Source organism: Hyaena hyaena, unplaced genomic scaffold, assembly GCF_003009895.1.
Source record: "Hyaena hyaena isolate Hyena2069 unplaced genomic scaffold, ASM300989v1 scaffold_160, whole genome shotgun sequence".
NCBI lineage: Eukaryota > Metazoa > Chordata > Mammalia > Carnivora > Hyaenidae > Hyaena > Hyaena hyaena.
Window position 1 is genome coordinate 1,969,993 of NW_024080793.1, and position 135,907 is coordinate 2,105,899.

At 53.4% G+C, this 135,907-nt stretch overlaps 9 protein-coding genes and 1 long non-coding RNA gene across 27 annotated transcripts in view; 4 read left to right on the forward strand and 6 right to left on the reverse strand.

Moving 5' to 3' along the window:
- The window catches only part of LMAN2 (lectin, mannose binding 2), a 22,242-nt gene extending 3,866 nt beyond the window's left edge, over positions 1–18,376 (reverse strand). The window contains exons 1-8 of one of the 2 annotated variants that reach the window (XM_039239738.1): positions 18,144–18,374; positions 17,858–17,976; positions 6,716–6,833; positions 6,044–6,123; positions 5,700–5,861; positions 5,477–5,591; positions 2,501–2,620; positions 82–776 (exon numbers count right to left, since the gene is read on the reverse strand). In XM_039239738.1, coding sequence (XP_039095669.1) covers positions 616–776; positions 2,501–2,620; positions 5,477–5,591; positions 5,700–5,861; positions 6,044–6,123; positions 6,716–6,833; positions 17,858–17,976; positions 18,144–18,339 — 1,071 coding nt within the window. In that variant the 5' untranslated portion in view covers positions 18,340–18,374 and the 3' untranslated portion in view covers positions 82–615. Of the gene's footprint in view, positions 1–81; positions 777–2,500; positions 2,621–5,476; positions 5,592–5,699; positions 5,862–6,043; positions 6,124–6,715; positions 6,834–17,857; positions 17,977–18,143 lie in introns of those variants that run through there. The other variant, XM_039239739.1, reaches the window with a different exon arrangement.
- A 4,283-nt stretch (positions 18,377–22,659) lies between these two features.
- RGS14 (regulator of G protein signaling 14) lies at positions 22,660–36,248 on the forward strand. The gene is made up of 15 exons (XM_039239806.1): positions 22,660–22,858; positions 29,743–29,764; positions 29,933–30,111; positions 30,441–30,533; positions 30,622–30,765; positions 31,160–31,303; positions 31,425–31,536; positions 31,841–31,953; positions 32,390–32,593; positions 34,302–34,378; positions 34,608–34,734; positions 34,834–34,915; positions 35,017–35,063; positions 35,143–35,257; positions 35,525–36,248. Exons 1-15 carry the CDS (start codon positions 22,814–22,816, stop codon positions 35,725–35,727), a joined length of 1,707 nt encoding a protein of 568 aa, XP_039095737.1. The 5' UTR covers positions 22,660–22,813; the 3' UTR covers positions 35,728–36,248.
- Positions 36,249–48,549: 12,301 nt separating this feature from the next.
- On the forward strand, positions 48,550–59,179 carry SLC34A1 (solute carrier family 34 member 1). Its single transcript, XM_039239794.1, has 12 exons — positions 48,550–48,658; positions 48,808–48,957; positions 49,047–49,175; positions 49,247–49,390; positions 50,340–50,451; positions 50,589–50,784; positions 50,870–50,965; positions 55,940–56,009; positions 56,273–56,440; positions 57,680–57,796; positions 57,895–58,019; positions 58,676–59,179. The coding sequence occupies exons 1-12, from the start codon at positions 48,550–48,552 to the stop codon at positions 59,177–59,179; spliced, it is 1,920 nt and encodes a 639-aa protein (XP_039095725.1).
- A 1,887-nt stretch (positions 59,180–61,066) lies between these two features.
- On the reverse strand, positions 61,067–61,616 carry PFN3 (profilin 3). Its single transcript, XM_039239817.1, has one exon. It carries the CDS (start codon positions 61,530–61,532, stop codon positions 61,119–61,121), a length of 414 nt encoding a protein of 137 aa, XP_039095748.1. The 5' UTR covers positions 61,533–61,616; the 3' UTR covers positions 61,067–61,118.
- Positions 61,617–62,790: 1,174 nt separating this feature from the next.
- F12 (coagulation factor XII) lies at positions 62,791–76,457 on the reverse strand. Of its 4 annotated transcripts, none has more exons than XM_039239814.1 (14): positions 76,066–76,457; positions 71,138–71,195; positions 66,570–66,669; positions 66,342–66,412; positions 65,934–66,044; positions 65,658–65,789; positions 65,403–65,507; positions 65,089–65,254; positions 64,789–64,991; positions 64,470–64,692; positions 64,121–64,257; positions 63,871–64,020; positions 63,208–63,356; positions 62,791–63,117 (listed from the first exon to the last, which is right to left on the reverse strand). In XM_039239814.1, the coding sequence occupies exons 3-14, from the start codon at positions 66,614–66,616 to the stop codon at positions 62,950–62,952; spliced, it is 1,662 nt and encodes a 553-aa protein (XP_039095745.1). In that variant the 5' UTR covers positions 66,617–66,669; positions 71,138–71,195; positions 76,066–76,457; the 3' UTR covers positions 62,791–62,949. The 4 variants fall into 4 exon arrangements, with proteins under 4 accessions (XP_039095745.1, XP_039095743.1, XP_039095747.1 ...); XM_039239812.1 differs by lacking the exon at positions 76,066–76,457 and adding an exon at positions 71,557–71,613; XM_039239816.1 differs by lacking the exon at positions 65,658–65,789.
- A 505-nt stretch (positions 76,458–76,962) lies between these two features.
- On the forward strand, positions 76,963–91,905 carry GRK6 (G protein-coupled receptor kinase 6). Its single transcript, XM_039239725.1, has 16 exons — positions 76,963–77,163; positions 80,843–80,938; positions 81,886–81,998; positions 82,118–82,195; positions 82,540–82,640; positions 82,978–83,070; positions 83,176–83,239; positions 83,379–83,519; positions 83,792–83,982; positions 84,720–84,757; positions 84,867–84,956; positions 86,114–86,322; positions 86,421–86,558; positions 89,748–89,885; positions 89,968–90,102; positions 90,774–91,905. The coding sequence occupies exons 1-16, from the start codon at positions 77,112–77,114 to the stop codon at positions 90,843–90,845; spliced, it is 1,749 nt and encodes a 582-aa protein (XP_039095656.1). The 5' UTR covers positions 76,963–77,111; the 3' UTR covers positions 90,846–91,905.
- Positions 86,882–97,045, reverse strand: LOC120236761. Of its 4 annotated transcripts, XR_005529763.1 has the most exons (4): positions 96,650–96,957; positions 92,341–92,519; positions 91,903–91,974; positions 86,882–86,939 (listed from the first exon to the last, which is right to left on the reverse strand). It is a non-coding gene; the product is annotated as an uncharacterized LOC120236761 (long non-coding RNA). The 4 variants fall into 4 exon arrangements; XR_005529765.1 differs by lacking the exons at positions 86,882–86,939; positions 96,650–96,957 and adding an exon at positions 96,960–97,045 and having other exon boundaries at positions 91,824–91,974; XR_005529762.1 differs by lacking the exon at positions 86,882–86,939 and having other exon boundaries at positions 91,824–91,974.
- Positions 95,899–105,652, forward strand: PRR7 (proline rich 7, synaptic). 4 transcript variants are annotated; one of them, XM_039239728.1, is made up of 4 exons: positions 96,124–96,273; positions 103,446–103,733; positions 104,224–104,876; positions 105,093–105,652. In XM_039239728.1, exons 3-4 carry the CDS (start codon positions 104,465–104,467, stop codon positions 105,488–105,490), a joined length of 810 nt encoding a protein of 269 aa, XP_039095659.1. In that variant the 5' UTR covers positions 96,124–96,273; positions 103,446–103,733; positions 104,224–104,464; the 3' UTR covers positions 105,491–105,652. The 4 variants fall into 4 exon arrangements, with proteins under 4 accessions (XP_039095661.1, XP_039095659.1, XP_039095657.1 ...); XM_039239730.1 differs by lacking the exons at positions 96,124–96,273; positions 103,446–103,733 and adding an exon at positions 95,899–95,977; XM_039239726.1 differs by lacking the exon at positions 103,446–103,733.
- Positions 105,653–105,936: 284 nt separating this feature from the next.
- On the reverse strand, positions 105,937–120,522 carry DBN1 (drebrin 1). 2 transcript variants are annotated; one of them, XM_039239779.1, is made up of 15 exons: positions 120,332–120,522; positions 115,599–115,654; positions 114,880–114,992; positions 114,652–114,726; positions 114,365–114,511; positions 114,149–114,226; positions 113,720–113,871; positions 113,572–113,635; positions 110,096–110,155; positions 109,886–110,009; positions 108,983–109,120; positions 108,511–108,675; positions 107,404–108,083; positions 107,035–107,137; positions 105,937–106,825 (listed from the first exon to the last, which is right to left on the reverse strand). In XM_039239779.1, the coding sequence occupies exons 1-15, from the start codon at positions 120,415–120,417 to the stop codon at positions 106,755–106,757; spliced, it is 2,112 nt and encodes a 703-aa protein (XP_039095710.1). In that variant the 5' UTR covers positions 120,418–120,522; the 3' UTR covers positions 105,937–106,754. The 2 variants fall into 2 exon arrangements, with proteins under 2 accessions (XP_039095710.1, XP_039095709.1); XM_039239778.1 differs by lacking the exon at positions 108,983–109,120 and having other exon boundaries at positions 120,332–120,515.
- Positions 120,523–128,072: 7,550 nt separating this feature from the next.
- Positions 128,073–135,907, reverse strand: part of PDLIM7 (PDZ and LIM domain 7) — an 18,086-nt gene continuing 10,251 nt past the window's right edge. For 6 of the 7 annotated variants that reach the window (XM_039239751.1, XM_039239750.1, XM_039239749.1 and 3 more), the window contains 3 exons: positions 128,786–128,906; positions 128,578–128,693; positions 128,073–128,436 (listed from right to left, as the gene is read on the reverse strand). In XM_039239751.1, coding sequence (XP_039095682.1) covers positions 128,350–128,436; positions 128,578–128,693; positions 128,786–128,906 — 324 coding nt within the window. In that variant the 3' untranslated portion in view covers positions 128,073–128,349. Of the gene's footprint in view, positions 128,437–128,577; positions 128,694–128,785; positions 128,996–135,907 lie in introns of those variants that run through there. The other variant, XM_039239752.1, reaches the window with a different exon arrangement.

Genomic DNA, 135,907 nt, shown 5'->3' on the forward strand with positions numbered 1-135,907 from the left:
GAGGCTGAGAGCTGTAAAGCTGGCCACTTGGAAGTTACTCGAAGGAAAAGAGAAGCAAGCCCCTTAGGACAGTCGCACAGCTGAGGTTGGTTATTTCACTTTATTTAGCAAACGGTCACACTCTGAGCCCCACCAAATTACTCCTCCAGCCTGACTCGAGGGTCTGCCTTGGGAAGAAGCTCAGAGGGTGACCAGGAGGGCCCAGGTTCCCCAGTCAGCCTCCTTTTCCACCAACACACACCGCACAAAACAACATCACTGCTTGCATCCTCAGGCACCCACCCAATGTGGTTGGGGGGCCCTCCAGTGTTCAAAAGCTACCTGCCAGGGCCCCGCTCCGGGCACAGACTCCTCCCTGCTCCTGAAATGTTGGCAACGGCCGAGGAACTCTGCCCCAGGTGTGGGGATGCCAAACCCTATTCCCCAGCCCTGCAGTTTGTCCCTGCTGGGCAAGAAGCAAAATGTACGAAAATACTTTAATTATTTCTTTGAAACGGTTAAGAAATAAGGTTGTCCTGTTTTTCTTTTACAATCCCAGTAAAAAAAAAAAAAAAAAAGTTCACATTAGTGCCGGGGCCCAAAACAAGGCCTTCCCCAGAGCAAAGCACCGGCCACTCAGTAGAATCGCTTGTTCCGCTCCTGTCGCTTCTGAAACACTACGGCCCCCACCACGGCGCACACGATGATGCCCAGGAGCGCACACAGCAACAGCAGGAACACCCGCCACCCCGTCAGGGGCCCGCTGCGGAAGTTTCCCGTCGGGTCATCCACATTGTCTGGGGGAGAAGAGAAGGGGAGCTGAAGTGGCAAAGTGGAGAAGTCAGGCGGGCTCCCAGGAGACAGAGAGTCCAACAGGATGGTGCAGAGCAACAGGCAGCAAACAGCCCTGTGTCCGACTCGCAGCTGTACGAGGGAGGGGCAGGGGAATGGACAGAGGAATAATCCCACTGGGGCCGAGGTTCCCAGGGAGCAAGGCGCCAGGTGTCTTCTCTGCAAGGAGCTGGTGAAAACTGGATTCATGGCCTCCCCAGGAGAGGCTGAGTCAGCACAAGGCAGGCCCAAGAACTGCATTCACAAGCCCCACCTCGGCGCCATGCAGTGGTCCAAGATCCCGATCTGGAGAGACACAGCCCTGGCCAAAAGCTGCCCTGATTCACACCTGAATGCATTCCATGGTCCCTAGGGAACTCTCCCCTCCAGCCCCTGTCCTTCTGCTCCAGCCACACCACTTCTCTGCCTGCTAACATCAAGGACTCTGCCGGAAACGAGGCCCTGACACGAGGTATTCTCCTGGAATCCCAACTACCCTGGGATGGGGAACTCATGATCTCGCTTTTAGAGGAGACTGACAGCAGGAACGGACTTAGTCAAGTTCACTAGCCTGTGGGGGAAGGGACGGGGGTCTAGACTCAAGTCCATCTGCCCTGTGCAGCCTAGACCCTGTTCCTGCCACTCGGCCTTCCTTCCGAGCCCCAGCCCTCCATTCCTCACTGTGGAGAAGGCCTGGAATGCCAGGTAGGAGCCAAGCTATGTCCTCCTTTCCCACACAACCTGACCAGGGCAGGTCTGCTGACACGGTCTCACCACCAGCCTCTCTCTTCCTCTGCCCCCTTCTTTGCCTCAGTCACTAGACTGAGCCCTAGGACAGCACCTAGCCCATGGCCAGGCAGCGAGTGGAAGCTCTGGAACCATCTGCTAAAGGAACAAATGGATCAGCAAGTCTGCAAACGAATTAATTCCTGCCTGGCCAACCTTAGGGGGTTGCCGGGTAGGTCAGAGCAGATGAGTTCTCTGAAAGCCCTCAGCCAGAAAACCTTCAATTAAAGGTTGCAAAAACAGCAGTACATGGCAGGATTTGTTTACCTCCTGAGATGTTGATAAGCAGTTTGAATCTTCAAAAAGTGAGAAGTCACTCTGGCTCACACTCCACATGGTGACCTTGGGCTAGGCTGAGAGGCTTCTCAGTGCCCCACCCCAGCCCACAGGCACAACTTCAGGGTTCTTAGAGTGGATGTCCACACATAGGAGTTTCACTTCAACCAGAACCCTTGCTCTGTGAGAAGAGACTGGTGGGTAATTAGCACCATGAGAAGAGTCCAGGCTTTGGGGTTTTGCAAAAACTCAAGGTTGAATCTTTTCTCACTTCGTTCTAGCTCATGAAACCTGGAGGACCAGTTCCCCTGGCTAGTGGCAGCACCTACTTCCCAGGCCATTCACTGAGACCTCACATGTGTTACATGAGAATGCCCTGCGTGCCAACTATACCAACAAACTGGCCCCTTTGGCTTTATTGGCCATTAACCCAGCATGAAGCAATAGCAGAAATAGGTACCAGGTGCTCACAAATCTACTCATTAGCACTGACTGCTGATCCAAGACCCCAGGCCACAATCACAGCTGGACCGAGGAAAAGCAAATGGACCATATGCACTCAGCCAAGCCAGCCCCACCGCAACCCCATACCAGGCTGCCCAGGCCAAGATGGGCCTTGCACACATACCTTTGGGCGACTTGAGGAAATTGACACTGGGCTCAATCTTGGTCCAATCAATGTTCTCTTCATCAGGCGTATGTTCTACCATCAGCTGGAACAGTTTCATGGAGATGATGTCATGATTGTCTGTAGGACCAAGAGTTAGCTTAGAAGGAGCATGGAGACTGCCTTCCCCAGCGAGAAGTGCTGCTCCAGTCCCTGAGAATGGCCAGGTCCCCAGGGAAGAACTCTGCTCCTACCTAGTGAGGGGCCTGTTTTCTTCCCAGCAACTCCCAGCCACCCCCAGCAGGTATTCCAGGAGCCAGAACACCTCTAGAACACAACAGTAAGAAATCTGAGAGGAGGCAGGACAGAAAAAAAAAAAGCATGAGTTTTACAGTCAAAATCACCTAGGTCTAAATCCTGAGTCAGTTTCTTTGTAAATCCAGGTGATAATCTCCATCTTGCCTGGTTATCACAGCAAGAAAAAGAAGACAGCTTGCCCGGCAGACAGTATGTACCAGAAAAGGACCTGCATGTTATTCTACAGCCGGCTGAGAAGTCTGATCCTCCCAAGGGGCAGGCAGGCAGCTGCCAAGTGCTCCTGTCAGAGACCCCAAGTTCTGGATGCAGATGAACGAATCAGCAACCAGCTGAGGGCTAGGCTCTAATATCTGGGCAGTGATTATCCCAGAAAACACTTGAGGGGCACCTGGGTGGCTCAGTCAGTTAAGCGTCCGACTTCGGCTCAGGTCATGATCTCATGGGTCATGATCTCATGGTTGGTGGGTTCGAGCCCCGCGTCGGGCTCTGTGCTGACAGCCAGCTTAGGGCCTGGAGCTTGTTTCAGATTCTGTATCTCCCTCTCTCTAACCCTCCCCTGCTCACACTGTCTATCAGAAATAGATAAAACATTAGGAAAAAAAATTAAAAAAACAAAAACATTTGAGAGGGGCACCTGGGTGGCTCAGTCAGTTAAGCATCCAACTTTGGCTCAGGTCATGATCCCACGGTTCGGGAGTTCAAGCTCCGCGTCGGGCTCTCTGCTGTCAGCACAGAGTCTGCTTTAGATTCTCTCTCTCTCTCTCTCTCTCTCTCTCTCTCTTTCTCCCCCTCCCTCCCTCCCTCCCCCTGTGCATGTTCTCTTTCTCTCCCCCTCCCTCCCAGAACATTAAAAAAAAGAATTAAAAGGGAAAAGAGACCACTATATCATGTGACTACCCATGAGATTACTGCTGCAGAGGCTGGCATTCACAACTCTCTGATTAATGGTCAGGCCCTACTGTGTACACAGCCATTTCCAACACTCTTCATTGGGCCTCTCCAATGCTTAGAGAGCACCCACCTGCCACAGATCTCGCTTTTTTTCCAGAACCTTCTCCTGACATATGCTAAAGTACTACCCAATGAAATTCCAGACAACCTGAGAGGAAGGACTGTGCTGGAATCCTGGGTGACTTAAGACTGACATTCAGCTAGTAACTGATTACCAAGTAATCAGCAAGCAAGTAATGATTACCTGAAGCTGGGTAACGGGCAAAGGGAGTTATTGGACTATCCTCCCCACTTTTGGGTGTATAATTAAAATATCCACACTAAAAACTTTAAAACCCCAAAGCAATGGACTCTCTGGGGACCAAGTGGACCTAGACATTTCAATGGTGAAGGGGAGGCTCCTGGAAATGTTTATCCTGAGGATAAATAAGCCCTCTGTCTGGTCCTGTATGTTGTTTCCCACTTCTGGTCAGCAAGAGCTGGCCCAGAGCTTGGTGCCTGCCCTCTGGGGACCCTGATTGCCTTCTAAGGACCATGGCCAAGGGTCACTATAAAGTGTCACCCAGGCCTGGTGGCCCAGTGAGGCTTGCACAGGTTAGCAGCACCCCAATGCATACAGACACACTGTGGGCCAAAGAAGACAAGAGCCCTGACTTTATGAAGCTTACAATTCAGTCAAGCAGACCCAAAAAATGAAATAAGTTACATGGGAGATTCCAGGATGGTTAAATGCTATGAAGAAAAATAAAGCCAGGAAAGGGGATAAGGAGTGTACAGGAGACTGGGGTACGTGTAATTTTAAAATAAGGGAATCAGGGAAGGCCCCACTGAGGAAGTGACATCTGAGCAAGACCTGAAGGAGTCAAGAATGAAGCACAGGTACAAAGGCCCGAGGCAGGAGGGCACTGGTGTACCTGAAGAACAGGTGAGGGGGATATAAGGGAGCAGGAAGCCATGAGTCCATAGGGGAGGCATGGCACACAGCGCCCAGCAAACACCACTGGGGCAGACAGGGGCCTTGATTCTGTAGGAGACGAGAGGAGTGGCAAGACTTCACTTGGGCTTTAATGGAATCGTTCTGACTGCTGAACTGGGAGAGACTATAGGAAGGCTGACATGGAAGGAGGGGACCACATGGGAGGCTCCTGCAGTTGTCCAAGTGCGTGAAGATGACGGCCTGGACCTGGCAGGTACTATCAGAGGGAAAGAAGTGGTCTGCTGCACCAAGAAGACAAAGCCAGCAGGACTCACCAAAGGATGAGAGGTGGTGTGTGAGAGAAAAAATAGAGACCACAGTGGCACCAAGGTGTCTTGGACTGAACAACTAGAATAACAGAGATGCTATTTATGCCTTGGCAAGATGTGGGCTTCAGCTATAAGCATGTGACTACTGAAATGCCTGTTGGGTATCCAGACAGAGATGCTGAGCAGGCTACTGGTGACAGGTCTGAAAAGGTCTGAGCTGGTGATGGAAATGTAGGACCCTGTAGTATATGGATTCAAAGTCCCCTAGCTGCAGAGGGGAAGACGGCCGAAGGAGTTCTCACGGAATAAAGCCCCAGGTATGTCAACATCCCCAGATGCTGAAAAGTAGAGGAAGAAACCCAGATGTGTGTGGAACCAAACAAAGGAAGTTCAAAAAGGAAAGCGATCAACTATGTCACAAGTTCCCAAAAGACCAGGGAAGGTCAAGATAGACTTAATGCCTCGCTCAACCCAGATGCTCACCAGACAGGTCTCCAGTGCCAGCCGAGGCTCCAAAGTAGTAGCCAGTGGGTAGGCGCACTCCCGTGATGTCAATGCAATTCTTCCACTCGTTCTTGTCCTCTAGGTCGGTCATCACCTGCAGACAGCCAGCAAGTCAAGTACATGCCAGGTCCAAGCCCACCCATCAACTTAAGCCTACACAGAAGTAGCACAGGCATAACCAGCCCCCATCCTGCCTGCTCACCGTCAGACGGCCCCGGGAGTAGCGCACAGCCAGGAAGGTATCGTGATCACGGTTGCGGAAGTCAGCCGTGCAGCCCGCCAGCTCGGTCCAGCGGCCATCTTTGCTATGGTCGTAGGACAGGGAGCCATTGTTCACCATCACCGAGATGTACGGGAACACACGCTGAGATCGAGACACCAGTTACTCTAAGGCCAGCGCATCCTGTGGGAGGCACTGGGGTCACCCACCACCCTGATCCCTGGAGGCCCCTTTTGTGCTGAGAACAGAGAGAAGTCCTGGTTCCAACCCCCCAGCCAAATACCCAGTCCTTCCTGTCCTGCCTGAGGGAGAGAGCAGCGGCATACCTCTGTAGTCTCATCATTGGGATATGTATCCAAGAAGATGGCTAGGCCGTGGAAGTTGTCTTTGCTTCCAAACACAGGCCCTGGAATTAGAAGGAGATGCTCTCGTAATGGGAGATATTGGAGTTGTCCCCTGTGTACCTGAAGGACAAAGTATTGCCAGTATGGGTGAGGGAAAGAGAGGCTAATTTATGGTCATTCGCCCAGGAAAGAGAAGGGATCTCTAAGGGAGGAGGAGGTGTAAGGGGTATAGCAGAGAGGACTCAAAATCTGAAACGGTAACTTGTTTAAGGGACAGCACCTGGCCATGTGTTCTGACATGTCAGGTGACAAGGAGACAGAAAGGACTTATAGAGAGGAAAGGAAGCCCCATGCCCCATCCTCTGACCCAAGGGTCAGCAACTTTCTGTCAAGGGCCAGAAGAAAAAACATTAGGCTTTGCAGCCACATATGGCCTCAGCCACACAGTCTTCCTTTTGTTTTAAAAATGGTAGAATGGTAAAATCCATTCTCAGCTGGTGTACAACACCAGGCCACAATGGGCTAGAGTTGAGCTGCAGGATCCAGCTGTTCCTCTTCACAAAGGGACACTCCCCAAAGTAGATTGGAGGTCCCGGGTGTCCTCAAAGAAGAGAGCAGTGCTCGAATCTGGGCAGAACGCCCCCACCTTCCTACCTGGCACAAGGCGGTCCCGGGTATACCACAAGGCAATGCCATCTCCATGAAGATTCTTCTTCCCTGCACCATGGACTTTGAAGTGGACATGCATCTCCCAGTCCTTGAGGAAGCAAGGCTGGAGAGAAAGCAGAGAGAGGAACTCAGAGCCCCCTGGGCCTTCCTGCCACACAGAGGTGACCCGTACAGGCCCATCTCCTCCACAGAGACTGGGCAGTCCTTGGAAAAGGGCCAGGCAGCAGGGTCACAAGTACCACTGACCAAAAGACCACCTCAGCAGGAAGGGAGGGGGATGCTGGGCCTCCCAGGTGGGAAGGAGGGAGGCCATACAGTGTCCCAAGGCCGTCTGAGGCCCAGACTGCCCACTCTGGCCTAGTCTTCTCTTGGGCCTGGTTCTCACACTGATTCACCTTCCTCAACACCAGCCAAACCCATCAGCCCTGTTTCCTCTTCATCTCCACTGCTCCTTGTGGAATTAACCCTATTGGAGCCACATATTTTACAAAAAAGAAAACCCGTTCAGAGACAAAATAACATGTCCACAGCAGGTAAGTGGATGGTCCTGACTCAAACTCAGATCTGACTCAGAAATTTGTGTTATGTCTTCTATACCTCCCATGGCCGTCAGACCTTTAACATAAAAGTACAGCAACTCTTTTCTGGTCTCCCAACCCCACTGTCTTTCCCTTCTAACCAATCTTCTGGATGACTCCAAACCCCAAGTTCTTGGCCCCCATACTTCTTGCCAGCCCAGCTTCAGTGTGAGGACAGTGCCAGGGCTGGAGGGCCGGAAGGGTCATGCTCTGGGGTCTCGGAACTACTGCGATATGAAAGAAGGCAGATACACCGTGGCATTCAGGAACATCAGGTGCAGAGCTGGGCACGGTCCACAGTAAGGGAAACACAGCTTGGCCTTATCCACCAGAAAATTGCTTGTGAAAGCTAAAGTATTCACAAATACTTTAACAAGAATCCACTTCGAGGAAGTCTGCAGCTGGGTACATGAGGAAGTGTTTAAACAAAGGCCCAGGGGCACCTGGGTGGTTCAGTCAGTTAAGTGTCTGACTTCGGCTCAGGTCACGACCTCGAAATTCTTGAGTTCGAGTCCCACATCAGGCTCTGTGCTGACAGCTCAGAGCCTGGAGCCTGCTTCGGATTCTGTGTCTCCCTCTCTCTCTGCCCCTCATCTCCTCTAAAATAAACATTTAAAAAATTAAAAATGAAGGCCCATCAGAAAAGCTAACTAGAACAAGACATTGTTGACTTATCTGATTGGCAACTATTAAAGAGATCATTAATACCAGTGTAAATAAGGATGGAAGGAAACACATGTTCTCGATCAATGGGACTATTGATGCTTCCGTCTTCCAGGGGTCAATCTGGTTGTTTCAGGTTTTTAACAGACCACGACAGATCCATAAGCCTTTACATTTGAAGATATCAAAGATACTAAGAGAAGGAAAATAAGTGGCAAAAGTTTTCTGAAAAAAAGGAATTAGTATATACAGAGGAAAAAATTTTTAAAAAATGAACCAACATTAATAATAGGTGATGTTGGTAGGGGAACTACAAGAAATATTTTCTATATTTGAATTTTATATAGTGAACATAATTTAAAAAGTAAAAAATAAAAAACTTTAAGAGCACTTGGCTGGCTCAGTCAGTAGAGCATGGGACTTTTTTTTTTTAATATTTTATTTATTTCTGAGAGAGAAAGACAGCGTGAGCAGGGGAGGGTCAGAGAGAGAGGGAGACAAAGAATCCGAAGCAGGCTCCAGGCTCTGAGCTGGCTGTCAGCACAGAGCCTAACGCGGGGCTCGAACTCACGAACGATAAGATCATGACCTAGAGCCGAAGTTGGACACTTAACCGACTGAGCCACCCAGGCACCCCTAGAGCATGGGGCTCTTAATCTCAGGATTGTTGGGCATAACACTGGGCATAATGCTCACTTTATTTTAAAAAATGTTTAAAAAAATAAAAACAACGAACTGAATAACTTTACATGCCACCAGGGGTGATGTGGCTTGTGCATTCACTGATGCATCAGAAGTACAGCTTCAGCTCTGGGCACCAAAAACCAAGGTGATGAGACCCAGCTCTGGCCCCTGAGAATGTAGAGCTGGTGGACATCTAACAACAGCTTGCAAGTAGTGTGAAGTCTTAGCCTTCCCAGCTCTTGGCCAGTTCTGGCTCTGCGGAATCTGTAGATTCGAGAAGGAGACAACTGAGAGGTGAGAAGACCAGACAGATAGACAAAAGATAGATGGACAAAGACTCTGACTCCAAGGCCTACTGAGGGAGTGGAAGGCCTGGTGAGCCAAACTTGCCTTGGGCTGGAACCGCAAAGACAGCAACCCAAAAAACAACAGTGAATGAGGAAAGGCCCTCCCAGGGGCAATAGCCAGCTTGAGCCCTCTCACCTCTCAATCCCTGAAAGTAGACTAAAGTGATTCACCCAGGCCTCAAGTTTTTCAACAATCTTACAAATAAATATCTGGCATAAAATAAATAACCAGACACATAAAAGACAAGTTATCAACAAGACCAGAAAAGAGGGAGGGAGAAAACAGGCTGATGGGAACTCCAGATACTGGACTTTCAAATAACGAGTTTACTATAACCAAGGGAATAAAACATAAGATTGAGAATTTTGAAAAGTAACTGAAATTTTATATATATTTTTTTTTAATTTTTTTTTTTAATGTTTTTATTTATTTCCAGGAGAGAGAGAGAGAGACAGCGTGAGCAGGGGAGGGTCAGAGAGAGAGGGAGTCACAGACTCCGAAACAGGCTCCAGGCTCTGAGCTGGCAGTCAGCACAGAGCCCGACGCAGGGCTCAAACCCACGAACCGCGAGATCATGACCTAAGCGAAAGTCGGACGCTTAACCGACTAAGCCACCCAGGCGCCCCATTTTATATATATATTTTAATGTTTATTAATTTTGACACAGAGAGAGAGAGGGAGAGAGAGAGCACGCGCGAGCGAGCGCATGAGCAAGGAAGGGGCTGAGAGAGAGGGAGACAGAGAGGATCCCAAGCAGTCTCCACAACACCAGTGTCCAATGAAGGGCCTGATCTCATGAACCATGAGATCATGACCTGAGCTGAAACCAAGAATAAGACACTTTAACTGACTGAGCCACCCAGGTGTCCTAAAAATTACTGAAAAAAAAAAAAGGGGGGGGGAATCACACTACAAAAAAAATCTTAGAACTAAAAAAATACAATAACTGAAATTACCAATGTAATGGACAGGTAGATTAATAAAAACAGATGGAGAGAATCGGTGATCCATGGGTCAGAGAAGTAAAAAAATATATATATATATTATATATATATACATACACACACACACACACACATATATATCTATCCAGGATGAAGCAGATAGAATGGTAGATATAAAATTGTCAGAGACAGAGAGTAAAATACTCTATGTAAACTGGAATTTCAGAATCAGTGGTGAGAGAACAGGGCAAGGGAATATTTAAAGAGATATCCAAGTACTTACTAAAACTGATTCGCAGACATTACGCCACAAATCTTAAATCTGACAAACCAAAGAAGACAAATAAAACCAGGGACACCTGGGTGACTTAGTCGGTTAAGTAACCGACTTCTGCTCATGTCATAATCTCATGGTTCGTGGGTTTGAGCCCCGCCATCAGGCTCTGTGCTGACAGTGTGGAGACTACTTAGGATTCTCTCTCTCTGCCCGTTTCCCACTTGCACATTCTCTCTTCTGTCAAAAATAAACTTTAAAAAAAGAAAATCACACCTAGGAACATTTAAAAAGGAGGGAAGGAAGGAGTGGTAGAAAATCAAACACTTAAAAGCAACAAGCGGGGGTCTTGGGGCGCCTGGGTGGCTTAGTCGGTTGGGCGTCCGACTTTCGCTTGGGTCATGATCTCACGGTTCGTGGGTTCGAGCCCCGCGTCAGGCTCTGTGCTGACTGCCAGCTCAGAGCCTGGAGCCTGTTTCAGAGTCTGTGTCTCCCTCTCTCTCTGACCCTCCCCTGCTCATGCTGTCTCTCTCTCACTCCTAGAAATAAAAAAATATTTAAAAAAAAAAAAAAAAGCAACAAGCGGGGGATAAAAACCACAAGATTATCTTCAAAGAAATAATTAGCCTGATATGGGACTTTTGCACAGAAACACTGGTAGCCAGAAGACAACAGACTGAAGTATTTGTAGTAAAAAGAAAATAACAAAAGGTGCGTGGTTGACTCAGTCAGTTAAGCATCCAACTCTTCATTTCGGCTTACGTTATGATCTTATGGTTCATGGGATTGAGCTGTGCATGGGGCTCAGAGCTGACAACACAGAGCCTGCTTGGGATTCTCTCTCTGTCTCTGTGTGTGTGCACTTTTCCTCTCTCCCAATAAACATTTTTAAAAATAAGTGAATAAGGGGCGCCTGGGTGGCTCAGTTGGTTAAGCATCTGACTTTGGCTCAGGTCATGATCTCGCAGTTTGTGAGTTTGAGCCCTGCATCAACCTCTGTGCTGACAGCTAGGAGCCTGAGGCCTGCTTCAGATTCTGTCTCCCTCTCTCTGCCCCTGCCCTGCTCGCATGTGCTCTCTCTCAAAAAAGGAATAAAAATTTTTTTTAATTTTTTAATAAGTAAATAAAATAATGGAGAACACAGGATTCTATGCTTAGCAAATGCATCCTTCAAGAATGAAGATGAAATTAAGACATTTTCAGATAAAAAAGACTTTTTAAAAAGAGACATTTTTATTTATTTAGTTTATCTGAGAGAGAGCAGGTGTGCCTGTGCACACAAGCAGGGGAGGGACGGGGGGGAAGGAGAGAGAGAATCCCTTGCTGGCAGGGCTCAAACTCACAAACCACAAGACCATTACCTGAGCCAAGCGTTGGACACTTAACTGACTGAGCCACCCAGACACCCTAAACAAGACCCATTTTTAGATTTAAAATATATATATATATATTAAAATTGTCTTTCATTCATCAGAGAGAAGGAAAACTATCCAGATATAAAATCAGAGATTCAGGAAGGAGCAAAGAGCAACAACAGTAAATGTGAGAGTTAAAATCTAAGTAAATATTTGACTGCATAAAACAATAATGTTTTATGAGAAGATTAAATAAATGACAGAGAGAGGATTAAAATAAATAACAATGGGGTAAATAAAGTTAAACTATTCTAAGATCCTTGCATTGTCCAGGAAGAAGGTACACATTATCATCAGACTTTGGTAAAATATGGCTGCACGTTTTAAACTCGAGTAATCACTTAAAAATTGGGAAGAAAGCGGGGCGCCTGGGTGGCTTAGTCGGCTAAGCGTCCGACTTTCGCTCAGGTCATGATCTCGCGGTTCATGGGTTCGAGCCCCGCGTCGGGCTTTGTGCTGACTGCCAGCTCAGAGCCTGGAGCCTGTTTCAGTCTGTGACTCCCTCTCTCTTTGACCCTCCCCTGCTCACGCTGTCTCTCTCTCTCTCTCTCCTAGAAATAAATAAAACATTAAATTTAATAAAAAAAAAAATTGGGAAGAAAGCAAAGAACTTTTAAGCTAGCAGAAGAGTAAAAAGGGAATAAAAATTAACCAACTCAAAAGAAGACCGGAGAGAAAAAAATGAACAGAGAATGTGCAGTACAAATAGAAAGTAAATAATAAAAAATAATTTTTTAATTTTCTTAAAGTTTATTTTGAGAGAGAGAGAGAGAGCAAGCGAGCATGAGTGGGGGAGGAACAGTGAGAGAGGGAGACAGAATCCAAAGCAGGCTCCAGGCTCTGAGCTGTCAGCACAGAGCCCGACGCAGGTCTTGAACTCACAAACCATGAGATCATGACCTGAGCCCAGGTCGGATGCTTAAATGAGCCACCCAGGCACCCCATAATAACTTTTAAAAATTAAAAAATTTTCAAAAAGTAAAAATAATAGGTAGATGGATTAAAACCAAAGGCATCAGTAATTTTACTAAATGTAGATGAACTATATGCTGAAAAGGGTACATAAGATCTCTCTGTATTATTTTTTTTACAACTGCACAGAATTTATAATTATTTCAAGAAGTTTAAGAAGTAAATAAACGGGGTGCCTGGGTGGCTCAGTTAGTTAAGCGTCCAACTTCGGCTCAGGTCATGATCTCATGGTTCATGGGTTCAAGCCCCATGTCAGGCTCTCTGCTGGCAGCACAGAGCCTGAAGCCTGTTTTGGATTCTGTGTCCCTCTCTCTCTGCCCCTTGCCCACTCATGCTCGCACGCGCTCTCTCAAAAATGAGTGAACGTTTAAAAAAATCAAAATTAATTACAAAAAATAAAAACTAAGTAAAGGATAAAAGACTTAAAGAGCAAAAACCATAAACCTCTTAGAAGAAAACACAGGGAAAATCTTCATAACGTTGGATTTAACAAGATTTCTTGGACAGGACACCAAAGCAGGATTCTTTGCTTAGCAAATGTGTCCTTCAAGAATGAAGATGAAATTAAGACATTTTCAGATTAAAAAAAAAAAGGAAAAGGACAGGAAAAGATACAGCATGCAAACGCTAACTGAAAGCAACCTTGTGAGGCTATATCAATAACAAAATTTAAAAATGGACATTTTAATAACAGAAACATTTAATAAAAGATCCCATTGACCAGGAAAATTTTGGGCTCAAAATCTGTAAAGCAGAAACTAATGGAATTACAAAAATAAAAACAAATCCAGAGAGTAATTTTAACATACCTCTCTTAGTAATTGATAAAAACAAGCAAAAACCTCAGGAAGAATACAGATATTCGAACCCAATCAGCAAATCTGACTAAGGACCAAATGGCACACAGTACTTAACTACCTGAGAATCCACATTCTTTGCAGACACACAGAAAATTTTCCAAAAATCGGACCATTTGCAAGACTCAACAGACCTCCAAGGACTGAAATAACAGACTGTGTTCCTTGACTAAGATGAAATCCGACTGGATATTAACAATAACTTAATTTTTTAATAACTAGAAAAGCACTCACATATTTGAAAAAAATTTTTTAATATCTCACCTCTACAAAAGTCAGCCCAGAAACCAGATTTCAAACGGTCTCTTTCGTGCCCAGAAGTTTTCTGCACCTGGGAACAATGCACTGAGCTAAGACCCCAAGCTGGTGCAAGGTGTGCCTTCAAGCAGAAGGGCAACTGCGAACAGGGAGATGAGAAAGGAACACCTACCCTCCTGCCCCTGGTATGTTCATACGGAAAGGAGTTTCAGGAGAGAATAACACACAGAGGGTGAAACCTGGAAACTGATTCCTGTAGGACTATCCGGGCCTTAGAAAGTCTCTGCGCATGGCAGACTGAAGACTGCAGATCAGTGGAGGGAAATACCAAAACGGAGACAATATAAAACCTCTGAGGGATTTTAAGCAGGTGCAGGTGAAATACCAGCTGGAACGAATTTAGAGGCTGCTTTCTGGAAGCAGAGCATGACACAGCTGTGATTTTCCACCCTAGATGCACAGCAGAGCCAGCTGGGGAGCTCAGAAATCTTAATGCCCTGACCCTCCCCCGGGCCAATTAAATCAGAATCACTTGGCCATCATAGAGCATTTTACAGTTAGTGGTTTCCATGTCCTTGCTTGCAACAAGTGGAAGGCAGAGCTGATCCAATAGTCAACTGATACATCATCAAACATTTTGATGAAAGATTGCTACATGATTTTGAGCTTATAAACCAACAGAAGTTTAAAATATTGAGTGGCCCTGCTATAACAAACCCCCCCTGCATCTCCATCTACTATTTAAGTGAACACAGATTCTCAGCATTCACATCTATAAAAACAAAAAGAAGTGGTGCTGAGGCCTGTCTCGTTCTGACAATAATATCCATCCAGACAGGGGTGGGGGACAACAGTTTATTGAGATGCATTTCAATAAATGTTTACTTTTACAATAAGTATCTCAAAATTGTGTAATCAATTTATTTTGACCAACTGTGTATCAATACTAATCGTAACATCCCACCCAAATATTAAAACTTAGTTTCAAGGTCCCAACAAAGTTAAAAGGTTAATTTTTTCGAATTTATTTTTATTTTAGAGAGAGAGAGAGAATGGGGGAGAGGGGTAGAGGAAAAGAGAGACAGAGAATCTTAAGCAGACTCCACATTCCCTCTGCACAGAGCCCAACGCAGGGCTCGATCCCACAACCCTGGGATCATGGCCTGAGTGGAAACAAAGAGTCAGATACTCAACTGAATGAGCCACCCAGGTGCGCCCAATGTTAAAAGGCTTAAATTATTACACTTATTTTAGGTCCAGAAGATAGAACAAGCTAATCAAGAAGTTTTCAAGCATTAAATATATGCATAGGATAAAATTCTGTGTGGGCAGAAATGAAAATACAAATTAAATTTTAAAAACTGAGGTATAATTTGGGCTGATTCACAGTGTTTAAAAGGCATAATGGATACCAAGTTGAAATATTTAGATTCCACCGAATATACTTAAGAGTAATGAACAGCTTTATTTTAAAATGGCAATATTTTAAATATGCTAGAAACGACATCCTTTGCAAATATTTAAACTTACGATAAGTAATTTCGGAAATGAACTTTTTTTTTATGTTTTTTTTTTTTTAATTTCTAGGAGAGAGAGAGAGAGAGAGAGAGACAGCGTAAGCAGGGGAGGGTCAGAGAGAGAGAGGGAGTCACAGACCGAAACAGGCTCCAGGCTCTGAGCTGGCAGTCAGCACAGAGCCCGACGCAGGGCTCGAACCCACGAACCGAGAGATCATGACCTAAGCGAAAGTCGGACGCTTAACCGACTAAGCCACCCAGGTGCCCCGGATATGAACTTTTAAAAAGCGCAAGAAGATATACACTTTCAGACAGTACATCAGCCAGAAAAGGTTAAGCACCACCTCTGCAGCCTCCACACAAGGCTCCTCAAGATGGGGCCCATCAGGCCCTTGGGCTTCTCCCTATGTCCTGTGCTCCAGCCACTAGACTCGAGACTTCACCTTGGGACCACTACATGGTCTGGACCTCTCTGTTGAAACACAGCAGAAGCTGTGTTCTCTCTGTTTAGGCAACAGCAGATGCTTAGGAGGGTTTGCTAATTCAGCCCCTCTGGGGGCAGACAACAAAGAAAAGTCCAGAAAGCACTTCTCCTGCCCAGTAAAAGAAGAGGTGGTTCTTGGGAAACACTAGGCAGAAAATTTTAATAGTTCCAAGCAATTTCTTTTAAGATTTACAGGAAACACTCCAACCTTTTAAGAATATCCGCAGGGCCAAATAGGAAAGGTCCTAGAACTGAATGGGGAAGTGGGGAAAGGATAATAATTATATTCCAGCCTGAAAATCTGATGAAGTGCAGAATCCTCTCAGCCCTGTGACATCGCCACACCACTGACATGACAATGCCAACCAATAGTTCTATACAACCATAATTAAGTTACTTGTAACTGAACCAATTTCTAACAGTTCTAGCCCTATTTGTACCTTGCTTAAAAAATAAAAAATTTAGGGGCGCCTGGGTGGCTTAGTCGGTTAAGCGTCCGACTTTCGCTTAAGTCATGATCTCGCGGTTCGTGGGTTCGAGCCCCACGTCGGGCTCTGTGCTGACTGCCAGCTCAGAGTCTGGAGCCTATTTCAGAGTCTGTATCTCCTTCTCTCTCTGACCCTCCCCTGCTCACGCTGTCTCTCTCTCTCCTAGAAATAAAATTTAAAAAAATATAAAAATATATATAAAAAAATAAAAAATTTAATGCTATACTGAACTCACTTCCATAAAAAAATGTAACACTACATTCAAACTTTTTAAAATTATCCATAAGCCTTAAGACAGAATAATGTGACAGAATGTGACTCGGGGGAGATTAGGTAGTTAATGAAATACTGAGTGGGTGGCACTCAAGCAGAGACATACCAGATGAGAAAGAACCAGGCATGAAGAGCCAGGAGGCAGTGTCCCAGACAGAGGGAACAACAAGTGCAAAGATCCTGAGGCAAGAAGGCAGCCAGAGAGGCTGGAACAAAATTACTAGAATGAAGGGAGATGCCAGGCACCAGGGGCCAGACTGTATAGACATATGCTTGTTTATCCCTTGACAGGAGACCCCAGACTCTGAGGATCAGAGTGAAAACTGAAGAAAGTAACCCAGATGCCCCTAGCAAAGGAGAGGAGGAGCGAAGAGACAGGCAGATGAGGCAACACAAGGATGGCACAGTCTCCCAGAACGGACCAAAGAACAGGGTAGAGAAAACTAGGACAATGGCCAACAGCTTAAGCCATGGGAAGAGTTGGAATCAGGCAGGCTGAGGCAGCGGCAAAGTCTGCCCCAAGCTGTGACCCAGCCCAAAATTATTCCCCTTTCACCCCTTTCCTGACCTCGACTTCCTCAGTGTGGAGTCTGTGTAGCAATTTATCTTGGCCACTGATTATGTAGGACATGACAGTGACACGTGAGGTTCCCTAACCTCTGGAGCAAAAGTCACAGAAATTAAAACTGCCCACAAGTCCAGCTCCTCTATACCATTGATGACAAGACCATCAGTGAAGTGCTGGGGAAATGGATGGAGTCTGCAAGTATTTCCAAGGGATTCCTCCACTGTCCAGGGGCAGGGGGTCAAGTGTAGCAAGTGAATTGCTGGACTTCAATATCAGAGGGATCAGAATTTAAATGCTTATATCATTCACTGTGTTAGCTCGGCATAAAGCCACAACAGCCATCTATTTCAGACAGCCTGTTTGAGAATTAAATGCAATTAAATCATATAAGGCCAGTGCCTAACACACTTAAACTACCCAATAAAGATTCTGTTCTTTCCATTTATCCCACTATTGAGTTCAATTCAGACAGCCTGAGAACATCACTGCTTACTAGCTCTTCGACTTTGAGAAAGGTACTTTCAACTCTAAGCCCAGCTTCGTCAGTAAAATGGAAACAACATCACTTACTTCGCAAGGCTTTTGAAGAAACTAAATGAGAAAGGTGGAAAGTGTTAGGCACAATTCCTGACACGTGGTAACTTCAACAGCCATTACCTGTTAACTTCATTACTGATGAGCAAGACCGGGGCTAGGGAGAAAGGTGCCAAGCAAACCTTCAAACTACGCTCAGGTCTAGGTGCTGCGGAGATTGGGAGTAGTGGCTTACTTAAGGATACACCTAACCTCCCGGGAGCCACTCACCTGGTGGTTCCAGATAGAGCCCTCTTTGCTGCGCTCATCAGGGGTCAAACGCACGTACTGGCTTGTGAGGATAGTGCTGCCTTGGAAATCCCAGAGGGGCATGGAGCTGGAACCGACCCCTGTGGGCAGAGACCGGCAGACAGGTGCGTAAGAGGCCATTCCAGGACTGGCCTTGCCAACGGCAGGAAACCCACAGAGCTGCTTTGCTCGGGAGAAAGACAACTCACATGTCCAACCCTGTCCAGCCTCGCCCTCACCCTGCATTCATTCCCGCCCCAGGCCTCACCTTGGTAGGGCTTGATAAGCGAATGCTCCCGCTTGAGGTGTTCACTGTTGCCGTCTGTTATATCCGCAACAACCGGCCCCAGCAACAGGAGAAGAAGCAGAGGTGTAGTGGGGCCAGGGCCGGGACCGGGAAGCCCAGGCCTCCCCGGGCACCGCCGGCCCCAGCCCCAGCGCCAAATCGAGCCTTCCGCCGCCATTCTCCGTTCCACTCGGACACTTCCGCCCTAGGACTTCCGCCTTCCGGGTGTCCTATTTAATGGCCTCCGGCCGGAAACCCTCCAAACCTAGTGTCACCGGAAAGTTAAAAAAGCAAAGCCTCGCAGCCGGAGGCAAGGTGGCTTTATTTACCCACCAACCCCCCAGTCTAGTCAAGTAGTGTTCCATCTCCTTAGCGGCTCCAAGGAACCTGTCGGCCAGCCTCAGCAATGGGTTCTTATGAGCGACAAGAGCCGCAACCAATCATGGAACAGCACGTTAAGCTTGTGGGCCAATGAGGAACAGAGAGATGGTTTGAGTCGGGGGCAGCGCGAGGGTCCTCTGCGAAGCGAGGCATGCTGGGACTTGTAGTTTTTTGGGCCTTTCGCGCAGGTTGGACAGACGAATACTATTAACTATACTGTTCACCGGCCGGTGATCGCGTCTCTAGAGTAACGTTTCCCAGTCCCGAGCGAAAGAGCTCAGAGTTGAAGGCGGATGCCTGAACTCCAACTCCTGTGCTCCCTCAGACTCACTGGGTGGCTCTGGCTAGCTTCCCTTTAGCCGTCCTGGCTCCATCTCTGGCCAGCATCATGCCTTTGGAGAAGTAAAGGGTGTACGCAGCCCCAGCTCCTCATGCCCAGTCGAGTTTAAGCAATAGGAGCAGACCGGAATCCTGTCCCGGGACCCCAGTGACAATATGCGACCCATCTGGATACAAACCATCTCAGTGCCCATCTTCTGTAGCTGGAAGCAATCCTAAAAGGTTGAGGAAAGCTGGCTTAAGACCAGAGGTCAAAAACTGCTGGCTCTGTTTTACTGGCTCATGCTATTTCAATACATGATTTAAATATCAATATTTTTGTTTTGGTTTTTGTGGGATTTTGGGGGATGAGGAAGAGAGGGAGAGAATGTGAGTGGGGGAGGGGCAGAGAACGAGAGAGAATCTTAAGCAGGCTCCACACCCAACATGGAGCCCAACTCCCAGCTCTATGACCTTGGGATCTTGACCTAAGCCAAAATCAAGAGTCCGACACCCAACCAACTGAGTACCCGAGTACCCCTCAATATTTTTAACTTGAGAGACTTAGATCCACATTAGAAATGCAAATTGCTGGGGTTTTGTTTTTTTTTTTTTTTCAGGAAAATCTGAAGATCCCACCACACTAGGCCCATGAAGCCCCACAAAGGCTTTCCTCTGATGAGCTAGCCTCCCCACTGACTACTAATTTATAGCACCTCTGGCCCCTCTAGACATTTGAATTAATGACCACTATTTCAGATCAGAGGGGCACTGGGGATCACTTGTTGGTTGCTCCTTTATTTAAAGAAGCTGCCCCTCACAGCACCTGGGTGGCACTTGGGTGGCTCACTCGGTTAAGCAGCTGACTCCTGGTTAATAGAGAAGCTGCTCATTGGAATGAATGAATTTATCAGGGTTAAGTGCTGAGACGTCTTTTCTGGATCACATATTTTTAATAAGCCTATTAAAGTAACACACTCACATATGTAGTACAGATAAATAATCCAACAAAAGTCCCCTGCCACTCCCCTCCCTAAGGACATTGCCTTTCAGAGGTTATCTACATCTATACAAACAGGAATCTGTATATTCCACTAGACCGCTAGGAAGGGTGGGATTTTTATCGGTTATGGTCACTTCTGCATCCCCAGCAACTACAACAGTGCTTGGCACTGTTTAGAACAAACAATATTTGCTTTAAAACAGATCTGGGTTTTAAAGAAGAATGAGTAGGAGTTTACCAGTTTACCAGCAAGGGGAAAGGCATTCTCAGCAGACGGAACAGGAGAGGCAAAGGCCCAGAGGGATGCCCGGAAACATATGGGATGAAAGCAGTTCAGAATGGCTGAGGAGAGGTGAAGGAGGATGTAGCTAAGGCCACAACTTGAAGGGCCTTCAATTTCCCAGCTAAGGAACATGGCCTTTTTCCAGAAAGTACTGGGATGGTTTTAAGCATGAGAGTGGTCAACATGGTTTTCTCCGGCTATGGGGAGGAGAAAAGATTGGCAGGGCATAGCAGATGAGGAGACTGAGTAGAAGGTCATTACGACCAAATGAGAGACAACAAGGCCTGAGCCCAGGAAATCTCCAGAAGGAAGGGGGATCAGCTTTCGGTAATTGAGCCACTGTGGGAAACCAAGGAGAGAGAAGCTGAAAACAATGTTCTGTGGGCTGGAGGTACCCCACAGCTCTTGTGGAGTGGAGAAAATTAGATAAGGACTAAGAGGTAGGAAGTTCTGAGTTGGCTGGGGTCCCTGGGGTAAAGATGTGGTCAAAGGGAAAACTGGCATCCATAGGGCAGAGGTGGGGAGAGGAGAGGATGACCTTAGCAGGGGTCAGAGGCTGTAAATGGGCCTTTTCAGGGAGGAAGATGAGGTCTTGGCACCTGTGCTTGTGATGGCCCAGGCCCAGCTCCTGGCACCCAGGCACACATATTCACAACTTAACAGCCTCTGACTTGATGTGTAACCTTGGGGAACTCACTTGTCTCCAAGTCTGTTTCCTGATCTATTTAAAATGGAAATAATGAGCACCACTCACAAAGAGGTTGTGAGGATCAAATGAAGTTAGGAGAAGCCCCTGTAAGTGGTAATGCCTTCTATGAAGCCCAGGCCCAGATCCATGGCCCAGCAGACAGACAAGCTGTCTCCACTGACATCATACACCCTATAAAACCTTCACAGGCACACTGACATTGTCATGCACCTTATTAAGACCACTACTGGTAATGCTCTAGGCTCCAAATCAACCCCCAATATGCATACCAAGTCTGACTGAATCCCTCTATCTGGATAGCCTCAAGCAAGGTGTCTGGAAAGAGGTGATCAGCGCTGGGTGAAGAGATATATAAAGTAAGGTAACACTAACTGCTATCAAAAATAGACTGTAATGTGTATAACGGCACAAAGTTTATTCCTCATTCACATAACAGTGCAAAGCTAGTGTTCCTGGTTAATGGGTAGCTTACCTTTGTGACCGAATACTAAGACCATCTCCTTTCTTCTGTGGCTCCACAATCCCTTAAGGCCTCATCATCTTCTGCATCCAGCCAAGTTACAGGGGAAAGAAAGAATGTGGAGGGCACACACTACTTAAAAGTCTTGGCCCAGAAATGGCACACATCATTTCACTCACATTTAATGGGTGGGACTAGTCACATGGCCACACCTGACTGCAAATGAGCCTGGGAATATAAAGTTTAACCATGTGCCCAGGAGGAAGAGGACATGAATTCGTGGTGAAGAGTCAGTCACTTTCTGCACTGAAGGATTCAGGTCACAGCCCTAGAAAGGGGCAGTAGTGTAAAGGGTAAAAAACAGTAGAGGTGGCCAAACCAGAGTGGTGGGGGACTTGAGGGCTCTAAGCCCATACTTAAGGTAAAAACACAAGTCCTGTAGTGGGTACATGCCTGTGTGAGAAAGAGGCAAACTGAGTACTCTGGCTAAAGGGCTTGAGTTCAGCTGGCACTGGATCAGGGCTGGGAGGACAGGATGTCACCCTTCAGCCAACAGTACTACACCCAGGTGGAACTTTTATGTGGGTGAAAATGAGTACACACATATCACACACAGATGCAACTAATCCAATCCCCTTCCTGGGTGGGTAAGCATGTGCATACCTGCTTGCACACGTCACTGGGGTGGCTGAGTACTTAGACACCTATATGCAGTTGTGCCTCTGTCCAAGGGACTATCCATACACCCAGGTGTTTCTGATGAAGGGAGAGTGTGTGTTTATAACAGGCACACCCGGGTGGTCTGTGTGTGTATGACCACACATGCAAGGTATCCTTCTGTCTGTACACACGGGCACATGCCTGGGAAGTATCTGGGGATAGAGATAGTAACTCTGCATGTGCACAACTGCCTGGGGGAGGGGTATTGAGTATGCACATGCCCGGCACACAGCAGTGTGAGGTAAGTGTGCCCTGAGTAAAGTACCTGTGTGTATACTTGGTGCATATGTACACATGACCACAGAAGCCCCTGTCAGGGTGCAAAAAGGTGACTAAGTGTATGAGCACACACTTCTGTGTGCCCAGACATGAACTTGGAGCTCCCTGGGCTGGGCTAGACCAGAATGGGCTATTTCCTGGACACATAGAGGCCTCTGGCTATGTGTTGGTGACTGTGTGGGGCACTGCTAAGGGTGCATTGTGGCATGTGTGTGTGCATGTGAACGTGTGTGTGTGTGTGTGTGTGTGTGTGTGTGTGTGTAGGAAGAGGCGTTCGCTCACTTAGACCTTGCTTCTTTCTGTGGTTCGGTTTCTATAGAGACACTTCCTGTGGCAGAGAAAAGAGGTAGTGAGCTGGTGTTTCAGGATGTGAGGGCCCGCAGGAGCAGAGTCAGGCTCTCTCTGTTGCCTGCCTGCCACCGTGCAAGCTCTGGCCGGGGCTGCCCACAGTCCTCATGGTGGCCACTCCTCACGGCAGGGACCCTTGAACAGCAGCGGCATGCCGGGGAAGCCCAAGCACCTGGGCGTCCCCAACGGGCGCATGGTGAGTATGGACTCCAGGCCAGGCCTGTGGGGAGGGGGTGGGCACACCCAGGGTGGAGCCCAGGAGGCACGCCCGGCAGGGCTGGGCAAGAGCCTGCATGCTGCCAGCGGGTGGGAGAAGTTGGGTACAGACAGGAGCAGGCAGTGGGATCTGGTGCCCTTGCCGTAGGACCTTCCAGATGGCCCTGCTGGGGACCTGGGGCAACCTTGGGCATGAGAGCAGAGTACGGCGGTCATAGGCTTCTGGTACTCACTGCTTCCTTTCCTGCCGCTTTGGCACCATCCGGGCTGGGAGACCTAGGATGGCCCTTGATCCCTGCACACCCCCACAGTGACCTAGGCCCCCACATCTCATTTAGCCTCAGCCTTCCCCTCCTCATCCCATGTCCTGATGCCCAAAGTCAGGTAAGGGGCAACCTTCAGTGGGTCACTGTTCTTCAGCTAGACCTGCTCCAGAGGCTTCCTGCCAGAAACAGTAGTCTTTGGGAAGCCTGGGATGGGTCAGTAGGGTCAGGCCAGCCTGGTGCACCTTGTCTTTTCTATTCCTGGGCTACCGGGAAGGGTGGGAGTAGCTGGACACTAGGATGCCCTGGCTACTGCTGCTGCCCCACCCCCTAGAGCCTCTCCCTGGCTGCTTTGCCTCCAAATCAGAGCTGCCCTTGGACAGTCCAGATTCTTTCTTCATTCAACTGATGGGGTAAGCTGCGCTGGCCCTTCCTTTTCTCCCTAGGATACCAAGCCGCTTGGCAGAACCCCAGCCCCAGGAAGTCCAGACACTGTCCTAGCCTCTAACCTAGCCCCAGCCTAGGACTATGGGACAAGGCCAATGGGTCTAGAGAGACCTGGGTTCCACTCTTGGCTCTGCTGTCCCTTACTAGGGCTCTTCTCTGACCCTCAGTGTCTTCACCTATAAAATGAGGAAATTGGAACAGATCTCAAAGGCTGTTGAGATGACTAAGTAGAATGATGAATATGGAGCCCTTGACCCATTGTGGGGGCTCCATAAATGTCAGCCCCATGCCTCCCTTCATTCTCAGAGCCTCTTCATTGGTCCCCTTCCTCACTCAGGAACCAAGGTTTTACCCTCCTAATTCCCTCCTAATTCCCAAGACTTTTCTCCACTTCTCCTTTACCCAGTGTCTCTTTGTTGCCCAGCCCCAGGCTAGCTGGGTGGGAGAGAGGCAAACCCCTCCAAGCTGGCCCAGTCCCCCACCTCACTGTCTGTCTCTGCCATTAACCTAACTTTGAAAGTTCAAAAACCTACAGTCCTCTCACTCCAACCCGGAGGCATGACACTAGGGTGTCCAGGCCAAGGACACTGGGCCACTCCCACGGCCACCCCAGATGGGGTGGGCTGGTACTGGGTTGGTGCTTCTGAGCAGTGCCCAGAACTGCAGGGCAACTGAGGGTGCCCAGGGACACACCCAGCCTCTGTCCCTCCCACATCAGCCCATGGCTTCTCTACCCAAAAGTCATTCAGAGCAGGGAGGGCACCCACTGCCCCCAACCCTGGCAAGCTCATAGGTGCCCTGGCTCCTTGCAGCAACCTTCACACACAAGTTTATCTTTGCCCTTCCTGGGCCTGTTCTGAACTCTCCCTGTCACCTGTTGGAATCCTGAGGGTCACAGATTGGCTGCTTGCTGGCCACTGGTCAGCTTGGATATGCTATCTGGAGGCCATGCGCAGCTGACACGGGGAGGGGTGGACAGGCATCAGCATCTATGACACAGTACTTGTGGACCAGGAGTCAGGCTCCTTCCATGAATAACCTCTCGAGGGAGGCTCAGAGGATTAAATGACATGCTGAAAGCAGCCAACAGGTAGAAGGGCCTGCATCTGAACCCTGTCTGACTCAATGCCTTTGCTCTCCCACCTCCCAGAACTGCCTGGCTCTGTCTTCCCCCTCCTCCCCCTGCTACCACCCCCACCCACCGCTGCCATCATTCCCTGCTGAGGCGGCTTCATTTGTCAGCCTCGGCTTTCTGCCACTCAGCTTGTCAGGCAGTTGCAATGAAACCTGTCACTTAGAGATGGCTCCCAGCCCCCTCCCAGAGACATCTTCACACAACCCCAATTGCCACTTCATTTGTTCATGCAGTCATTCATTCAACAACCCCTCCATTGGTCTGCTCTATGCTGGCCCTGTCCTAGGCACTGAAGACCCAAACCCATCACCCTAGCCCCTGCCCTCAAGCAGCTCCCAGTCGGGCAAGGCGCAAAAAATGTGGGTACAAATACCAGAAGAGAATCAGATTTGGGTAAGACCCATGGGTCCAGGGTAGAGAAAGCTTGAGGAGGACCTGAGGAGGGAGAACTGACTTCTTGTCTCATTTTGTGCATTGAGGTATGAAGTTCTTGGATATGCTATCTGGAGGAGGGGATGGCATGGGGAAGGGTCTGGTTATGGGGAAACCCAGGGTGTGTGTACAGGGACATGACCTAAGGGGAAGCTGGGCCTAAAGCCTGGAGAGGAGGGATTATAATATCCTGTTGCTCTCAGGGACCCCATGTAGTCTTCCCACTTGGGGAGACCTGTAAAGCAGAGCCTACTGTAGCTCTGCCTGTATTCTTGGCATCCAGCTCAGGGCTAGGGTTCAGCTCCACAGGACTGGCTCAGGCCGAGGGGGCCAGGCACCCAGGGTTCCCTGTGCACATAGCCAGAGAGGATCTTGGGGCCTCCATTTCCCCTAACTAGGACGAAATGAGTTGATGGTACAGAGTTCCCAGCACAGAAGGTGCTAAATAATTTGACCCTCCCTTTGAGGTCTGACCCCTCCAGAGGGCCGAGTTCAAGAGGACCCCCTGGGCTCTTTACCCCTGATTGACTTTGCCTGCCAGCTCCCCCGGTACATCCCCTGTCCACTCAGGGATGCAGCTAGGTGGAAGGAATGCCTCAGGCTCCAAAGGCAGACACACTTGGATTCTAACTTCAGCTTAGCCACTTCCCCACCATATGACTTCTTTGGGCCTAGGTTTCCTCATCTGTAAAATGGGGGCAGTAATACCTGCCACACAGGATAAGGATTTCAGGATAGAGTGAGAACATGGATGTGTATTGTCCAAGGGTGTCTGCCACACAAGTAGAGCTCAGAAATGTTGCCCTTCCACACTCACCTTAGCATTCTTAGATACCAGCGGCTCTGCCAGCCTTAAGAAAAAAATTATGGCAAACTGAGGCCTGACCATGGGTCGGGGGTTCACCTTCTACCACACCCTTCCTCATCCTTTCTTCCCCTTTTCTCCCATTCACTCACCACTTCTCCTCAGGCAAGCCACGGTGAGGCAAGGCAGGCCCTACTCAGCACAACTTCCCTAAGCCTGGCAGCCTGGGCAGGTGGGAGCCCTGGTCAGCAGAGTTCCTGACAGCTCCATGCCAGCTGCTTTCACACACTCACTCACCCTTCCTAGCCGCCCCAAGAAGCTGGAAGTGCCAAGCCACCTTCTACCTGGGGGAAACCGAGGTCCAGAAGAAGTTATTTGTCCTTGAATGGTGGAACTGAAATTGAACTCCGTCCTCACTCTCTCGCACCTCTGGATATCTCTATCCCTATGCCATCTTGGCCCTGACTATGTGTATCAACAACCAGTGGGGCAGGAGGGACTGAGAAGGGTGACTTGCTGGCCACAGATATGGGGTGTTCAGAGGTAAAGGATCCCTGATGAAGGAGGTGCTGGGGCCTCATGGACTGGCAGAGGAGGACTGCAAGGGCCCTGATGGCTGCTTGCTAGCCCCAGAGCAAGGAGGGTGCTTCATGAGAGGGACTTCGGGTTGGCTTCCTTTGTAAACCAGGCCTGCCCTCTGGGAGCTACCATATCCTAGGGAGAGAGAGGCCTAGACGTGGGTGGGCAGAAGTGTGGTAGGCAGGAGGATTCAGGGCAACTGCTGGTGTTTGTAGGTGACTGATGTCAGCAAGGAGAGATTGGAGAGCAGTTAGTTCGGTGAGGAGAGTGGGAGCAGGAGCAGACCCCCAGCAAGAGAAAGCAGAGAAACAGGAAGCAGGGGTGTGAAGGGGTGTGGGGAACCCAGAAAAGTTTGATGAAGTGTTGGGTGCAGTGAGGAGGAGGGAGATGGGGGAAGCTGAAGGGGTTCATTAGTCAGGCCCCGGGCTGCTTGCTTCAGCTGTAACACAGCAACTGCTCCACTTTGCAGGGCAGGGAGCTTGGCCACCACCTGAGAGCCAGTCCCACCTAAAGACACACACAGGCAATTCAACATAATGTCAAGAACAAAACAAAATAGGAGTGTGGGCTGGCTTCTGCCCCAGGGGCCTTTGCCCAGTCTGTGGCTCCAGGCCTGCCCCAGCAGCCTTGGGGACTCCGAGCTACAGCGTGGATCTGAGCCCCGGGATGGAGGGCAGGCCAGAGAGGCCAGTGGCTTGGTGGGTGGGGAGGAGGCGGCCAGGCGCCCACCCACTGCGAAGGGGGAGGCAGGATGGTTCCTGGAGACTGGCAAACGGTGGTGAGAGCAGCCCTGAGGGTGGCAAAGCCACAGAGCAGTTGGGACAGGCAGGTATGGGCAGAAGTAGAGCTGCCAGGAATGGAAGGAGCAGGCTGGAAGGTACCCTGGGCTTCAGCTCGTCCTCCTCGCTCACCCCAGGAATTGGGACGCTCTCCAGCAGCCCCTGGAGCTGACTCGGAAAAGGGAAGAAGCCATCACATGGGGAGTGCAGAGGCAGGAGGGCGAGGGCTGGGGCGGGGCGCGGGAGGGTGCGCAGGGCTTGGTGCGCTGGCGAGTGGGCTCGCTGAGCCACGCTCTGATCTGTGCAAACTTTCCTCTCCAGCAACGTCTCACCTCCACACTCTAGGTGGGAGATGAGGCTTAGGGAGGAGCCCAAGAGCATAAAACTGGAAAAGGGCAGAGCTGGGATTTGACTCTGGGTCTGACAGACTCCAACTCCTGTGCTCTTTCCTCCATAGCAGGGCTAGCAAATTGAAAGTGGAGCACCGTCAAACACCAAGACTAATGTAACAGCAGCAATAACAGTAACGTTCCGTGACAGCTTACTACATATCAGATAGTGTTCTGAGTTCCTTATCTATATATTTAACTTATTTAGTCACAGCAATCGTTTGAAATCAGGAGTATTTACCCCATGTCTACAGAAGAAGAAATTGAGGCACAGAGACGTGAAGTGCCTGGTGCAAGGTCACACAGCACAAATTGAACTCAGGTGGTCTGGGGCAGCACCTGTCTCCATAAGTAAATGAGGCACTCTGGCCTCAGAGACCTCTGAAGAGAGCATGAGCCCCTTGTAGGGAAGACAGTTGCTGTTCAATGCCAGACAAAGTTGTCATGCTGGGAAGCAGCTCTGGGTAGCTGAGCATCACAGGAGTTTATGTAAAACTCCTGATTTTTAAATGTGGGAAACACTTTTAAACTTAAAACGAAAAAAGTCCGAGGGCCAAGATATTATGTTCTAACATATTTGCAGGCTAGCTCTGGCCCACAGATGTGGGACCTGAGTGTTCCAGGTGAGAGTGGGGAGCAGGAGGGAGATCTCAGATAGGAGGGCAGGGAGAGGCTTCCTGGGGGAGATGTTTGCATACCTGTTTCCAGTGGGGATGTAACAAAGGGACAGGTGGTAGAAACTCCTGTGACAAGACTAGTGAGAATAGGATGTGAGAGGGAGGGAGGAAAACGGGGCCCAGGTGGGGAGAAAAAAGACAGGATGTAGGGAAACTGATTTGATGCCCTACTTTGGTAGTGGCAGAGGTGGCTTACCCCTTGGGACTGGCTGAGTTGGAAGGGCTTGTGGGACATTGGGCAGAGATGTTAGCAGGAAGTTGGCTATGTGAGTTTGGATCTGGGGGGATATGGGAGGGGGAAAGGACCCAGGACAGAGTGGGGGGGGATATGGGGGGGGAAAGGACCCAGGGCAGAGTCAGGGAGGGGTAGAGGCCATCTTGCGTGGGTAGGAGATGAGAAGGAAGCTGGAGGAGCTGCTAGGAAGGTAGGAAGACTAAGGGAAACCACTGCAAGAGTCATTTTGAAAGGAGGGGTTTTTTCTATTTCACTAATGGTCGGATTCCCAGAGAAGTCGGAGTTGTATGTGGCGGGTGGGGGGACGGATGAAGTTCATCTTTACAGCAATGCTACTCAAAGTGTGGTCCATGGACCAGTGCATCAGTATTGCCTGAGAGCATGTTAGAAATGGAGAGCCTCAGACCCCATCCTGGACCTCCTGAGCCAGAATCGCTGGAGGTGGGTTTTTACTGGTCATTTTAATGCACACTAGAGTTTGAGAATGACTGCTCTATATTATAACATAGCATCCTGGGCCCACCCAAAGTGGGGTGGGGCCCATGGTCTCTCAGGGTCTTCCGCTCCAAGAGGCAACAGGTGCAACAAAGAGATCACTGGCTATAGAGGCACCTTTCCTTCCTCAAAGATACCAGCAAACATTGATATAGCACTTACCACATGCTGGGCATTGTTCTAAATGCTGGAAATGGTATTAAACTGATTTGATCCTCACAATAGTCCCAGGAAGTAAGTTACTATTATTATCATCATCCCCTATTACAGATGGAGACAAGCAAGTAACGAGTCACTCAGCTAGTAAATGGCAGAGACAAGATTCAAAGTCTGTGCCGATCCTCACCATGCTGTACATCTGGGCTTACCCAGCAAGTGCTGAGGGAGGAGGGAAGCAGGGGCAAATGGAAAGTAACTGGCATAGGTTCCATCACACAGTGTTTGGCACATGATGGAAGGGGAGCCAGGAGTACCCTGAGAAAAACGCTGACAAGCAGCGACCTGGCTGGGAATGCCCAGCATGGCCCTCCAGGGGGAGGAGAACACAGCTCCCGTCTAGGGGCCTGAGCCCGGAACTGTCCCTTGAGAATCTACCCTGGTCTGACTGTCTACCTTGGGTCTCTTGTAGGTTCTGGCTGTCTCAGATGGAGGTAAGTGACAGAGGGTACAGAGGGGGCCTACCTGGGGTGGGGGAGGGTATGTGAAAAAGGGTGGGGACACCCCTTGCTATCTTTCCAGGGAAAATACCTACAGACGGGGTTGGGCCAGGGGCTGGGGAAGGCCACAAGGCTCACCACCATTTGTCCATCCCCCTACAGAGCTGAGCAGCACAGCAGGGCCCCAGGGCCAGGGTGAGGGCCGAGGCAGCTCTCTCAGTATCCACAGCCTCCCCAGTGGTCCCAGCAGCCCCTTCTCCACCGAGGATCAGCCTGTGGCCAGCTGGGGCCTGTCCTTCGAGCGGCTGCTGCAGGACCCGCTGGGGCTGGCTTATTTCACTGTAAGCCCTGGGATGGGGTAGGGAGGGAAGATGGCAGTGGCCACCATGGTGGGGGTTGGGGGTAGGGTGGCCGGCATGGGAGAGGATATGGATGGAGCTTCAAGCTGGCCAGAATGGGATTCCTGTGCCAGCTGCCTCATCCAGCCTTTCTTTGGCACTTTCTTCTTCTTCTGTCAGCAGGGAACTTTCCTTGTCTCTGCTTCTCATTTTCTCTCTGTGCCCTATCTGTCTGATTTGGCCTCTCGGCCCTATCTTTACCCCAATCTCTTTGACCGCATCCCCTGACTGAGTCCCTGTGTCTCTGACTGCCTCCTCCATCTGTGCACCAGGAGTTCCTGAAGAAGGAGTTCAGCGCTGAGAATGTAACTTTCTGGAAGGCCTGCGAGCGCTTCCAACAGATCCCAGCCAGCGACACCCAGCAGGTGGGAGAAAGGGGAGCAGGGGCCGAGCGGTGGGTGGGACCAGAGCCTGGGTCATGCCCCTGACCTTCTCCTGTCCCTTCTGCAACAGCTTGCCCAGGAGGCCCGCCACATCTACCGGGAGTTTCTGTCCAGCCAGGCCCTGAGCCCAGTGAACATCGACCGGCAGGCCTGGCTAGGCGAGGAGGTGCTGGCAGAGCCACGACCGGACATGTTCCGGGCACAGCAGCTCCAGGTGAGTGTTCCCAGGGGTCTTGGCTTGGGATTAGGGGGCGTGGCCTTGGAAGAAAGGACAGGAGGTGGGATTGTCAGGGGTGGGATGGGGTTGGAGCGGCCAGGGCGAGGGGCAAATTTGGATGCCTGCACCAAAGTCAAATGCCGGGGCAGGGCGCGGGTCAGAGAGCGGTACCAGAGGCTGCGGTGAAGCAAGGGCTAGGGGCGGAGCCTAGCAGAGGTCGAGCCTGGGCCAAGAGTAGGCCCTGGGCTAGATAGATCAAGGAGTTGCGTGGGAGGGGCTAAGGTCTCAGCTGCTAGGTTGGGGACCCAGCCAACCCTGAGGGCTGGGCCAGGTAAGCTGGGGACAAGTCGAACGCCCCCTCCGGTTCACCGCCCTGGCGCGGGTCCCGCAGATCTTCAACTTGATGAAGTTCGACAGCTATGCGCGCTTCGTCAAGTCCCCGCTGTACCGCGAGTGTCTCCTGGCGGAGGCCGAGGGACGCCCCCTGCGGGAACCCGGCTCCTCCAGCCCCGGCAGCCCTGACGCCACGAGGAAGGTGCGGACGAGGGGCAGCGGGAGGCGGTGGGGCCGGGTGCAGATCTGTAGGGGTGTGTCCACGCTCTGCACGTAGGCTGGGGTCCGGCCCCGAGCCAGCGCCTGGATTCCTCTACCCGCAGAAACCCAAGCTGAAGCCCGGGAAGTCGCTGCCACTGGGCGTGGAGGAATTGGGGCACCAGACTTCCGCTGAGGGCTCTGGGGGCCGCCCGCTCCGCAAGTCTTTCCGCAAGGGTGAGGGTCGGAGGCTACAGAGAAGAGTCGGGGTGGGAGTTTGGGCAAGCTTTGAGAATGCCCCTTTCCTCTTATTTGTCTGTAAATCTGTGAAAACCGAAATACTCTGGAACCACCACTTTCCCCTGGTGGTTCGGTTTCCAGACTAGAGCCCGGAAGTTTGGGAAGCCGCCTCAGTAGCAACACTTCCAAGGCTCCAAGCCGCGTTAGACCCCTGCTGGAGGGCTCCAGCGGAGTCCGCCTGGCGGTGGAGAAGGGGTGTAGGGAGGATGGGCTGTTCTGCTCACTGCTCCCTCTCCCCTAGAGCTAGTAGGCGGGGCCCCAAACTCCGCCCTGCGCAGAGAGTCCCAGGGCTCCCTCAACTCGTCTGCCAGTCTGGACCTCGGCTTCCTTGCCTTTGTCAGCAGCAAATCTGAGGTGAGAGGGCTGCTGGGAGAGACAACGTGCACTACTCATGCCCCTTTGTGTGGCCACCATCATCCCTAGTCATGGTTCACACCTACATCTTCCGGCTGCCAACCCTTTAGCCTCCTCACTTTCTTCCTGTCCTCACTACAGTGGGCCCCATGCATGGCATGGATGTGCATTCCCTTTGTGTGTGTGTGCACACGTGTGGGGGCCCAGGTGTACACAGCAGATGTGGGGGGGTCAGTGGGAGGACCTGTCTCTGCGTGCCCTTATGCCTGGGTGTGCATACATATGTTGCCATAGGAGTATCTCTGCCTGCCTAAAAGTGTGCCCTTTGGCATGTGTGTGCATGTGTGCGCCTCAGTGGGCTTACCTGCCTGTGTAACTCTCTGCATGTCCCTGAATGTGTACACATGACCTTCCCTCCACTACTGCCCTGAATCAGAGCCACCGGAAAAGCCTTGGGAGCACAGAAGGTGAGAGTGAAAGCAGGCCAGGGAAGTACTGCTGCGTGTACCTGCCCGATGGCACAGCCTCCTTGGCCCTGGCCCGACCCGGCCTCACCATCCGTGCCATGCTGGCAGGCATCTGTGAGAAACGAGGCCTCTCTCTACCTGACATCAAGGTCTACCTGGTGGGCAATGAGCAGGTGTGGACCTGGCCTGGACCCCAACTCTAACTCTCTTCCTGATCTTGACCCCAACCCCACTCCTGTCTCTGCTCAGCTTTGACCTCCACCCCAATTCCATTCCCATCCTCATCCCCTTCCTAATTCCAACCCCAACACAACCCTGCCCCTTCCCCCATGCCCAGCTCCAAATCAACCCAGCACCAACCCCTCAAACTCAGACTTCCACTCTCATCCCATGAAAATCCTTTCCCCAACCCATTCTCCTCCTGGTTTCCAGCCTTACCGTTATCTTCACTGTGATTCTCTGGGGGAGAGAGTCGGGGAGAACCACTGCCTGAGCTGGGTTTCCCCCATCACCCCCAGAGTTCCTACTGGTCATCTTTGAAATGGCCATCAGAGGCACCCAAACGCACGTAGCCCATGAAAAACTTTTCTTGAGGTGCAAACTAGACTTAAGCTTTACAGAGGAAATGGGGGGGGGGAGGGAGGATGCACTTTAAACCAAACCATCCAGTAAGGGAGATTTGAAGAAAAAATGCTGCATTCCAGGGAGGTCCTGCAGGATTTCATTCTCCCAGATAAGGCGTAAGGCCCTGCCAGGTGGGTGAGCAGAGGGACCCAGGCCGGAGCTCTGTCCTCCAGGTCCACAGGCTGGAGGTAAGCCAGGCAGGATGTGATCAGAAAGAGGGGCCAAAGTTTCAGAGAGTTCCTGGGGGGATGGTAGGCCCTTCTGGCTGGCTCTGGGAAGGCTTCATGGAAGAGGCAGCTGTTGATGAGGATGGGGAGGAGTTTGCCTGGCAGAACTGTCAGGAAAAGACATTCTAGGCAGAGGGAACAGCTTAAGTGAAGTCTGGATGTGAGTAAGAAGTGCAGGGCAAGTTCAGGGGCCTGGAGAGTGGGACTGTGAGGGCAGTGGGAGGATCTCTGCCCACTCAGGCCACCCGGGCAGCCTCTGAAGCCCAGATGGGCTTTCTCATCTGCTAAATATAACTCCCCGCCCACACTCCACCTGTCCCTGCAGCACAGCACAGGCCTGTCCCTGAAAGAGGCTGCCTCCCTGTCCTGAGCTGGTGTAGGAAGTAGGGCCTATAGGAGCAGTAGTCACTACACCTACTGTTTATGTACCTACTGTGTGGCAGGCACTGTGCTAGATACTTTATATCCTTCTGGCATCACAGTGGTTTGGGGGAAGGGCTCTTGTTGTAGTGAGGAGACACAAAGTGTCCTTAGTAGGTGGGGATGGAGAGAAATGGACAAGTGTTAAAAAGGGGACAAGGCCTGGGTGGCTGATGATCAAAGGTGGGTGGTGAGGGAGTAAATGCATCCATGGATTTCACATGCCTGGGAGACAAGGGGGCAGCCATCCAGGAAGTGGGTCCTGGACCAGCCTGGCCCAGGAAGAGGCAGCTCCATGATCCAGGACCTAAGCCTGCTCCTTATCCAAGCAGCCTCATTACCATTTCATGTTCACCTCACTCCTGTTTCTTCTCCATGGCTGTCCAACCTTCTTGCTACCCTTCTCCCTGGCCTTGGCCATACTAGGCTCAACTCCAGCCAGGTGCCTTACTCCATCCTCATCTCTACGCTCACCTGCCCACCACCCTTTCACTCTGACCCTTAGGGATCCCCAGTGGGGGGCATGGGTGGAAGTGGGGTGGTTCCTTCCCACCCTGGGATGGTTAGGGTGAGGAGGGAAGGTCTCTGAGACCCTGCTTGGCATCTGCAGAAGGCTCTGGTCCTGGATCAGGACTGCGCCGTGTTGGCGGACCAGGAAGTGCGGCTGGAGAACAGGATCACCTTCGAGTGAGTTCCCCTCCTCCCAGGCTTGGGTCCTGGGCCCCAACACGCGTTTGGGTCCCAGTTCAGGCTGTTGTTGTCCCTCTCAGGTCCCACCCCTGGTGCTAACAGCATCCCCCCAAGTTGTCTCACCTCCCCAGTGTAGGCTGCGCCCCCTCTTGGGCCTGTCCCGGGTGGGTTGGGGGAAAGGCGGGGTCGGCTCCCCGCGGTTCCGCAGCGCAAGGGTCCCGTGCAGGCTCGAGTTGGCGGCGCTGGATCGAGTTGTGCGAATCTCCGCCAAGCCCACCAAGCGGCTGCAGGAGGCGCTGCAGCCCATTCTGGCGAAGCACGGCCTGAGCCCGCAACAGGTGGCGCTGTGCCTGGTGAGCTGGGGGACAGCAGGGCTGGGGGGCGGGGGCGGGGGCGGGGGCGGGGAGGGCAACGGGCTGCCTGTCCAACGGGCTGCTGATCTGTTCCCACAGCCAGGTGAGAAGCAGCCGCTGGATCTGGGGAAGCTAGTGAGCTCGGTGGCAGCCCAGAGACTGGTTTTGGACACTCTCCCAGGTAGAAAACCAAGGCCCTGGGGCTTGGTCCCTGGATATGGCTCTTGCTCAGAAGGGGTCCAAGTGGGAGGTAAACACTAAGGGTGGCGCGCTCTGCCATAGGTGTGAAGGCTCCCGAAGCTGGAGACACAGCCCCGTGCCGCAGCCAGGTGAGCGAGAGAAAGGGCTACCTCTTCTGCCTACTGCACCTCCCCTCCCGGTTGTGGCTCTGACTCCACATTCTCGCAGGGCGGCCAGCCTAGAACTCAGAACAAGGCCGCCCACCCCTCTCCACTGTCCCTCAACTCGATGGCCCAGGCACCCAGTAGTATCACTGGGAAGCGGCAGACCTGTGATATTGAAGGTACTTTGGGGATGGTGGGAGCTAGGGACCAGAAGGGTTGGGGACCATTGAGGGTGGATGGTACCAGAGAGGCTTGGTCTGAGGCAGGGACCTTGATGTTATTGGGGCTGGAACAGTGTCCATTGGGGGTGAGGGGACCAGAGGGACTGAAGGGTGGGAGGGGGGCATTTGGGGAGGCTGTGGTTGTAATAAGGGCAGCAGGACAGTGGTGGGCTAGCATAGGCAGGTCTGCTCTGGTGGACTTCTTGACTCTATGGCCACCCCTAGGCCTGGTGGAGCTGCTGAATCGGGTGCAGAGCAGCGGGGCCCATGACCAGAGAGGCCTTCTGCGCAAAGAGGACCTGGTGCTTCCAGAATTTCTGCAGCTGCCTGTCCAAGGGCCCAACTCCCAGGAGGCCCCACCACAGACTGAATCAGAGGTCCAGCCCAAGGGGGACCCCTCGGACTCTACTGCCCACTCAGCCCTCTGACAGCTGCCCAACAGTCCAGGCCGGCTGCATGGCACCTGGTGGGCCAAGCATGCCATGGGCCCGCTCTGCATGCCCTGTCTGTGCCATGAGTGTCCCTGGCGCCTTCCTGCCACGGGCAGGCCCGCAGGAAGGGCCAGAAGGGAGTGGAGAGTGGGCTCAGAGGAGGCGCACCCCCACAGCTGCCATCACTTGGTCCCTTATAGGTTCACTCACCCATCCCTTGCTGCCAGGCCACTGAGGGGAGGTGGGCCTAACCTCTCTGGTGCAGGCATGCCCAGCACAGAGGGGCGGCGTTGGCAGTGCCAGCCTCCCCACCTTGTGCTAAGCCTTAGCAAGGAGCAGAGGAGGGGCTGGCCCCTCCTCAGGGAGCTGGTATGAGTAAGGCCTGGGGTACAAGCAGGCAGCCCCTCCCACTACTCACATAGGCTCTGCTGGACATATGGATTTTGCAGTTGGCTTGGGGCAGCTGGGTTTGTCCTGGATGTATGATATTGTTATTATAATAGTAATTATTATTCTCCCATGAGGTATGTTCCTTCTATGCCAGTCTACCCTGTGTACCCCTCAAGACACACCGCTCTGTCACCAGGGTCAGTGCCAGGAAGCCCTTGGGGACCTCAAGGTGTGCCCCCGACTTCCTGTTGTCAGAACCTCTCTTCCTGACTGCATAGAGTATTGGGGTTTGAATGTGAGAGACAGAGACAGGGAGGAAAGGAGGAAGAGGAGAGGGAGGGGTAAAGGGGAGGGGGGAGGCACTTCTGGGGAGCCATGCCTCGGCCACCTGTCATCACACTGTTCCTCAGTCTGTGGATCTGAGTAGAGTACAGCATCTGGTTATTGTCCTCTGCGTCTACTGGGGACTGAGTGTGTCTCAGCAGACATGGCTGTGGGCTCCTCTGGATGCATTAAAGGCCTTGTAGAGGATACTGGTCGTTGTGGTGGGGCCAGGTTCTGTGCCTTGCCTGCTTTGGCTGGGTGGTCATCCCTGTCCCTAGGTAACCCACACAGGGAGGGAGAGTGGGGAGGACCTCCCAGGAGGAGGGCCCAGCTTGTGAGCAGAGAAGCCAGACTCAGTCCCAGTGCTGTCGAGACAAACAAGGGGACATGGGAAACTTGAGGAGACACCTGGGGGGTGACGGGCTCTCCTGACCACCTCAGACAGGTCAAACTCTCTTCCCCACTCCAGTTCTTTATGCTTGCTGTCCCCTCCGTCAGGAACTGCCCCCCCCACCACCACACTCCCTTATTGCACCTCATCCTTGAAATTCTTGACAGAGATCAGTGGGGTTTGTTGATCCAATGTGCCTTTCTTCAGAAGTCTAACCCCCTCAAGCCTTTCTTGGGGGCCTTCAGCCCTCTACCCACTCTGCCCATTTTGTTTGGCTGGGTTGACCAGACTCCCTAGCTGCTGGGCTGGGCTCATGTCCCAGTCCTGGTCAATCAGCGTTTGGTGCAGGGATGATCCTCTGACCCCAGCGAAAATGCCAGTCCTGGTCCTTTACCACTTCCCAGGGATTTGAACAGAGGATACACGGGGAGAGAACCTGCATGTGAATGAAGCCAATGCAGGAGAGCAGGACTGAGATGGAGGGAGATTCCTGACAAAATTTACCTGAATGTCTAAAGTCAACCACTCCTAGACATTCTCATCTAGGCAAGCCAACACGTTCTTGCCGTGTGTATGTGCCTGTGACTCTGAGTGGGTTTTCTGAGACCTGGAACCACAAAAGTCTTGCTTTCACTGAAGATCTCAGCTTGAACACCTCGTGGAGCCTTCCCTGGTCACCTGAGCCATGGTCTAAATGTTTGTGTTTCCCCTCTCCCTAAATTATGTGTTGAAACCGCAGCCCCAAGGTGATGGTATTAGGAGGTAGAGCACTTGGGATGTGCTTGGTCATGAGGGTGGAGCCCTCATGAGAGGGGCTAGTGCCCTTATAAAAGAGACTGCAGAGGGCTCCTCCACCCCTTCCACCGTGTGAGGACACAGCAAGAAGTTGGCTGTCTACAACCTGGTAGAGGGCTCTCACCGACACTGAACATGCTGACCCCCTGATCTTGGACTTCCAGCCTCTAGAACTGTGGGAAATAAATTTTTGGATAAGCCTCCCAGTCTCTGTTATTTTTGTTACAGCAGCCCAAACAGACTGACACCAGATATGAAGTGCTCCCCAACTTTGTTCTCTACCATGCTGTCCATTTTTCCTCCTTCACAGCACTCATCCCACTCTGTAATGACCTTGTTTACTTATTCACACTTGTTTGTGGACAATATGATAAACATGCCCTGATGGCAGTGACCTTGTCCATCTTAGTCATTGTTGTTTCCCCCTGGCCTCCTGGGCTGACAAATGATTCTGCAGCCTCAGATAGATGCAGTGAAGGAAGCAGGGACAGCAGGGCAGTGGGGGTCCTGGGCAGGGGACTGCATTGCGCCAGAATCACAGAATCACATCTGTGGCCAGATGGGTAGGCAAACCCATGTCCCTTCCCCAATCAGCTGTGGAACCTCCCTTACACTTCCTGGGCCCTGGGGCTTCTCCCTGTGGGTAGAGACACTCTTCCATGTGCCAGGATAGAGAGGTAGGGACACCAGGTAAGAGAAGGGTATCTTCCCAAAGTTGGCAGATCCTTCACTCACCCCTGCCCTTCTGAAGACCCAGCAGGGACCAAAAATGTGATGGCCCCATGATAGAGGGGATCATGGGTCAGGTGGGAGAGGCTCCATAGATGTCAGCCCCTGCAGGGGGAGGAAAAATGCACATCAACTCAGGCCCCCAAGTTAGGCGTGCTCCATCCTTTATCTTATTTTTGTCCTCATGACAAAATAGCCTGGTGGGGATGAAGCCAAGGCTACAGGAGGGGAAGTGACTAGCCCAGGATCCTGCAAAGAATTTGTTGCTGGAGCTTGACCAGCACACAGGCTGTCTGACTCAGGGACACACACCAGGGAGGACCCAGATGCTGTAGGAACCCCTTTTGGAAAGCTATCTCCCTCTGTCGGGGTGGGGAAGGATACATTGATATGGATGCTCTGGGGAGCAGCTTGGGAGTTTCTCCTAAAAATTAAAAACACATAGCATCTGAGCCCAGCATTACCACCAGAGAATCACTCACTCCCCATACAGGAGCGCCTTCCCTGCAGGGTTTCTATGACCCCAAAACTGGCAAACAGCCAAATCTGTGGGGTAACACAAAAGGTGGTGGTGTGTCTATGCTCCGCAATACCACACAGCAGATAAGGAATTGGGTACCACATGTCCTTATGTGGAAAGTTCTCCAAGACATGTTACTGTTCGGTAAAAGAAAGTAGAGCAATGCATATGACATGATAACTTTATATGAACCACAAACACAGAGACACATGTATAAGTATATAGAAAGAACAGAAAAGGCTCTAGAAAGATACATGCCAAGCAGATGAAAATGGGGAGGGGACTAGGACCGGGGGGAGTAGTAAAGGACACTTTCACTTTAGCTGTAATGTTTTTTAAAGGATGTAATTTTTTTAGGGGCGCCTGGGTAGCTTAGTCTGTTAAACATCCAGCTTCGGCTCAGATCATGATCTCATGGTTCATGGGTTCAAGCCCCGCGTCGGGCTCTGTGCTGACAGCTAGCTCAGAGCCTGGAGCCTGCTTTGGATTCTGTGTCTCCCTCTCTCTCTGACCTTCCCCTGCTCACACTGTCTCTCTCTCTTTCAGAAATAAATAAAAGACATTAAAAAAATTTTTTAAAAGGATGCAATTACAAATAATTATAATATTTATTTTTTGTTTAAGTAAGCTCTCTTCTCAATGTGGGGCTTGAACTCATAACCCTGAGATCATGAGTTGTATGAGCTACCCATTGAGCCAGCTAGGCACCCCTAAAGATAATTATAACAGGGGCACCTGGGTGGCTCAGTTGGTTGAGCATCTGACTCTGGCTCAGGTCATGATCTCACGGTTCATCAGTTTGCGCCCCGCATTGGGCTTGCTGCTGTCAGAGCAGCTGTCCCCCTCTCTCTCTGCCCCTCCCCTGCTCATGCTCTCTCAAAAACAATAAAACACTTCTAAAAACTAATAATTATAATAACACAAAGAACATCCCAAGGCCATTTCTTTGTCACTCTGAGCCACCATCCCTTTCTCCAGAAGGAGAACCAACTCTTCCTTTGGGGGCTTCAGCCCACCACCCACCTTGGCCCCCTTTGGCTGGCTGCTGTGTCCCCCTGCCACAATCCCCCAACATGTCCCCTGAAGCTGTCCTGGGCTGAGGGAAACCCAGTTCCCTCCTTCCAGCTCTTGCGCTCTCAGAATCCCTCAAGGTCCTGGGCCCTCACTGCAGGGATGGGGGTCCAGGCCCAGGGACAAAAGTCATCACCTGGTGAACCCACAGGTCCTTTCAAAGCCACTGCATGGAGCTGGACTCCTTGGTGGCTGGGAAAAGTACTGGAACTGCTTCTCCTCCCCCCACCAGGTGGGAAGACTGGAGGGGAGTCAGCCTACCCATTCAGCACCCAGTGTCCAGTGTGAAGGAGGGGAGAGAACACACATCTGCTGACTGCTCTGCAGCTCTGGCACCCCCACCTTACAGAGGACACAGGCAGAGAGAGCAGATGTGACTGCCTGGAGGATGCTCATGGGATCTAAGCCTCTAAGGGAGAAACTTGCTACTTATCTCTGGTCCCTTACACTCTTGACGGCCTTAGCTGTAAAGTGGTATAGGATGGGCACAGAGCGAGCACAGAGCACACAGTGACCTGGGCTCTGGGCCGGGGCAGGGGCAGGTAGAGGCACAGGCTACTCACCTGGAGCCCAGCTGGAAGTGCTGACACAGCTGTGGGCGGATGCTCCCAGGGGCAGCCATTCCTACCTCCAAGAGTGAGCGCAAGGTGCACCCTGCAGGAGGCCTGGCCTGGTGGTCAGGCGACTCCAGTCTCTGGGAGATTAGAGGCTGGAATTTAGCTTCCACAGGGAAAGAAAAGCCCAGAGGGGGAGGAGCACACTTGGTTGGTTATATTAAATCAGAAGTAGCCCAGGCCAGGCACAGACCCATACCGGTACACAAAAACAGGGGCCACCATTCATGTTCCTGCTGGTCTTGGTGGATCCAAGAAAAACAGAACATAAACACACGTGTCCATCTCAGCTCCTATCTCTAGAGAACTGGCTTGGGGATAGAACAGAGGCAGAAAGCCAAGGAGGAGTACCATAGAATTAGCATCCCACCTGTAGGCCAGCCCAGAATGCTGGCTACCAGAATGAGGCCCTGGCCAGCTAAGAAGGGTGGGCAGCAGTAACCCATTAGCCTAGGAAGCCACTGTCTTCCAGCGCTATGGCTGAGGAGTTGAAGGAACCCAGAAGCCAGACCCAAAACCTGGAGTATGGAACTAGAGCTTGGAGCCTAGAACCCAGACCCAGAGCACAAAGCCTGGAACTGGAGTCTGAAGCCCAGACCCAGAAACTGGAGCCAAGAGCCTGAAGTCTAAAAAATTAGAATCTGGAGGGGCACCTGGCTGGCTCAGTTGCTAGAGTGTAAGACTCTTGCTCTCCGGTTTGTAAGTTTGAGCCCCATATTGGGTGTAGAGATTAGTTAAAAATAAATCTTAAAAAAAAAATAAATAACAGAGGCGCCTGGGTGGTTCAGTCAGTTAAGCGTTCGACTTTGGCTCAGGTCACAATCTCGCAGTTTGTGAGTTCAAGCCCCATGTTGGGCTCTGTGCTGACAGCTCAGAGCCTAGAGCCTGCTTCGGATCCTGTGTCTCCTCCTCTCTGCCCCTCCTCAGCTCATGCTCTGTCTCTGTCTCTCAATAATAAATAAATGTTAAAAAAAATTAAAAATAATAATAATAACAAAATAAGAATTGGAGTCTGGAATCTGAGATCAGGGATTGCAGCCCAGAACCTAGAGCCCAATGCTGAGAAGCAGAGTCTCTGCTCTGTTGGATGTCAGATGCCTGAAACTGGAGCCAGGAGACTAGAGCTCAGATCCTGGAGCCCAGACCCAGAGCTTGCACCTGAGAATTTATAGTACAGGGCCTACGGCTCCAGGCCTGGAACATGGAGCTCAGGACCTGAAGTCCAAAGCCAGATCTCAAAGGTTCAGGTCTGGAACCTAGAAGTTGGAGCATGGGACGGCCATCTGAGAATGTGCCATTCACAACCTCACCCTCAGGTCTGTCCCTGAGGCTGGCATGAAAGCACAGAGCTGGAGCCACATGAGGAAGGGAGCTGCAGTGGAAGAGGGGATTTCTGAGAAAAGCCCAACGCCACCTCAGCTCTTCTGGCCACAGACTTTGGCCTCATCAGTCAATGAGTGACTGGTGCCTGGGCCACCAGGATTAAATATTAATCAGAGCACTTATCCCCCAACCAAGGATGGGGCATCCTCAGGTCAGCTGCCCTGCATCCAGGGATCTAATGTAGCATGGGGCGCCCAATCTGGAAAATGGGGATTAGATGGGGTAACATCTACTGGGCAGCTCAGATTGAAGTCCAGACTCTCCAAGGGAAGACAAAGTCAAGAGAGCCAGGAGAGAGATTGCTCTGTTTCCTAAGGGGAGGTGGCAGGTGGCCCCTATTATGTCACCCAGCCCACTGGGGAGAATGGCTGCCTTGACCACACATACAGAGAGGATGCACCTATGCGTGTGTGATGGACACACACGTCTGTGTCTGTGTGCAGTGGTGCTGGCCTGAATAATGAGATGGAATGTTCACTGCTGTGACCACAATATGCTGCAGCATGCTGATGCATAGTGGCCTTATATGTTGGTGGGGTAAATAAACATGTTGGTTCAAAGAGGTAGGAAGAGCCCTGTTGTGGGATTATAGTGGTCATTAGTCAGTTCTCCCCCCAAAAATCTAGTTCATGGAGCGATGGTCTGGAATGTTCATTTTTCTTCCCTTGATTGTCCTCAAACTTCAGGTCCTGCAGAAAACTTACATGCAGCAAACGATGTGTATTCAGGGACCAAATGGATCTTAGCCAAGGACTGGAGAAACAGCGGGTGTGCCAACTTCCACAGCTTGCTCCGTTCCTGGACCAAGCACTTGTTCTTGGGATCGTTCTCTCCTCTGCTCAGCAGTCATGCCACTCCCGGAAAAATTGTTTTCATTGGCAGGACCAAATTCACTATCTGTCAGTCTGTCACATTCACGTTGGCCATGCTGTCTCAGCTCCTACCTACTGCTCATTCCCAACCCCTTGCAAGATGCCCCTGCCCCCAGCACTATCCCAGGACAGCTTGCCCAGGTCACTAAATCTGCTCTGTTCTCACGTTCTCTGCGGCATCTGACCCGGCTGATCACAGTGTATCTCTCAAAACCGGGGGCAACCCTGGCTTCTGGGGCATCTGCTTTCCTGTTCTTCTTCCTGATCCCTATCCTACCTGTCAGCTTCCTCTCAGGAGTCTCCTCCTTTTTTTTTTTTTTTTTTTGCCCTCCCTCAAATGTGGCTGCTCCTCTGGACTCAGCTCTGGACCCCATCTCTCCTCAATGTGCATATTCTCCCTTGGGGGATGTTGTCACAGGCTACACCTGAGGCCTTTGAGGTAGGCAGGATGCCAAGTCACTCTGGGCCCCAAGGCCATGACAGTATGCTGGTCTTATATACTAGCAGAGACAGGTTTGAAAAGAGAGAGGTGACCTAGTCAGAACTGCATTTTGAAAAGCTGGCTGGCTGCTTTTTTTGGAAACCAGATTGGAGGGCACAGGGCAGAAGCAGGGAGAGCATTCAATGGGAGAAGGTGGCCCTGACCAGGGAGGAGGTGAAAGGCTTAGGGAGCTCCCGCAGAAGGGAAATTGGGAGTATTGGGTGATGGATGAAGGACGTGGAGGTGGAGGACACGTGAAAGAAGCCTGCTCTGTTTCTGGCTCAGATCGATGGACCACATGCTGCTGCTGAGGCTCAGAACGCGCAAGAGGCCCTGTCTGGGGTAAGGAGCACGTTGTGTGCTCATCCAACTGCTCACCCCAGAGGCACCTCAGACACAGTCTGTACAGATGGATCCTGGCATCTTCCCTCTAAAACTGCTTCTCCTCCTGGGTGCCATTTCTCACTGTGAGACACTACCCACTACCCAGGCTACAGGCCCAGAGGTCTGGGGGAAGCCATGGCCACAGTGCAGGTGGGCAGACAGGAGTCATCGTTCAGGGGGACATGTAGAATCTGTCTCAGACTGGAAGGTGAGCAGGAGGGGATGAGGTAGACAGAGGAGCAGAGCCTTGGTCGCCTTTTCCACTGCTCTCAGGAGTCTTGAAAACCAGTCTGGTCAGCTCCCAAGTTTCAGTGCTTTTACTAGCGCTTAGTAGCCCCCACCCCCCATTTTGGAAGCAGTCGCTGTCCATACCATTTTGCAATTATATCTCTTGCAATGCATTTGATCGATAACTGCCTCCTTCACTAAGCCCCAAGCTTCATGATAGCAGGGAAGGTAGACTTCAAAATTATCAAAGATCCTAACTTTATTAAAAAGAAGCACCCTCGGGGCACCTGGTTGGCTCAGTCAACGTCCAACTCTTGATTTCAGCTCAGGTCATGATCTCACCGTTTGTGAGTTTGAGCCCTGAATCTGTGCTGACAGTGCAGAGCCTGCTTGGGATTCTCTCTCTCTCTCTCTCTCTCTCATTCTCTGTCCCTCCCCTTCTCTCTCTCAAAATAAGTAAAATAAACTTTAAAAAAATCACTCCTAGTTCATAAGAAACACCTTGAATACAGCCGCTCCTGCTTAGGATCTGACCAGAGCAGGGCAGGGGAGAGGAACAGGGCCTATGGTCGAGGTCTCTGGACCCACTGTGGATGGGGGTGCTTGAACCCAGACAGCCTTTGAGCCTAATGTGACTTTAACAGGGTCTCTGAGTGCAGGGCTTCTGAGTGGCTCAATCGGTTAACTTTGACTTTGGCTTAAGTCATGATCTCACAGTTTATGGGTTTGAGCCCCATGTCAGGCTCTGTGCTGACACCTTGGAGCCTGGAGCCTGCTTCAGATTCTGTGTCTCCCTCTCTCTTTCTTCCCCTCCCCCACTCACTCGCATGCAGGCGTGCGTGCACGCGCTCTCGCTCTCTCTCTCTCTCTCAAAAGTGAATAAGCATTTAAAAAATATTTTTTAAAAAACCCAGCATTTCTGAGCCAAAGGATGATTCCAACACAAGAACTTAGCAATGACTGCATTTCCCTGGCTCAGCAACACCCCTCCCATCTATGCATGAAACCTAATCTTACCCAAATCATTCCCTCCAGTTTAGAGAGGTTATGGGACACCCAAGCATTCACTACATAACTTAGGGTTCATGACAGGACATGATCCAACCATTAAAAACAACATTGGCACCGAGTATAAGGACACAAGAAAAGTAACATTAATGGTAGATGGAAAAAGAGCAAGATGCAGTCTTTCATAGACAGTAACATTCAAATAGGTTAAAAAGGCATAGAGGAAAGGATGAAAGGCAGTATTCTGTTACACTAATGTTTCTAAGACACAGAATTGTTTTTATTTTCCTTTTTCTATAAATGGACACCTTGCTAATAAGCACCAGGTGGCTGATTGCCTTAGTTCTCCATAATCTCCCAGAACAAGCCATAAGACTATATGGCTGAATTTCCACACCAGGGCACTTTTTAAGTGAAAGGGGACTTTGGGCCAACTGTCATAAGCCAGGACTTGGCCAGGCAAACCAGGACTTGTGGTCACTCTACCCCAAACCCATCCCAGCTGCATCTCTGCTTCCCACCCCTCCTCAGTCCTCTGGGATTTTGTGGCCTAAACTGACACGGCCACAATGTGGTGGAGCCTGGATCCAAACCCAGGCTAGCCTCTTTCTCTGCTCTTAACCACTTCAACAGAAAGCGCATTGTGAACACTAGCCAGAGGACAACTTCACAGTGCTCACAAATGAAGCATGAACTAGTTAACCCTTATTACCTTAAAGGGGAGCTGTGCAGAAATGTCCATCTTGATGGGATGTCTACCTTGATGAGAAAGTCTGGGTCTGTGTCACCCTAATATATGTGAGATATTGAGTAGGGCTGTAGCTCAGGGGATCCCAGGCAATCAAAGTGCAACAAGTGGGCAAAAGGAGTTTTTGACCTGAAATAGAGCTGAGAATCTAGAGGAGGTAGGGCCGTTCCCTGGGTTGGGACATGGCAGCCATCCCAGAGACAGTGAGAAGGGCACAAGAGCATGAAGAGAACACACATGCTGAGGGACTCTTTTAGGCAAATGGGTCAATTAGTTCACTGACTTCAACTCACTGCAAAGGAGGTGCCAATTGCCATTTTATAGGTGAAGTGACTTGCCTCGGCACCCCAGGCTGACTCAGGGATTAGACCAGGAGAGAGCTGGCCTTGCCAATATTGGCCCAGTGTACAGTAGGAACTCAACTCATGTTCTTAGGAATGCATGGATAGACATGTGGCTGGTTGGCTAATTGGGTGGGTGGATGGATGGATGGATGCGTGGACAGACAGACGGGTAATGTTAGACAGGTTACACAGGTTACACACAGTTGCCTAAGCTAGATCTTGAACGGAACCCACTACTGCTGGATCTGTTAAATCGTACTCCCTTAGAGGGAAGCTCCCTTCTCATCTGCCTTGTGAAGCTGGGACCCCATTTGGGCTCCACAGTCCCATGAAAGGGAAACAAGCTTCGCAAAAGCTCCCTAAGAGCCCTCTCTGGGTTTCAGGAGTTCTGGAACAGACCTCCTAGCATCATCAGCCTCTCAATCTATATACTCAATTGTCATATATTTCCCCTTTCTCCTATCCTTCTCCTCACCCACTCCACTGCCCAAGTATCCCTGAGATGCATCTTCTTCTCCCCAACCCTCCCCATATCCACCTGATTCAGGCCTCATCATCTCTTCTCTGGACCATCCAGCCTCTTACCTGGCCTTTCTGCTTCCAGACTCACCCCCTTTGACAGACACCCACTCCAAAGGGACCACTCTAAAATGCAGATCAGGCCCTTCCTGATCTGGCCATTCTCTCAGATGCATCCTGGATTTGTAGTCAGTCACTGGAGACCTCCCCACTCCCTGACTCAATACTATGCAGCCTTTCTGGGTTTCTCTCTTATTACTTCCTCTATCATATATTCCCTCTCCTTCAAGAATCCCCCAAGACCTGCAGACAGACTCATAGGCATCCAGATGCATGGCAAGGCTACAGGGTGATCGGGTCACTCTGTGGGGTGTCCCGTCAGGCCAAGAATGAGGGAAAGGGGCTGGAGCCATGAAATCTCTCTGGGAACCCTGGGAACAAGGTGCTTGAGTGGCATCAGGGTTTCAGCCTGGGGGCAGGAGATGTGTCTGTGCCCTAGCTTGGTTTCTGTCTCTTTCAGCTTAAGTTTCTGTGTAGAGAAAGGGAAAGCCTGACCACAGACTCTCCCAGCAGAGCTGACGATTAGTAATTAACTGAGAGGAATCTCAGGGGTGAGGTTAATCGGGGAACAGAGGGAGGGCAGCTAAGGTTTGGGGACTTTGCCCTTGACCCAAGGGTATAAAGAGGGTCCCAGCTCTTCCTCAGGCCCCTGGGGCTTCCTTCCAGCAGCTGAGCAGGAGCTGAAACACAGAACCCCAAGGTAAGCCCAGGGCTCCCCTGTCCGAAACCCATCCCCAAGTCTTAGTAGGAAAGAGCCTATCACCCCCAGTCCCCCACCTCTGTCCTAACTGTGCTTCCCCTTCCTGTACCCATAATCTCAGTCTCAGTCCAGCCTGGCTTCCTCCCCCAAAGTAAAAAGGACTCATGCTCTTCCAGGGCTTGGAATTCAGGTTGGCCTCCCACCCATCCCCACAACAGCCAGGGGCCCTTGGGACATTGTAGAGGTGTGGGGGTATGGGTTGCTAGTGCAGATTGGCACTCCTACGCCAACAACCAAGAACTCCTGGTGCAGTTGAGGAGATGCCAAAAGCAAGCCGAGGGCTTCCCAGACATGGGGATATCAAGGGGAAACCTTGTTACCTAAGCCAGTCCTGGTCTGAGACTCATTCATGAGAGAAAGGCCATCTGGAAGGAAGGGAGGTGGATGGGGAAAGAAGTTCATGTGTCAGGAGAGCCCAGGAACTTGAGATCCAGGTCAGCAGACCCTCCCCTGATTGCATGTCCAGCTGGTCCCATGAGCAAGCAGATGTCCATGGTCCCTCACTGCTCTCAGGACGGTCCAAACTCCTCCTGCATGTGCAGCCTGGGCCCGCATCTGTGACCTCGGCCAGCACGCATGTTCCCTGGCCCCCTCCAGCTGCAGGGCATTCTCATTTCCTTCCAGCCCAGGGCTCCTGCACACATGCCCTCCTTGCTCTCCATCTGAGAACTCCTACTCCTGCTTCATCTCAGCTTAATCATCTGTCTCTCTCCTCCTGCAAGAGTCTACCCCCTGCCTCAGGGCACTCTGGTGGCACCTGTATCTGTCACTAGAACACATTGCCCCCATTACCACTTGCCGTCTATTTGAGGGATTATTTCATTGACATCTATCTCCCCATGAGACTTTGAGCTTTTAGGGGGCAGGAGTTGTCCTTGTATTTATGAGGTCATCACTGTACCCCATCATCTAGCTTAGTGCCTGGGATTGAATAGAACAGATGCTCAATCAATACTTGCTGAATGAATGAATAAATGAATCTGGGCTGAGCCCCTGAGTGTGTATCTCTGAGTATATGTGGGTGTACTTCACTGAGTGTACTTCACTGAGTGTGTGTTTGGGATCACACGCCATGGGTGTTTGTGCATGTAAATATGTAGGTATGGATGTCAAGGGGTGGGTGCGTGAGTATGTGTAAGTTTCCAAGACCCAGTAGTTGTCATTCAGTGTTACTATGGCCCCACTGTGTCTGCCTAGGATGATGGCCTATGGAGAGAGGCTGGGGAGCCCAGCTGTCTCCCCACTCCCGGTCCGAGGGGGACACATGATGCATGGGACGGCCTTTGCCTATGTGCCCAGCCCTCAGGGTGAGTGCTGCTCCCATCCCTGGTCCCTTTATGCCCATAGTCGTTCACATCCCTGCTGAGGTCTCCATCCCTCTGCCTCTCCCCCAACCCCCAGCCAACCCTGCCTGTCCCAGGGCTTCTGGGAACTCCTGACCAGCCTCTCTCCCCAGTCCTGCACAGGATCCCAGGGACCTCCGCCTATGCCTTCCCCAGCCTGGGCCCTGTGGCCCTTACTGAGCACAGCTGCCCCCGTGGGGAGGTTCTGGAGTGCCATGACCCGCTGCCTGCCAAGCTGGCCCTGGAGGAGGAACGGAAGCCAGGTGGGCCTGGGAAGGGGGTGGACAGCAGGGACGTCAGCAGTCAGTGCCCTAGACCCTGGCCCCTGTGCTCATGGCTGGCTCATCTCCAGAGCCTGAGCTGGCCCAGAAGCTGCGCCGGGCTGGCATGACACTACTCAAGGTGCCTCTGATGCTCGCCTTTCTCTACCTCTTCGTCTGCTCCCTGGACGTGCTCAGCTCTGCCTTCCAACTGGCTGGAGGTAGGACCAGAGGAGGGGATCAGGGCAGGGTTCCTGAAAGGCATCATGCAACACTGGTTCATGCTCCCCAGGGAAGGTGGCTGGTGACATCTTCAAGGACAATGCCATCCTGTCCAATCCAGTGGCAGGGCTGGTGGTGGGGATCCTGGTGACCGTGCTGGTGCAGAGCTCCAGCACCTCCACGTCCATCATTGTCAGCATGGTCTCCTCTGGCTGTGAGTTGGCTCACCAGGGCTAGGGAAAGAGCATGGGGGCTGGGTGTGTGGATGGGGGCTGAGGTGGTATATTGGGGCCGGGAGGCTGGGGGGAGGAGTGGGGACAGAGAGCTAAAGGCAAAGGGCAGGGCTCTTTCCGCATCAATCACTCTGTCTTCCAAGGCAGGGCCAGGAGTCTCAGCCAGGGGTGCCCTAAGATCTGGAAAGGGTGGCAAATGGGGAGTACAGCCCCAGGGAGGCTCAGCTTCACATTACCACACAGTTCCTCATTCCATCAGCCACAGAAGAGGAACCTGCTAGAGATATACATATGATTTATTGCAAGGAATTGGTTTACATGATTGTGGGGCTGGCTAAGCAAGGCCAAAAGCTATGGAGCAGGCTATGAGGAAGGGCAGACTGGAACTCCTGGGCAGAAGCCAATACTGGGTATTGTTCATAAGGCCTTGTATCTCAGTTTTGCTCATAAGGCCTTGTATCTCAATTTTGCTCATAAGGCCTTGTATCTCATTGGATGAGGCCCGCTCAGATGATCAAGGATAATCCCCTTTACTTAAAGTCAACTGGTTGTAGAGGTGACTCACAACTGCAGAATCCCTTCACAGCAACATCTAGACTGGTCCTGGGTTGAATGACTGAGTACTATAGTCTAGCCAAGCTGACACTCGACACTAACCATCACACTCATGTATACACGCACATACAAACACAGATACTTATTTACATACATGACATGTGCCCTCATATACGTATGTGTGCATGCAGTGCTTCTGATCACACGCATGCGCACATATAGCATGTGCCCATATGTACCTGTGACAGCAAGCCTGGGCAGCAGGACTGCCCGATGGGGGCTGGGATGTGGGTAGTGAGTCTAGAGGGATGTGTTGTGGGGTCAGGAGCTGAGTGGCTCTCAAATAGTTAGTTAGAAGGTCCTCTCTTCTACCAGTGCTTGAGGTGAGCTCTGCTATCCCCATCATCATGGGCTCCAACATTGGCACCTCTGTCACCAACACCATCGTGGCCTTGATGCAGGCGGGGGACAGGACTGACTTCCGGCGGTAAGGGAGTAGAGTGGTGAGGGGCTAGAGTGGTGAGCGGCCTGTGTTTGTCACAGGGGTGGTCCCAGGGGACAGGAGTCCCCAGTGTAAGTGCATCCCAGCTCTAGCCTGCCCTACAATGTGGCCTCCCTGCCCAGGGCCTTCGCAGGGGCCACGGTGCACGACTGCTTTAATTGGCTGTCAGTTCTGGTCCTGCTGCCTCTGGAGGCTGCCACTGGGTACCTGCACCATGTCACTGGACTGGTGGTTGCCTCCTTCAACATCCGTGGGGGCCGTGATGCCCCTGACCTGCTCAAGATCATCACAGAGCCCTTCACCAAGCTCATAGTCCAGGTGGGGGCAAGGTTGGCATGGGGTGGAGGCTGGGGGATAGTAAGGACCCCTCTCTCACTCCCCCCACTCTACATCCTGCCCACAGCTGGACAAATCTGTGATTACCAGCATTGCTACTGGTGACGAGTCCCTGAGAAACCATAGTCTCATCCGGATCTGGTGCGGCCCAGACCCCACGGAGGTGAGTCTCAGGTCTGGCCCCAAGTAGTAAGTAGTACTGTCCTGATTCCTTCCAGCCTCACACTGACTTTAGGCAGCTATTACCAATCAACTAGAGTCAGCATGCAATCGATTTAGCCCCGTGATTCTCAAAGTATGGACCAGCAGCATCTGTACCACCTGGGAACATATCAGAGCTACAAAGTATTCAGCCCTTCCCTAGACTCTAAACAAACACTTCGCGAGGGCGGGGGGGTGGGAGGGAGGCGCCATGCATATGTGTCAACAAGTCTTCTAGGTCTGCTCCATGCTCATGTTTGAGAACCACTGGTCTAGCTCAACCTTCTGGTTTCATAGGTAGAGAGAACAGGCTTCGAGAGGCTGAGACACTCAGAGCCTGTCCAGCCGGCTCAGGGCCCTGTGTGCAGGTCTAGCAGTCTGGGGCTCTCTCCTCCCCACCAGGGTGCCAGGGAGACTAGGACCCAGCTCTGCCATGTTTGGGGGCCCAGGTAATGGGGGGCACGGCAGAGAAGGTGGAGAAGGATGCCTAGGAAAGCCGGACAAACAAGAGCAAGACCAGAGGGCTGTGTGGAGACCTCACTGGAGCCACAACTGCCACTTGTGGCGACCCCGGGGTTCCTCCACCTGGAGACTGTCACAGGCGTGTGTCTACTTGTCCTTTGGCACTGTTTCCACTGCCCAGAATGAAGATATCGATGGAAACTTGTGGACCTGCCATTATACCAGGCTAAGAAGGAAGCAGGCAATTAGCACACTTTCTCACTCAGCCATAAAAAAGGAAATGCTTCATCAAAACCATAATCCCCAGTATTTGCTTCTCCCTAATTATCACATACAAGAAGCAACTCCATTTGGAACAAGATATGAGGAAAGCCGAAGCCAAAGGCGCAGCACAGCCTGTCCCCCTCATCCTTCCTACTTGCTACTTGATATTACCGGCCCTTTATCCCAGCGTGAACAGAGATCATCCTTTCAACCATGGCCTATGAGGTTCCTTTGCGTCTGAGTGGTGCACAGCTCTGCTTCGGTCCTTTGAGTGTTCAAGGCAGTCTGACATCAAAAAGCCCACACGGGCAGCTCTTACGCTGGCTTGGTGACCCCTCTAACGCAGCGCCACCTTCTCACCAGCCCTCTGGGCCCTCTCTAAGCTCTCTGAATTGCCCAAATCCTCTCTACTTCAAAGCAGAACCTGGATGACAGAGAAATCACACGGTTTGATCGTCAGAAAAAGACAAGCCGTGGAAGGGAGGTCCTGAGCTGTGGAGTTCCTCACTTGCTCTGAAATCCCTGTTGCCCACCTGCAGCTGCATTCAGCAGGTCTCCCCTTATAATACATGTACCAGCCGTAACCCTGCCCTGACGGAGTCCTCACAAAATGCTGGCGAGCTGGACATGAGTATCCCATTTTCCACAAGAGGAACCTGAGGCCTACTGACGTGAAGTAACCCACTCAAGTTCACTCGGCAGGGGCTGGCCTCACTGCTCCTGATGCTCCTTGCCTGAGCCCTGGTTTCTCATCTCAACTCTTGCAGGAGAACTCTTCTTTAAGAGCAGCCTCCAGATGGGATTTCCCTGGCTTGGAGAGTAGCTGAGGGGTGGGATCCGAGCTCCCCGTTCTCACCCTCTCTCTAGGTCAGATGCTGCAGAACACGGTTCCACAGCCATGTGCTTGTTCTTGCCATGTGTGCTGGTGGTTTCTCCCTCACCAAAGACTTGCATTTTTCCTTTGGCCACCGAGTCTCCCTTCCAACCGGTCCTCATGGCTTCCAGCTTTCACCAAACTGGACCCAACTTTACCCAAACCAGTCTCCAAGGAACCAAGTCACCAAAGACAGTACTGGGAATCTGAGATGGTGGAAGAAAACCCAGAGGCAGTTTTAATGTTGACGCTCCAGAGACCTAACACTAGAAAATTACCTTCTTACGTACTCACACTTTGGATTGTCAACCATACTTGACTGGCCTAAACAAGCATCCTTTGAAGACTCGCCATGGGGAAACAGGATTTATCACTTTCCCATTTTACAGCTGAGGAAACTGAGGCTCAGAGAGGCTTGCCCAGGTGCATGCCATTGAGGTAGGATGAAAATCCTGGTGGAGTCTGGAGCCCATGCTTCTGAACCCCCATCTTGCTGGCTCTTTCAGAAGCCAGCCCAGTGTTCCACCATATATGTCCATTCCCCGCTCTGCCCACCAGGCCTGAATGCCGCCAGGCGACCACAGTCACCCAGAGACTGCCCCCCCCCCCCCCCCCCCCCCCCCCCCCCCCCCCCCCCCGGGTGATAGGTACTACTCTAAAAAGGAGTTCTCCTCTTTGCCACCAGACGGCGCTGCTGGCACGGTGATTTCTGCTTCCAGGAAAAACAAAGACCCTAGAGCTCCCCTCACCCTGCAGCCTGAACCACCACACAGGCCCATCCTGTGCGTTTTTCTCCAGGGGAAGGAGTCCTGGAGCCTGATTCACAGTCTTCTGTGAGCTTACTTTCAGAGGTGCCTCCTTAATTTGGGGTGTCCCTACAAACACTTAAATCCTAACTCTCTTCCAAGATTCCTCAAAACTAGTCTCTTGGGAAGAGATGGGCAGCATCATAGGCCTCATGCTGCAGGGAAGGAAACGGAGGCCCAGAGAGGTTAAGTGTTTGTTCCAGCATCACATAGCTGGGAGTGGCTCAACTGGGGTCTCAGCTTAGGCCTGCCTGGCCCTCATTTATTCTGTTCTTCCCACCCCCACCACATCCCCAGGCCCAGGCCAGATGGGCACATCTAGGGGTATGTCCCAGACCCTGGGCTGCCCAGTTCTTTATCTAGGCTAGAGCTCCCACCTTCTTGACAAGGAAGCCCTGAGCCTGCTCCGTCCCCTCCCCCAGTACCCACCCCCAGCCTGACTGTGCAGTCTACCCACGCTCTAGCCTCCCCACTCCCCTACTTGTCTCTTGCCCTTTACAGTGTCTGGATTCCCCCTGTGAGCTCAGCCAGAGCCACACAACCCCATGCAGGAAGGTCAAGTTTCAAAACCCTAAAGGCCTTAGCCCTGAGTCTTGCCTTGCCCTGACACAGCCAGCCCTGAGTGGGACGCCAGTGAAGTTCCTCACTTAAGAGACCCATGGGCCCAGCCAGGTCAGTGGGGCACAGGCTGGTCAGGTACGCATTTATCTCAGGGATCATCTGCCTCCCATGGTTCCAGGCTGGTCCCCCAAGGTCCTCCCCAAAAGGGCCAGGATCTCAGGATCTCAGGTACACCTGCAGGAGCCATTGATCCTGACCTAGGAAGTCAATCTCACAGAACACATACACACACACACACCCTTCCCACCATGCAATCCTGAACGGGCCCAGGAATGAAGGGAGTCTAATCCTTATTAGGAGGCACAATTTACTGAAGACGTGTTCTGGGATAAGCCTGCAGAGAGTACTTCACACACATTTTCTCCTGTAACCTTTATAAGAGCTCTTTTGCTATCCTGCTTTAAATAGGCACAGAGAGGTGGCATGACTTGCCCCAGTTGGTATTAGGAAACAGAACTTGCTCAGATCTGCTGGACAGCAAACACATGGCTCTCTCCCATCACTTTCCCAGCCTGCTTTTCCAACAGAGCCCAACAGAGGGTGTTCTCTCCTGGTTTCTCAGTTTGCACTTCTGGCCTGGGTTTGAGGGTGCCCCAGGGCCCTGGTGCGGCCAGCTGGAACACAGATGAGCACAGTGCCTCACTCACAGCAGCACATACCACTAAAATAAACCTGATTTAAAGCCAGGCACCAGAAATACTTCTTACTATCATATATTTTATAAATGACACAGTTTGGAATAAACCCCAAAGGAGCTGCAACATTGAAGTACCAGTCCCCAACCTGAGCCGCTACCCTCAGCACAGGGGAGGTGGGGGGAGGAGATGAGAGGCAGAACTCCTGGGGGGGGGGGGGATGGACTAGGGCCCCTATCAGCTCCCAGAGGAGGCAGAATGCAAATAAGGAAAAGCTGTAGCTCTGGTGCTTTTCCTGGGGCCCTGGAAGTAATTGCCTGTTCCTGGGGCTCAGTTCCTCCTTTGTGAGATGGTTTCTCCCCATCCAAGCCCAGCCCACTTTCTCTTTTCGAGGCTAGGATCCGGAGGGAAAGGTAAGGCATTCCACTTGCATTTAAGAAAAAATAATTCCTCAGTCCAATGAGGTTGCAAATTAGTGGCCCTCACAGGATGTGGTTTCTCTTGTAGAAATGAGCCACTTGGCCAAGCTGGGCTGTGTCCCTGGATGGTGACAGAGGCCTGGGCCTGAGTGGCTGCTGCCCCTAGAGCCCCAACACACACTCCCCCACCACCTCCACACTTAGCCTGAGCCCCTCGCTTAGGCTACCTGCCTGGCTCTGGGCCTTCTGAATCGGGGGGCCTCTCTGGAAGCTCCCCTCACTTCACTGACAGTACGTGGAGGGTGGAGGAAGGGTGGGGCCTGTGCTTTTGCCCACCTGTGGTCCCGCCACTCCCTGCACCCCAACATCTCCCATAAGGATTTGAACGAGAGGACAATGGAGCTTGGGCTGATGGTGGCTCAGGGGAAAGGATGGGGCACAGGTGCTGGGGAAGTGGGGGCACCAAGAGAGGGACTTGTGATAAAGGATGAAGAAGGGAGAGTTTTCAGGAGGGCCATGGTCAATAGGCCCAATGCCAAGGAGAGGTGGAAGAAAACAAGGACAAGAAGCCACCGGATCAGGAGGCTGCAGGCTCCAGTGAGAGCCAGATGAGCAGAGTGATAGCACGGAATATTCAGAGGGCTGACCATGGCCAGATTCTTGTGTGGCGGCTGTTTTCACCTCCAACTCTCCAGCTGAGGAGATAGGCTCAAAGAAGACAAGCAAGCTGTCCAAGGGCATGTAGCCAGGAGGCCCACTTCCATACCCCCACCCACCACTTCTTCCTAACCCCCACCTTATCTCCAACCCCTGCTGCATTTTCCTAAATTCTAAATCACTCTCCTCTTAATCTAGGCTCCCACCCCCATGTCCAGGGCAGAGGTCAATACCAGCTGGACCACTGGAAATGCCACCATGGAGAAATGTGAGTGCCTGCATCATGGGAGATATTTGGAATGGCAGGGGCAGAGCCGGGCAGAGAAAGGGCTGTCCCCAACCTGGCCACTGCTGCTACCAGCCTCAGGAAAGCCAGCTGTCAATGAGCTCAGCCCCTGGGCTTGGGTTAGGCCCTGCTGTTGAGCCGGAGGTGGGGCCCGAGACTCCATTCTCAAGGGGGCAGTAAAGGTGGGATGCTGGGAACCAGCTGTGGGGGTTCAGCTCTCAGCAGCCTGACACCTCTTCTGCCAGGCAACCACATCTTCGTGGACACAGGGCTCCCCGACCTGGCTGTGGGGCTCGTTCTGCTGGCCGGCTCCCTGGTGGTCTTATGCACCTGCCTCATCCTCCTCGTCAAGATGCTCAACTCTCTGCTTAAGGGCCAAGTGGCCAAAGTCATTCAGAAGGTTATCAACACTGGTGAGCCCCAGGAACTGGGTGTGCGGGCCCCAGGATGGGCCCTTCCAAATATCACTACACCCCACTTGCTGTGTGATCTGGGTAAAGCCCTACCATCTGTGAGCCTCAGTTTCTCCCTGTGAACAAAGAAGAGGTTGTGCTCGATGACTGCTGAGGCCCTTGAGGTGTTGGCGGCTGGGGATCTGTGGCTGCCTCTGGCTGCGGCTCCGTTCTAGCAGGTGGCTCTAAACAGCTCCTCAGATTCATTCAACAAGTGCTCATGAAACCCGTGTGCCCAAGCATGATTTAGTGCCAAAGATACAGAGGTGAGCCCCAGAAATGGATCCCACCCTCAGGGGGCTCACAGACCAGAGCGGGGGACGGATGTACAGTGAAAAATTAACGACTGGGTGGGGATACATTCAGACAGAGAAGTTACTGCTGAGAAGAAATCAAAAATGACAAATACGGAGTGTGGAAGGAGCTGCTTTCAATGGGCGGTCAGCGGCCTCTGTGAGGAGGCCTAAGTAAGGAGGAGTCGTCAGATGTCTCTGAATTGTGAGCCAGGCAGGAAGAGGTCAGTAAGATAATAGGGTGGAGCAGGTCACGGGGCCCCCACAGCCTGTGCTCAGAGCCAGGACTTTGTAAAGGGTAATAGGGGTACTTTTGGGTTAAGGGCTGGGGCAGTGGAGTGACACCACCTGACTTTCATTTTAAATGCATTTCAAGCTTTTGGGGATGCTGCCTGGCACTGGCAGAGGCTGCCTAACAAGTGCTGGAATAAGGTACATCTATGGGAGCTTAGGGAAGCGAGAAATGAAGTCCACCGGAGGGCCAGGGGTCACGGAGGGCTTGTCAGCAACCATGGTAGCTGATATCATGTAGGAGGGCTACAGAGGCGCATGGGTGGCTCAGTCGGTTGGGCGTCCAACTTTGGCTCAGGTCATGATCTCACAGTTCATGGGTTCGAGCCCCATGCTGACAGCCAGCTCAGAGCCTGGAGCCTGCTTCGGATTCTGTGTCTCCCTCTCTCTCTGCCCCTCCCCTGCTCGTGTTCTGTCTTACTCTGTCTCTCAAAAATAAATAAATGTAAAAAAAAAAAAAAGTAGGAAGGCTACAAGTGGAAGCCACTGCAGCTGAGCAGGAGACAGACAAGGCCCCACTTGGAAGCTGCCATCCAATGCCTCCTCCCTAAGAAAGGTCTTGGCTACTCCCCCAATGCCCTCCTACTGACCCTGTTGGACGGGGGTGTCCTCCTAGACTTTCCTGCCCCCTTCACCTGGGCCACAGGCTACTTTGCCATGGTGGTGGGAGCTGGCATGACCTTCGTTGTCCAGAGCAGTTCTGTGTTCACCTCAGCCATCACCCCCCTCATCGGTGAGTGCCCGTGGCAGGGCAGGGTGCCGCAGGGTGGGCTGGCGGGAAAAGGGCTGAAGGAGGGGCTGAGAGAATCCGTCTTCTCTGTCTGGCCCCAGGCTTGGGTGTGATCAGCATCGAGCGGGCCTACCCCCTCACACTGGGCTCCAACATTGGCACTACCACCACGGCCATCCTGGCTGCACTGGCCAGCCCCAAGGAGAAGCTCTCCAGCGCTTTCCAGGTGCGCCTAGAAGGGTGCCTGCCGGGGCAAGACAGGGCGGGGGCTGGGGCGTGGTGCCTGACCCAGGGTGGGACACCATGTAACAGTTTTTGGCTGCCTACTAGGGGCTGCCCACCATGCCAGGCTCTGTGGAAACTATACAGGCCAAAGTAGACCTGGTGCCACCCCCAAAACCTTAGCATCTAATGGGTAGACATTACTCAGATAATGTCTGGGACAGTGGGATTTGCACTCTGAAGAAGGGGTGCGGCAAGAGGGGCCTGGCCCATCCTGGGAAATCAAGGACAAGTAGGGGGCAGATGGCAAAGGGGTTGCTGTTCTAGGAGCAAAGAAGTAATGACAAGCCTGAGGCTGGGGCCAGGGCTCAGACCAATAAGGACAGAGCAGCTGAGCCAAAAACTAGAATCTTCTTGCTGCTGAGTTTGGGCAGAATCTGCTGGGGGAATTTACGTCAGTGGGGAAATTGCAGAGAGTTAGGGCAGCGTTTATTTACTACCTGGTCCAGAAGTGTTTCAGTATTTTGCCAGGAGCACATCTGCCCTCTGGTGACTTTCCTGCTGCCCAGGCCAGGCCAGGCTCCTGTGATCTATCCCTGCCGGCACGACAGCGAGCTGGAGCCCATGCCCACCTCAGCCCCTCTGCCCTCTCCCCTACAGATTGCCCTCTGCCACTTCTTCTTCAACATCTCGGGCATCCTGCTATGGTACCCAGTGCCCTGCACGCGCCTGCCAATCCGCATGGCCAAGGCGTTGGGCAAACGCACTGCCAAGTACCGCTGGTTCGCTGTCCTCTACCTCCTCCTGTGCTTCTTGCTCCTGCCCTCCCTGGTGTTTGGCATCTCCATGGCAGGCTGGCGGGCCATGGCAGGGGTGGGCGCACCATTTGGGGCCTTGCTGGCCTTTGTGGTGCTTGTCAATGTCCTGCAGAATCGCAGCCCCAGACACCTGCCCAAGTGGCTGCAGACATGGGACTTCCTGCCCCGTTGGATGCACTCCTTGAAACCCCTGGACCGTCTCATCACCCGTGCCACTTTGTGCTGTGCCAGGCCTGAGCCCTGCTCACCCCCGCTGCCCGCCAGGGTCTTCCTGGAGGAGCTGCCCCCTGCCACACCCTCCCCCCGCCTGGCACTGCCTGCTCGACACAATGCCACCCGCCTCTAGCCTCCAGCCCAGACTGCTGCCTGGGGCAGGGAAGGGCCTGGCCTGTACCTGCTGCCCACCGCAGAAGGGCAGAGGGGAGTGTCTGTACTCTGGGCCTAGGCCAGTCCTTCTGCAGGTCCTCAGAGGTCTGGGCTGGTGTGACTGAAAGTCAGTGTGTGTGCATGTGTGGGCATGTCCGGTGAGACTGTGTCAGCCTGCATGTGTGAATTGAGGCACCTGTGGGGGGGTGTGTGCAGGCTACGGGGGACTGGGTATGATTTTGAGTCCTTTGCACACCAGGAGGCCTTGTTTGGAGGCCTGTGCTGGGTTCTCCTGAACACACAAGTCCGACTCGGTGGGGCAGGAGTAAGGGTGGGTCTGAGGACAGGACCTGCATTTGTTTGGTTGTGCATAGATGTGAGTGCCTGTGTCACTGGCTGAGTTCTCACCCCTCCCTGTCACCTTCCTTCCTCTATTTTCCAGTCTCCTTATCCTCACCCAGTTGTTCTGTGGCACCGCTACAACCCCCTTTCCCAATACTGCGTGATGAAAAAGGAATTAAATTCTTATGCATTTACAAGTCTGCTTCCTTTCCATCTGGGAGTGGGGGTAGATCATGGCTTGGGGTTCAGCAGCACTGTCTCCTGCAAGCTCACCCCCCACAATCCACTTAACCCTGCCTTAATGAATCCAACCTGATTCAGACCCTCTGGGAGTTCCCCCTAGGTCCTGGGGTCACCCCCAAGGCAAGTATAAGAAGGGCTCTCTGTACCATCCCCACCCACTCACCCACCCACCCCATCTGGCTGACTTCCCTCTGGTCTCTCTCTGCCTCTGGACTCATCCACCTCACTTCCCCTTTCTGGGATAAGATTAATGTTCCAGAAAACAAGTGACAGGTGGGGGCTTGTCGGGGGACACTGAGGGAGGGGACAGGGAAGGTGAAGATGGACAAGAGAGGCCATGCTCTGGGCCCTAGCACATAGTGGGCAGGGACCAGCCACCGTCCCTCCCACCTTTGTCCTTTACCTTTGGGCAATAAGCCAAGCCTAACTTTAAACCCACGCAAGCTTTTCAAGCCACCTGGGTGTCTCAGTTGGTTAAGCATCGGACTACAGCTCAGGTCATGATCTCACAGTTCGTGGGTTCAAGCCCCTTCAGTGCTGACAGCTTGGGCCTGGAACCTCCTTCAGATTATGTGTCTCCTCCTCTCTCTGCCCCTCCCCCCCTCAAAAATAAATACTAAAACAAACAAATCCATCCAAGCTTTTCAAGTCCTCCTTTTCCATAGGGCCCCTGAAGCTGAGGCCTGCAGAGTGACGGTCAAGGGGTAGGGGATGCCTAAGTTCCTCCTTCTAGTCTAGGGAGTCCTCTGGGGCATTTGAACTCCAAGCAGGCAGAAGGCTGTAGGGCCCAGACCTGGTTGTGATAGTCTTGGCCACATGTTCTTCTCCCACTCCCTGTGGAATACGTGGGAGGAGATGCAAGAACCCGGGAGCCCCAGAGTTGCTCTCCAAGCTACCAGCCCTACTCCATCACCCACTCACACTTGAAAAGGCTTCCTCCTCCTGCCAAGTGGTGGGGGTGAGAAGTACACTGGCCTCCAGCCTGACTCCCTGACCCCACAGGGTCTGGCTGGGGTTCGCTTGCGGAGGGCTGTGGGAGGACTACGTCTACAGTTTGTCCTGCACAGACGTGTGGAGTTTTCTTGGGAAAGGGCTCTGGGAAGTCAGGCCAGAGGCCTCTGCAGGGCACTCATGGATAGCAGGGCCAGGTCTAGGGTACAGGAGGCTGGGAAGCCTCTGAACTCAAAATCCCAGGCCCATAAGGTAACCCCTCTGCAAGAATCTTTCAGTAAACTGGTTTCCTCATCTGCAACTGCCCAACACGCAAACACAGCACGAGCCAGCCATGCCCAGCAGTTTATTTTGACGCAGCCACCGGTGGCCTAGCTGTACTGCTATGTGCCCTGCTTGCGTAACCCATTAGTCAGTTCGTGCACTGTCTTGTTGAGGATGCCCCCGTGCACACCCCGGCGGCCCATGAGCACCAGGAGCGCGCGTGGGGTGTGGCCCACACAGATGGCGCGCCCATCTAGCCCCTTAGTGCGAGCGTCCAGAACACCATCTCCCTCAGACAGCAGGTGGTCTCGGATGACGCAGCAGCGGCGGCCTGCCACACTCAAGCCCGTCTGCAGGAAGGTGCGCCGGTCAGGCCCTGTGAGCACACCCACCTCCTGTGGTGATATGGCAGCTAGAAGGCCCCCAGGGCGCGATGCCCACACGCAACGATTGTCCGAGTGGCCCACAATGGCCACGTCATCAATACGCTGGTCCCGCAGCACCGCACTGATATAGCCTTTCCAGTCTCCCATTCCGGCTCAGAGTGTGCCCTAACCTTGCACTTTTAAGGGATATCCGGCTGCTCCATGTGCCTGGAACTCTGGGCACTGTGAGGCATGTCTGGGCGGGGTTGTGACACTGAGGCATGGTGATGTCACAAAGATGTTATGTACGCTGGAGGATGTGTACATGGGGTGAGGGAGAGAAGTTCATATCTTAGGCATGAAAGATAAAATCACATCAATCTGTATAACCCTTGAAAAACCAACTTAAATGGCTCCCTAAGCAAAGTGCCAACCTGGGTATAAGAACAAAAAGAAAGAGAGCATGTCTGGACAGCTAGACCTCTCAGACTGGTAATGATTCAACCTGCCAGAATCCCCAGTTTGATTCAACGCGAGGAACATCAGCCTCTCCTGGAAATCCACTAAACAGATTGCTGGGTCCCAAATCAAGAGCTTCTGATTCAGTAGTATGGGAGGTAGCCAGAGAATATGCATTTCTGACAAGTTCCCTTCTGACGCAGCTGCTGGTGGTCCAGGCACAATTTGAGCCCCACTGCTCTAGTGCAAGTTGGGGGTGGGGGTGTCTTCCACATTGCCAGCTCTAAGAGCCTACACCACTGTTTTGTTTTTGTTTTTGTTTTAAATATTTTTATTTATTTCTAGGAGAGAGAGAGAGAGACAGCGTGAGCAGGGGAGGGTCAGAGAGAGAGGGAGACGCAGACTCTGAAATAGGCTCCAGGCTCTGAGCTGGCAGTCAGCACAGAGCCCGACGTGGGGCTCGAACCCACGAACCGCGAGATCATGACCTAAGCGAAAGTCGGACGCTTAACTGACTAAGCCACCCAGGCGCCCTCCTACACCACTGTTTTAATGTGAAGCATTTCTAACCATGGTTCTCAGCCTCGACTGCACATGGAATCACCTGGGGAGTTTTAAAAACATACCCCCATCAACACCCCCTCCCTACAGATCTAATTGATCTGAAGTGGATCTCAGGCATAGGTTCAAAAAGCTCCCCAGATGATTGTAATGTACAGTAGAGGTTGAGAACCTCTGTTCTATAAACTTCAAATGTTAATAAGTTAGTTCTATACAAGAAATAAATATATGGAGTCATCCTACTCAGGACTTGGTACACAGTGGGGCTCAAAAAACATCAGTTGGACACCAATCTATCTCTTGTTTAAGATCTTAATAGATCCTGTACCCCGAGAAGTATGGAGAAGTGCACCAGTTTACTGTTGTGGCATGTCCCATCAGGCCCCTTGAACAACTATGCCTCTCACACATTTTCAGAAGCACTTTATTGAGTGCCTACTCTATGCCTGGCCCCCAGCTGCCAGAGCTGAGAGGAATGGAACGCAACCCTTGCCATCCAAGATTATGCACCAGCCACCCTTCCATTCCAGAATCCCCCAGGAGGGAAAGACGAGTCCCTGGATGGTCAGGAATTGGTGTGCTCTTGGATCCAGGCCAGGTAGCTGGCCACGTCGGTGTACACACCTGGCTTATAGCGGTCGCCACAACCGGAGCCCCAGCTGACGATGCCTCGCAGGATGAGCTGGTGCTCTGCGGCCTCGTCCTCACACACGAGTGGGCCCCCGGAGTCACCCTGGGTCAGGGATACGTGGCTCAGCACCCTTGGTCTGGAGTCTGCACTTGATGGGGTGGAGGAGGGCGCCAACCGGGTCCAAGGCCTCACCTGGCACGCGTCGGTACCGCCCTCGAGGAAGCCAGCGCAGAGCATGCCGGATGTAAAAGACACTCCGTGCACGTCCGGGGCGGAGCAGCGCTCCGGAGGGATGAGCGGCACCTGCGCTTCCTGCAGGAAGCTGGAATATTTCCCGGCCCCTGCGAACGGTGAACGACTTCCTCACACCCCTACCGACTCTGCTTGCTCCCCACTAACTGGCCTCTATTGCAGCAAGCCCGTGAGGAGAAGAGTTGCTGTTAACACCATTTCCAGAGAGGAGCTGGGATTTGAACGAAGAGCGGAGCACGAGTGCTTTGGAACCCCACTCCCACTTCCCACCCAATGTCTCTGAACAATGATTCCCAACTAGCCAACCGGCTGCGCCTGCGCGAGGCCGGCATCCTTGTTAGCTCTGGCATCGCAGTGCCCAGAAGTAATCAAGAGAAAGTGTGATTCTTTCTATATCTCTTAGGAGCCTTGGGGACCTCCCCGCCCCGCCCCCCAGCAGTGAAGCCCAGGCCCTGGTAGAAGACTGCAGACACAAAGGCCCGGCAAATCTTCCCAGCCCACCAGGTCAGCGCCACCTGTCCCTAGTGGTACCAAAGCTGAGAGTTTCTCTTGCCTACCCTGGTGGCCAGAGGTGTCCCTGCCTCCCCTAGCCGTTCTGCCTACCCTCAAACTGGTGGCCCCAGCCGGCGACCTCGCAGGGCGCAGCCTCTGCCTCAGCTGGGCGGGCAGCGCCGCTCGGCAAGCACACCGGCTGAACGAAAGGCGACAGGAGCGCGCAGTGGCCGTCCTCTCCTTCCTGCAGGCGGAGCAGGGCTAACCCAGGCGAGGAGGAGGGTGAGACCCAGACGCTGGGACTTTGAGCCTTCCCCTCCCCTTTCCCCTGGTGGCCGTGGGGGCGCCCCCGCCCCCGCACCCAGGTCGTGCTGGTAGGTGATGGGCGAGAAGGCCTCGTGCAGGCGGTAGGAGCGCACGGCCAGCGTCTGGCACTGCTCACAGCTCTGGTTATGGCGGTCCTGGCCGAGCACCACTCTCAGCTCCTCCGGCGCGGGCCTGCGGGCGGAGGGGGTGCGGGGGAAAGCGCTCTCAGAGCCGGCCACAGGCCTCCTGCTCCCGAGTCCCTTGCTGGGTTTCAGCTTCCTCCTGGGGCGCTGGGGAAAGGTGAGAGACAGGTAGGGTACGGGTTCGGGTGTTGCACGGAAGAGGGGCTCGGAAAAGAGACGAGCTGGGGTCCCCGGCAGGGCGCTACGCGCCCCAGGACTCGCCGGTTCTGCAGACAGTGCGCCGCGGTCAGCACCCAGCAGGAGGCGATGAGGTTACCCGCGCAGAAGTTGTGGCGCCAGTACAACGCGGCGATGTAGGGGTGCGCCCCGGGCAGGGCCACCAGTCCCCCAACCACGCGGCTCAGCGAGGACAGCCGTTTCCGGAGTCGCTGTCCGCAGCTGGCACTCGGCAGGGGAGTGGGCTGCTCCGGCGTCACGCCCAAGGCTGTGGGAGGAGCCCAGGCTGAGTGCTGGGAGACCCACCAAGGGCTGGAAGGTAGCTCGCCGCGCGCTCTCTGACTTCCTGCCACTTCCCAACTACCTGGGGTCGGGGGCTGCGGCTTCTGCAGTGCTGAGAGCGATGGCAGGAGAAAGTCCGGGTGCCCAGAGGGGACCTGGGTTGGAGGCAGGATCTGAGGAGCCTCAAGAACTGGGGCTTGGCAACGTGCCAGGCGGCAATATTCCCAGCTCAGCCGGTCGCCGCTCCACACGAAGCACCACGGGCGGGTGTCATTGTCCGGGTTCCTATAAACACCGGAGGGGGCGCTGTTAAAGGGTGAGGAGCCCCAGAGGGCCCTGGGGCAGACGGGAGCGAGCGCCCTGCTCGCCCCACCCAGCGCACCTGCAGAAGGCATGGTCGCCCAGTCCCCAGTTCAGCGCTTGCTCTGCAGTCACGTTCCGGTAGGTGGCCTCTGAGGCCCACGGCTGACACCGGGCGCCCGAGAGCGCAGTCTCAGCCGCGCCGCGGTAGTCAAGCCCGCGGCCATCAAAGCATCGCGCCTCAGTGTCTGGGGGGAGAGGCGGCTCCTTGCAGCCAAGAGCTGGTATCGTTTCCCACTGCCCTCTCAGCCACTTTCCCCACTCTCCGTAGTCCCTCTCCCGGAGTCCTTCTTACCTGGGGGCGGAGCTTCTGTTCCCTCTTAGATCCTTACTCACCTATGTCGCAGAGGCGTCCTGAGTAGCCTGCCCGGCAATGGCACAGGCGGTGGCCCTCCGCCTCTAGGCAGCTGCCCCCATTGAGGCACGGGTTGGTGTGGCAGACTGGGAGATGGAGCACAATGAAGCACCTCGGGCCTAAAGGCCCCACAGAAAATTCCCCTTTCTTTGGGCACACCGCCTGGATGCCTAACAGCTTCTCTTCCAGACCTTCGCCTTCCTCCTCTCAGGCCAATTCCTGACCCATCCACTCACCCTGGCTGGCCAGCAGCTTGCAGTGGGCATCAGGACCCTTACACTGGCACCTGGCCACACCCGCCGGCTCAAGGCTATACCAGATTTCTTTCTCATGGAAGAACTGGAGAAGCTGAGGCTCAAAGCACTTCTCTGGGGACAAATGGGAGAGGGCAGTGGTCTCAAGAGTGTCCAGGATCATGCCAAGTCTCTGCGGATCCAGAGACCTCTTCAGTAGGCCCAGGACTGCCCCTGTTTTTCCCAGCATCCCCTCCCCTGGCTTCACCATCTCCTTACCTCTCTGGCAGTGCTTCCCAGTGAAGTGTTCTGGACAGATGCAGTGTGGGCCTTTTGGCATGTTCATACAGGTCCCTCCATTCTGGCAGGGGCTGTGTTTGCTGCAGTGGTCTGAGAGATGAGCACAGTGGAAGGAAGAGTGGGGGGCCTGAGTCAGACAGCCTGGGTCATAGGAGACAATTCCCTACCCAAATCTGCTCGTCTTGTGACCTTGGCACTCCAAGTTTCCATGCCTTAGTTTACCCACTGGCAAAATGAGGCTACTTTCTCCTAGAACTTCTCCTTCTGGAGGAAGGGAAGGGTCTGGATGGGCTCAGAATACTAGGTGTGTAAGTACTCATGATACCCAGTAGAGTAACTAGTGGGAAGGAGAGGGCCCTGAGCTACCCCAAAGGCTGTGTGTAGCACCTTTCACTTTCTTGGCCTCCAGGCAGTATGCCCATTGCTGGTCCTGCTCGAAGTTGGGGCTGGTAGCGCACCTGTAGAAAGAGATGAAGCTTCCCTGCTCTGCCCAGGGGACTGGCCCACCCTTCCCTATCAGAGCCCCCTTTCTCCAAGCAGGGTTCCTTGGGCAGAAGTGTGGGCAGAGTCCATCTCCCACAGGCCCCTGCTTTAATCCCTTTTGGGTAGTCTTACCAGGGCTGGGGGCCAGGCCGGCCCTTGTGGATGCATGTGCGGTACATTTGCCGGTTGTACTGGAAGGGGAAGTAGCATGGCTCCCCAGTGACCGTGAGAACTGCAGAGATAACACACTCCCTGATGTTGTTTCCCACTCTCCCCCCCTCCCCGCAGGTGCCACCCCTCAGGGCCTGGTTGGAAAACAGACCCTTGAAAAGATCATTGTGCCTTCAAGACGTTCAGTTCTCCTGAACTGAACTTAAGATGTTCAGTTCTGTAGTCTGGCGTGGGCTCCTGACTCCACCACCTACTAATTGTGTGACCGTGGGCAAATCTGTAGCCCCCAGGCCTAGAAGAGTGCTTGCCACAGAGTAGCCACTTAATAAATGTGTTGAATGTAGAAGTCACTTGACCACTCTGAGCCTTAGTTTCCTCATCTGTGAAATGACAATAATAGCATAGTTGACCCTTAAAAACCTAAGTTTGAACCACACAGGTCCACTTATGTGTGGTTTTTTTTGATAAATACAGAACTATAAATGTATTTTCCTTATGATTTTTATTAACTTTTTCTTTTCTCTAGCTTACTTTATTGTAAGACTACTTTATGCTGAGGGCGCCTGGGTGGCCCAGTCAGTTAAGCGTCTGACTCCGGCTCAGGTCATGATCTCCTAGTCCATGAGTTCGAGCCCCACATCAGGCTCTGTGCTGACAGCTCAGAGCCTGGAGCCCGCTTCAGATTCTATGTCTCCCTCTCTCTCTGCTCCTCCCCTGCTCATGCTCTGTCTCTCTCTGTCTAGACAGTCAAAAATAAACATTAAAAAAATTTTTTTTAAAAAAAGAATACTTTATGCTGTATAATACATTTAACATATAAAATATGTGTTAATCAACTATTTATGTTATCAGTAAGGCTTCCCATCAGTGGTCTACAGTAGGCTACTAGTAGTTAAGTTTTGGGGGAGTCATAGGTTCTACATGGTTTTTCTCATACACAGGAGGGAGGGCCTCAGCTCCCCGACCTTCTTGTTGTTCAAGGATTAACTATATAGCAGAAGAGTTTCAGTTTTGAGAGATGAAAAGAGTTCTGGAAATGGAAGACTGTGATGGTTGTAAAACAATAGAGTGTACTTAATACCATTGACTTGTACACTTAATGATTAAGATAGTAAATTTTGTTATGCATATTTTATAATAAAAATCCCTTTTATTTTAAAAGATTTTTATTTAAAAATGTTTAAAGTTTAGCAGCGCCTGGGTGGCTTAGTCGGTTAAGCGTCCGACTTTCGCTTAGGTCATGATCTCGTGGTTCGTGGGTTCGAGCCCCGCGTCGGGCTCTGTGCTGACTGCCAGCTCAGAGCCTGGAGCCTGTTTCGGTCTGTGACTCCCTCTCTCTCTGACCCTCCCCTGCTCACACTGTCTCTCTCTCTCCTAGAAATAAATAAAACATTTAAAAAAAAAATGTTTAAAGTTTATTTATTTTTGAGAAAGAGAGCGAGAGAGAGTGCACGCAGGACAAAGAGAAAGGGAGACAGAGAATATCAAGCAGGCTCTGCAGTGCCAGCACAGAGCCCATCATGGGGCTTGAACTCACCAACCATGAAATCATGACCTGAGCCGAAAGCAAAAGTCAGACACTTAACCAACCAAGCCACCCACATGCCCCTTAGATTTTTATTTTATTTTTAAAATATTTTATTTGTTTGTTTTACATATAAAGAGCACACATGAACAGGGAAGAGGGGCAAAGGAAGCAAGAGGGAATCATGGCTCAATCCCACAACCCTGGGATCATGACCTGAGCCAAAATCAAGAGTTGGATGCTCAACTGGCTGAACAACCCAACCCAGTAGCCTCTAAAGATTTTTATTTTTAACCAATCTCTACATACAATGTGGGGCTCAAACTTTCAACTCCGAGATCAAGAGTCACATGCTTCACTGACTGAGCCAGCCGGGGCCCCTAAAAATCACTTTAAATGATGCTGATATATTAGTACAAGAAAGTGTTCAGAGGTGCCTGGGAGGCTCAGTCCGTAAAATTGAGCCCTGCATCCAGGCTCTGTACTGACAGCACAGAGCCTGCTTGGGAGTCTCACTCTCTGACCACCCCCTCCACTCATGCTTTCTCTCTCTCTCAAAATAGATAAGTAAACTTAAAAAAAAAAAAAAAAGAGAGAGAAAAGTGTTCATAATTTTAAATGAAGAAGAGCAAGTTAAAAACAGCATGTCAAGAGGCCCCTGACTGGCTCAGTCAGTAAAGCATGTGACTCTTGATCTCGGGGTTGAAAGTTCAAGCCCCATGTTGGCCATAGAGATTACTTAAAAATAAGATCTTAAAAACAAAATGAAACAAACCCAAGAAATCAGCATATCAAATGTGGTCCTATTTTTGTACAAATATATTTGCATATACATCAAAAGAGAAATCTAGGACGTGCTCCAAAGTTTGTAGGAGTGGTTTTTAGAAGATAGTGGATTACGGAAGAATTTTTTCTTCTTTTGCATTTCTGTCATTTCTAATGTTTTTACAATAAAAATGTTGCTAGTAGCCATTATTATTTTTAAAAACAGTACAGTACAGCCACTCCATTTGCAGCTTTTACAAATCTGTCTTCTTGCTATAATTGATTGGTAATCCCCAAACCAATTCTCACGGTGCTTTCATAGCCATGCATGCAAACCAATTCTCACGCTTTTGTAGATGTGCATGGAGTAGTGAAAAACGTGGGGTGCCTGAAGCACACAGTCCCAGCTAAGGCGAAACAAGGTCATGCTCTGCTTCTTGTTTCAGCTTTTCTGTAAACACGTGTCTTTTTCTTGGTATAATCAGAGCCACAATTTTGAAATTTTATGCTTCTGGTAGATGATTTTACTGTTGAAAATGGCCCCCAAATATGGTGCTGATGTTCCTCAGTGCAAGCAGACCATGATATGTATTCTAGAGAATATTTACATGTGAGAAAAGCTTTGTCCAGGCATGAGTTATAGTGCTGCTGGCTATGACTTCAGTATGAATGAAGCAACAATACAGTAAGTAAGATGTCTTGAAACAGAATGACACATAAAACAAGGTTTTATGTTGATAGTTGATGAAAATGTTGTGACCAGAGCTCACAGGAACCTAACCTTATATTTCCTTTAGGAGCAGTCATTCAGTATTTGCTAATTCCGTGTTCTCTGTGACTTTATAGAACATGACAACCATGAATGACAAGACGACTATCTACTTCGGAGGAGTATTGTGAAGCGTAAATAAGTTGATGTCTATCGTACACTCAGCACAGAATGTGGCACAAAGTATGTGCTCAATAAGCATAGCTGCTATTTTGTCATTAAAGGCAAAGGGGCACTTGCTGAGGGCCAGGCCAGGAACAGGATTAAAGGAAGGGAGACCTTTAAGATGTAAATGGGATGGGGGCGCCTGGGTGGCTTAGTCGGTTAAGCGTCCGACTTTCGCTTAGGTCATGATTTCGCGGTTCGTGGGTTCAAGCCCCGCGTCGGGCTCTGTGCTGACTGCCAGCTCAGAGCCTGGAGCCTGTTTCGGTCTGTGACTCCCTCTCTCTCTGACCCTCCCCTGCTCACGCTGTCTCTCTCTCTGTCTACTAGAAATAAATAAAACATTAAAAAAAAAAAAAAGATGTAAATGGGATGGACAGAAAGGAGGAAGACCTCAAGTAGATGATTAAGCAAAGGCAGGGCACTTAGGTTGGCCCAGGCAAAAGAGAGGAAAGCAGTTTGGCTGGGTGTGTAAAGATGAGAAGAGGAGGCGGAGACAGGCAGGGTTGGGCGTGGGGGCCCAAGTGCCATGCTGAGGGGCTGGGCCTGGCCTCACCACACAAGGTTTACCAGGGCAGGGTCCATCTAGTTCACAGTTTGAGGTAAATATTGAGTGCCTAGAAGAATGAACGCAATGGGGAGCTGTGGCATGGTTTGAGGAGGGGGGAGATACAGACACATCCCCCATCTAAAAGGGAGCTTGATAAGTAAAAGCTAATGTAGTTTACACATTCACCATGCAGCAGTCTGTGGGCTGAGTGCCTCGCATGGATTAACAACTCATTTCTCCATCTCCACAACCCTAAGAGATTTATTATTACCACCCTGGTTTTATGGTTAGAGAAACTGAAGCTTGGAGAGGTCAAGTCACTTGCTCAGAGTCACCCAGCACATAAGTGATGAAGCCAGGATTCAGAGGCATTTGGGCTTCAGAGCCCTGCTCTTGTCCATCAAGGGCCCTGGCCTCCGTGTGGATGACTGATGCCTATGAGGGAAGGAAAAGAAGAGGAGAGGCTGGGGAAACTAAGGGAGGTTGGAAGGCACTAGACTGGGGACTCAGATATGGCCTAAGCCCTGCCCTCAAGGAGCACACAGTTCTCTATCACTCTGGGTCCCCAGTGCCCATGGGCACAAGACCTGACACATAGTAGGCACTCTGGTCTAGATACTAGCCAAAGTAAGGACAAAGTGAAGAATGTCCCAGATCCCTCCCCATGTCCCAATGGCCCCAAACTGACCATCTGCACACACCCCACCATACCCATTCCCACCAAAGGGTCTCTTAGGAGGCACAGTCAGGGTACTTACCTACTGTGTGCTCATCCGCTCTGTGGTTATGCTTCTTGGGGTCTTTCCAAGGTGGAGTCTACAGGGGAGAGAAAAAGATAGGGAATTTTCCCAGAAAGTCAGAGCCTCCCTCAGATCCCATGCTAGTCTTCAGCTTCCTCTCACATCTCAGAAATGCAATTTTCTCAAAAGACCCAGACCCTTCCATCCTCTTCCCATTGTCTCCTCAAGGTCCCTTTCCCCCAGAAATGAAGGCCATGTCCTCATATCCACCAGCTGTAGCTGTCTTGTTTCTTTCCCTGGGCCCTATGGGTTATTCTTGCCTTTCCAAATATGCCTTCTAGTCACCTGGACCAAAAGGTCATGAGCAGAGGCCAAGGCTGTGATAGGGACCCCCAGGGCCATCTCAGCACAACCCTCCTGGGTCCCACAGCCCTCACCAAAAGCACTGATTCCAGGCTCCCCAGCAGGGACCCCAGGAACAGCAGAGCCCTCATGGCGTCTGTTAGTCTAGCTGCTTGTCCAGGAGTCCAGATCAATAGAATTGGTCAAAGGTCTTTGAAGTCCTGGGAATCAGATTGGTCCAGCTGCCCTTCTGGGCCTGGTGGGGCAGAGGCTATTTGTGGAAAGCCAAGCAGAGCAGCTTCCTTGCTAGGCCCTCAAGGACAGGGGAGTTGGGATTTGGTGACAGACTGACTCAGTGTGGGAAGAGGGACCTTATGTTTCAGGTTCTACTGGGAGGAAATTAAGGAGATCCAAGAGACGCTTCCTACTTAAAGAGATCTTAGAGTCCATGGCGAGGTATATTTGTTTTCTGTTGCTGCCTAAAATTAACTGCAAACTTCACAGCTTAAAACAATACCCACTGGGGTGCCTGGGTGGCTCTGTCAGTTGAGCATCCAGCTCTTGGTTTCGGCTCAGGTCATGATCTTATGGTTCTTGAGTTTGAGCTGCGTGTCGGGCTCTATGCTGATGGTGTGGAGCCTGCTTGGAATTCTCTCTTTCCCTCTCTGTCTATCCTTCCCTCCCACTCTCTCTCTCAAAACAAAAACTTTTAAAAAATACCCATTTATTCACAAATCTGTAGCTCAAAAGTTCAACACTGTGTGACTGGGTTTTCTGCTCAGAGTATCCCACAACTGTCATCAAGGCTGAGTTCTCTGAAAGGTCTGGAGGAAAATCCATTTCCAAGGTCATTCGGGCCATTGACAGAATTCAGTTCCTTGATTTGTAGGACTGAAGTCCCCGTTTTACTGCAGGCTGTCAGCCAGGGGCCAGCCTCAGCTCCTAGAAGCTGCTTGCATTTCTTGCCATGTGGCTCCCTCCATCTTCCAAACCAGCAACAGAGACTCTCCCCCACGTTGACTCTCTCTCACACTTTGAATCTCTTTTGCCAGGAAGAATCCCATTCCATTTAAGGACTTACCTGATTAGGTCAGGCCCACCAACAATAATCTCACTTTAAGGTCATTTGGTACCTTAACTACATTTGCAGAATTCTTCTATAGAACATCTAGATTAGTGGTGGATTGAATACCTAGGAGAAGGTGTGCATACACCATGGATCCTGGGAGCCATCTTAGAATTCTACCTACTACAGAAAGTGGGCCAAGAAAGTAGCTGATCCCATGAGAAAAATGCTAAACCAAGAGGTGCTAAAATGTGCAGTTGGGGTAAAAGTGTTGGGATGGGATGGCATTGTTTTTCCTGCCCTCAACCCATTCACCTTGATTCAGTAATGACAACCCTGCTTTTTCCTATGGGAACCACTCCTCCTTCATCCTCTCCATGAGTCTCTAGTGCTTCCAGTTCTACCTTCAGTTCTAGGGATGGGGCTGTGGCCTAGGTCTGGCCAATCAGAGCATGGTATCTCTAGACCATGGCCATTGGTTCAGGGATAAGCATATACACAAATTTGGCCAGTCAGCCTTGGCCAAAGACAAAAAGTTTTGCCAGAACTTTTGGGAAAAAGGACACTTTCTTCCCACTGATGTCACCAGGAATGCAAGCCTGGAGATGTTGTTGATTTTGTCACTGCTTGGGGAGACACTGCCTGAGAAGGAAGCCTACACATAGGAAAAGTAGAACACACAGGGATGGAAGGATGGAGGGATGCTGTGAGTGTCAGCCTCCAAGATGTTCCCTATTGATCCTCATCTACTGGATTTCGTGCCTTAGTATAGTCTCTTTCCACACTGAGTCAGAGTCAGAGCTGTTCTTTGTGTCCAATAGAATATGGCAGAAGTGATGGTTCTGCCTAGCAAAGGTCATAAAAAGGATTGCTCACTCTGGGGGAAGCCAGCTTGCCATGTCGTGAGGACAATGAAGCAGCCCTACAGAGAGGTCCATGTGGGGAAAAAGTAGTCTCCTGCCGACAACCAACACCAGTTTGAATGAGCCACTTTAGCCTGGGGGGCTCAGTCAGCTAAGTGTCCGACTTTCGCTCAGGTCATGATCTAAGGGTTTGTGAGTTAGAGCTCTGCCTTGGGCTCTGTACTTACAGTTCGGAGCCTGGAGCCTGCTTTGGTTTCTGTGTCTCCCTCTTTCTCTCTGCCCCTCCCCTGCTCATGCTCATGCTCATGCTCATGCTCACGCTCTGTCTCTCAAATGAGTAAACATAAAAAAAATTTTTTTGAATGGGCCGCTTTGGAAGTGGATACTCCAGCCCCAAACAACATCTGACCTGTGACCCACAGAAGGCCTCAAGCTAAAATTGTACAGCTAAGCTGCTCCTGAAATTTGTTTAAGGTATAAGTGATTCTTGAACCTCAGGGACAGTGAGAAATAATAATTGATTGTTTTGTTTTTTAAGGTTATTTGTTTATTTTTGGGAGACAGAGAGCACTAGCAGCGGAGGGGCAAAGAGAGAGAGAGAGAGAGAGAGAGAGAGAATGATAATCCCAAACAGGCTCCATGCCACCAGCATGGAGACCAAAGCAGGACTCGAACCCACAAACCATGAGATCATAACCTGAGCCAAAACTGAGAGTTAGACCCGTAAGGACAGAGCAACTCAGGTGCCCTGATTGTTGTCTTAAGCCATAAGTTTTAGGGTAATTTGTTACCCAGCATTTGATAATTAATACAGATGGACTGATGACTAATAACTTACCCCAACCCTCAGCTGAGGTTGGAATCAGCATGTGACCCATACCTGGCCAATCAGAATACTGCCACTCTCTCTCCTTCGTGATTGGTTCAAAGGAACACTTGACCACAATCAAACTAGTCAGAGGCAGCCCCAGGATTTTTGCTGGAATCTTCAAGACAGAGGCTTTCTCTTTCCATAGAAGTTGCCTCAATGGTAAGCAGTGAGCATGGAGCTGCTGGCAGCCATCTTTAACACCTCAGAGAGAAAACCTGTCTGAGAATAAAGATTAAAAACAGAGTCAGAATATGGGAAAGACAAATTTTGAGTGACACCATTAGAGACCTGGGATCCAAAGATAAAGTCAGAACTACCACCTCTGCTTTTAAGTTACTTGAACCAATAAATTCCCTTATTTTGCCTAAGCTACTTTGAGTTGCAGCCAGAAGTCCTAACTGATGCAAGAATTCATATACTGTTACCAGGAAGTTCCTAAAACAAAACAAAACAATATCCCTCATGATCACTCTGTAAGTCAATAGCTTGAAGTAGGAAAGTAATGACCTTAGAAGCAGGGACTGGAAGAACAAAACAGCAGTGAACTTGAATCAGGAAACCTTCAATTCCATTGTGGCCACTGACTCCCTCAGTGTGACCTTTGGTCAGGGGCTCAGCCTCTATGAACCTTAATTGCCACACCTCTTTAGGGAGTAGAAGACACTCATACTGTCTGGCCAACTTGTTAAGATAGCTGAATAGGAATGCATTTGAAAGGGTAGAGCCTGGCATATGATTAGGGCTCAATCTGCAGAAATTTGTAAAGAAACTTTTCCATATGGACACACCCCTACTTCTCAGCAATTTCTACACACCTGCCCTAGTTCTCCTTGCACACCTGGGTGTCTTCCATCAATTTTGGACTAGGGGGTTAGAAAGCACCATCTTCTTTCCCTGGCTTCTTTCTACCGCTGGGGTGTGGGTCTATGGAATGAGAACTAGGAAGCCATCAATTTCCTGCTCACAAATATCTGGACACACACACACACACACACACACACACACACACTTCTCTCTAGCAGAGACTTGCGCATAAATTTCAAGAGGTGAAAGAAGTGCCTACTCAAAGACAAGTTTAGGGGTTCAGAAAGTACCTAGGCCACCATCCTTCATTCCTTCTGAGTTGGTGGTACCATTTTTCTCCTAGTTATTCAAGTTGTCACCATAGAATCTTTGTGCAAATGGAAGCCACTCCTTCCTCCAGACAAGTGCTATCTGGCAGAACTTTCTGTGATGATGGAAATAGTCTCTGTGCTGTCCAATATAGTAGCCAGCAGTCACGCATGGCTATTGGATCTCCTTGAATGTCACAGCCTGAGACCAATCCCCCTCACTCTTTAGTATTTTGTCTTAATGCCTTTTTAAAAAAAAATAAGTTTTATTTGCTTATTTTGAGAGACAGAGCAAGTAGGGGAGGGGCAGAATCCCATACAGGCTCTGCACTGTCAGCATGAAGCCTGATGTGAGCCTCAAACCCATGAACCGTGAGATCAGGACCTGAACTGAAACCAAGAGCTGGACGCTTAACAGACTGAGCCACCTGGGCACCCCTGTCTTAATAGTCACTTATTACTCTCTGAGACCATCCTATGTATTTGATTACTTAGAGGATTAACCTTTACTCCCACCCCCCCACCCCCCCCTCCAGCATGTAGGCAGGCAGCTTGGATATCTTGCTAACACCACTGTATTCCCCAGCACCTGGCTCAATGCCTAGCACAAAACGGGTGCTCTGTATTTTTGGATGAATGAATGGATAGGGATCAGAGAAGCTTAGTTGAACTTGGCTCAGCCTAACTCTTACCACTCTCAGTTTGAGCAAGGCTCCGTTTTCTGGTGGGTAAAGTGGGAGTGGAGAGAGTGGGATATCAGCCTTGTTTTCTTCCTGGCGTTTGGCGTAGATCCAGCCACTGGACTTCTGGCACTTCTGTTCCCCACCTGTATAATGGGTGTGAGTTCATCCAAACGTCTCGGGGTGGTAGCGCTGCCTTATAAGGCAGCAGAGGCCGAGGGCGGGCGAGGCCGTGTGGGTGGAGAGAAATCACAACATCCGGCTGCGGGGGCGGGGTGGGGGCCAGAGGCTGGAGAGCCGCTGGGAGGCCGCCAGTCTCTTCTGGACCTCTCCGTGCCTGCGATGTGCACTCTCCAGAATGGGCCAACCCAGAGAAATACGGCTGGACACATGGCCCAAAACAGCTCGCAGACAGCCCGCAGGAGGCCCAAGAAAGCAAATGCATCCCCTACAAACCCTAGAAAAGCCAAGGCTAGTCAGAGGGACCTGGGCCACACCTCTTTTTGGTGGTCCAGTCAGGGCACAGTGCTGAGAGTGACTGACGCTTCTTTTATCCAATCAAACTCCCAGATTCCAGGGCGTTACCAAGAGGACCCACCTCTGTCATCTCCGCGGAGGGCTCGGCCCTAATTGGCAGTTCGCTATCCTACGAAGGCCCAGAAATTCGAACCTAGGGGCTGAGCCCCACCTTGGACCAACCAGGAAGAGGTGACGTTTAAAGTCCCGCCTCCCTACTTCTTTGAGCGAATCCCGGGCTCGGAAGGAGGGGGATGATGAAGAGGCTGTCTAATGGGAAGACGGCGCGGGGAGCACCCGCCCGATTATTGGCCTCGTAAAGTAAACAGAGGGCGGGGCTGGGCGGGCCGGCGCCCGGGTGGCCCCCGGGAGGGGGCGGAGTGTTCGCGGCGGGCGGCGGCGGCCGGGGAGGCCCGGGAGGCCGCGGCGCGGTCACTGCGAGCCGAGCCGAGCCGCGCCGCGCCGATCGCCATCCGGCCCCGGCTCCCGCGAGCGACCCCGGCCGGCGGCTCGGCCCGGCGGGCCCGGCGGCGCCGCAGCCCATGGAGCTCGAGAACATCGTAGCGAACACGGTGCTACTCAAGGCCCGGGAAGGTGAGGCGGCCGAGAGGGCGACCGGGTGCGGGGAACGCGAGCGCGCGGCCTCTGAGCTCGGCTGGGCGCCCCAGTCTCCAGATCCCCTAGGACAGCGCGCTTCGCGCCCGGCACTCCGCGTATAGGCGAGCCCTTCCGGCCGGTAGTCCTCTGCACCTGCCCCGGGGTGCCTGGACCCAGGAAGGGGCGGGGGTCAGGCCACCGCCCTCGCGGCGGGGGGGTGAGGGGGGTGAGGGAAAGAGAGAGGAAGGAAGAGGGAAGGGTGGGACCTGGGTCCTTGGAGAGCCTCTCTGAGGCCTCCTCCAGGTGATAGGTGAGAAGATGCCCCAAGAAAGGATAGCCTACCCCACGTGCCTCAGGCCCAGACCCTGGCGCCCAGCCTGGACCCGCACATAGTTGGTGTAGGATAAAGGTCTGAAGAATGAATGAACCGAGCCACTGCAATAGCACAGCTTACCCGGTTTGGGGAAACGGCTGGTCACACATGCTACCAACATGATTGCCACTTGCTCGGTGCCTCAGAACACTGGGGACAGAGGTGAATGGGTCATGATTTTTGCCCTCAGGAAGCCCACGGTGTAGAGGGCCAAACGGGCACAGAAATAAGTGGGAGCTGAGCTTTGAAGAAAGAGAGCATGTGGGGCTGGCAGGACTATAAGTGCAAGGCCTGGCAGAGGGAGCAAGTCTGGTGAGTGTGTACTGAGCTACTCATGGCTCCCACCCCAAGTAAAACTAGGCACCTGGCCTCTGAGGGTTGTGGGGGACACAGAGGACCAGACCTGGTCCTCACTGCCTTGTGGTCAGTCTGGCCCTCACCTGTCATTATCCACCCCAGTAACATAATCATGGAACACTCTTTCTATTATGTGCCCTGTCCTGTCTTGGGTGCTGGGGACCAGCAGTGAACAAGACCCTTCTTTTTGGAACTCTAGGGCAGGGAGGTCATGACACGGTCATCTTCCACTCTTTGCTGGGCTTCCAGGCTGTAAGAGTCATCTGTTTCACTTTTCTGCTCCGTTTTACAGGTGGGAAACTGAGGTTCAGACCAGGGATTAGCTCCCAAGTCTTACGGTGAGATTGTGGTTGACCCAGGCCTAGACACAGGATGCCCCCAAAACAATCTGTAGGAAGCCCAGAAGAGCCCCCAGATGGCACAGCATCTGGTACCCCCTGCCTGCCCAGTGTGTGTTGCTCCCTGGGAGATGCTGCCTGGAAATAGGCATGGCAGGCTGGGTCCTTAGTGCCCAGAGCCTTTTTTATCTCCTGTCCTTTATCGAGTCTCGGGGCTAGGCCTTCCTCCTAGCCTCTGGGGGCATCTGCCGATTCTGTTCTGCCTCGTCATCTAGCCAGCTAGGGAGGAGGGGTGGGGAGAGGCTGGCCAGGCCTCCCTCTCTAGGGCTATAGCCACTTCAGGCCTCAGGCCTGCTGAGAGCACTGCTTTGCCTGCTAGAGAGTGTGGTACTTCCTGACAAGCTTCTTCAGGCCATGGGTGAGGTGTAGTGTGGTATGGCCAGACACGGACTGATACCTCCACTGGAGAACACTTACCCCAACCTGGTTCTGCTCCTCCCACCTGCGTGCTCTAGACAAGTCTCTTCTCTCTAAACTTTAGTAACCCTTTTTGTGGAATAGTTGGAGACAGGACCTACAAACTTAAAGAAATCCCTGTTGTCATGGAGTCCTAAACCCTGGCCCATAGACTGGCTGCACTGGAATCCCTTCATTAGCTGGCGGACAGCTTGGGGCCCGGCCTTCGCCAGTTTCCCAAGAGAGGCCCTAAGTAGTTTGGGAACCCTTGGTGTATGTATTCAGTTGACCCCTAAATCTAGATGATTGGCATGGCATGTTTGGGGTGGGAAAGGAGTGTGGGTTGTAGTCCTAGGGAGCTGGGTTTGAATCCTGCCTCTGGCACCTCCAGGCTTTGTGATCTTGGACAAATGGATTCCTTGTTTCAGGGCCTCAGTTTTCTCATGAGGGTATGCCTAGTCTGGCAGAATTGCTGTGAAGATCAAGTGGGGTAGCATTGGGGGTGTGAGCCCTTGTTAGTCCTTCATCCTTTCCTAGGCCCGCAGAGGCATAGGGAGGGGGCCAGGCTAGATTGGGGAGGAGCCCCACTGACCCTGGTGGCAGTTCCAGGACAGGATATTTGCATGTGACTCTTGCTGCTGCCTTGATGTGGCTGGGAGGAGGGGGAGGAGGAAGTAACTGGTGGGGGGAGGCCAGCGGATGGAGGGTTGGGTGAGGGACCTGTGGGGGTGGGGGAGGAGTTCCCCTTCTGCGAGGCCTTGCCCCGGGTTGGGGGTGGGGGTCTGTTGCTCATTCAGAGTGGAGCAATGGCTGTGGAGTATGCTGGGTGCAGGCCGCAGGAGAGCTGCTAGCAGGTTTCCCAATGGGTGCCCTGCAACATTTCCTCCTCCAGGCTGCTTCGGTCACAGAACCCATTGAGGGACCTAACTCTTCCCTAGAGCAGCCCCTTCCATTATGTCACCTGCCTTCAGCCAGGCCAGATGAAAACAAGGCTGAGTAAAGCAAAGGGGAAACTGAGGCCAGGCAAGGGAAAAGTGGCTGCCTGAGGTTGCCATGAGTTGTTGGAGCTGAGGGTCACCTCTTGCCACAGCCCTACTGGGTACTGGACACAGACTCTTGCAGTCTGATAATACTTCCAGAGGTGGCTTTGGATCTGAAGTATGTATGGAGAAGTTGAGGCTCATAGAGGGCAAGTGACAGGCCTAAAGTGCGAATTGGAGATTCAAACCTATGTCTATGGGGCTCCAAGACTCAGGCCCTTCTATTTTCAACCTTGTGGCCCATGGGCCACATCTGGCTAGCTCTCTAACATGTTTAACCTAATTAGCTGCAATGGGTTTTTACAAAAAATGAGAACCAGTATTTCACATGACAGTCCAGAGTCCCAGCTAAAAAGTCAGAAGAGCTGGCCATGCTGAATCCGTATTCCTGCCTGGAGGAAGGGGCATGCCCGCTCCAGTTCACCACCCTCTCCACCATTCCCTGTTGTCTCCCATCTGACCCACATTTACCCTATCTGGCTCTGTAGGCATTTGAGCTGCTACCCTGATCTCAGCAGCTACAGATAGGAGGTCAGCTAGATAAAATGAGACCAGTATCAGGGCCATAGAACCCTTTGAGTGGGCATTCTGAGCATCCAGCCACCACCTTGTTTGAGTCTCCGATAGCTCGAATTCAGGGCCAGGTAATAGGGGCCTGAAGCCTTCCTGGTGACCCAGGCTGCTCTCTGTCCTTGGCATCTCTCAGGCATGTCCCATGTGTCCTGGAATCTCTCCCTTCTGTGCTTTGACTTACATAGTTCCCACCACTGTCATGTCCTCTACTTTCTTCACCTGGGAAACTCCTACCTGCCAGGAAGCAGCTAAGGTTTCCTGGAAACCCACCCTCACCTGGTGACCTGTCCTTATCACCCCGCTTGGATCTTCCAGCCCAGGAGCCCAGGAACTCCTATCAGAAGGGCCCAGGGAACCGTGTGTGTCCTAGAGCCCAGGGAGGGCATGCTGAAACATGTGGGATGAAGGCCTGAAGTGCCTCCTAGAGCGTGCTGTGCCTGGGCTGAGCCCAGAAGGCCAGGCCTCTGGGCTGCACTGAGTGGCCAGGGGAAGCATGGTGGCAGCGGGACTTGAGATCCAGCACCTGTTTGCTCCCACAGGTGGTGGTGGGAATCGCAAGGGCAAAAGCAAGAAATGGCGACAGATGCTGCAGTTCCCCCACATCAGCCAGTGTGAAGAGCTGCGGCTCAGCCTCGGTGAGGCCTGGGTGGAGACCTGGGTGTTCTGGGGGAGCGTCTCCTGAGACCTTACCCGGGGGCAGAGGGGCAGGGTTGGGGGGTTCGGGGGAGCAGGAAGATTGAGGTGCACCACCCAACCCAGTTTCAGTTCCTGGGCTTGAGATGGGTGGAGAGCGTAGTACAAAACAGGATAGCAGGGGGTGTTTGGGGTAGGTGGGGGGAAGTAGGGCAGAGTCAAATTTGGCCAGTCGAAGAGCAGCAGAGGAAAGGAGAGTCATGCCTGGGGTTTGAGGGACAGAAGATACAGTGGAGGCTGGAGTCAGCCCACAGATTGACTGCATTAGGAGCCCCAAGCCCCAAGCCCGTGGGGGGCATCAAAACCTTGACCAGAAGAAGGGCCAGGATGCCAGTTCCTGCTTATCTTGGCTGAGGCCCCAGGTCTGTGCAGCCCCCAAGGTTGCCTAGGCCCCTCTGACAGCCTGCACGTGGGCAAGGAGTATACCATGGCTGCTTCCACCGCCTGGGAAGGAGGCTTAGCCTCGAGCTTGCCGGAAGCCACAGCTTCCTCTTGCACTTTCGCCGGGCAGGCAGCAGGTTTGGGCCTAGCCTGGGCCGGGCCGGAACCTCACAACCACACCCAAGCCCAGCACCACTGTGACGTACGTAGGTGGTGTGAACCAGAAGATAGCAGGGGGAGGTGAGGGCCCAGCTCTGGAGCCATACACCTGGCTGTGTGACCTTGAGTTAATTACTTAGTTTCTCTGGGTTTCAGAGTCCCAAGCTGTGATGGAAATAACAGTAGTGCTGACCTCAGTGTTGTGGTGAGGGTTCTGAAGGAGGTAGTGGCTTCCATACTGCAGGGCTGGAGGCTACTGTTGGGGCCCAGGGCTTGGCGGTACAGATAGGAGTGCCCTGCCAGCAGGCTCCAGGTCTAGAAACCCAGTAGCTCCTACCCCTGCTTGCAGAGCGTGACTACCACAGCCTGTGCGAGCGGCAGCCCATTGGGCGCCTGCTGTTCCGAGAGTTCTGCGCCACGAGGCCTGAGCTGACCCGCTGCATAGCCTTCTTGGATGGAGTGGTGAGCGCAGCCCAGCCCAACCCTGAGGGTGGGCAGAGGTTCCTAGGTCAAGTGTGTCCCGTTTCCCCACACCTGTTGTTCTGCCCAGGCCCCAAGCTTCTCTGCCTCCCACCCTGCAGGCTGAGTATGAAGTGACCCCTGATGAGAAGCGGAAGGCTTGTGGGCGGCGGCTAATGCAGAATTTTCTGAGCCACACGGTGAGTGAGCAGGGATGGAGAGATGACGGCAGCGGGTAGAGCTCATTGATGGGGAGAGGAATGACCACAGCCTGGGCAGAGAGTGCCCTGGAGCTTCTCTAGGTTCACCAGGCAGACCACGGGCGCGGAGCCCAGGAGGGTGGGCCAGGCAGCCTGCCAGTGGCTCTGCTTCACCCTGCCTCAAGGGTAGCGGTGGAACCGAGTTCCGCAACTGGGCCAGCTGGCACACTGCTAGCTTACAGCTGCTCCTAGCACAGGCCCAGGATATTGGCCATCTCTGCCCTGGGTGTAGGCAGCGGGCCAAGGGAGCCCCCTGCACTGACCTGTTTATTGCCCATCTCTAGGGTCCTGACCTCATCCCTGAGGTCCCCCGGCAGCTGGTGACTAATTGCTCCCAGCGGCTGGAACAGGGGCCCTGCAAAGACCTCTTCCAGGAGCTCACCCGGTAAGCCTCTCCCTGCCCATAGGCCTGGAATTTTGTCCTGAGGAGGGGATTTCCGTGGGCCCCGGGAGGCTGTGAACAGCCCAGCAGCTGGTGAAGGAGCTGAGCCTCTCACCCTGGTCCTGCACTTGCTGTGTGAGCTTGGGCAGCTTCCCTTCCCTCTCTATAGAATCTTCAGCTTTGGCATGGGTGCATGTCTCCTGCTTAGTTGGGTTAGCAAGAGGGTTGGCTGATGAGGCTGCCTTTTAGGCCAAGAATGCACATAACAGGAGGTCCCGTCCCATCCAGCAGAGAACCTAGGGTGTCAGGGGCTGATTGGTGGGCTGGGCCCTCTCAACAGGCTGACCCACGAGTACCTGAGCATGGCCCCTTTTGCCGACTACCTCGACAGCATCTACTTCAACCGTTTCCTACAGTGGAAGTGGCTGGAAAGGTGAGCTCCCTGAAGGCTGGCCCACGGTAGATCAAGGTGCTAGGGCTCTCATGGGCCCTGGGCCCCTGCTTAGCCAGCATTTGCTCCGAAATCCCTTGCCCACAGGCAGCCAGTGACCAAAAACACCTTCAGGCAGTATCGAGTCCTGGGCAAAGGAGGCTTTGGTGAGGTAAGTGGCTAGGCCAGAGCCCCTGATGGAGTGGGGAGGAGGGGTATGGTGGGCCCTGGACCAGCCCCCCCTCCCCGAGCTCCAGTAGCCCCAGGAAGGACACAGCTGGTCCCTACTTGCCCATCTACCTTGGCTACAGGTGTGTGCCTGCCAGGTGCGGGCAACAGGCAAGATGTACGCTTGCAAGAAGCTGGAGAAGAAGCGGATCAAGAAGAGGAAAGGGGAGGCCATGGCACTGAATGAGAAGCAGATCCTGGAGAAAGTGAACAGTAGGTTTGTAGTAAGTACAGACAGGAGACCCCTCCCTTCCCCCTGGCCATGCACTTGCCCTGCCCTCCCCACTCACCAGGCTAGGTCCCTTCCTGTCCTGCCCTGTCCCCACCCTCGGAGATGCCTGGGAAGGGCGGGTTTGGGGTGTTGACACCAGGCCTGGAGAGCAGGCTGGGCCCCAAGGAGTGGCACTGAGAAGGATTTTTTTGGGCGGCTGGCGCCAGCCCTGCCACTGGGTGGCCCATGGCCCCTGCTTGAAGGCATGGTTCCCTTCGGCCACAGGTGAGCTTGGCCTATGCCTATGAGACCAAGGACGCACTGTGCCTGGTGCTGACGCTGATGAACGGAGGTGACCTCAAGTTCCACATTTACCACATGGGCCAGGCTGGCTTCCCCGAGGAGCGGGCTGTCTTCTATGCTGCGGAGATCTGCTGCGGCCTGGAGGACTTGCACCGGGAGCGCATCGTGTACAGGTGCTGGGCTTCAGCCCTCCTCGCCAGGGGCTGCCGTTGGGCATGGGTGGAGGCCGCAGAGGATGTGTTGGTCTACAGGGCCTGTTGTCGTGAGCATGAGCCAGTTTGAGCCCTCCCGAGCCTGGGCTTGGGGCTCCACACTTGCTCATGCCAGGTGGACTCGAGAATCTCTGGGTCTGGCTCACTCCTGTGAATTCTGGTGTTCTCATCCCTCTCTGGGCCAGTTAGCTCCCTGCCGTAAAGTGCACACAGCCTGGCATGCAGGCTTGGCAGTGGGGAGCTCTGCCTGTTGTTACTGGCAGTGATTTCATTTGAACCTCATAACAGCCTCATGAGGGGACAGATGAGTAACCCCATTTGAGAGGAAAGGCAGAGTTAGCCACCAGAGTGGGGGGAGGGCGGGACCCCCCCTTAACACTAGTGGTGAGCAAGGCTACTGGTGCTGTGTCCCACCCCCGCCCCCACCTTCCCCACCCCCTCCCCCACAGTGGGAGCTGCTCTCCACTTGCCTTGGGATTCCCAGGAAGGAGTCCTGGCTGGGTATATCCTTCAGCTGCTCTCTCAAGTCAGAGCTGCTGTGAGTGAGGGCTGGGCTCTCTCTCACCCTGGAATTAAATGGCTCCTGCACCTTGCTGCACATTCCATCCCAGGAGACAAGTGAGCCAGGACGGGGTGGTGTGCCATCTGGCTCCTTGACAAACCGAACAACATCTGACCCTGCCTTTCTCTCCCCACAGGGACCTAAAGCCAGAGAACATCCTACTGGATGACCATGGTGGGTAGGCGGTGTGGGGGGGCACAGCGGTGGAGTGCAGTGGAGTGGGGCAGGGTCTGGCCCATCTGTTTAATGGCCCCCCCCCCCCCACTCATCCACCCACATTCAGGTCACATCCGCATCTCTGACCTGGGGCTGGCTGTGCACGTGCCAGAAGGCCAGACCATCAAGGGTCGTGTGGGCACTGTGGGCTACATGGGTGAGTCTCCCTCTGCCCTGGCCCCTCCCTCCTGGGTCCTCTTGCTGTCCTGGGCTGGGTCCCACCACTTCTGTTTGGGAGTCTTCTGTGTCTCAGGGAGTAGAAAGAGCTGATATCCCCATCTTAGAAATAAAGAGACCGAGACTCAGCCAGGGCCCCACACACCTGCGAATCCACATCACGCATTGCCCAAATACTTAGCCCCTACTATTGGCTGGGCCTGCAGGTGACTACGACAGAAGGGTGAGAAGTCCTCCCCCTGATCTGCCCAGGGTCAGGGAGGGAGTGCCCATCTGTGGTATGGGCCAAGATGCGGCCCTAGTATTCCCCTTGGGGACCATGTGACACAGCAGATAGAGCCCCAGTTACAGGCCCCACGTCTTACTTGTGTGTCCTTGGGTCACATACTGCTTCTTCCAGGTCAGTTTGCCCAACCATAAAGTAATCATGGCTCCCAGAGTTGCTTTTAGGTGAAAAGCAGTAGGAGAGGCAAAAATCCCCATGTGCCCACCCTGGCAGGCAGTAGGTACGCAGCAGAGGAGTTTCTTCTTACTTCTGTCTGATATTAAATCCACAGGTTGCAAACTGGTAACCACACAGGCCTAATATAGCCTGCATTTGTGTTTAAGTCAAATTGTTTTTAAAACAATTTGAGGGGCGCCTGGAGGGGCTCAGTCATTTAAGAATCTGACTCTTGATTTTGGCTCAGGTCGTGATCTCACAGTTTGTGGGTTCAAGCCCCGTATCAGGCTCTATGCTGCCAGTGCAGAGCTTGCTTGGGATTCTCTCTCTCCCTCTCTCTGCCCCTCCCCTCCTCATGCTCTGTTTCCCTCTCTCAAAATAAATAAACATGGGGAAAAAATAAAACAATTTGAATTGGTTGCCAACATTTGATAGGCCAGACAGCTTCCCATTAAAAATATGTATTTCTGACTTCTCTTGAAAAATCAGAAGACCTGGCCCCTTACAGGGCCACATTTGATGGGGCATGTGGTGTCCTACTTGATGAGGTCCCCCCAGGCTGCTGGTAGTGCCTGCCTGGTGGGCAGAGGTTTGAGCTGATGCCCCACTTGATGTGTGCTGGGCATTCCCAGGGCCCCCCCAGGGCTTGGTTTCTGCCTCCTGCCCAGCCTTAACTCCCATTACACCCTGCCCAGCTCCGGAGGTGGTAAAGAACGAACGGTACACATTCAGCCCAGACTGGTGGGCACTAGGCTGCCTCCTATACGAGATGATCGCAGGCCAGTCACCCTTCCAGCAGAGGAAAAAGAAAATCAAGCGAGAGGAGGTGGAACGGTTGGTGAAGGAGGTGCCTGAAGAATACTCAGAGCACTTTTCCCCACAGGCCCGCTCGCTCTGCTCCCAGGTATGGCAAGCCAGCAGGAGGCCAAGGGGCCAGGGCTGGGGCTGGGGGCACCAGGCACCTCTCCGAAGCCCCTTCTGACTGCCTCTATCCTGCCACAGCTCCTGTGCAAGGACCCTGCTGAGCGCCTGGGGTGTCGTGGAGGCGGTGCCCGTGAGGTGAAGGAACACCCTCTCTTCAAAAAGCTGAACTTTAAGCGACTGGGAGCCGGCATGCTAGAGCCACCCTTCAAGCCTGATGTGAGTGCTGTCTGCTCCTGCTGAGGGTAGGGCCAAGACTGGGTGGGGGCTCGGGCCCGGGGCTCTTAGAGGAGCCATCAGGCCACCTTCAGTGCAAGTGTCAGACAACCCAACTCAGATGGCTTGGCCAACAAAACAGTTCATCAGACTCACACAAATGAAAGCCCCACGACAGATCTCACTGTTGGCACACCTGGGTCTAGGGCTGCAACAACCCTGCAGGAATTCTCTCTTCCTGTCCCTCTCCACTGTCCAGGCCAGTATGCAGCCTTTACTCTCCGACTTCTCTTGCTAGGGTGCAGCAGTGGTGGACACATCCTACCAGCTCAGCCAGCTCGGTAGACAGAGTGTACCTCTTGCCCAGTCATTTCAAAAGAAGTCCTGAAAGGGGAAAAAAAAAGTAACCCTAAGGCTAGTGCTTATTGCCACGGATTGCTCAGAGGCCCATCAGTGACTACGCTTGGATCACTTGCCCACCTGTACCACTGCCAGTCAGGGAGGTCAGTTTCCCAAAGGAAAACCAAGATGCCATTGCCAGCGGGGGTAAGGGCTTTTGAGCTGGGTGAATAGTGGCTGCCCACTACACCTGGCAGCACTGACTTCTCCCTTGTAGAGTCCTACCCACTTACTAGCATCTCAGTGGGTCAGGCATTCTATGGGCAGAAACATCCTTGAATCATCATATTTCAAGGGGAAGAAACCCAACTGAAACTTAGTTATGTCCAGCAAGGAGCTTATTGATTTGTTTGGCTAGAGAGCCTCAGAGTAGGGCCAACATCAGGATTTCATGCAGTGTGGCCAAGACTTCATCTCTTGGCTGTGCTTCAACCTGTTGATCCTCCTCCCACTGAATTCAGGCTTCTCTGTATAAAGTCCCAGGGAAGGTTGTCATTGGCCAAGACTAGGTTATGTACTTGCCCTGCTCTCTTACGTAAGAGGACTGGGTCCTCTGATTGACAGTTCACCAGGAACACTGAGGAGTCAGGAAGGAGATTGGGCAGGCCAGGTTGGTGACTGTCAGCCGCATTGGTGATCATTTATTCCAAATATCTGAATGCCCATACGCTCTAGACCTCAGAGACCATGAGGTCAACAGGACCCAGTTATGCCTTCATGTTGTAGTGGGAAGCACATCAAAATAAAGCAATAAGTGAAAAAGGAGTATCAGGTAATGTGAAGTGCAATGGAAAAAAAGAAATCAGGCTAAGAAGACAATAAGGAATGATTAGGAGTGGGAGTATTTTTAGACAGGGTGGTCTCTGAGGAGCTGATGGTTAAGCAGAAGCTTAAAATATGGGAAGGAGAGAGCTGTGCCACGTTTTGGGGTATGAGCATTTCAGGGAGAAGGAGCAGCAGAGAGAGAGAGAGAGAGAGAGAAAGAGAGAGCAGTGAAGAGGTCAGTGTGGCTGAAGTGAGCATGGGCTGGGAAAGGCGTGTGGTCTTATTCTAAGTGTGACGGGGGGCCTTTGGAGAATGTTGAGCAGACATGTGAGGTGTGGGGGTGGGCCTAGAGGAGGTGAGTAGAAGGCGGAGGCCAACTAGGGGGCTGCAGCTTATGAATGATTGTGTTTTGTGGGCCTCACAGACCCTGGGCTGTGGGCCTTGCTGTGAGCAATTTAACTGAGAGCAGCCTGCCTCGGGGCTGGCCCTGACGCTCCGCTTCTGGTGCACATCGTCTCATTTAACCTGGAAGTCATCCCACCATGCCTGGGTCTTTTATTCAGAGTTAGAAAATCAGTGGCCTGGAATTCAGCTCTTTAGAAGCAACAGATGAGAAGCAAGTTTGATGATGATATCATTTCTAATAGATTTATTGAGATTTAATTCACATAATTTATAATTCATTCATTTAAAGTATGTAATTAAATGGATTTTAGCATATTGAGAGTTGTGCAGCCATCACCATAATCCATTTTAGAACATCTTCATCACCCCTTTCCCCCCCACCCAACAAAAACCCCATGCCTACTAGCAGTCATTCCCCATTTTCCTCTCCCTGGCAACCACTAATCTATTTTCTGTCTCTACATATTTTCCTGTTGTGGAAATTTCATGCAAATGGCATTATACAATATGTGGTCCTTAGTGACTGGCTTCTTTCACTTAGCATATTTTCAAGGTTCATACTGATGACGTAGCCTGTATCAGTACTTTGTTCCTTTTTTATTACTGAATAACACTCCATTTCATGAATAGGCCACATCTTGTTTTTTTATCAGTTGATGGGCATTAGGGTTGTTTCTACTTTGGACTATTATGAATTGCTGGCTAATATGATAACATTACATTTAACCTTTTGGGGAACTTCCAGATTATATTCCAAAGCAGCTGTACCATTTTACATTATGATGTTTTTTGTTTGTTTGTTTGTTTGTTTTGATTTATTTTGAGAGAGGGCGTGAGTGAGTGAGGGGCAGAGAGAGAGGGGGAGAGAGAATCCCATGCAGCCTCTACACTATCAGCACCAAGCCCTAGGCGGGGCTCGAGCTCACCAACAATGAGATCATAAACCTGAGCCAAAGTCAGATGCTTAACCAACTGAGCCACCCAGGTGCCCCACATTATGTTTTAATTGACATTCTTAATAGTAGGATTTAGAGAATAACATGAAGATGAAAAAGACCGTGGCCTTCTGGAGTGAGGTGAGCTTCCAGCAGGAGCTCCAGGGGTGGGAGGAGTCGGGAGGACTAATCCTCTGGTTGGCCATGAACCTTGAGGTGATGGAGCAGGCCATTGGACATCCTGGGACAGAGGACCTATTAGCTCCAGGCCCTGTGTGGGGATGCTCAGCTGAAAGGACCAGCTAAGATTCTGCCTGCAGCACGTCACCAGTTGTACCCCCAGACAGCTGTGTGGGGGTGGGGGGGTTGCCTGTCGCTGATTCCCCAGGGCACTGTGGGGGCTGGTTGGCTGCAGCAGGTCAGCTGCCATCGACTAGGAAAGGCAATGGTCTTTCAGCCTCATCAGCTGAAAGCAGTGAGGAGTAATGATTCCCAGTTTATAGAGGAGAAATGGAAGTGCATGGAGTATCTAGTTTCTGACCCCAAATCAGAGAGGGCTGCAAGAGTCCAGGCACAACCAGGCCAAGGCTGGAGTGATTTTCAGGGTGGAGCTTTCCGCGTGCATGTAGGTGGGCAGGTGTGCATGTGTGCATGCCCTACTTCTGACTGCTACTTCTGTCCCCAACAGCCCCAGGCCATTTATTGCAAGGATGTTCTGGACATTGAACAATTCTCCACAGTTAAGGGTGTGGAGCTGGAGCCCACTGACCAGGACTTCTACCAGAAGTTTGCCACGGGCAGCGTGCCCATCCCCTGGCAGAATGAGGTAAGAGTCTGCCCAGCTGGTGGTCTGAGCCCCCGAGGAGCAGCCCTGGAGGCTGCTCGCACAGCTGCCTGTTCTTTGGCAGATGGTGGAGACAGAGTGCTTCCAGGAGCTGAATGTCTTTGGGCTAGATGGCTCAGTTCCCCCAGACCTGGACTGGAAGGGCCAGCCACCTGCACCCCCCAAGAAAGGACTGCTGCAGAGACTCTTCAGCCGCCAGGTAACCCCCAGCAGTGTCCTATCTTGGCCCCCCGCTTGACTCCAGGGGACGGTGGGTGGGAGGCAGAGCCGGTGCCCGCATGTGCTGGGAGTGGGCATCCTCCAGCCGTGCAAGGGGTGCCCAGGGTCTCTGGCCTCATTCCCGCCTGTCCCCTATCCCTGGCTGGGCTCACGGCCTCTTTTCTCTTTCCAGAGGTGAGCAGTGTGGGCTCCCCGTGGGTTGGCCTTGCTGCCCAGCCTTGGGGAGCCACGGGCAGCCCTTCCATGGCAGAGGCGAGATGTGGGCGAAAGAAGTCTGGTGCCCGCTCCCCCCCCCCACTACTTCATTCCCCGCACCCTGGCACCTTCAAGCTGCTAGCCTTGCTTAGCCATCTGTCTCCCCATGCCCTGCCTCCACCAGCTCCAGGGGAGAGGGTCTGGACAGGGTCTTGCTCTGGCAGAGCCTGACATCCACCTGGACCCTCTTACTTCAGCCTGCTGCGAGCAGCCTCTGCACTGATGTCCACACATGTCTGGCCTGAGCTGCTGTTCTAGGCCCTTCATGGGGATCCCCACCCCCACCCCAGAGCATGGCTCCAGGCAAGTCCTGGCAGGGCCCACCTGGGTGATGGCACTGGTAGCTAATGGCACTCGCTCTGCGTCTCTCCCTCCGTGTCTTCCCCATCCCTCCAGGATTGCTGTGGGAACTGCAGCGACAGTGAGGAAGAGCTCCCCACCCGCCTCGAGCTCCCCACCCGCCTCTAGCCCCGAGCCTGAGGCCCCTACCGGTGGTTGGCGGTAGCAGCTACTCTGAGCGCTGTTTACAGTTTTGCACAGTGGTCTTCCCCATTGTCCACTCAAGTTGTGGCCTGGGGAACACAGCCGGAGCTGTCCCCAGTGTCCTCTGCCCCTCAGCCTCTGGTGTGGCTGAGTTCGGCAAGGCCTGGGCTGTCCCTGGGACAAAGGTGCGTCCCTTCAGCTCTTGTCCATGGAGCTCGGGGCTTTCTGTATTTATGTATTTGTACGAATGTATATAGCAACCAGAGCGTTCTTAAGACCTACCCTGGAGCTGGCAGAAGGGCCACTGCCAAACTCAAGGCTCCTTGGGCCCAGCTCGGACAGGCCGAGGCTGGGCCAGGCAAGGCCCCTGAGCCCCCAGCACTGTGCTCGCCACCGCCGACCTCCGAGTGAGACTCCTGCCTGCCTCTGCTGCCCCGGGCTCAGGGCCATCACCTCTGGGGTCCGATGCTGACCCTCTTCAGCACTTGTCAAGGCTGGATCTGGGGCCTCTGTATCTCCTAGGCCTGTGCCAAAGTGTGACCAGAGACTGGGCTGACCCTGGGACCCATCAGTCCACTGCCCAGGCTGTCCCAGATGGGTCTGCCTCTGCCTTCCAGCTCCCAGGGCGCCTTGTCCCTCATGCTGGGCCCTGTCCTGAAGACACCTCTTGCAGAAATGCCCCCAGCCCAGGCCATGGGAAGTGGGAGGGGGTTGTCCCTAGTCAACTCTCAAACATTCCAGACTTCCCCTCTTAACAATAGACACATGTGCCCAGCAATAATCCATCCCTCCCTGTGTGTGCCTGTGGGGTGTGTGTGTGAGCGCAAGTGTGTGCGTATGTGTGAAGTGGGTAGGCTGAGGTGTGTACCCCAGGCCCCGGTTCTGGTCCTTCCCAGATTGTGATGGCCATCCTGGTCCCAGTGTTAGGGTAGCATGGGATTACAGGGTCCTGGTTTTTCCATATTTAAAGCCAATTTTTATTACTCATTTTGTCCAATGTAAGCTGCCACGTGTCTCTGAGTGAATACAGTCGAGCACAAACCTGGCCAGCTGCCCTGCCTGCCTCTTTTCTTGCTCCTGGTGTTCCAGGGGTCTTCCTGCTTCCCTTGCCCTGCTGGAAGTGGGAAGGGATCAGAGGTGGGCCTGGTCCCCAATGCCCTTCCAACAACCTCTGCACCCTAATTCCCCACCCACCCACCCACCCAGCTGATCTTGGAGTAGCCTCTCCAGGCAGCCAGGACTTGGTGGCCTTTGGGCTCACCCAGTGGGTTCTCAGCTTCCTAGATGGGATGAGGCCTGAGGGAAGAAGCCTAGGGTTCCCACTAGGGTGTGAGTCTAGCTCTACTTATACTGGAGAGGCAGGCTCAGCTGGCAGAGTCCCTTCCAAGGCCAAGGTGATCTGGCCACCAGTTGTGGGCTTGGAGTAGCCTGGGAGAAAGGTGGAAGCTGCTGTTAGAAACATCTACCCACTCTGTCTTACCTGGACACCTGTTGTATGCTCAGCCTAGGGCTGGTACATTAGAGCCATCTCTCCAGAGCCATCTCTCCACCCAGGAATCCGGAAATGTGCCTGAGCAGAGCTGAGACAGTGGTGATGCTGGAAGTCAGGCTGTGCAGGAGTTGGTAGAGATCAGCCATGAGGACATCAGGGAGGGTTCTCTGAAAATAGATGAGCCAGGCTTTAAAGGAGACTTACTCACCTGGACACAGGGATTGGGGGAACATTCCAGAGCATTCCATCTATGCAAAAACAGGGATGAGAGTCTGTTGACAAGTCTGTCCCAGACTTCATAAGCCTGTTGCTGCACCATAGTCCCATGCCCAATGCCCCCAGCCCCCCAAGGATGCTCTGTAAGCACAGTAAGGGTTTGTTCCTTGCCTCTAGGGTGGGTACTAGTGCTATGAGCCACAAGAGCTTTGCAGTTGGACAGTTCTGGGTTCAAGTGTTGTCAGGCCACTTTTCAAGCTAGCTTTGCATAGGCCCTTCCCTTGTCTAGAAAGGTGGGTGTGATACCCATCACCTCATAGGGCAGCTATGAGAATCCATTAAAGCAGCCAGTCCCCTCTGAGGCCCTGGGTCACTGGTGGGACTCTTGCCTATTAGGAGAGTGGGTGCTGGGTGCCAGGTTAACAGCTCTCTCAGGGGCAGCCAGAAGGCTCTAAGCACTGATTAAGCAGAAGGGGCCTCTGGTGGTGGCCCAGCTCTTGGTAGTGGGTGGAACGTGTGTTGCTGCTTCTTGAGGGAAACTGGAGAGGACCTTGCCAAGGTCTTCCAGCTGGTTAATGGCTGCTGCAGGATGGTGACGGAGCCAGCTGAAAATGAAGCTGCGTCCTACCCATAAGGTGTGAGGTTGGGGCCCAACATGCATTTGCCCTTCTGTCTTGGTGGGAGGGTAGTTAGGTGTCTGCACAGAGGACAAAACCCAGCCCTGAGCAGGTGTGCAAGGGTGAGTGGGTGCCAGGTGGACCAGTAGGTCCCCAGGGCACCTCTGCCTGTGGGTAGGTCACAACCTCCCACCAGGGACTTCCCATGATCCCCCTTCCATGGTAGGGACCCAGGGAACTTGTTGGCTTCAGTTCAGCTCATCTTAAAGCTCTTAGCACAGTGAGTTCCTTGGCAGTGGAAACTACCAGAATTCACTTCCCAACAAGCCTTTCTTAAGTCCATCTCTCCACCCAGCTCTATGGTGGGAGTTGGCGACCCAGATGGAGACAAGGCCCCCCACCAATTTGGAGTTCGGTAGACAGAAATGGGAACAGTTAAGACTCAGTGTGGTCAGTACTGTGGCAGGGATGATTCTAGAGCTGGTGGGGCTGGGACTGCTGAGGGGCTGGGGGCCAACACCAGGCAGGGAGGCCCATTGGCCACAAAAGTGTCTGAATTAGTGTCCTCCAGGATTCAGAACCAGGTAGACCTGAGTGGGGGAGCCAGATGGATGGTCTAGGGCCTCTAGTGGTTTAGGATGGCTTGGAGTGGGGTGAGTGATGGGTGTGTGATGGGTGAAAGAAGGGAGCAAATGGAGCCAAGTCAGTACTACGCTGGGCTTTGAAAGCCATGTAAATAAAAGATGTGGGGCCCTTGTCTAGAAGGCCGGTGAGTCCCTGAAAGGTTTTAACTGGTTTTGTCAGGGTGTCTGCTTAGCATGTGCAAAAGCACTCCATGTTTATGTTGGGGGGGGGTCTCTTGTCTCAATCCATGTGGTTTAGATGGGGCTGGGTTTGCACCCCCTGTGTACACAGACCTAGAGTGCGGGACCCAGCAAGCAACAGAACTGTCCTCCAACTAACTCAGAGTGTTCAAAAGGATATGGAGGGATGTGATAAAAGAACCAGAACTGGAGCACCTCCAGGGTCTTAGTCACAGACCCCATTCTCATCAGGGTATGACCCCCAGAAGCAAGATGCTACAGCCATGTTTATGTCTGCATCACTGATCCTGACTGCAAACCCAAGGAGCCCAAATGGCCCAGCTGGAAATCTGCTCACTGTACACTGGGGGAGCAGGGCATTTGGGTTCACAGGCCTAGCATGATGGCACACAAGGGGTGCAATGAGTTCCCTTGATGAAACAGGGTGCTTGTAACCAAAGAAAAGGAAACATACTGGGTAGCTGAACATATATCCCTCCAACTGGATTGGTTCACTGATGGACACTAAGCCAAATTGAGTCCAAAAAGAGTTTTGGGGGCTGGCTAGAATTACTGGGAAAGAATTGAGGTTCTCTTCTCTGGGGTTGGGTGGCAGGATATAAACCTAGATCCGGCGTGTTATCCTTGCCACCACTTGAGAATTTTCAAGAATGATACAAACAGAAGAAAGCAGAGTGGAGAGAACAGATACATGTCTGATACCATTATTGGGACACCTGGAGCCAACTGAGATCACGGCTAAAATCTACCTCTGGACTCCCCAGTTACAGGAGTCAAACACCTTTGCGTCCAAGCCTGTTTGTTTTGGGATTCTGTCACTTGCAAACCAAAATGTCCCAGCTGGTATGGTGGTGGAGGGTCTTTTCTTCCTTCCTTCCCTCCCTCCCTCCCTCCCTCCCTCCCTCCCTCCCTCCCTCCTTCCTTCCTTCCTTCCTTCCTTCCTTCCTTCCTTCCTTCCTTCCTTCCTTCCTTCCTCCCTTCCTCCCTCCCTTCCTCCCTCCCTCCCTCCCTTGTTTTTGAGAGAGAGTGAGAACAGGGGAGGGATAGAAAGAGGAGAGACTCCCTCGCAGGCTCTGTGCTGTCAGTGTGGTGCCGTGTGGTCTCATGAACCGTGAGATCATGACCTGAGCTGAAATCAAAAGTCAGATACTTGGGGCGCCTAGGTGGCTCAGTCAGTTTAACGTCCAACTTTGGCTCAGGTCATGATCTCACAGATCGTGGGTTCGAGCCCAGCATCCGGCTCTGTGCTGACAGCTAGCTCAGAGCCTGGAGCCTGCTTCATATTCTGTATCTCCCTCTCTCTCTGACCGTCCCCGCTCACGCTCTCTCTCTCTCTCAGAAATAAATACATTTTTAAAAAAATATTTAAAAAGTCAGATACTTAACTGAGACACCCAGGTGCCCTGGTGGTGGAAGGTGTTTTGGGAAGATCTCCCTAAATGTGATACAGAAGTTGGACTGGAAACAGAGAACCCAATTAAGAGACGGACAGCCAGGTTCAGATTCAGCCTAGACAGGGAGACCATCACCAGGGCTCACTTATGTTCCCCGGGGATGAGCAGGGTCCATGAAGGCCAGGGCTATAGGTCCAGCACTGGGTTCTCCTCCCCGTGCCACTTCTTAGCAGAAGTGGTGCTGTATGCTCACTGGGGACACACTGGGAGGGGGTCAATGCATTGGTGAGCTGGAACATTAGGGTACCTACCTGTTCCAACCCTCGCCCACTGCATGCGTGCTGTGCATTTCAGGATGTGGCCGGTGCCTGGACGTGTGCGCTTTCCGGGTTGAGCTTTATGTGTGTGTCAGCTGCTTGGCTGAGCATCCTGTGTGCTCGGTCGATTGTGTACACCCGGTCTGCCTGCGTGCGCCCGTTCCGGACAGCCTGTTGCCAGGAACTGTGCGGAGTGGCGCGTGCATTCCCTGTGCAGGGTGAACCTAGTGCCCAGCCTGTAAGTCTCCGCGCGGCAGGTGGATGCCAGGTCCTCCGCCCTCGGCTCCCAGGACAGCCTCCTCGCCAGCGAGAAGCTGGGGGTGGGGGCCCCCTGCCGGCTGTCGCGCGCGCGCGCACGCCGGGCTGGTACGCGCCGTGTACGCGCCCGTGCGCGCCCCGCGGCTCGAGCCCAGCGCTCGCAGCCGCCTTCGCTGCCACAGTCAGCTCCCCGGGGCCGCCGCCGCCGCCTCCCCCAGGCCGGGGGCTCTGTCCGCGGGGCCGGCGCCACTCGCCCCGAGCCAAGAGGACGAGCTCGAGGAGGATGCCTGGGCCCGTGAGTACCGCGGCGGCGGCGGTGCGGCCGGGCGGGCCCGGAGCGCGGGCAGAAGATGGTCCCGGGCTGAGCCCCTCCCCGCGGGCAGCTCTGTGCTCTGGCCCCGGGTCGCGGCCCCGGACCCCCGCCCCGGCCAGCCCCTCCCCCAGCCTACTCCGGAGGGAGGGAGGGAGGGAGAGGGAGGGCGCCAGTGAGCGAGGGAGCCAGAGCCGGGCGCGAGCCGCCACCGGTTCGCTTGGAAACGGTTGCCACAGCAACGGGGTTGCGCTCCCAGGCAACGCGACTGCGGGGCGGTGACGCCCCCTCCCTCCCTTCCCCCACCCCACGCGGGGCCGCAGCCCAGGGGCGCAGGGGGAGAGGGGGTGCGGGGACTCACCCTCGAGCCGCGGGGGTAATAACTTCACCCGTCTGGGTGTGCCTGCCTCCACAGCTCGTCGAAGATGGGGGTGGGGAGGTGAGCGGCCCCGTGGGCACAAGCTGGCTCCCACGTGGCTGCAGTCGTCGCAGCAAGGCTCTTGGGGTGGCTGCAAATGTGGGGGCGGCCCAGCCCCTGGGCCCGCCGCGGGAGGAGGAAGCTTGGAGGCTGGGTCCGGCGTCTGTGTTCCAACACCCCCACCACCACTACCACCACTCGTTAGCAAAATGGCCTGATCTGAGTTGGGTGCCACAGAGGCGATGGTCCTTACCAGAGGAGAAGAAAGAAGCTTACGTCTCTCCTCCTCATGGCCAGGGCATGTGCCAAACCGCGGCTAGGGCCGGTGATGGGTTTCTGCTCCACGTTTCAAGCCACCATTCTCCAGGGAGTGGTGGGAGCAGAGTGGGTAGGAGCAGAGGAAAGGACATTGCTGACCCAGGGAAGCTGAAGCTCAGGCCAAATAGGAGCGCCCCAGCCCATTGTCTGGATCACAAGTGTCCCTTTCTTGTCTGAGCACAAAGCCCAGACTGTGCTGGGTGGCATGCAGGTTGGCCAGCAGGCAGGCCAGCGCCACACGGAGATGTGCTGTCCTCCAGGGGAGCTCCTTTGGGAGGAGAATGGTCGCTGAGTCAGAGGAAATGACCTCTGGCTCCTCTCCCAACCTCCCCCAGCTGGCAGCGGCAGGGTGCTGGGGAGAGAAATGATCCTCCTGCCAGCTCTCCCAGACCTGACTCAGCAGATGCCAGCCTCCAATCACAGACCTTGGACTCAACATCCCAGTGACCACAACCACCGTTGGGTTTCCTTTCCCATCCAGGGAAGTGTCCTGGAGCACCAGAGGTGACTGTTACCCTAGGCATTTGAGGCATAAAATGTCCTTAGATGGGTGGTGCCCTAAGTCAGTCCTGAGTCTCGGTGATGCAGGCAGGAGTGCCTTTGGAATTATTCACAGGCTCATTTCATTCTGCTCCTGCTCTGTGTTGAGTATTCTGCATTCAGTACTCCTAGTCCTTACAATTGTGCAGGTAAGTTTATTATCCCCATTTTAAAGATGAAGACTCTAAGGCTCAGGGGGGTAATGTGATCTCCCCAAGGTCACACACCCAGTAAGTGGTGGAGCTCGGTTTCCGGTGAAGGTTTCTCTGCTAGCACAGCAGCTCTCTGCCTGCCACACACCGTCCATTGTGATCCATGCAGAAAAGAACTGTAAAGGCTTCTAGAGAAGCATTCTTAACTCCTTTCATATTCTTCCAGTGAGGAAATTCCCTGCCTTTCGAGCCTTAGTACTTTTCTGTCTTCCACCCAAATCAGCCGATTCTTGCTCACCCAGATGCTATATAGGACTGCGCTGCTGCTGGGCTGGCTCCCTTCCTCCATTTTCTCTCTCTGGGTGAAACTGAGCGGTGAGGTCTACCTCAGTTACCTGGGAAACCCCCAATGGCCTACTTCTACGTTTTGGGGCTCTGTGGCTGAGCAGCTTGCAGCCCTGGCTGTGGTAGAATTCAGCAGAGATGGGCTCATCCATATACTGCTGGCTACTGTAGGTGCTCATCAGTTCAGCTGACAGAAACCCAAATGCCTCTAGGGCCCAGGGAACAATGGAATGAGTGAGGTGGGCCAGGGAGCTACTCAGCTACAGTCTATGTCACCATGTGAGAATGTGGATGTGGAATGCCCAGATAATTTTTAAGATGAATCCAGAATCCAGACTTTTATGTAAATTTCCTGGGTTTTAAATTTGGCAACTAATCAGAATATTTTAAAAAATTGATTGTGGGCCAACAAAACATGCCCATGAACTGTGCCCAGCCTGAGAGTCACAAGGCCATGACCTCTGGTCAACGGTAAAGTGATGGCAGTTTCTGCTGGACCACTTCCAGGTTTGTGTAGATGTAGTGCCATGGGCTCGTTTCCATATTTGAGCCTCTTGAGGCTGTAGAGTGTTGACGTTTGGTTTGTCACATGCAGCTATGTACATTAGGCTTGAAGTGTTTTCACTTCCTTAATCAGTTTTGCTCCACCCTAGGCAATCCTAGGCAGGTCTCATCATCCCTGTCTTATAGGCAAAGAAACTTCAGCTCAGGCATGGGAACAGCTGGGACAGGGCCACACAGCCTGATCAGGACGGAAGCAGGATTTGACCCCTGGGCTCACCCTTTAGTGCTCTGTGTGTTATGCCAGGCTGCCTCTCTGAAGAGGGCATCCTCATCTCCCCCCGGCCCCTGAAGTGTGGCCAGTTCCCTTGGAGGGACAGATGTGGGTACAGTAGACACTGAGCCATGAAGGGCCTCTGCCCACAGCTCTTTGTGACCTCAGTCTGTTGTCCTGTTCACAGTTTCCAAGCCCTGGGTTCCTGGCCCAGTGCCAGGGTTGGGTCACAGAGATGCTACCTGTAGCACCTCTAGTACCCGTAGGACCTTGGCCTAACAGGAAATGAGGGTCTGGTCAGCTCTACACCTGGCTGACGGTGGCGGCAATCCTCTCTCTGGCCTCAGTTCATCTGTCTTGGTGTGGGAGGAGTGTAAAATTGTCACCAGTGCCTGCTTTCCTGCCAGGACAGTGGGCTTTGCAGTCACCTGGGCTTCACAACCACCTGGCTATGTGGGCCTGAGCTGGCCCCAACTCCTTGTCTGTAGAATGGGGATGGCAGCAGCCACCTCCTGGGTGTCACTGAGATAATAAATGTGAAGAGCCCAGCAAGGGTCTGGCATGTGCGGGATATGCAGGACACGTTAGCAGTAACTTCTCCCACTTTATCCCCACTCTACACACCACATTCTCCCTTTGCTGTGCCCTCGTCTGAGACCCTGTCCCTTCACTTGACCGGCAGCTCTGGGGACCTTATGACCCAAAAATCCTGCTGTCTGGGATTCCCTCTGTCCATTCCAGAGCCCCTAACATATGCCTCCATTTTCTTTTATTCACATGAATGATGGGTCCTCATCTCACTTGTAAGCTACCCTGCCAGGGTGGAGAGCTGGGTGATGGCTTCTCTCTCACTGACTTTTTGGTGGTGAATGGCTGACATTTCCCAGGTGTGAACTGGATGCAGACCCAACTTTTTTTTTTTTTTTTTTTTTTTTTTTAAGATTTTAGTTATTTGGGGGGGGGAGGGGCAGAGGGAGAGGGAAAGAGAGGATCTTGAACACGCTCCATGCCCAGTGTGGAGACTAACACAAGGCCTGATCTCATGACAGTGAGGTAATGACCTGAACTGAAATCAAGAGTCAGATGCTCAACCGACTGAGTCACCCAGGTGCCCCCAGGCCCAGCTCTTGAAGTGTTTCCTGTCCTCTGGCTAAAAGACCAAACAGGGAACTAGGCATCTCCAGTCACTCCAAGTGGTTTTGGAGCTGCTGGGGGCCAGATGACAAGACAGATGCAGCCTCTGGAGTCACACACAGGCAACTGCAGCACACTGTGACATCCATGGGCTTTTCCTCCAACCCTGGGGAGTAAGGCTGCCTGGAGCTGACTAGTCCAGCGAAGTGACAGTGAGCCCATGAAGCTGAGTAGTAAATGTGGGGGCAAGAACTTGGAGGCAGTGTTGCAGGCCCCTCAGGGAAAGAAAGCAGGACTCAACAGTGCAGGATGGAAACACAGGCTGGTTGCAGAGGGAAGGGCACTGAGAAGTGAGGCTGAAGATGCCTTTTGGCAGGAGTTCAACCCAGAGGCTGTGATCTAGGTCAGTTCTCCAAGTGTGCTCTCTGGACCACAACATCAGCATCTGCTGGGAATTTGTTAGAAATGCAAACTCTTGGGTCCAACCCCAGACCTACTGAAGCAAACACTGGGAGCAGAGCCCAGCACTCTGTCTTAACAAGCCCTCCCCGTAGCTCTGACATTCATTCAAGTTTAAGAGACACCCATCTACACTGTCTTAACGAGCTGGGCTGCTTCCTGAAGGGGTGGGAGTTGCCAGAGGATTCCGGCAGAAGAGGGCCTGGGGGAAATGGCCATGTGGAAAATGGGTAGGTGGAGCAGGAGCATAGCGTGGAAGTACAGAGGGCGGTGGCAAGCATGGTGATAAAGAGGCCTAGGTGAGAGAAAGATGACGGGGGCCTGGCTAAGGTAGTGGCAGGGGGACCAAAGGGAGTAGACAGAGTCACAGTGTGCACTGAGGGTAAAAACAGGATTTAGTGGACAGAGTGAATGGTGGGCTCTTTACTGAGATAAAGGAGCCAGTATATTTTAAGGGTCTAAGGTTGCTGGGGTTCTTCATGCAGAGGAGCAATGTGGTAGGTGCCCACAGCAGCCCACCAGAATAAGAAATCTGTGTGATCTTGGGTATCATTTGATTTCTTTGAGCCAAGTCTCTCCTCTGTCAAATGGGAGGAATGCTAGCCTAGTTTGTAGGATGACTGAGAATGATTTGTGATGTCCAGCCTCAGGCAGAGAGCATCTAAAGGACATGCACATCTCTGCATCCCCAGCTCAGAAGCTGCCGTCATCAGCACTAATGTTTGTTGGGCATCTCCAAACCCTTTGCATGGACTAGCTCAGTTTTCACCACGGTCACTGATGAGGAAACCGGCATCATAGAGGTTAAGAAACTCACCCCCTGGGGTCTTGTTTGTGTCCCCCTGCTGTACCCCAGTGTGTGTGTGGCCCAAGAAAAGATACCAAGCAATACACTCACAAACTCTGTAAATAAATCAAGATGGAATCCTAAAAACATGTTCAAATAACCTGCAAGAAGGTAAGAAAAGAGAAAGAAGAAACATCATAAAATGGCAGACGAAAGCGGGGAGGCACCACTGCTAGCAGACAGCTGGAGTTGGACAGGTGCAGTATTTGCTCTGGAGAGTCTGGAAGGGATGGAGAGGGCGCATGGCTGTGAGCAAGAGGCTGTAGGCAGGGTCTGCATTGAAGGGCTCCCCAGACATAGGCAGGAGCAAGTACAGAAGTATGAAGGAGTAAAGGGACAGCTCTTAGAGGAAGACTGGAGAAGCCTGGTCTGTCAGGAAGAGCATCTGGAAAGGTCTCTTGACATTTATGTGGTGAGCACCTACTGTGGATTAGATGAAATGTAATGAGCAGCTCCTATGGGCCTGACACAGGCAGGAGGGAGGCCACAGGCAGGATCCATGCCCTCTGGGCCTGCCAGCACCCACCGAGTGAAGCAGTAGCCCGGGGGGAGTGTTTAGCATCAAATCCACACCCACTCAAACTGGGCATCGGTGCCAGTGTGACAGAGAGCGGCCGAATCCATAAAATATGACAGTGATTCCTGCCTCCTGGCTGAGGGGCCACAGTGGCACCCAGAGAATCTTGGTTGTGGCCTGCCCCATTCACCTTAATGCCCAGTCAGCTGAGTTGGGCTCCCCAGGGCAGAGTCTCTGTCCTTTGTTCCTTGTTAACCTTGGAGCTGCCATCCTGTTCCTCCACCCTATAGCGTTTTCCTACTCGTGAGCTGAGCCCTGGTGGCCAGAAGCACCAGGGCTTTGGTGGGAAGGACAGAAAGGTGTGTTTTGGCTACAAGCTGGCCAGTCAGCTCAGTGTCCTCATACTGCCAAGTGCTCACATGCATTGGGCTCTTCCTTTATGTCTCAGTGGTCAAATAAGGGAAAGTATTTTGACAGACTCTGGATTCAGACTCAGGCTAAATCCTAGCTCCTCCCCTTATAAGCTGTGTGACCTGGGGCAAATCATTTCTCTGACCCTGTTTCCTCATCTATCAAATGGGCCCCCACTGAGAAGGAGGTATTACATATAACATGACGTTCTGAATGGAAAGGGCCTAGAACAAGGCCTGACATGCAATAGACAGTCCTTGGCAGGTATTTCTATTACTAATTCTGCTAAACTCCTTCACCTCCAGTCCCAGAAGTACCCTTTCTGATCTGGCTGGAGCTGTTCCTGATGTGCAGGCCAAGGGGCCCCTGAGTTAGTGCCAGCTTCCTCAGAGCATTCCTGAAAATTCCTGTGGGCTCAGGGAAAGGAGAACAACAGATTTAATTAACTCCCAGTGACTGGCAGCATCGTGTTTTTATCTGGGCTGCGTCGCCATGGCAGCCTCATGGCAGGGTTGTGGAGGGGGCGGGTGGAGCTATTGTTCTCGCCATTGTCTGTTCTGGAACACAGGCCCAGGAGAAAGGGACTGGCACGGGGACCAAGTGGCACATGGCACAAGGCAGCCAGAGAATCAGACAGGAGCCATCTGGGGAGATGTGTGGGGTGGCCCATGGCCTGGCTTCCCCCCAGCTTGCTGCTAGAACAGTCTGAGACAGTTTGATGTGGACCTCCCACTTGGAGCTCAGGCCCACCATAGCCCCCAGAGTTAAATGTGTGTGTGCCTTGGATATGCCGAGGATGGGGGGCTGTCCATGGGGCTCCTGGAAGAACGACCTACAAAGTAGCTCAAGTAGCAGCACTCTCCCAACCCTGGCTAGGGTTCTGTGGCCGGGCTTGGGTTCAAATTAAGACACTGCCATCTGCGGTCTACACAGCTAATTGCCACATGACCCCCCTCCCCCTCCACGTCTGTAAAATAAGAATAACTGCAGTTACCCCGAAGGATTATATGTGAAAACCCTGGGTAGGAATAAGGCATTCAAGAAGGGCACACTCCTGTTCTGCGAGGGTGGTGAACAATCGCCTGCCACCCGTCACTCCACAGCCAGGGCTCCATCCTACATACCTCACGATGCAAGATTCCACGCTAAACCCCGGCTGTGGAAAGGAAGGAGGCAGAACTAGAGGTGTCCATCGACAGGTGATACAGGGGCAAACGAACTACTTTTCCTACCCTCTGCAGAAACGTAAAGGAATTGAGGGGAATTGATACGGCCCACTGGAGCTAAGACGGTAGAGCCAATGAGGCTGAGAATTGTAGGATGGGGAAACAGAGCTGGGATCTGACTGGCGGAGGCGCCTAGAGGAAAGGAAAAGAGGAACAGCCCACGCCCGGCCGTGCAGACAAAAGCAGGCCAGTGGCACGCAGAAACAGCTGGAACGACCCCTCCTGAGCCTCTTCTACAAGAGAGGCGACGACCAAGAGGCCCGCAGTGCGGACCTGGATGTTCCATGCTTTGGGCGGACAGGGGTAGGAGCGAGTACTAGGCCTAGAGCGGGGTATGCCTAGCGCTAAAGCTGGGCGCTGGCGGGCTGCTTGTGGGGCTACAGGAGGTGGGCTCCCTTTTCCCGGCCGCAGAGCAACCGCGCAGAGACTCCTCTTCAGCGCCCTGAGGGTCTATCCATGGGCCTCTGAAGCCCTTTCAGAGCTGGGGTACTACGTGGGGTGGCGAACCTCCCGTTGAGTACGGAGGTTAAGACTGGCCTTCGCGCGCCCTCTGCTGGCCCGCCTGGAGTCCCCTCGGATCAGCTGCGGCGGCGGTCCGGTCTCAGATCCGGGAAAACCCTACCGGGGAAACCTCGAGGTGTTACGTCATCCCCTGGTGATGTCACCGCCCCCCCGGGGAGTGCGGGGGTTCCCGCAGAGGAGGCTTCCCCAGAACTGCGCAGGGCTTGGGCGCGGGCAGGGAAGTCGTCGGGGCTGCAGCGCGCCTTCACCGCGCCGTGTGTCTGTCCTACAGGTCCCGCGCGGCCCCGGGTGAGGCCCGCCCGCTCTCCCACCGGCGCCATGGGAAGGAGCAGGCGCCGCTGCTCTTGCCCCCTGACGGCGCGCGCACGACTTGAGCCCCGCCACGGGCAGCCCCCGGCCGCAGGTCCCCGAGTGACGCTGGCGGCGTCTGGGAGCGTGGCGCGGGGCCGGGGCCACGTAGAGGAACCTAGTGTCCAGTGAAGCCGCCGAGGACCCGCCGCCCCGCCGCCGCCATGGTTATGTCCCAGGGCACCTACACGTTCCTCACGTGCTTCGCCGGCTTCTGGCTCATCTGGGGTCTCATCGTCCTACTCTGCTGCTTCTGCAGCTTCCTGCGCCGCCGCCTCAAACGGCGCCAGGAGGAGCGACTACGTGAGCAGAACCTCCGCGCCCTCGAGCTGGAGCCCCTCGAGCTGGAGGGCAGTCTGGCGGGAAGCCCCCCGGGCTTGGCACCGCCGCCACCACCGCAGCGCGGCCGCCTCGAGGCGCCAGCGCACGCGCATCAGCACGTGCACGTCCATCCGCTGCTGCACCACGGGCCGGCGCAGCCACACGCACACCCGCACGCACACCACCACGCGCTTCCGCACCCGCCGCCTCCGCACCTCGCAGTGCCGCCGCGGCCTTGGAGTTACCCGCGTCAAGGTAAGTCCAGACCTCTGCTGTGGGCATCGCGGGATGCCACATCCGGGACCGCTAAGAGTGGGCGGGATCACGACTGACTGGCGAGCCTTCCACAGGGCAGCCTCCCCGAGAACCTAGGAGGTAGCGGGCTGGGCCTAGGGTTAGCGGCTGGCCAAAGCCTCCGCAGGAGGCTGGACACTGGCGGCCTCACCCCTCTGATCGTTTCCCACTCTGCAGCGGAATCGGACATGTCCAAGCCACCGTGCTATGAAGAGGCGGTGCTGATGGCCGAGCCGCCGCCGCCCTACAGTGAGGTGCTCACGGACACGCGCGGCCTCTACCGCAAGATCGTCACACCCTTTCTGAGCCGCCGCGACAGCGCGGAGAAACAGGAGCAGCCGCCGCCCAGCTACAAGCCGCTCTTCCTGGACCGGGGCTACACGTCGGCGCTGCACCTGCCCAGCGCCCCGCGGCCCGCGGCCCCCTGCCCTGCGCTCTGTCTGCAGGCGGACCGTGGGCGCCGGGTCTTCCCCAGCTGGACCGACTCGGAACTCAGCAGCCGCGAGCCGCTGGAGCATGGAGCTTGGCGCCTGCCGGTCTCCATCCCCTTGTTCGGGAGGACTACAGCCGTATAGAGGGGGCGCCCGGCGTTCCGGGCCCCACCCGCGGACTCGAGGCCTGACTGCGGGGCTTTTTAAACGCTTCCCTTGGACTGCGGGGAGGGGTGGGGAGGGAGGGATTTCTTACCCCGTTTGTTACATTTTGAGGATAATAAAGGTGTGTGATCTGGTTTGGTACAAGCGGAGGGGGCACCCACTGCTTGCGCCCAAGGTTCTGGTAGCCAGGCATACCTGGGTCTTGGTGACCCAGAATCAGAATGGGCCTTCTGGCTACAAACTGGCCTGATGTTGCGGAACTAAACTGTGGAAGCTGGTTCCCCTGGGGCCGGACCCTACCTTCCCTGGCCGTGAAAATCACGGTGAGGGCTCCACCTGTGGCCTTGGAGGCGGGAAGAGTTGGGAATCGGGGTCAGGGGAGGCGGCACACCACAGATCCGCCCCTGGAGGCCCGGAGCAGCAGGCCTGAAGGGATCTGGATTTCTTTATTAACAGACATGAGCACGACCCGTTACAGAAGTTTGTGCTTTCCAAAAAACAGTTACTGAACGTGAAAAAGGAACCCAAGCAAAGAGGGAGGAGTTGGGGAGGGGCCATCTAAGTCCCGGGCCCCCACCGATAGCCCTGACCTGATCCGCGCCTAGGGCCTCCAGCTTGGGACCTGCCCAGCAGGAGGGGGGCAGGAAAGGGCCTGGAAGCTGCGGGGCCCCAGCTGGGCCTGCTTCCTTTGGGCCAGGCGGGGAGGGGTCAAGAGAAGGGTGGGGAGGGGGTCCCAGGGAGCCAGAGCCCACGAGCCATTTATTGCCATGTTTTAAAATTCGTGCAAAATATCTGAAGCCCTGGACAGAGAATACAAAGTGATATTTTTCCAAGAAACATAAAACTAGGAAAAGAAGTGGGACATTTTCCCACCAGAGCTCCCCCGACGCCAGGCCCCCACGTAGGGTGAGGCCTCCACCCCGGCCAGCTGAGTGAGCAGGGAGGACTAAGAGCTACAATCTGGTCCGGGCGGGGAGGGGGTAGAATTTGCAACAGCGTCTCAACTACCAACGGGAGGAAAACCAGTCAACTGTACAAGTCTCCTATCAACTTTAAAAAAAAGAGAAAAGCTGTAAAAGTCAGGCCCTGTGGGTAGGGAAGCGGCCAAGTCCTGGGCCAGGGCCGGAATCCGGAGTGGGTGCCAGGCGGAGCTGCTGCGAGTGCAGGCACGGCGGGCCGTCTGGCCAGAGGCCGACACAGGTGGGCGGCCTTGGCGAGGGCAGCCTGAGGGTGGGCGCCACCGCTAATCACCACCCTCGAAGCCCTCCTCCTCTTCTGGTACTGGGTCTGCATCCCAGCAGGTGATGTCGATTTCTATGGTGTTGGGAAAAGAGATAAGGAGATGGTCCGTCAAGGTCCATAGCTGTGTCCCCCAACCTCTGGGAGCTGTGGCTGTGTACGTAATGTATCCACACTTAAACTCAACACCTCCAAGTGATTGTGTGCGTGTGCGCGAGCGCATGTTCACACTTGAGCCCAGCACCCCCACCGTAATTCCTCCCCGTCACCCACCCAAGCACTACCTGGAGGTTTGTTGTAGAACACAGGAGGCGGGGCCTTTGCGCACAGCTCTTCGGATTGGGCGAACTCCTCCTCCTGTGATTGGCTGAAGTACCCCTCACTGGCCTGCAGGAGGAAAGCTCCAGGTCACTGGGCCCCACCCAGAAGGGCTAGGGCAGACCTACCAAGCCGAGCTCGTTTCCCCAGCAACCAGTGATTCCATCAGTGGTTTCCAGGGAAACATATGCCGGCCTTGGGCACAAAAGCAGAGACGGCCTGAAGGGGGAGAATGAAATGGAGCCTCCCTCCAATAATGTGGGTCTCAGAGAAAGGAGGTACTGCCTGCTAGAACCATAACCACCACCCCTACCACCAGGCTGTCCCTGCCCCACCTGGGTCCCCTCCTTCTGGGTGGTCTCGCCATTGGTCAGCAGGTGGGGCTCTGGCTCTGGCTCCAGCTCTGGCTCCTGATCCAGCTCTTCCAGAGCAGAGGGCAGAGTTGGGACCTGGGGGGTGGCCAGAGGCTCCCCTTCTATTTCCTCTTCTGGGTCACAGAAGGTAGCTGGCGGCTCAGGCAGCTCATCAAAATTGAGAAGGTTGGCACAGCCTTTGCCTGCCAGTGGCAGTGGCTCCTCAGCCACCTCATCTAACAGGGGTACCTCTGCCAGAGTGACCTCGGCACCCGAAGGTGGTGTAGGGACCCTAGGCTCAGCCTGGGGTGTGGAGGCCTCCTCCCCATTGCCAGGCCACAGGTCAACGAGGCTGGCAGCGGCAGGGGTGATGGTGTTGGCAATAGCGGTGTCGGCAGCGGCAGTGGCGGTTTCAATGGCATCAGCTACCGGGATGTCAGCTGTAGTGGTGTTGGCCATGGCAGGCTCCAGAGGGGCAGCCAGGACAGCCTGTTCTGGAGATGCCATGAGCATCAAGTCCTCTGTGGGGCTGTCTTGCCCCCGGGGAGGCTCTGGTGCCTGTGGGGGCTCCTCCATGGGGCCTGCCCAGGCCTGAGGGGCTGCTGCTCTGGCCTCTTTGCTGGTCTCTTCATTATCCAGACCGGGCCTGGGCTCCTGGGTCTCTGCAAAAGCACAAATGGAGGAGACAGATGAGTTCAGCTCCCTCAGGGAAAGAAGCAGGCCTGGGACAGCCACTCTACTCTGCCCACCCACTGGCTTCTAGGACAGAAGGCTTCCTCTAAGCTCCATACAGAGCACCTTCCAGCACACGCCCTAGGCCCTGCTGCCCCTTTATCTTGTAGTGTCTTTAAACTGCTCCGCCGCCCTCGGAGGAAGGCCCCATCCCCATTCCAGAGAGATACTGAGGTTCAGACAGCAGGTCGGACTGCAACCCCAAGCCTCTTCCCTGCCATAGCTACTTCCAGGGCAGTACAGTCTGAGTGATGGGTGGCCCAGATCCCTGAGCAGCTGTTACCATGGCCATGTGGGGTTCACAGCCCAGGGACTAGGGAGAGGCCTGGTGCAGCTAGGGTGTAGCCCCTCATTCACCTTGAGGGGGTGGCGGCGGCAGTGGTGGAGGCTGTGAGGACGTGACCTCATCCAGAGCCCGTTCAATCTGTTCAGCGACAGGGGTGGAAGCCGTGCTGGAGTCAGACGGGCTTCGGGTGGGGATGGGGGTGGGTGCCATCCTCCGGTGGCTGTCCAGGTGGCTGCCTATGGAACAAACCCCCAGGCTGGTCAGTAAGGGCCAGGGAGCCAGGTGGGACCAGGATTGTCCACCTTGGGGGCCTGGCCATCACCTCCTGTCTGGAGCCTTTCAGGGGCCAGACCACAGCTCCAGACCCTATAAGCCAGGCCCCTTGGGGCAACAGCCCCTTCAGGGCCAGGGGAAAGAGGCAGGTAATACCTGCTCTGGGGACAAATACCAGAGATCAGCAGTCAGGAGGGGGAGGGCGGGGGCACTGCTGGGAAGCGGGGCCCTCCTTACCCCACCCCACTGAGGCCTGGGGCTGCTACCTACATGGGAGGGAGGAAGAGAGGTTTGGGGTGCGGTGACAGGTGATATAGGGAAAGGGAGTCCGTGGAGGGGAGGAGGAGGAAGAGGAGGAGGAGGAAGGCCCACTGTCCGATGCCTTTATGAAAGGGCAGTACGGACGACCTGCCGAGAGAGACAGACAGAGAAAGACAGAGGACAAGAGAGGGTCAGTCTCCCCCCCCACCCCCATGAGGCCTCACCCGCCCCCAGGGCTGGCCCTAGAAGTCCAAACTGCCTTCAGCTAGGGCACACAATCAGCCACGCTAGGCCACAGCCTCAAGCCAGCAGAGGATTCCCACCAGCACCAGGCACGCACAGCAATGAGCGTGCCACACGAAGCCAGCCTCAAAGCAGCACAGGGACAGCCTGCCCCACCCCGGAACCCCGGCACAGGGCCAAGCACACAGCAGGGGCAAACACTCCAATCAGCAGACAGAGCAGGAGGGTGCTTTGTGGAGGGAGATGGAAGCTGCACAGGGAGAACCCGAACAATGAGCACTGGGTACAGGCTCTAGGCTGCTCAAAGTCAGGGCCAGGGTAAGAGCCCACCGCACATGCACCCACAGCCCCTCAGGCAAGACCTAGCTCAACCCCAGGAGGGCCACTCCCCAGTCAAACGGGGGCTTCAGCCCATGCTAGAGGTGCCTGGATGACCTCTGGCACTACCCGTTGCTCAGCCAAGAGCAACACCACCCCCCGTCTGAAACCCTCTCAGTCCTGCCACGTAGGAGCCAGTGGGCAAAAGCACACATGACGAATGAATGGCCTTGCCTTCTCCAAAGGAGTCCTTGGGCAAGGAAGGCTTCCCTTCCAAGAAAGAGTCGAAGAGAGGCTCAGGCCCAGAACCTGAGGAGAGGGGGTCAGGTCAGGGGCAGGACCTGGGACTACCTGGTCGGTGGTTGAAGGGTGAGGGTGCATCGCAGCTGCCCGAAGAGGCCGATGCAACACGTTCCTGCTGCTTGAAGAACTCCCGTGGGTTGTCAGGCCGTTGGGCAATAATGGCTGCTGCCTCCTAGGGGCACAAAGAAAGGGTGAGAGCCAGGCCCAGCTGAGAGAAGCCCTGCCCACCTCACTTCGTCCTGTCCTCCCAGCTCTCACCTCTACCTCCGATTCTGACTTCTTCATCTGGGTCTCTTCTTCCTCATCCCGCTGGTCACCCTGGAAACCAAAGGGACAGCGTCCTGGCCACCCCACTCTCCCAAGAGCTCTTGGCCTTCTTACAAGGCGGCCTGTTTTCTCCACAACCTGGCAGGAAGGGGCATGAAGGTGGCACCTCTGCTCCCTTCACTACCCAGTCACATAGCCCTCGGCCACTTCATCTCCAGCTCAGACAGGCCCCAGGTACCCAGCTCGCTCCTGCTCCTTCATCCCCGATCCAACAGGCATCCAGGGTCATTCAGGAGTGCTCCCTGCTTTGTAGCTAACTTTTCTTGCAAGTCCTACCTCAGTACCCAGCCAGCCACACCCCATCACTGATGCCCAGATCTTGGCATTATGAGGGAAGGCTTCCCATTAGTCCCATCTCCTTGCTGTCTTCCGGTAAAAGGATTTTTCCAAAATCCAAATCACACCATGATTTTTCCTAGCTTAACATCCCTTGGGGGGCTTCTTATGAGGCACAATGAGTACTAGCTGGGTATGACCCACAGATGGCTTTTGTTTTGCCAGTATGTTTTTGTTATTTTTTTAACGTTCATTTATTTTGAGAGAGAGAGAGAGTGCATGTGTATACACAGGGTAGGGGCAGAGAGAAAGGGAAAGAGAGAGAGAAGGGGAGAGGGAGCGAGTGAGAGAGAGAGAGAGAGAGAGAGAGAGAGAGAGAGAGAGAGAGAAAATCCCCAGGAGGCTCCACCCTCAGGACACAGCCTGACGTTGGGCTCTACCTGCGAACCTGAGCCACAATTAGGACTTGGACACTTAACCAACTGAGCCACCCAAGCGCCTCCAGTATGATGTTTTTAAAACATTGTTGCTACCACTTAAAAATCAGGAGTGTCACACCAAAAGCAGGATCTCTAGTTTCTCCTGAAATGCCAGGAGCCCTGGCAACAGTGGCCTGCGTGCCCCAAAGCCACTGCTGGCCAGAGCTGCACAGCGGGAGCCCTGACCCCAGCTATGTGCTGTCCGGCACACTGCAGCCCACCATTCCTGGTGCACTGCACCAGCTACCTGCACCAGGCAGCTTGGAGGTTGCAAGCCCAGGAGCAAAGGTAGACGGGGCCACTTGTTCCTCCTACATTCCCCTTCCCCTTGCCTGATTTAGCCCCTGTCACCTCTCTCACACCCTTCTCCCGCCCTGACTCACCCACACAAACTGTAAGACGAGACACAAAGTCCCCAGCACAATGTAGTCACAGTTCCTGGAGCGCACACACCACGCCCCACCTCCGTGCCTTCACCCGGGACATCAATCCCTCTTGCCCCAAATGCCCAACTCCCACCCCAGGTTCAACTCTTCCCGCTTCCAGCCTCAGGGTGGCACTGCCTCCTGCAGAAAAGGACCCTCACCCATTCAGGTTATTTCTGGGTCTCCACGAGGTGTTCCAGGCATACACCACAGATTACACTATATCATAATCTCCTTTTTCTGGGATCACTGCCCCTGCCCCCTGTGGGTGACATGGGACGGGAAGCCAGATCTGTGTTGGAGCAGCCAGCACATGGATCAGCTGGCACACATTTGCTCACCTGAACTCACTGCATCAAACATTCTGCTCCTGCTACTATTGTGGCAAATGGGGTGGGGTGGTGCAGCGACAAAGCTTCCTTGTTTTGAGCACATAATCTAAAACTTAAACTTTCCTCTCAGGTTACATGAAGAAAATGGCCCTTCAATACATTAATAGATCAATACATTAATCATAGGTCAAAAGCACTGTTGTGTCTGAGCGTCTTCAGTACATGGGAGATCCCTGGCAGCCCAGGCAAAAGAGGAACTCGGTACAAGGAATGCAATTCTTTAAAGAAGAGAGAAAGCAGAACAGCTTAAGCAAGGAGAAAGCATTTTATGGCTCTAAATTCCAAAATTCACACACAGGACTTTCTCTAAAAGCCCTGCAGTTGTAGGGACCCCACACTGACCTGTTAGAACATCCACTGTCACTATCTCATGAGCCAAACTTGAAGAGCCAGATAAAACTATAACGTAATAGTATAAGACTTTTTAAGACTGACTAAAATGTTGACACCTGGTGAAGAGGAGTGATCAGGAGATTCACCCTACTAATGTTTCCACTTCTGTGTGCATGTATGTGAAATTTTCTGTCAAAATAAACCGTTTCAAAACAACTTTGCTCTGAATGGATAAACAAAATGTGGTGTATACATACAATGGAATATTATCAGCCTTAAAAAAGAAGACATTCTGACACACTGATATATCTTGAAAACACTGCAAAGTGAAATAGCCTAGTCACAAAAGGAAAACTATTTCATGATTCCATTCCATTCATAAGTAGAAAGGCAATTGCCTGGGGTCTGGGGGAACAGAGAATGGGGAGGTTAATGTTTAGTTGGGACAGAGTTTCAGTACGGGAAGATGAAAAGAAATTTTTGAAGATAAGCAGTTATGACAGCTGTACAATAATGAATATATTGGCAATCTTAATGCCACCTACCTATACACTTAAAAAATGGTTAAGATGGCACATTTTATGTTATATACATTTTGGCACAATTCAAAATAAGTTGATTCATTAATTTAGAAAAAAATCTTCCCCATCTTGTTCTCCACTGTTTCTAACACCTGGCACATGGCAGGTGGCAATCGTTTGCAGAATGAACAATTGCAGGTGGAGCTTATTAACCACACATCGCCTCCACCCTGAGGGGCTGATGTGATTGGAATGAACTATGACTGCCACTTCGTGCCAGGGTCTCCGCAGGGCTGTCTGGTCTCCTCCCCCCTCGTCTCCTGTTGAGTGTGACCCTGAGTCCCCACGGCACAAATGGCCATCACAGTCCCAATCCAGATGAGTTACACCCACCTCCCATCTTGAACTATACCATGCTCAGCCCTCAATGACTTTAGCTATTTCTGAAATACAAAATTCAATTCAAAGCATGAAGACTCAACTCCAATATAATTTTCAAAGCGTCAGGTGCCACGGGCCATCCCAATGTTTGAATGTCAGGCAGCACCCTTGGAAGAAGATACTATGGATGCTCAGAGCGCTGGCCCAGGCTCATTTATGTGGCTTTGCAGAACAACCATGGTGGGGACCAGGCCCTCCAGAGCCCAAAGTGCAGGTGTCTAATCCACCCCAAGCCTCTCAGGCTCCACTGGGAGGGGTAGGGGAAGCCTGGTCAGTGAAAGTCATGGTAGATTTTCTCTTCGAGTCTATAGAAGAAACTTCTTCGAAGGAGGTCTCTTTCCACAGCCAAGGAACAGAGACCCACATGATCAGGTGGCAGGCCTGACACACTGTGTCACTCCAGGTCCATGCAGAGGTAACCTGCACACCCAGAAGTGTCCCCAAGCCACTGATATCCCCCCACCCCCTGAAGCCCAGGAGCACAGGGACCACTCTCCCATCCCCTCACCAGCGGACTGGGAGCCCTGGCTAAAAACTTACAAAGATAGACTGTTCCTTCAACCGCCGCTTGGCCTCCTCAGCTTCTAAAGTCTGCTGTTTCCTCCTGGAACGATAAGCCAGCATGCACACCTTAGGGTGGGTCCACCAAAGGCCGGGAGCATGTGGCCTGGGGTGGGGCAGGGCCGACCTGTGCTCCTCGATCTGTTGTTCCCGCTCTCGGTAGCGCCGTTCCCGCTCCTCCTGCTCCTGCCGCTCCTGCTCCATCCGCTCTTGCTCAAACCGGAGTCTCTCATCCAGAGCCTTCTTCCGCTCTTCCTCCTTCCTCAGCTCTTCCTCCTTCTGTAATCCCCCACGCCAAGGCAGTGTAGGCCCTGAGCTGGGGCCCGCCTCTGCCCCTCCAGCCCACCCCCAACCCAGGACTGGGGAGGTATCGGTTCTGGGAATTATGCCCTATGGGCATAAAGCCAAAAGGGCTCCCTCTTTCAGCTGGGGTAGCAAACAAGAAGGGACACACTGTTTAAGGGAGGAACTTGGGGATAGAGGCTGGAACTATGCCTTGGGCGGGCAGGGTCAGGGAGGAGCAGCGCAGCCTGAAAGCTGGGGCCAAGGTCCACACCTTGGCTTGCTCCCAGAACTGCTCGCGGTTAATCCGCTTCATTTCCACAGCTGCATCAGTTTTCTGATAGGTGGTGCCCTGCAAAGTCAAATGGCGTGGTGTGAGCGGGGAGAATGGGCTGAGAATTCCGGGAGCCGCCATACACGCAGGGAGAGGGCAGAGAGAGGTGGGGCGCGTGGAGCCCTGGCAGGGCCAGCCTGCCCCGGGCACACTGACCACCGGCTCGGCGTTCTCATCCTCACGTAGCCGCAGTCGGTGCAGCACGGGGCTGGAGAGCCGCGCTAGCCCGTTGGAGAGCCGCTGCCCGATGGCACCCGCATCTATGTCTTCCACGCTACTGGCATTCACAATCACGTCGACACCCTGCCGCAAGAGGTCGTGTTCAGGCAGCGTGTCTCTGTCCCGTCGTCTCTTCTACCACCACCACCACCACCACCGACCAGTGCAGAGACCCCACCCCTGTGGCTGGCCCCGCCCCCCACAGGCCCCACCCCCACTCGCACCTGGAAGAATTCAGCCACCTTAGCCACATGGCTGGCACAGGCGCATTTTCGGGCATCAGGCACATCTTCACCGACCTGCAAAGTACCCAGTGAAGAGGAGGTCGTGAAAGGATGAGAGGGGGCAGCAGCCTGAGGCCCCTGGCTCTCTGGTGGTGTCAGTGGGTGAAGAGGGGCAGAAGGTAACTGTTTTGGGGCCTTTACTCCCCTCCCCAGCCCGCAGCCACATACCCAGTTGATGAGCACGTATTTTGGCAGAGCAGCCTGGGAGTCCTTGACGCTGCAGAAGCCGTACATCACCTTCTGGTTCTCAAAGTGGCCGGAGAGCTCCTGCAAACCCCCATCTGGGGGAATCAGGGGGGTATCAGGACTCTCCGTCTCCTGAACCCTTACCTGCAAAGGGCCTGGAACCCGAAGGAAAGACTCCTCTCGTGGGCTCTGCAGGCACACCCAGAGATCTGGAGGCCCCACAGTCCTGTGCTGGTGTAAGGCAGGGCCAGCAGGCAGGAGCGAGCTTGGTCTCTGAGTCCCTGGGAGCCTGACTTGGGTAGGACTGAGGAAGTGTTTGTTCTTCGCACATCCCATGTCTCACTGTTTGCACATCGTCTCTCATAGGGTGCAAGTGCCCACTGAGGTAAAATTTAAAACCCTTGAGTTCTGGAGAAAGTGGATGTGATCTGGGCCATCTCTGCCAGGCCTTCTCTCCTAGCTTTGTGACTCTGGACAGTCACTCTCCCTCTCTGAGGCTCAATCTTATAATCAAACAGCAAGCAAGGCTCCCTCCCTCCTCACCCTGAGGATCTTAGGGATGGCTGGAGGAAGGACACAGGCAGACAAGTGTGGGTCGGCTGGCTGCAAGCAAGGAGATGGCCTGCAGCCAAGCGGGTGGGGAAGAAAACAACCGGAGGAGGGGGTGGAGAGGAAGACAAAGGAATGGCTGGAATTCTTACCTCCTGATGCTGCAAGCTTGAGGTCATCTGAGCCATCCTCATATGTGTACAGAGCCCTGGGGAGAGGGAGGGGTGGCTCAGAGTACTCTCAGGGCCTGGGCCACCAATTTTGGGTGGGGATGGCTCTGGGGAGGAGGAGGGACATAGAGGGGGCAGGCCAGGATTAGGGGTTCTGGCCTAGCACTGCCATGTCATCATGACAGCAGGGCTACGCACCAATTCTGGCTGGAGCCCGGCGGGGGCCCGCCTGGGACCTGGTAGAGGGAGGCCTGGGTCAGGTGTGGAGTAGGCAATGGGGCAGAAATCGCTGCCTGGTCACTGACTTTGAGGGAGCCCATGTGGCCCATTCTCAGAGCCCCGGGCCCTGGCAGCCTACAACCCAGTGAGCGGGTGTGAGCTGGGAGATTCCAAGGCGACGGTTCCTTGGTTACCGTTCCCTGGCTACCACGTTCCTCATCCCCCATTGGCTGTCGCCAGGAACCTACCTGGCGTGTTCTTCAGTACCCACGGCCGCTCCTCCCATAGCAAGGGAGGGGGAGGAGAGAGAACCTGGTGCTCTCTTCGATGGGCATCCCTGGGTAACCATGGCAACCTGGCAACTGGCACATGACTGACCCACCCTACCCACAATCTCCTGAACACAAAGGACCCTGGGGACATGCCTTTGGCCTCAATCTCAGCCTCTCAGAAATGGGGATGAGGTCAATGTGGTCATTCTTGTCACTCTTGCCCAGACTCAGACCCCTGGCGTGTTCTCCTGGCCTTCCAGCCCCTAGGCCTCTGCCAGAGCTGAGGCCCTGGCCTCCTGGGAATGCTGGCCTTTCCTTCTGCCTTAGCTTCACCAGAAAGCTGATTGTAGCAGCCTTCCGCCTTCCTCCTTCTTAGCTTTTTCTACCCAGCGGCAGTGTGACAGCATCCATTTCACAGAAGGGAAGACAGAGACGTCTCCTGAGAACCCACTGGAGCAAGGAAGAAGGGCCGTGTCCTGGAGGCTCAGGAGTTCTCAAGCTCCTTCCCCATGCTTTCCTTTCTCTACTCCCAGGGCAAGTGGAGGGGGCTCAGGGCTAAAAGAAGGGGAGGCAAGGTGATGGAGAAGAGAAAAGGAGGGAGAAACTGGAAGAAAGGAGGAAGAAAGAGAAAAGAAAGGAAGTAAAGGGATGAAGAGAAAATGAAAGAAGGAGGGAGACAGGAAGGAAGGGGGAGGGAGAGAGGGAAGAGGAAGGAGGGGGAGAGGAGGAGGAGGAGGGAGGGAAGAAGGAAGGAGGAGAGCCGAGGAAAGGAAGGAGGTCAACACAAGTCAAGATCCCTAGTCCCCGGCTTCTTGGGATTCCCTCCCTCCGGAAAGGGACACAGGTGGGCTGTGCGGCTGGGAGCTCCTGGTCCAGCTGTTGCCTGGGCCCCAACCCTGGCAGCTGCTTTCCAGCACAGCTGTCCCACCACCTGTCTGGCTACCCTAACCCACCACTGGGAACAAAGGGCCCTCAGAGAAGCAAGAGTCTGTCTGTCTCCATTCTGCAGACCAGAAATAGAGACAGAACTCAAAGACCCTGGTTGCCAGACACTGCTCTAAACATCAGATCTTCCTGGGATACCTTGTCAGCCTCTCTGGGGGCCCTTGCTCCTCTCAGGAACACCTGCCTGCCAAGGACCCCTTCCACCCTCAACCCTTGCCTACCCACCTCTGGCCATCTTTTCCTGCTATGGCCACAGCGCTTGCCTGGCAGAAACCATACCTAAGTTCAAAGCCTTCAGCAGGCCTTCTTCAGCCCTGAGCTCCGCCCCACCCACCTTTCCAGCCAGACATCCATATCCACACCAAACACTTGGGGTGTGCTGGATGGCTCCCTGATCCCAAACACAATTCTGGATATTTCCCACCCTGGAGCCTCTGCATATGTGGTTCCCTCCACAGGACGGCCAGACCTAATTCTCTAGCCCAGCGCCCACCCCTGGCTGAAATCCCTCAGGGCCCCCAAAGTCTTGGGAGAACAAGAAGCCCTGCCCTAAGCTGCACCTTCCCAGAGCACTTATCACCCCCCAACAGGGATGGCAAGAGGCATCCGAACCCATCCCAGTTTTCACTAGACCTGAGCTTCCTCCAACACATCAGAGGCAGCCTGGGCCTGCATGGGTGGGAGCTGGTGAGGCCACGAGGTATTAGGAAGGGAGGCCCAGGAATCTACCTGTCTCACCAGCTCCAATCCCTGGAGACAGACAATGCCCTGACTGTAAGCTCTGTAAGCTGAGCATCTGATTCGGTAAATCCACACATATCACTCCCTGGGTTCCAGGGCCAGCACAGGGCAGCACCAGTAAGTACCTGTGACACTGACACAAACTCTGAGAAACCACCTAGGCCCAGAGACACTGGACTAGGGTGGGCTGGGGACTAGAATGGAGTCACTCCAGGGAGATCCTGAGTTCAGCTGAAGTGGGAGACCAAAGGCAGGTGGGCCCTTCAGGACAATCCCACTCAGGATGTCAGAGCTGGAAGTGCCTTGGGGGTCCCAGATATGGTGGAGTACCATCCCCTCTTCCTCTTTTCAAGAATGACAGTGTCAGTGACAGTGAGAAGTGTCACAGCCAGGGTGACACTTGCTCTTCCCACTATATAACCTGACTTCCTGGGCCCAGTGCCAGGGCAGTGGTCCATTTCAGAGGCTTTGCCACCTAGGACTGAGCTCCACCATCCCCCTCTCTCCCACTCAGAGGTAAGGTTAAGTGAGAGCTGTGCCAAGCCCCTTGCCCAAGACAGCAACTGTACCCAAGATGCCTTCCTCCAGCCTCCTAGTACAGGGTCTGCCTGTGAGGCTTGAGACCCCACTACACCCCTGGCTCTGTACTGGGCGCTGGGGACATTCATGCCCCACTCTGCAGGACGTGATTCTCACACTCTTTTTACAAAATGCTATCTGGACCCTTGGGAGTGAGCAAATGTGTGTATGTGCGAGGGTGCATGTCTGCATGTGCATGTATGTATGTGTGTGTGTATGTGTGTGTGTGTGTGTGTGTGTGTGTCCCACACACAACCCAGATGGGGGGTGACGCATGCCAGTGATGAATAACTTGCTTTGGCCACATGGATGCTTCTGGGCGGTGGGAGCCCAGGCCTCTGCTAAGCAGGATGAGGGCCAGCAGTGGTTGTGTGGCCCTGCACTAGGCTGCCAGAGCCCAATTTCTGGGAGGTTAGGGGGAAATGGGACAATGACAGACAGTCTCCACCAGACCAGAGGGCGAGGGGGATGTCTGAGGGTGGGCTGTGCCTCTCTGCAGGCAGAGCCCATATCCCAAGGCTAGCCCCATCACCAGGCCAAGCGGGCCACTTGCCCTGAACTCCTCCCATGATCTCAGCACCCTTGGGACAGGGCTGGGACAATGGGTGGGCCGCCTGCCCATTTAGCCTGTGCTGGCCTCTCCTGTGACCGACCTGCAGGACATGAGAGCTTGTCTCCCGCGTCCATCCCTCCAGGCCTGGCTGCCCGCCAGTGCTGCAGTACCATGGCATGGATGCCTGGCCATCTTGCCCCTCCTCCAGCCCCCAGGTCAGTGTCCCTACCTAACTGCCCTCCTAGGATGAGGGTGAAGCCAGCCCAAGTGAGGTCCCTCAGACCTATCCTCTCACTCTGTGCCTCAGTTTCCTGACTGCCAGGAGAAGAACAGGCCTGAGAAAAGAATGGGAACCTGTCCCAAGAGAGTATTTTGGGGCAAGATGATTCCTGAATGGGGCAGTTTGCTTTCCTGCCACCCAGGGGACTCCGGCGGGAGAGCAGGTGGTCCATCCCTTCCCACAGTTCAGGGGAAGACAACAGCTGGGGAAGGGGGAGAGGGTAGTTCGGCTTTTCCCCCATCAGGGAGCTGAGAGCCCCTGGCCACTGGGCCAGGAGGCTTAGGGGCTCAGTGGATCTACTCACTCTCTCATCTCTCTTTGGGGGCTCCCTCCACACTTGTGCGCCTGAGGGCTTCCTCCCAGGGACCCCAGCTGGCCACCTAGCCAGGTAGTTAAGTCCCCGTTGCATCTCCCAGCCCTGCTGCCTAGTCCCCGCAATCCCCTCGGGTCGGAGAGAAGAGGACTTATCTCTGCCTCCTCCGCGACCCCTGAGGGGAACAGGAGTCACTTGGTGGTTGCTATGTGGCAAAGAACGTCTTTCCATCACACCCCAACTCTGAGAGGCCCCCCGGTGGGCGGGGCGCCCCGGCCCCCAGCCCGCCCTGCTCCTCCCCCGCCCTAGCTTTCCTTTGTGCTGTGGCCGGGCCGGGCTGGGCAAGGCAGGCTGCGCTGGCTCCGCTAGCTGGGTCCCCGCCTCGTCCCCGCCCGGTCCTCGCCCGCTCGAAGGTGGCGAAGGTGCCCTTGGCCGCCCCGTGCACACCTGTCCCCCGGGCCCGGGGCGGGAGGGCAGAGGGCGGGGGATGGGCTACCGCAGGGCCATGCGGCCCCGGGCCACACATCTGGGACCCTGCCTCTCCCTAACCTGCGTCCGGCCACCGTTCCCACCACGAGACTGGGGCCGCCTGTGGGCGCTCGGGGCCGGCAGTGCCCCGCCTGGCCCGGCCCGGCCCCTCCCCCGGCGCGCACAAAGGCAGCCCCTCCCTGGCCCTCCCGGGCCGCTGCACCATTTCGGGGTCTCCCCCTCCCTTCCCGGCTGCAGGGCGGCGGAGCCGGCTGGAAACAAAGGCGCGGCTGCGGCGGCACAGGGACAAAGGGGCCGGGGGGGGGGCGGGGGCGGGGGGCTCACCAGTCGGCCGCGCTCTCCTCCCGAATCACCTCCTCGTAAGCGGCCAGCAGCTCCAGGCGGTGGCCGCTGAAGCTGACGCCGGCCATGCTGCTGGCCGGACCGAGGCCGAACGGCCAGAGGAGGAGGGAAGGAAAGAAGGAGTCGCCGCCGCCGCCGCCGCCTCGGAGCCTCTGCAGCGTTGCGAGCCGAGCGAGCCAGCGGCCGGGGGAGGGGAGCCGGCCGGCGGGGGGCGGGGGGCGCAGGCTCCGCCCGGCTCGCTCCCTCCGCGCGCTCGGTCCTAGCGCCGCCCTGGCCCGGCCCAGGGGGAGGCCCGCCCCCCCTTCCCGGCCTGCCCCGGGGCGCCCCCACGCCCCTCACCCACAGCCCCTGCACTCCTCGCCCTGGAGCGGATCAGCCCTTCAGCTCTCGAGGCGCGACCCACCCACGTCCCAAACCCTCGCCTACGGTGTTCCCAACGTAGGCGCTCAACCACTTCAGCTCTTTACCCAGCCGAGACCCTACCTCACCACAATTCCCGTATGCTCCCACCACCCAAGTCCAGCTTCACCCCTCTTCTTTTCAGCTCCTTGTCCCCGTCCCAAATCCACTCCATTCCAGTCGGTCCCAGCCCCACTCCGTGCTTCATTTCTCTTCGTCTCAGCCTCACCGTCATCCCTGGTCCATCTCAAATCACTTTAAACCCATTTCCGTCCCAACCCCGAAACCCAACCCAGTTGGACCAGCCACCCTGGCCCATCTGCAGCCCATCCCCACCCCTGAAAGGCCCATTCTTAGTCCATCCCTATCACTGTCCAGTGCCACTTGTGCCTCCACCCCAAATCCAACCCGTTTCTTTCCTTGCCTACCCCAACCCATACTCAACACGCACCTCCAAACATTCAGTCAGCTATCGCTAGCAGCACCTTCCTCAGTCTTGCCTACCCTATTCCCCACCACACCTCTCCATCCCTGCTTCCTTGACCATGCCCAGCCCCAACCCAGCTCATTACCCCAGCATTCAGAACTTCTTCCCCATCCCTGCTCCACCCCTATTCTGAGCACCCCTCCCTTACTTGCTGCCTCCAGATGGGGCCAGCCTAGGAATTCCTTTGCCTTCTCTCCCAAGCCTCAGGCCTCTCAGAGGAATCCCAAATAGAGTTCTGGAAGCAGCATCTAACCCCAGACTCCCAGGGCAGGGTTCCTCCAAGGACACTCCAGGGCCAGCCCCCTGGCACCTTTATTTCCCAGAGCTCTGAGCACAGAAGTCCCCTGCGCGGGAGTGAGCAGCGTTGCCAGGGCCTCCTGGAACATCTCCACTCCTTGCTGAGGTGAGACCCCGAAACCCTCCCCAGCTCTAAGAAGCCTTTTCTGTCTCCTACAAAGCCTCCCACCCCCATCTTCTGGGGGAAGGTGGCAGAACAAAGCAAACTTTACTTGGTCTAGTCCAGGAAGTAGAGGAAGAGTTGGTCCCCAGCTGGGCCTCTGAGTTCTGAGTTGGGCAATCAAATATTCCAAGAGAAGGAGAGCAGTTTGCGTGGATCAGCAGCGAATCCCGGTACTTTGGAGTAGGAATAACCTCATAAAACCCCAAATGTTTCACAAACGCCTGCCTGGGGAAGTCTGTACCTACTATGCGCATGGACCCTTGGCCCTGGCAGTTTCTCCACAGCCCCCACTTGGGGCAAGGCCCAGGCAGAGTCCCCGGGGTTCTGGGGAGGGAGGAGACCACAGCAGAGCTGAAGGAGGCCTGGGAACGGTAGGTAGAAGGAGCTCAGGCCTCATTCCTCTCCCGCTTCCTTTGACGCTTCCTTTGACGCTTCCTCTGACGTGTCCCAGCCCAGGACTCCCCACCACCTCCTTCTCGCTGGCCTCCTGCTCAGTCAGTTTCACATCTAAAAAACAGAAGTCCAATGAGCATGCTCTCTCTTCCTCAAATTCCTGCCTCCCCCCAGCCACCTACAAACTCTCTCCAGCCACCCCACTCTCACCTCTTTGCCATCCTTATTTTTAAATAAACTTTTAATTTTAGAACTGTTTTAAATTTACAGAGAAATTACAAAGATAGTACAGAGTCCTCATATGTCCCATGCCCCGTTTTCTCTATTTCTGGAGAGAAAGAGGGTTCCCTGCTTATATGCCCTGGAGCCCACTCTGTCTGATCTTACCCGTCATCCCTCCACATCATCTTCGTCATACAATTTGTATACCTGCAGTCCGTCTCCTCCTGCTTCTGTTGTCCCTGGTATCATTCCAGCCAAGGTCACCAGTCATCCTTTAGTTGCCCAAATTCAGTGGCCCCATCATCATCTTCAGTTTTCTTTTTTTTAGAGAAAAATTTTTTTAATGTCTTATTTATTTCTGAGAGAGAGAGACAGCGTGAGCAGGGGAGGGTCAGAGAGCAAGGGAGATAACAGAATCAAAAGCAGGCTCCAGGCTCTGAGCTGTCAGCACAGAGCCCGATGCAGGGCTCGAACCCACGAACCATGAGATCACGATCTGAGCCGAAGTCAGATGCTTATCCGACTGAGCCACCCAGGCGCCCCTCATCTTCCATTTTCTTGACCAGTGAGAGTAAGGTGACCACTGATCACTCTTTCCTTTGTGCATCTGCCTCCCTGCAGCCACCTGCTGCCCCTGAAATAATCTCATGTGCCCAGCCTGTGAGTGGCAGGCACTGAGTGCTTCCTTGGAGGTCCTGCCACCAGGCTTTCATGTTTACCACTCCCAGCACTGATCACCCTTCAGGTCACTCACATATTGAGTCTCTCCCATCCTCAGAGCACCAGCTCCCCTCCACACTGCGAAGCTGCTCCCGGGGCTTCTGGGTCCCCAGAGTAGAAAAGACAAAAAAAGAGGGAGGATTCAGATCCAGAAGCTGGTCACTTGCTGTGTGACCTTGGTTAAAAGGCTTCCCCTCTCTGAGTTTCTTCTTTGATGACATGTAAGGATCAAATGTGACTGAATGGAAGCTTAGAAAGTGAGGAACTCCTCCCTTTCTCCTTGAAGCTTGGCTGTCCCCCATGCCCGTCTTCCTGTTCTGTGCTTCTCTCTCTTTTAAAAAACTTTTTTTTGAATGTTTATTTATGTTTGAGAGACAGAGCATAGTGGGGGAGGGGCAGAGAGGGAGAGAGGGAGACACAGATTCTGAGGCAGGTTCCAGGCTCTGAGCTGTCGGCACAGAGCCCGATGCAGGGCTTGAGCCCACAAACTGTGATTTCATGACCTGAACCGAAGTCGGCCACTAAACCGCCTGAGCCGCCCAGGCTCCCCAGTGTTCTGTGCTTCTCAGCACCTCTCAGGGAAGGTTTCCAGGCTAGTGTGTTGGCCTCAGGACTTTTTCAGCACCAGCTGGTAGAGCCTTTTCTGCCCTTATCCTGTCTCTGCCAAGTTCCAACCAAGCAAAATTTCAAGAGTGCCTGTCATCATTACAGTGCTCACAGCATTTCCCAGGCATCTACCCCTTTGGTGGGGGGGGGGGGGGCAGCCACTTCACCACATTAGCTCTGCTCGTGATAAGTCCATTGCTGTCACCACACAGACTTTCCTAACCATGTGTCCTTAGACTCACTGCTGGACCTTTCTTGTTTCATTCATCTCCACCTATAAAATGGGGATGATCATGATGGTACCCACCTCATAGAGTCTGTTTGAGATTTTTAAAAAGTTTCTAGAGGAGCACCTGGATGGCTCAGTTGGTTTTGCGTCCGACTCTTGATTTCAGCTCATGTCATGATCCCAGGGTCATGGGACTGAGCCTTGCGTCAGGCTCCAAGTTGAGTGCTGAGCGTGGAGCATGCTCAAGATTCTCTCTCTCTCCCCCCACCCGCCCCTCCCCCTGCTTGTGTGCACTCTCTCTCTCTCTCTGTCTGTCTCCTCTCAAAAAAAAAAAAAAAGTTCTTTATGGGGCGCCTGGGTGGGTTAGTCGGTTAAGCATCCGACTTCCGCTTAGGTCATGATCTCCCAGTTCATGGTTTCGAGCCCCGTGTCGGGCTCTGTGCTGACTGCCAGCTCGGAGCCTGGAGTCTACTTCAGAGTCTGTATCTCCCTCTCTCTCTGACCCTCCCCTGCTCACGCTGTCTCTCTCTCTCTCTCCTAGAAAAAAAAAAAGTTCTTTAAAAAAATAAAAATAGGGGCACCTGGGCGGCTCAGTCGGTAAAGCGTCCGACTTCGGCTCAGGTCATGATCTCACTGCTTGTGAGTTTGAGCCCCACATCTCTCTCTCAGAAATAAAATATTTTAAAACATTTAAAAAAAATAAAGCTCAGACTCCCACTGCCATTAACTTTTCCAGTGAAATAAGTTATCCCTGTTTTTGCTTAAATTCGTTTGAATGGCAGCCGAGAGTCCCTCCTAATCTACATAATCCTCAAATAGTAGTCATTTTTGTCAGTGGCAGGGAAATGGGCGAAAGGTGAGTTGGCCTTTTAGCACCCCACCCCGCCTCAGCCCCGGGCAGAAGGACCCAGTCCTGTCCTTCGGCCTTCCCTGGCCACTCTGCGGTGACCTCACCACCCCCTCTCCCAGGGCTGGCCCTGCCCCCTGAGCTCTTCCCAGACTCCCAGCAAGCTTTTTGCTCTACTGTGGCCCCTGGAGCCCTAGTCCTCCTCCCTCCTTTAGGCCCCATTGGGGAGGGGCCCTTCCCCAACTCACAGAGTTGTTGGAATCTGTGCACGGAGGGGCCCAGCTTTACCCCACTGTCTCAGCTCCCTTCCCCTAGCAGGGCTGCTTGGAGGGGTCCACGGGACTGTGCGTGTTCCAAGGCCACATGGGAGCCGGCACTAAGGAGGCAGGACCAGAATCATCGGTTCTCTGTCCTCTGTACTCCAGCGAAACAGTCCTTCGCCCTGCACTGCCTCTCTCCCTGCTGACTTCAAATGAACTCAAACTGCTCAGAGCAGGCCAAAGCCCCTCCCCTGCCTGCTGCCTCTCCGGTTGCCCACTCATGCCCCTGCTGTGGGCTCTGCCCTCCTCGGTTGGAGATTGCACTCTCGAAGGGCGCTAATGGCCTCCCCCGCCTGGCACGAGGACACTTCCCCGTCCCCATGGCTTCCACCCGCACAGCCTCACACCCCGGCTTTGGAACACTGTGATCCCTGCAGCTCTGGGGTTTGGAGGGGGCAGCTGAGAGGTGCGGTAGGAAGCACCTCAGCCTTTGATCTTTGGAGCAGCAGACCCAGGATGTTCTGGCTGAGTGGCTCTGGACAGGTCATTTTCACTCTCTGAGCCTCAGTTCCCTCATATGAAAAATGCCTTTAGTGATATCTCTCTTAAGTGATTTTCTAGGATTAAATTATATATAAGCTATTGCTCTGTGGTTCCTGGTAGAGAGAGGCGGTGTTCAGAGCAGATGCCCTGTGCTTGTGTTTACTTCCATCTAGGCTAGCTCTTCTTTCCTGAGATGCAGTCTCCAACTCTCTATTCTTCACCCTTCTGTCCCCTGTTCCCCCAGCCCTACCCCAGCCCACACTCCACCCCCACTCCACCCCAGCCTCCCTTTCTTCTACCACCTTCTCTGGGCAGATACTTTCCATCTTCCTCCCTCCACTCATCTTGGCTGCCCAGCTGACCAGAGCTGCTAGTCAGGCTTCCTCCCGGCCCACCACAGCCAAGCCTCTTAAAAGGGTTGTCTACACTCTCTCATCTACTCTTATTCTACATCTCAGCAGCCCTCCCCCGCCCAGTTACTCTAACCCTGGCTGCTGCCCCAGCTCTCTGCTAAACTGATCTGGCAAACATCACTTTGTTGCGAAATGCGATGGGGACTCCATGGCCTTATCTGCCTGGATGACACTGTGGCAACTTCTGGAAACACTCTTGCCCTGCCCTCCCCTCCCCGCCCTTAGCTCTCCAGAGGCTGTCGTCTGTCCTCCGCCTCTGGTGGAGCCTTCTGCTTTCTCTGCCCCGTGCTGTGATGTTGCTGCTTCCTGCTCTCTCATTTCTTCTATGGTTGTCCTCATGCTGGATTTGTTCCATGTTTATTATTATTTTTTTAACAGGTTAAAAAAGAATCTAACTTAGATGCCAACATCCAAAAACCAGATTTCACATTAAAGTCTGAATCTCTGGATGCCCTTGGTAAACTGTCAGATGCGGCCACAGCTTGCTCGGCATTCATACATGGCGGCCCTTGCTTTGGGCTGAGAATGGCTGCCCCTAGAAGGCTCCCCCCAGACTGCTCCCAGCAGCACTCAGCATCCTTCCCTGTGCTCTTGCTCGCTTGTATCCATGGAAACCAAGGATGGACTGAGAGGGCTTCATGGTTCAAGAGAAGTGGGAGAGTGGATTTCTTTGTGGAAATGAAAGATACTGTGTTTAATATGTCAGGGACGTCTCAGTTCAAAGGAAACCGCATCTTACCTGCTTTGCTCCTGCTGTGACCTACCTGGGCCCTGCTCCTCAGCTCTCTCTCTCTGGCCATCAATTACAAGCATCAATGACCTCCCAACCCTGTCCCAAACTCATTCCTGAATTGAATCTGAGGTGAATATGGACTTGAATCTTCATCTGCTCTCTGAATTTGTCACCTAGATGTCCCACAGGCATGTCATGCAGTCATTTAACCAACATTCATTGGGCATCCACTATGTGTCAGGCACTGTTCTAGGCTTTGAAAATAACACAGGAAGCCCTGCACTAATGCTCCAGGGATCCTCAAGAGACCACAACAGAGTGGCCATTTCTCTTAAAAAGGATGGGCCCAAGGACCTGCTGAGAATGCCAGCAACTTCAGATGTGCTGGAGGTCCTGTCCCTTAAGGACAGGTGGTCATGGACAGGCTGAGCTGTCCTAGCCCAGTCCCTCTCCAGTGCAGGCTTGAGATGGGAGAGAAGACAGTCCTCCCAGGGTGGTGGAGGGCATCAGTGGGAAGCAAGAGGCCCCAGAGAAAGACGGGGCCACCACCAGAGCCTCCAGGTTGTGAAACAGCAGGCAGAAGGTACCAGCTTCTAAGGTACACTGGCTGGTGCAGGTGCTTAGTGCTAGCCTGTCCCGGGGCTGCATGTCCAGCTTCAAGCCTGGCGTCTAGTGTGGCTTGGGGCTCAGGAGCTATGAAACCTTGGTCAGGTCTCCTACCCTTTCATGTCTACACTGAGAGTAAACACTGCACAGGGTGGCTGGGAGGATGGCATGGGACAGTGTACACAGTGGCTGGTATATTCCAGATGCGTATCAGAATCCTTCCTGCCTCTCCTCACCCCTCATGCCCAGGCCCCCACTCTAGGCTCCCTGGGATCTGTCACTGGGTCCCATCTCTGCCAAGTCACTCTCTCCTTGCTCACAGCTCCCGGAGCTCTTTTACAATACAAATCTGAACTGGTTGCTTCCTATTTCACACTCTTCTGTGCCCGCACACCCCCACCCCACCCTCAAGATGCAGTCCCAGCTCCTTGGCCTGGCACCTGTGGCTTCCCAGGACCTGCGGGCTGCACTCCCCAGCCTCACCCTCTGCTGCAGCACAGGGCTGACACCTCTAGGCCTTCACTCTGGCTGTCACTGTTCTCCAGATCCCATCCATGCAGATGTACCTCCAACTCCTCCTCTCCGACCTCCAAGCCAGTCCAGACTAGGCACCCCCCCCCAACTTCTGTAGGTGCTTGGGCCCACACATGTGATCCCCATTTATGTCCTCCTGCAGATCATGAGCTGTCCAAGTCCCCATCACAAGGATGACCAGGATGGCCAGTCCTGGGAAAACCATCGTTATCTCCACCCTGCTGTGCTTCAAACCACACCTTTCCTAATGCATAGGCAGCACACGTAGGGGCACAGCTGGATACAGGTTTATTGTGACACTGGATGTGAACGGGGACTGGCGTGGCCAGCACCGGTGTGTGGTGGTGGTGGAGGGAGTGGGGGGAAATGGAGGGAGTGGGGGGAAGTGGAGGGGGTAGGGCAGGGCGCAGGGAGCCCCAGGCTCAGGCCAGGAGTTGGGGTTGGGGTGACCTTTGCCAACCTCATCCAGAAATCTGGGGTGATGACTCAAGAACTGGCAATGCCTCTGGCTGGGCTGGAGGAGGCGGCAGTGGGTGGGTGGGAGAGGCTCACACATGGGAGAAGGCGTGGCTCTTGCAGAGGGGCTTGTCCTTCTTGGAGTAGAAAGTCTTTCCTTCCAGGTTGATCTGGCATATCTGAGGACAGCCAAGGTCAAGTCATATGGGGCTAGGGGTGGCAGGAGAGTCCCCTTCCCAACCTCTCAGGAATTCCAGAGGCAGGGCATGAGAGGGAGGCTGGTAAAGAACAAGTCCAAGTCCAGGGAGGGGGGCACTCACCGCACACACAAAGCAAGTATCGTGCCAGCTAAAGCCCAGCGCCTCCAGGAAGCGGTCCCCTGCATCGATCTTGAAGTCACAGCCCCGGCATTTCGTGCCAAACATCTTCTCATAGTCTGAGGATGGAGGCAGAGAGAAAGGGGGCACTGTGTTCTGGCCTACCCCACCCCCATCCCTTACCTATGCTCCCCTTCCCCACCCCCCCTACCTCGCTCGCAGTAGGGTGCCCCTTCCTCCATGTAGAAGGCCCTGTTCCGAATGGGCGTCTTGCAGGCCGCGCAGGTAAAGCAGTGCACATGCCACGTCATCTTTAGGGCATGCATGATCTCCTAGGAGGACGCTACAGTCACCAGGCAGCTTGGCCCCTCCTCTCCAGAGCTGGGGACACAGGAAGGCTGGCCTTGGGCCCTCTTCCTTCCTGTGGTAAATGTTGCATCTGCACACACACCATTCCCACTCTGCCTCCAGCCCTGAGGTCTCCCTGTGGATGTCCGCTATGCTTCTGAGATTTGCCACGTCCGAAGCTCAGCTCCTAACCTCTGTACCCCAAACCTGCCTCCCCCACAGCTGTCCCCATCTCAGTTGACAGCAACTCCATCCTTCCATCTGCTCTGGCCATATGCCCTGCTTTCTCTCATACACATCAGATCTCCCAGGAACTCCTGCTGGGTCCGCCTTCAAGGTGCATCCAGATCCTGACCACTTCTCACTAACGACCTGATGCCGGGTGTGAGCCGCAGGCACCCCTGGTCTCGGTAACTGCACAGTGAAACTGACTCCTGAGCTCCTCCTTCTGCCCCTACAGACTGATGTCAACCTGAGCGTGTCTACATTCCCTCCCGCTTGAATCCTTTCCTGCCTTTCCCTCTGGCCTCTGTATCCTCTGATCTCCCCACAAGGCCTCTTGCCTGTGGTTGATGCACCAGGCCCACCAGTCTTGGGGCTTCACACTGGCTGTCCCTTCTGCCTGGACTGCTCTTCCCCAGTACCTCACATCTCACCCCTTACTGCCTTCAAGTTTCTGCTCCATCCAATATCCCCATCTCCATGAGGCCCATTCTGACAACACCAGTTAATACTTCTAATCTGCCTTTCCTTTTTTTTTTTTTAATTTTTTTTTTTTATGTTTTATTTATTTCTAGGAGAGAGAGAGAGAGACAGTGTGAGCAGGGGAGGGTCAGAGAGAGAGGGAGTCACAGACTGAAACAGGCTCCAGGCTCTGAGCTGGCAGTCAGCACAGAGTCTGACGCGGGGCTCGAACCCACGAACCACGAGATCATGACCTAAGCGAAAGTTGGACGCTTAACCGACTAAGCCACCCAGGCGCCCCTCCTTTTTTTTTTAAATAATTTTTTTTTAATGTTTACTTATTTTTGAGAGAGAGAGAGAGACAGAGCATGAGCAGGAAAGAAGCAGAGACAGGGAGACATAGACTCCAAAGCAGGCTTCAGGCTCCAAGCTGCCAGCACAGAGCCTGATGCTGGGCTTGAACTTACAGATGCTTAACCGACTAAGCCACTCATGTGCCCCCTATTTGCCTTTGCAGTGCCATGTTCCCAATAATTTTACTCTGTTCTCTTTAGCCCTTAACACTTTTACTAACATACTACCAAATAATTTACTTATTGTGTGTATGGCATATCATCTGCCTTTCCTCCCTGCTTCCTGCTCAAATGTAAGGTCCAGGAGGGAACAGATGTGACTATTCTATTAGTGGCTATACTGTAACAGCAGTGCCTGTCCCTGTGGGTGCTCATTGGCAAATGTTTGTGAGTTAACTTGCACTACTAGAGTGAGGAAGAAGCAGTGGCTCAGGGAGAGTCTGTGCTCTCACTGGCCTCAGCTATCAATCTTGAAGACCCTTGGGCCAACCAGGGCCAGCAGCATTCAGATCTAGAGCAGGCAGAGGGCGGTGTGAGGCTTTTGAGGGGCATCGGTCTGTGGGTCCAACCAGACCTTGCTTCTTAGCTGGGTAACTTGGCCAAGTTACCTTCCTTGACACTTGGTTCCTTCCCTTGTGAATTGGGAAGTTAATCCCAGTAGGATCATTTAAGAATGGTCCTACATTGGGGCGCCTGGGTGGCTTAGTCGGTTGAGCGTCCGACTTTCACTTAGGTCGTGATCTCACAGTTCGTGGGTTCGAGCCCCGCGTCGGGCTCTGTGCTGACTCCCAGCTCAGAGCCTGGAGCCTGTTTCGGTCTGTGACTCCCTCTCTCTCTGACCCTCCCCTGCTCACGCTCTCTCTCTCTAGAAATAAATAAAAAAAACCTTAAAAAAAAAAAATTAAAAAAAAAAAATGGTCCTACATTGTATGTTGGGGGGGGTCCAAGACTCCGTGCCTACGAGGGCCCGTAGGTGGACTCAACAGGGCAAGCACCTCTTCCTGCCTGTAGGGATGGTGAAGACCAGTTCATGCAGGGATGCCTGGAAGGCTCAGGTCTTGAAGTGAAACTTTATTTTCAAATGGTGCCCACTAATTTATTATTATTTTTGTTGTTGTTTATTTATATTTGAGAGAGAGGGAGGGTATGTGTCTATGTGTGAGCAGGGGAGGGGCGGGAAACAGAGGATCCAAAGTGGGCTCTGTGCTGATGGCAGCGATCCCAATGCAGGGCTCGAACTCATAAACTGCAAGATCATGACCTGAGCCAAAATCAGACGCTCAACTGACTGAGCTACCTAGGTGCCCTATTGCCCATTAATTTAAAATGACAATGCAGACCGAACAACACAAGTGGGCAGCACCTAGCTCTCTGATGGCCCACCTGTGCCCTCTGCATCTATGTCACATCTCACATATGCCTCACAACCATCCTGACCAGGAAGTTACTGCCACCATTTTAGTGAGGCCCAGAGACAGTGACTTGCACCAGGTCACACAGCTAATAGAAATGGGTTTTGTGCCCAAGTCTGGCTAGCTCCAAAGCTGGCTCTTCCCACTGCCTGGTGTTGCTGCTTTTCAAGGAGCGGACAAAGGGTGCAGGGGAAGGAACGTGTCTGCAAGCTGGCAGGACAGGGGGCACAGGCCAGGGCATGGGCAGCCCAGAGCTGGGTCCAGTGGGTGTGTGAGCAGGGAGGCAGGCTTCTGCTGGTATTCAGAAGAACCTGTAAGCCAGTTACCAATGTTTATTTTACGCCCTAGTTCCTAAATCTGTCTGCCTCTCCCATCCCCACTGCCCTGACCCAGGCCCCAGCAGCCTGTTCCATCTCCCCCTTCCCAGAGGAAGCTTGCTGCAACACAGCTGACCTCATCGGCCCCAGCTCCAAACTCCTAACGCGGCCCCCGCTCACCTCTTCTGCCTCATCTCACACCCTTCCCGGGTGTTAGCTTGTGACAAGCTATTCCTTCTGCTCGGAGTGCTCCTTCCTGATCCTTCTTCAAGCTAATTCCTATTCATTTTTAAAGTTCAGCTTAGAGGCCACTCCCATCCATTCCTTCAAACATTTACTGACCACCTCCTGTACATAGAGCACGATCTAAACATGAGCAAAACAGCCCTAGTCCCAGCCCATGGAGGTCACACCTGGGGAGAAGATGGAGCAAAAGGGCTGGGGAGTAATGAGCAAACTGTGGGGGCCTAGGCCTGGTGGAAGGAGTAGGTCTCACAGAAGGTGTTCTTAAGGAAATGATAGGAGTCCAAGATGAGAAGGAACAAGATAAAAAGGGTGCTAAAATAGTATAGTGTTCCTGGTGGAGAGGACAGACTGTACAAAGGCCCCGTGGTAAGGGAAACCGCAAACTGGCAAAATGAAAGGGCCCACATGGCTGGAGCACTGGAGAAGGGCTAGTGATGAGAGGTGAACCTTAAGAGCATAGGGTTCCAAGGGCACCTATGTGGCTCAGTTGGTTAAGCGTCTGACTCCTGGTTTTGGCTCAGGTCATGATCCTAGGGTTGTGGGATTGAGCCCTGCATCAGGCTCTGTGCTGAGTGTGGAGCCTGCTAAAGATTCTTTCTCTCCCTCTCTCTGCGTTTTCTCTCCGGTTTGTGCTCTTACTCTCTCTCTCTAAAAAAGAATGGAAAAAGGAAAGGAAAGGAAAGGGAAGGGGAAGGGAAGGGGAAGGGAAGGGAAGGGGGAAGAAAGAAGGAAGGAAGAGAGAGAAAGCAAGAAAGCAGAGTATAGGGTTCCAGACGTGGGCCCCAAACCAGGGTAGGCCCCGTCTAATGTGTCACTCATGCTGTGCTGCTTCCCTACAGCTCCATCAAGACAATCTGACTGTCCTGTGTTTCTCTCCCCATGCTCCATGCTGGTCTCCCAGGGCAGGCACAGTTCTGAGCACTGGGTGCAGACAGGGCACAGAGCACCCAGCAGGTTGAGGGGATAAGCTTCCTCCCCCTTCCCCCCAGGGTGAGGTGGGGCTTCCTAGAGTTTGTTAGGCTCTTGAATTCTTGTGAGAGAGGAAGCTAAGAGCCCCTGAGTCTCTGTGGAACATTAGCCTGAGCTGGGGCAGGAGAGGGTTTGCCACCCAAGGCTTACTCCAGGACCTGGGAGCCAGCCAGGCCCTACCAGCCTCGGCTTCCCATCTGTGGCCTGGTTGATAACCCCGCCCACCCAGGACGGGGGTGAGGTAGGACAAGAGTGTAACACAGTGTAACACAGACGGAGCAGTCCTTGAACAGTAGGGCCTTGATTTGTAGATGCCCAGCTCAGGAACGGTCCTGGGATCCAGCCCATTCTATTGAAACAGTCCAATGGTGTATGGCCTAGGCTGGCAGGGAATTGATTGTGATCTTGGGCAAAATTCCCTCATATATAAGATGGGAATATTCTCTATAAGATGGGAATAACCAAACTGACTTCCTATAGTATGACTGTGAAGCTGGATGCCTACACACTTTAAGTGTACCACAACACAAACTGGCATTACAGTGACAAAGACTGTGACTATATCCAACTCCCCCTTCCTGTCTATGGATGGAATCTCCATTTTTTGCTGGGCACATGACTGCCCCAAACAGACTGTATTTCCCAGCCTCTCTTGCAGCTCAGTAGGGTCATGTGACTGAGATCTGGCCAATGGGATGGAAGCACAAGGGTTGGGTAGCAGCATCTTCTAAAGGCGGCTGTCATGGGCCTTCTATCCCTTCCTCCCTTCCCAGCTTCCTGCTGGCTGAAACGTGGAAATTTTAGCTGAGGCTCAAGGGTCATCTTGGACTGTTAAGTAAGCCTGTGCTGAGAATGGCCAAGGAACAAGATACAGAAGCCTAGATGTGTCTACTAGTCCTGGACTGCCCACCTCTAGACTTTCTTACTTAGGAAATAAGCTGCCACTATTTTGAGTTTTCTACCGTTCATGTTCCAGGTAATCCTTACTAATATGAACATCACCACAGAGCTCTCTGGCCACATCTGGCAGCTCTACTTCTGTATGCAGAAGGAAGGAGAAGCGTGAATGTCAGGAGCCCAAGCTGGGAGTCATCAGTGCCTGGGGCCACTCCAGCTTAGCTCTCATGCTCTGTAACCTTGGGCAGTTTCTCCTCCTCTCTGGGCTTCAGTTTCCGTACACATACAATAGATTTCACCCTGCCTGTTCTGCCCCCTTTCCCTCTGACTGCACTCTTGGCCCCTGACACCCTCTGCATCCTCTCCTCCTCGTGTGAGTTCCTGGGGGCAGGGCCTATTACTTCATGACATGTCCTCAGGCACGGGGCACACTATCTGGCACACTGTCCACATTTAATGAAGAGAATGAATGGGGGAAGCCAGAAGGCCCATCGCTCTTTGCTCATAACACACACAGACCCAAGTCCCAAGGCTGGTTCCTGCTGGCAGCTAGGTTGCCCTGCAGAAATATGGCCAGGCTCTGCTGTGTGCTTAGCTTCAGTGGGAAGAACAGAATTTCTTCATGTTTATTTATTTACTTTGAGAGAGAGAGAGAGAGAGAGAATCCCAAGTAGTCCCTACACTGTCAGTGCAAAGCCCAACGCAGGGTTCGAACCCAGGAACCATGAGATCATGCCTGGGCCAAAACCGAGTTGGGCATTTAACCGACTGAGCCACCCAGGCACCCTAGGATCTTTAAAATCAAAATTATTTCTATTTTTAATGTTTTTATTTATTTTTGAGAGAGAGAGAAGGCATGCGCAGGGGAAGTGCAGAGAGAGAGAGGGAAACAGAGGATCTGAAGCAGGGCTCTGTGCTGATAGCAATGAGCCCGATGTGGGGCTGGAACTCACAAACCGTGAGATCGTGACCTGAGCCAAAGTCGGATGCTCAACTGATTGAGCCACCCAGGTGCCCCAGAAAGAACAGGATTTTGAATCACAAATGTGTGTGTCTGAATTTCTGGCTTTGCCACTCCATAGTTCTGTGCTTTTCAGACACAGTGAGTTATCTATAAGTTTCTGTCCTCTCGTGTACTGGACATGGCAGACACTGTGGACTAGCCTCCCCAAAGCCTGTCACGGGCCCCTTCTTTTCTCCTTCCTTTCTTGTGGGAGACAAAGGCTAAAATATTGACTTTGCCATCATCCTCCGCGAACCAGGTGCTCACAGGATAACCATTCCAAACACTGAGATGAAGATGCAAATTTCTGGTTTTCCTTCCAGAGCCAAAAAGCAAAACCTTGTTAAAATAATGCCATTTGGGCCTTCCCTCTCCTTCCTGCCTGCAGCAAGAATATCAGGCCTGGGGTTTAAGTAGTCATCTGGTAACCATGACATGATAGGCTTGGGGACAAGAGTCTACACGCTGAGCTGAGGATTTCCGAGCCAAAGGCAGGAAAAGCCTAAAGGCATGCTTGACCTGTTGTTTCAGCCCTGAAATTCTTTTTAAATGTTTGTTTTTTAATTTTTGAGAGAAAGACCACAAGCGGGGGAGCAGCAGAGAGAGAGGGAGAGAATCCCAAGCAGGCTCCATGCTGATGGCAGAGAGCCTGATATGGGGTTCGAACTCACAAACCTTAAGATCATGACCTGAGCCAAAGATGGACGCTCAACCAACTGAGCCACCCAGACGCCCCAACTCTGGAATTCTTATGACTGAAGTAAATAACCGCTTCTGTTTAAATCTCTGCAGCAGGGTTTAGTTATTGCGGCTGAATGCAAGCCCACGGACACAGCTAACATCTCATTTTGGCCTCATTAGCACCTACCTACCCTCTTTGGGTAATGTCATCTTGTTTTATTTCAGGAAGCCAACTCTCCCTCCCTCAGTCTATGGCTGGGGTAGGGTTGCCTGGCCCCTGATTCGGTGGGGGGTCACCTGGGGTTGGCTAATCCAAATCCTGGGGACTGGTCCAGAGATGGCCCTGTGACAAGCTATTCCAGTAGCATCAGGACACTTGATGCATCAGCTTGTACAGAGGTGCTCCTCTTCTCTTTGCAGTGC

Coding starts and splice junctions, on each gene's coding strand:
- RGS14 (XM_039239806.1), top strand. CDS start 22,814: ATGCCGGGGAAGCCCAAGCACCTGGGCGTCCCCAACGGGCGCATG. Junction 34,735..34,833: donor AACAGGTGGCGCTGTGCCTG/GTGAGCTGGGGG, acceptor CTGTTCCCACAG/CCAGGTGAGAAGCAGCCGCT. Junction 34,916..35,016: donor GGTTTTGGACACTCTCCCAG/GTAGAAAACCAA, acceptor GCTCTGCCATAG/GTGTGAAGGCTCCCGAAGCT.
- SLC34A1 (XM_039239794.1), top strand. CDS start 48,550: ATGATGGCCTATGGAGAGAGGCTGGGGAGCCCAGCTGTCTCCCCACTC. Junction 49,176..49,246: donor TGCCTTCCAACTGGCTGGAG/GTAGGACCAGAG, acceptor CATGCTCCCCAG/GGAAGGTGGCTGGTGACATC. Junction 50,966..55,939: donor GCGGCCCAGACCCCACGGAG/GTGAGTCTCAGG, acceptor CTCTTAATCTAG/GCTCCCACCCCCATGTCCAG.
- PFN3 (XM_039239817.1), bottom strand. CDS start 61,532: ATGGGAGACTGGAAAGGCTATATCAGTGCGGTGCTGCGGGACCAGCGT.
- F12 (XM_039239812.1), bottom strand. CDS start 71,613: ATGAGGGCTCTGCTGTTCCTGGGGTCCCTGCTGGGGAGCCTGGAATCA. Junction 65,508..65,657: donor CAAGCTGCTGGCCAGCCAGG/GTGAGTGGATGG, acceptor TCCATCTCCCAG/TCTGCCACACCAACCCGTGC. Junction 63,118..63,207: donor GCGGTACCGACGCGTGCCAG/GTGAGGCCTTGG, acceptor TCCCTGACCCAG/GGTGACTCCGGGGGCCCACT.
- GRK6 (XM_039239725.1), top strand. CDS start 77,112: ATGGAGCTCGAGAACATCGTAGCGAACACGGTGCTACTCAAGGCCCGG. Junction 80,939..81,885: donor AGAGCTGCGGCTCAGCCTCG/GTGAGGCCTGGG, acceptor CCCTGCTTGCAG/AGCGTGACTACCACAGCCTG. Junction 89,886..89,967: donor CCATCCCCTGGCAGAATGAG/GTAAGAGTCTGC, acceptor GTTCTTTGGCAG/ATGGTGGAGACAGAGTGCTT.
- PRR7 (XM_039239730.1), top strand. CDS start 104,465: ATGGTTATGTCCCAGGGCACCTACACGTTCCTCACGTGCTTCGCCGGC. Junction 104,877..105,092: donor TTGGAGTTACCCGCGTCAAG/GTAAGTCCAGAC, acceptor CCCACTCTGCAG/CGGAATCGGACATGTCCAAG.
- DBN1 (XM_039239779.1), bottom strand. CDS start 120,417: ATGGCCGGCGTCAGCTTCAGCGGCCACCGCCTGGAGCTGCTGGCCGCT. Junction 115,655..120,331: donor GAGGAGAGCGCGGCCGACTG/GTGAGCCCCCCG, acceptor CCCTCTCCCCAG/GGCTCTGTACACATATGAGG. Junction 107,138..107,403: donor CCCAGAAGGAGGGGACCCAG/GTGGGGCAGGGA, acceptor TTCCTCCTGCAG/GCCAGTGAGGGGTACTTCAG.